Source organism: Zosterops lateralis, assembly GCF_965231275.1.
Source record: "Zosterops lateralis genome assembly, chromosome: 3".
In the NCBI taxonomy this organism is placed as follows: domain Eukaryota; kingdom Metazoa; phylum Chordata; class Aves; order Passeriformes; family Zosteropidae; genus Zosterops; species Zosterops lateralis.
This window is the reverse complement of record NC_139764.1, coordinates 52,582,148-52,697,931: the sequence shown is the minus strand read 5'-3', so window position 1 is coordinate 52,697,931 and position 115,784 is coordinate 52,582,148. Positions and strand designations below refer to the sequence as shown.

At 39.7% G+C, this 115,784-nt stretch overlaps 3 protein-coding genes across 9 annotated transcripts; 2 read left to right on the top strand and 1 right to left on the bottom strand.

The window, feature by feature from the left end:
- Positions 1-16,189: 16,189 nt before the first annotated feature.
- Positions 16,190-80,740, top strand: SYNJ2 (synaptojanin 2). Of its 3 annotated transcripts, XM_083856581.1 has the most exons (27): positions 16,190-16,424; positions 25,640-25,726; positions 33,505-33,775; positions 36,173-36,398; positions 44,638-44,721; positions 46,513-46,574; positions 49,312-49,408; positions 52,394-52,566; positions 52,976-53,057; positions 53,288-53,437; positions 53,535-53,700; positions 55,530-55,721; positions 57,844-57,928; positions 59,193-59,333; positions 62,110-62,302; positions 63,977-64,135; positions 64,353-64,509; positions 66,387-66,504; positions 68,275-68,493; positions 69,730-69,808; positions 71,163-71,331; positions 71,724-71,873; positions 74,441-74,575; positions 75,562-75,674; positions 76,372-76,480; positions 77,749-77,951; positions 79,656-80,740. In XM_083856581.1, exons 1-27 carry the CDS (start codon positions 16,304-16,306, stop codon positions 80,433-80,435), a joined length of 4,521 nt encoding a protein of 1,506 aa, XP_083712707.1. In that variant the 5' UTR covers positions 16,190-16,303; the 3' UTR covers positions 80,436-80,740. The 3 variants fall into 3 exon arrangements, with proteins under 3 accessions (XP_083712707.1, XP_083712708.1, XP_083712709.1); XM_083856582.1 differs by lacking the exon at positions 16,190-16,424 and having other exon boundaries at positions 25,659-25,726; positions 33,615-33,775; positions 79,656-80,737; XM_083856583.1 differs by lacking the exons at positions 16,190-16,424; positions 25,640-25,726; positions 33,505-33,775; positions 36,173-36,398 and adding an exon at positions 44,301-44,501 and having other exon boundaries at positions 79,656-80,733.
- Positions 80,741-81,207: 467 nt separating this feature from the next.
- On the bottom strand, positions 81,208-107,936 carry SERAC1 (serine active site containing 1). 5 transcript variants are annotated; one of them, XM_083856588.1, is made up of 17 exons: positions 105,702-105,793; positions 105,052-105,188; positions 104,333-104,369; positions 103,883-104,019; positions 103,469-103,558; positions 102,412-102,543; positions 100,760-100,881; positions 99,252-99,380; positions 97,782-97,895; positions 96,327-96,489; positions 94,001-94,151; positions 93,066-93,207; positions 92,134-92,234; positions 89,032-89,129; positions 88,311-88,493; positions 87,804-87,947; positions 81,208-81,366 (listed from the first exon to the last, which is right to left on the bottom strand). In XM_083856588.1, exons 2-17 carry the CDS (start codon positions 105,149-105,151, stop codon positions 81,323-81,325), a joined length of 1,887 nt encoding a protein of 628 aa, XP_083712714.1. In that variant the 5' UTR covers positions 105,152-105,188; positions 105,702-105,793; the 3' UTR covers positions 81,208-81,322. The 5 variants fall into 5 exon arrangements, with proteins under 5 accessions (XP_083712714.1, XP_083712711.1, XP_083712713.1 ...); XM_083856585.1 differs by lacking the exons at positions 81,208-81,366; positions 105,052-105,188 and adding exons at positions 83,634-85,908; positions 107,905-107,936; XM_083856587.1 differs by lacking the exons at positions 81,208-81,366; positions 105,052-105,188 and adding exons at positions 83,634-85,908; positions 107,404-107,425.
- Positions 107,937-108,025: 89 nt separating this feature from the next.
- GTF2H5 (general transcription factor IIH subunit 5) lies at positions 108,026-110,416 on the top strand. Its single transcript, XM_083856589.1, has 3 exons — positions 108,026-108,163; positions 108,300-108,413; positions 110,016-110,416. Exons 2-3 carry the CDS (start codon positions 108,379-108,381, stop codon positions 110,194-110,196), a joined length of 216 nt encoding a protein of 71 aa, XP_083712715.1. The 5' UTR covers positions 108,026-108,163; positions 108,300-108,378; the 3' UTR covers positions 110,197-110,416.
- The last annotated feature ends 5,368 nt before the right edge of the window (positions 110,417-115,784 follow it).

Genomic DNA, 115,784 nt, shown 5'->3' with positions numbered 1-115,784 from the left:
TAAGTGGGAAAGCAGACAAACTTGAGAAAATGACTTAATATTCATTATATTCAGTTGAGCTCTCCAGCGATTCAGTAACCAGGAGGAATTATATTCATGTATGTTTCTGGCACATGTTTGTGATAATCTCCTGAATGAACGCTTTGTTCTTAAGTTTTGCTTCCCATATGCAGCCATGGCATCCTGCTCCCAGTATGACTTCTGGTAAATATAAATCATTCTTCCCTCTCTTCTTTATCCTTCTAACTAAATCTTGTTCTTGTGGTGCACCACCTCAGAGCTTATGTCAGGCTCACTTTTTCACTATGCACTGTGTAAGAAGACAAAGTACAAACAAGGAACGAGCCATTCAGGAAAGTGTGAAAAACAGTTTTCCATACCAGCACTTTGACACCCCCAATGTTATGCCATAAGGCACTGGTGTTTCTCAGTGCTGTACAGGGCCAGCTTCCCCTCTGACAGTTTGTAGTGTTTTAGCAGAGGGGACACTGCCACATCTAACCCTAACTAGTAGACATCCCCAAATTCCAACTAAGCTCAGGTCTTCGTGTAGTAGTATGGTGTGCTGTTGATTCAGGTTAACTTTTTGTTGCCTTCTAATGCAAACTCAGAGGTGACAAAAGTACTGAATAACATCATTAGTTATCACACAAGCTCTGTTCTTTGATCATCATCTTTTACCAAGTGACTAAGTATCCTCATCCATACTACTGAAACACCATTTGAGGCCTTGGCTTTTCACAGAAACCAAAAAAGCCACGACCAGCTGTGTTCACAATGGGCACCAAGTACAGTAATTCATTTCTTGCCATAGGCAAGCAGGAATGCCAAAATGCAATTTTTGCTAAAATGTGCCTAGAAAATACATATTTTAGTTTAAAAAAAAAAATAAAAAAAAAACAACTAAAAAAGGCATTTTACCAATAAGCCATTCTAAGTGACGGGTATAGTCTGCTGGTTCAATAGTTGCCTTACTCTGTTTTGCATTGGTGTTACTTTTCTGTGCTAGAAGGAAAATCTGGGTCTGCCTGAATAACCTGAAACCAAACCAAACAAGACTAAGCCTAAGCCTAGATGTTTCTCAGTGTCACGAGTTTTGTTCACCTTTTATAAACCTTGTCTTTTTCTCCTCCCAATTTTAGTTGTTTGCTTCCAAAATTCCATAGCGCAGTGTTGTTTGATACAGCCATTTAAATATGTACAAATTGTAAAGAATGTGTATAAATGTTTTACACCAAATGTAAGATCTGCTTGCATGTAGAAGCAGCTTATATAATAAATTGTTACAATGTGTACAGTAAATTCTGAAATCACTTTTTGAAGCCAGCATTTTTTTAGCATTTGTATATTCACTTTTTGGTAATGAAATCTCTTTGTAACAGACTCTTCATTTGGGAGGGGGAAGGGGGTTCTTTTTACCAATCCTTAAATAGCTCCATATGCACTAAAGTTGAAAGCTCTTTATCTTGAATAGATTGTTTTGGAATCTTAAGAGTAAGCTCTGCATTCTCAGTGCAGGGAAGCTATGACAGCAGCAACTGTGTCAGATACATCACTTTGGCAAAAAAAAAAAAAAAAAAGAAAAACTGTTTAAAGATTTCTAGTAAAATGAAGTTGAACTGATAATAAATATTTATGTATATCCACCAGACTTTTTTATCTTTTTCTTTGAAATAATCACATTGGTTTTTAACGGGGTGAATGCAGTATGAGGCAAATCCTCTCTGTAGCTTTTCATCAGCTTACACATGGGCCAGCTGAAGAATGAGGAAGCATCCATGTGTGTTCCATAAAGCAGGCATCCCAACTGGATGGTATAATAGTGCTAGTGACTTCAAACCAGCAAAGGCTACGCATATGTTGTAAGCTTTCTTTATTCAGGTCAGTCCAGCTCGTGGTTGATGGAACCCTCCTGACTGCAAATAAGTAGTAGAGCACAGTGCTACTCTGTATTCCTGGCTTTGTGTCAGCATGGTGTTGACCCAGAATAGAAATTCAATTGGTTTTGATATTTGTTTTTTTAAATTAGGTATGAATAGTGGCATAGTTTCATTGCATTATTTGGGGGCAACAGAAAATATGCATACTAAAGATGTAGTCATAAAACAAATAGCAAGTTAGTGCAAGACTTGAGCAGTGCTCTCCTGTGTTTTGTTTGTCATAGCTGAATAATTAGTGTCTGCAGCATCAACAAGCCTTAATACTGTTTCCTGGCTTATGTTTTCCTTCCAGGGAGATCCAAACACTGGCATTAGCCCAGTGACTTCATAAAAGACATCAACTGCCCAAGGTGTTGGGTTTAACTTCATACTTTAATTGCTTATTTTGTTACTGCAACTACATCCATTTTTTTTAAATAAAAACATAGCTGTACAGAGAGGAAGGCTACCTGCATTTCTTGTTTGCTGTTAACCCAACATGGGATTGCAGCAGCAGACTTTACAGAGTGTGGTTTTGGAGATGTACTGTTGACTGCAATCAGAATTCTTCAATAAGTCCTAACTTTACATGAGTAGGTAAGTTTTTACACTGGAGCAATTCCTGTTTTCTGTGACGAGATAATTGACAAAGTACTACCATAAGATACATTTGATCCTAATTAAATAACACATCCATTTTACTGCTACCAAAATTAGTTAGTTCAGGCTCTTAGAAAGAATTCATACTAACAGCCTTGTAAAGAAAATTCTCACAAAGGAAGAGATGCATCTCTTGTGCTGTGGCTTAGTTTGACATAAACCAGACACTCTGCCAGTCTGGACTGGCCAAAACTTTCCCTCCACAGCCTCAGGATGTGCAGTCCAGCAGCAAGGAAAGCATTTGCTAGGAAAGTGTCCTGCTTCTGCTGCTTCTGCCTCTCACAGGGCTTCCCACTACAGCGTGACCATGCACCAGGCAGAGGCCAGTTGGTTGGCAAGGGGTGGGGGAGTCTTCGGTCAGTTGTTTTTTTCACATACTTTTCTATAACTCTGATAAAATTAATACTAATACCTGAGATAACCACTTGAGCAAAAGAAAACCCTTTTTTCCTATCTAAACAACCCTAACAAAAAACACCTTATAGAAATAGAAATAAATTGACTGGTGACCAGTCCACCCATTCTGTCGTGTGGCAATGTCAGTTACACCCAAACTGTTTCAAAGAACATCTGAGTCACAAATTTGGATTAGCTGTTTTCTCCCCTTTTTTTTTTTTCCCTCCCATGGCTCTTTGCACATGAGTTGTGAGTCTGAGATCTTTGCAGTATCTTTGGGATACTGAATTTAAACTGGCTTAATTTCCTTGTCTTATAAAGAATGTGTTCGCCTATTTTTAATCTTCTGGGCCTTTTATTCTTTCCTTGATTGGCCAGATTTTCTTAAACTATGCTATAGTTTTTGCGTTCCTTCAGATTCCAGCTAGTATTCTTACTGCCTTCCTGCTGAACTCCAGGTTCTTCTCATCTACAAGGTCAAAAGCTGTTTGCTTCACAGTAGGATTTATTAATTTCTTTGAAGTGATCCTGTCTAGATGAAGCCAGCTTTCTCATTTTTACTAAATATTGTTATTCTTTATTCTTCTCTTATTCTAACCTATGGCTGTACTCTGTTAAAATAAATTTTTGTATGTCACAGTTTTCTGTTGGGGCTGAAGCAAGACTCCATGTAATACTTATTATTTTCTGTTAACAACAAACTTCTGCTACCCTTAGTTTTCCTTTTATACCTACCATCTCCAACAACTACTCATTTTTAAAATACATTTGCTAATAAACTTGTCATAGCACACATTTGTCAATTCAAGGTCACTTTTAATTCACATTGCCTTCTGTTGCAATTAAATTTCAGTAGATCTAAATCTAAAATTGTTACTCTTTACTGGCTTTTAGTCTTGTGAAATGTCATTCCCAAAAAACCCAAATATTTCATGAACTGCTTTCCTAAAAAGTATGTAATTCTAAAGATGTAATTCTAAAGTTGCTAGTTCCAAGAGGTTTGTTAGAGGTTATCTTAGAAGAATAACAAACAGTGGGATTTTGAAAGTAACAGAAAATGTAGAAAGATTGTGGGGATCTTTTAAGAAACAGTATTATGTGGTTTGGTTTCTTTTGAATTGTATTTTAATTATTTGACCTTAGTTATTTACCTGTCCCTATTAAATTGCTTGTCAGAGCATCCCCCCCCACCCACCTGTGTGATTATGTGATGCCTCAATGACTAATGAATTTGATCACCCACAGGAGATGCAAAAATAGTGGGACAGCAGACTGAAATTTATAGAATGAGGATTGTAAAGAACGTGCTCTCTTCATTTTGATACCAAAGGAGAGGATAAAGGGGTTGAAAACACGTCAGTAATAAATTGGAAGACAAGAAAAGCCTTTTATTTGTGACCATTTATAACAGCATATCTGAAGAAAATTGGTCTGTTAAAAAAAAAAACCAAAACCAAAAAAAAAAAAACCCAGTTGTATATGAAACTGAATGCTAAATATAAAAGCAAAGCTAATTATCAGCCTTCATTCAATCTGTAATTACATCAAGATTTAGGTTTGTTAAGGTACTAGCTGTTGTACTCTAAAGCCCTTGGTGTGCAGGAGTAGTAGCAGCTTCTAATACTATTAATTATTTGGAATAATAATTATTAAATAATTATAAAATTTATTAAAATAATTTGCAAATACTATTGCCATTTCAGACACAGTTCAACAAACACAAACTCTTTGTAATATCTGTAAATCTAGATAGAAGTTGATCTCTTAATCCTATGAAATGAAAAGATTAAATGTATCACTTCATTACTTTTCTGCTTCACATTTTGGGGGAAGAGTATCTCCCTGCTCCCATGTGATCCTTGTGCATTGCCTGCTCATCAAGACCTTTCTGGGCACATGAAAATGTATTGCACTCCTGACATACACTGCACTACATTCACCTTGTTGGCATCTCTGAGAGCCTGTGTCTGCTGTAGGGCAGGAGGGGGTCATTGCTGGTGTTCTTGCCACCAAGATGGTATAAGACTGTCGTGAGGGCTTTGGTAAGCACAGCACACCCTGACAATACTATCAGCACTCACAGCTGTACTATGAATCGGAAATATCTACTGACATTTCTTCAAGTCCCTTAAAATTCTTATGTGAGAATCCAGACTTTGTGTTTGGGGTTTTTAAATATGTCACTATAATGTCCAATGACAAGCTGGAAACAAAGCCCAAAATCAGTGATGCTGCTTATCTAATCTATTCATCTATCTAGATTTTATTATTTTTAATCAAATTCTTTCCAAGCCAGAGACAGAATCTTGTCAAGTTTGGTGTATCCAGTAACTCATCAAGTTAAACTCCTGTGAAAGGAAAAGCTGCCTCAAAAGTAAGGGCCAAACAAGGGTGAGAGTCATTTTTCTAACTAGTTGAGTTTTCTGACTAGTTGAGTTGTATTTTTAAGCTCAGTAAAGATTTTGTTTAAAAATTCAACAGCTGGGAGAGAAGTGAAAACTTAAACATAGCATCCATTGCAGTATAGTAGCAAAATATAAACCAGGCTGCTTGCTGCTGGGATGGATTTGCTGAGCTTGACACACTGCCCCAGAAGATTCCCATCTGACTGCACTCACCAGGACTGCACCATTCCAGACTGGTTATGCCAGCAGAGAACACTGAGGAGTAAGAAAACTCTTCATGTGTCTTCCCTGTTTAAATAGTGACACTTTTCTACCTGGTTACAAATTGGACCTACCAAACTTAAAGCAAGGACTTTTCCCCAAACCTTTGTGAAGGAGGTAGGTCTAGAACACTTCTTCCCTACTTTGAGCATCCTTATGCTTGTTTGGCAATAGGTAAACTTTACCAGGGTAACAACTTGTGCCAGTCTATCTGTTGCTTACAACCAAAGTCTTAATGCTTTTTTAGGAAACAGCATCCTAAAAAGCCTCACAAACAAATAACCCCACAAGGCAACTGTTTATGAAAGTCTTCCAAATTTAAACCAAATTCACAATCAGAAAGAGGAGGTTGCTATCCACAGACTGCTACACTACAAAAGAGGTCTGTGGGATGGCTGCAGGATTTGAGATCTATTTGAGCGTGCTGTAAAATTATCACTGGAAAAGGGCAACTTGCAGGCACTGCAGTGGTTTCACAGGGGATCAAGGGGCTGCTCCTAGAGTAAGAGAGGAGTTCATAAAAGTTGTTTGTAGGTGCTGTCTGGCACAGCTCCCTTCTGAGCCAGGAGTTCGTATTGTAATTATCTAGTGTTAGAATCTAATAAAAATGACTAGTGGTCTTAAGTAATTTTAAAATAGTAAAATAAAACAGCCCTTTCTGAAGGTGATTGTTTTTTGTTTTTTGTTTTTTTTTTTTGTCAAACATTAAAAACCCAAAACCCAGCCCACAAGTAAACACTGTACTGGGTGTTCACAAGGGAACTGGAGCAGACACCTGCAGCTGCACCCAGGCTCTGGGCTGTTTCTCACTGCTTTGGAGCCAGACAACAGGAATTGAGCCCTGCCTGGGTCTGGATATGTGTGTGTGTGTCACACAGGTCTGCTGATGAACTCTGCAGCATGGAGGAAGACAGGACAGATATGCACTGTCACTGTCTGGTTCTGTCTCAGCCCCAGGATGCAATGACACCTCAGGTGACCTTCTGCAGCCAGCTAAGGTCTTACAAAGCAAAGTGGTTCTCCCCTGTGTTTTGCCAAAGAGGCTGTGCTAGGCAGCTGCTGGCCCTGAGGGCAGAGAGAAGGTGGTGAGTGTGAGTGTAGCTGACTTCTGGCATGGTAAGGAAGCATTCTGACAAATCTGTCTCAGGATACCTCAGATTTTTCTCCTATGGGACTTCACGAAGTAAAACTCAATAGCCAGCATTAGGCTATTAGTTCAAGTGCAGATAAACAAAAAGTAATCACCCTTCCCAACATGTAGAAATGTGTCTCTTAAAGCAACAGGTTGCTTAAAAGTAGTCATAAAGACTTCTCTGCAATATATTGTATCCTGACTCATCCATTCTGAGTAGCACCTTCTAGAATTAAACTGAGAATAGTTAATCTGACTTCCCAGAGGCATTTCTAAACTCACATAGCATCTCTGCTTTTATTCAGGCATACTATGAACTCTGTGCATCAGTGTTTCCATGTGGAAAGGATCCACACTGGCTCTGGCCCTTCCATGTCGTTTGCAATAAATCTCCAAGACTGGACAAAGTCTATTTCAGATTTCTGGAATAAGTAAAGAGAGAATTCTGCTGAACTCCCACCAAAATATGCAGGAAACATTATTCAAGATAGACTCTGTAATTGCAGCACAGAAAATCTGTCACTGCACCCACCTTTTAAAAAGACATAGGAAGTAATTGCAATAGCTCTATGTATCAGGGTCACTAATTACAGAATCTAACTATCAGTGGACCAACTGGGCAAAAAGCAACAGAGAATGAAACAGGGGGAGGGACAGAGAAGAGGAAGGGTAACAGGAAGGCAGCAAGAAAGGCAATCCAAAGATCTACTGAAGTAACAACAGCAGCAGCAAACAGACACAAGGTGAATCATAGTGTATGGGGTCTGTGACAGAAGAAGGTCTCGTACTCTTGGCTTCAGAGAGATGACATGAGCACTGGTGTCATGCTCCAGCTTTCCCTGCCCTCCAAAGTTAGTTTGACATGGCCTAGTAATCCTCACATCCCAGGAGTTGGCCTTCTCCCAAACCCACAGCTTTGCTGAGCTTTTCCAGCCACACCCACACAAGGTCTTTCCACTCCACACCGCCAAGCTGCTGAGATGATTTTGGCCTGCCCCCACTCTGTGCTCACCCCTTCCCACGCACACTGGCATTCCCGGGTCGCTGGTACTACTGGGTGCCTGTAATGGTGGCTGAAAGTGAGGAAATGTCCTAGGAAGTGAGGGCAGCCTACAGAGAAAGATGGTTTCTCACCTCCCGTTCACCCAGGTAACTTTTGAGATAAACACACACATACACATATATTTGGAGCAGAAAAAAAAAGAATAGTAGTCTGCAAATGAGTTAGTGTAATTCCTGGAACTTTCAACCAGATGAGTCTGTGAGCCCTAGTGTAACCTACTCACCTATGTGGAATAATCATTTTTGTTACGTGTGCCATGACCCATCCCCAGGCTAACAGGGATTGCATGAGAGCTACAGGCATAGTGAAATCTAAACTGCCTGCAACCTGGGGTGAGAATGCACCATTCCAGTAAACCTCAGACCCCCATAATGATTTATATGTTAATAGTGAATGTGGCATCAGTTAGAAGTACAGGCAATTCTTTCTGTAAAAGCAATACAAAAATCTTGTTCTAGTGAAGCAGAACGGCACACCTAAATAAACAAGCCAAACTGACAAAAAACAAACACTGACTAGCAAGCCTAATTATGTTTACTTGCATATACACAGTCTGTGGATTTAATTGATGCATTAGGAATAATGTGACATACCGAAATGTTTGTTCAAATAACTTTGAACCTTGATGTTCCCTCAGTTCTTCTCTTTTCTGGCCTGTTCCCCTCATTCACACACTGTGCTTTGTCAGCTACCCCTTTACAGCAGAACTGAGAGATAACACCTCATTCTACAGTCCTCCTTTCCTTGCAAGAAAAACATATGCTATTCACTCTGCCTTCACCATAAATGGGGCTGTAAAATAGCTTGACTCCTTAGCCAGTTTGCTCTATTTTACCATTTTAGTTTTGCTTTAACCTTCTCCAGTTCAACGCTGGTGGTATTAACTGAGGAACTCCTTTAACTACTCTCATTTCAACCTGCTCATATTCCCTGTCCTTTCAAACTATTCAGTCTAAGTTATCTTGCCGTAAAGCTGCCAAGAAGCAGAGGAACACCTGAGATTTATTGCCCATTTACTCTTCACAAAAAACAGTTGGAAAAACCCCAAGCCCCCAGTCTTTCAGGTAAACAAATATGTTCTCTTCCTTCACAGGAATGTGCTGTTACACTGCCTATTGCTCCCCTTGCTCTTTGGTCTGAAGCCCCTCCTAAATCTGAAAATTAATGGACAGGGCTTTTTAACCATGAGGAAGCATAATACCACAAAGCATCTGTTTATAAAATGAAATGAAAGAAGCCTAACTTCATTTTAAAAGCACCACATATGCTGTACTGGAAACAACTCAAATGGAAAAAATGTTGAACATTTGATCATAGAAGAGCAAATCTATGCATGCAAGATATTTTGTGTTCCTTTTAGACAGTGACTGAATGACTCTTTCTGCTATGTGGATTAGTATCTGGCATACAACCAGCAGTCCATTATCAAAGGCATGAACTAGAAATTCTATATCCTAAGAAAGATGCAGCAGACAAATCCCAAACCTAAACCTGGGAAATGTTTCCAATTGAATTTTGATGTACCAACTGCAATTCTGGATTGTATTTCAGATTTTGGAGAAATTAACCTACTCATTCCAGAGATGTACTTTTCTCAGTAGTTGTAGGATGGTGGTACTGGTTGTGAGGTGGCTGATTTGATTGTATTAAAAAGGTGTTCTCTGAATAGAAGACTATTTTAACCCTTTTTTTTTCATTCAAATACTTGAATAAATCTGAAACTTTTAAATAGACAGATTGTGCCCGACATTCACTTTTTTCACAAAAACAAAATCCTTAGTTTTACTTTAGCTTTGTGTTTTATATGCAAGAAAAAAACAGTAACTGGAATGCAAGACAACTTTAAGATATGAGCCTCCATTGGGTTTATATATACATTTCTGTTAACACAGAACATGTGCTCTTCTAATTAACAAAATCCTATTATAAAATACTACAACTGTAAATAACCAGTACTGGACATAAACTCAGTTAACATGTCCTGTTATGTTCAGTCAACTCCCACTAATGTTTACACACAGAAAATTCACAGAAGATACTCACCCTTGAAGATCTGATCCCACTGAGGACAAACTAGAGTTCAATAAGCTTTAAATGAATTAATATTAATTAGTTATGAAGTGAACATGAAAATGTCATTCTCTTTGCCCTCTCTCCCCCCCCCCTCCCCACCCCATTTCTAAATGCCTCTTTATAGGGCTCATCTACCCTGTGTGCTCCTTGGGTTTTTTTCAAGTATAGTCTGTGTTACCCAATAGGACAAGTTAACTAAAGATTTTTATATTAACAGAATTCATTAACAAATGAATGATAGTAGGAGGAGGGATCAAAAGTTAACATTTTCCTCAATAAACAGAGTGCACCATCAAAATTATCCAGAAACATATGAAGTTCTGCTGTCACTTGCCTGACTGTATTTTGTCCTTGACTTTCCTGATTTTTGTAGGATTTGGTTATTCTAAAAATACAAGGGTGGGTCTTATTATTTTAAATTATTTAGCTTTCAGGTCCATCGTCTGAATCACAATCAGCTTTCTGTTGTGTTATTGCATTGTCCACTCTTGTATTCATCTGTTTCTCTCTGGCTTGTTACAACATCTCAATAGATAAGGAAACCTAGAGGTTCTGAACAACAACAAGATATTGAGCATCAACAGAATAGTTAAATTCTTATTTAAGAATGAAGTTAGGAATCACTTTGTTGCAGGCAGTCTCTCCCAGTCCAGTGTCACACCATCTGTGACAATGATGGCCACTATATACTGCTGAAATGACATAACTGGCAATCTGGGATTGCCTCTTCCTGGAGTTTTCTTCTTAGCTAATTCATGGACAAAAGGAAGATGTTTGTTTCTTTTGCTTTATCAAATCCATGTCCCTTGCTATGGGGTAATTAATAAAACCTGCTTTTACTGTTGATACACAAGAGAGGTGTGCACAGTTTCTGATGATGAGGCATGTGCTCACTGAGGAAAAAGTGCCAGCATACTTGCTACAGCTCTTCCTGTGCAGATATTAAGCAGCCCACTTTAAATTCAAATTTTCTATTTTATTAAGCATTTTGTTTTTCCTATCAGGAGTTCCAGAAAATGAGGCAAGGAGCAGTGGAAAACTCTGTGGCTTCCTAGTCCTTTGAACATGAGAAAGGGATACCTACAACTAATCATAAGCATGTCAGTCTGGAAGAAAGAATAAAAATTTTATCTGGTTGTCTAGTCGCTCTTAGTGCCTAAATAAACGCCATCTGACCAATGCTGCTCTTCTGCACATAGTTTTGGGATGAAGAATGTTAAGCTTTAAAACAGCTGCTGTTACTGAAAATAGTCTCTTAATAAGAAAAGGCCAGTGGCTGTGAATGCAGCAAGTCTCCCTCTCTAGACAGACCTTGTTCACTTAGCACATACAGAGTTAAAGTATAGGTGGAAGAGGAGGCGAGAAATTCCACTGACCTCCCAGCAACAGTTTTTCATTAGCAGCATTTCTAAAACTTAGCACTCCACCAGAGCATCTCCCAACCACTTCTGGTACACCTTCAGAGTTTGAATTCACAGCCCAGTCTTTTGCCAATCTGGAGCTACACCCTCTGCAGCCAGATAGACCCTGACTCGGTCTGAGCCTAAAGCTAGTTTGCTTCCAGTCCAACCACCTTGAGCAGCCAAACCTGCACTGTTTATTCACTTGAGAAGGAAGTTTATTCACCCAATCAAGGAGCTGCAAGATTTAGGCTACTGATATACTTAAAGTCAGGGATATGTTTAGCTCCTGCTGAACCAGAAGCTCAGGTGTGAGGCTGTGCACCCACCCTCCCCCTTCCAAATAACTGGTTAAAGAGTAATATGATCCAGACTAATTAGCATTAAAAGTTTATTTTTCTTGTTGTAAGGATAACAGACCCCAATGGCAAGAAATAAGGGGAGCTTGTCAGGAAAGGTTATAAACAGGAGCAGAAATTTGAAAATATTGTCAGTAACTGAAGCAAAGAAAATGTTCCTGCATCACTCTTCTTACACTCATGGCAAGGTCAAAATCTAAAGCATACGGATTTATCACTCATGTTTCTCATGCTCCTCAGTTATTTTTGAGGAAATGCAGTTGATGTTGGTGAGTAACAGTGACCTAGCTCAAAATATATTGGACTGTCTCTGTAACAAAGTACTAGATGTCTTCTGCACACGAAGTTCTTTACTAGGCCAGAAGTGTAACCAGCTAGAATAGAAAGCTCTTCTCTCAATTTCACTGACAGTGTAAGAGGAGGCATTAAAACTCTGCAGTTACTTTCAGTGCAACATTTTGAGCACTTTAGCCTAAAAGTTATAAATGCTTCTCTGTGTCAAATTCAGCTGTGATTAAAATTCATCCTAATGTAAACTAGAAAATGTGGAAACATAGTAGAAGTTTTTGCATATTAGCAGCAGTTACTTGTTTTGAATGCCATGTGCAGGAAAAAATATGCAGAGATATTTCCCCTATTTCTTCTTTACTTGCTAAAGTCAAAAGTTTGTCATAAAAGGCAAAACCCAAACTGTTTTCAATGACCTTGTAAGCACACACATTTCCTGAGGAATTTGTGACCACTGAGGCTATGTGCAAGTGGCCAAAAATCCTGAGGAAATGCCGTCATAAGTAAATTTATATTTGAGCTTCAAAAAGTTACTGGAAAAGCTATTTCAGTAGCATAATATTGGACAAGGAAAAGTATATTTTGTTTGTTTCTACAGTGTATCACCAAAGCTTTTTGTAGAGCCCCAGATTGCAAAGTCCACTCAATAGTACATAAAGACAGACAAGAAATACTACAGGGACACCCATCCTACACCCCAAAGTCCAGGATATGGGGTTCACACAGCTAATCCAGACAGGGCAGATTCCAGTTACGCCAAATACTCCTTGCTCTGTCCAGTTCTTCTAAACTCTGTTTTGCAACATCCCTGTTGTTCCTCTTCAGATGGTCTTTAGACAAACAAACAATGCCACCTGCTAAGCATGCAGGACTCCTTTTCAGGGAGGCAGTGATCCCGACCCTGGAAACATCCATTACCAGAAGGACCTAGGAGCAGGAGTCATTATAATGCATAGCAATGCTGCCAAGGTAAACAAGGGGCTGAGGAGGAGAAGAGATTGGAAATTCAAAGCAAATGGTGTGACTCTGAAAAAGACAGAAGTGTTCAGAAATTACACTGAGGTGATTTCTACCACTGAGGTAACAGCTGAATGCTTAAAAATCTGCTTAAACACAGTGTGGACATTGTCTTCAACACAATTTATGTCAGAGGTGAGTTAACAGGAACTGAACTTGATTTAGTAGCTGAAGGCTGCATCCTCCTACCATGGAGGCTGCCCCTAACATACCATTGCTGCAATTTTTCCACAGTCAGCAAACATCAGACCTTTAGGATCCCTTCCCTCCTGATACAGAGGGTGAAGGGTCTCCCTGACCCTATGAAAACAGAAACTGGAAAACGAGTTGGAAAGAGAAAAGATAAACAAAGGGAGACTGCTTCAGACAAGAGATATTCCACCGTCCAAAACAGTCCCACTATTCTAAGCATGCTGAATAGCAGAGAGAGCCCATCAACCTACTGCTTCTCCCAGCTGAAGGCTGCAGGGGCAGCAGCAGCTCACCTCCCACCTTTTAGCTGTGGGAACATTCAGAAAGCAATGCAAAATTTCTGTGATTGCTCAAAGGTAGAAAGAGTGATAAAGAACCAATGATGGGTGAAGAGGGGCAAAGAAGCTAGGATGGTGAAATTATCAAGGCAGGAGATTAAAAGAAGGAAAACTCCACAGAAAAAGAAGGATGAAATGAAAACTTGCTGAGGAGGTAATGAGGATGTATGGCCTGGGTGGAAACAAGTGCTGTGCAAGAGGGAGTGAGTTCACCTGAGGGACTCCTCAAATGACTGCAGGAATTAATGTTTCCATGATACTCACATAAGGTCCAGAGCAAGACAGCTCAACTCCAAATGTCTGCTAAAGATGATCTGTCAATCTCCCCTTAAAAATGGACTTCCATGCATTGAAACACAAACTGGTTAGATGAAAAGATCTTATCAAAAGAACACTTTTGCACACATCCCAAATATATCAAGGAAGGTTCCTATATAAGCCCTAATTTGGATGTCATTCTTTGTGAAGGAGGTTTGTAAAATGAATGGTTTTATTTACTGCAACTCTTCACCATTTTCTGATTGTTGCTTTCTCAGGCTGGTGTTTCTAACACAAAGCCTAATTAACTGACTTACTGCTTTTTGAGTGGATGTACTGCAACTGGAACACACTGAAGTGATCTGTTTGTAACAGATTAGAACAGACCCAATCAGAGAGCCACCTATGAAGCAGTGCCTTGTCATAAACACCGCTAAAAGTTTCCTGTTTGCCACCTTCATCTGGGTTTTTCTTTTACATCCTTATCCCCTCATAATGGTTTGAGGTGCTGAAAAAGTACCATCCCAGGTACACCAATCCTTTCTTCACTGTTTTACCCAACAAATCTGACAGTAAACTTTTTATTAACAACCCTAAATTGTGTGTTCTTGGAATTTGCAGTGAAAAGAACTAATGACAAAAATTACTAAGGACTTAAAACATAGTCTCTCCCAGTGAGAGTGTGCTCTCATGATGGAGTTTAAATGGGACTATGAAGAATTATTGCTCAAAGGCAAACACACACACACACACACACACACACACACACACACAAAAAAAAAAAAAAAAAAAAAAAAAAAAAAAAAGAAAAAAAAAAAGATGAGGGTTTATTTTGCTGCTATTTTTAAACACGTAACTGTATGATCCAGGGCAACTCTTTAAAGTAATGTGATACAACTCTCTTGGGCAGCACTGATTAAGCGATACTTTAAGTATTTCATCTCAAATGAGCACTTTTCTCTAGGGAAAGAGTGAAAGGTGTCAAAGACATAAACCAATTTTCGGTCTGCCATTCACATTGGGTAGCTGTAAGAAAGGCATCCCTTTCCTGTTTAAAATTGAGCACGATTAATCTATGTTCTTATACCATCTAAAACTCCCAAACTCTGAGCTATGTGCTGTCCTGCTTTTTTCATCCTGGTCACTTAACTTCTACAGTTCCTGGGTCATTTCTTTTGCTTTACACAGTACTTTTAATCTCACTTTACATACTATAATCAAAGTTTAGGATCGGCAGGAAAAAAAGCCAATCCCAAACACCAATCCCACTTTCCATACCAGATCCTTTCAAAATGTTTTTTTAAGGAGGCACCACAAACAAACATAAAATGAATCTCCTTTCCGAATTACTGCTGGTTATAAAACAAATGAGCCAGATGTGTGTGATAGGAAGACAGTACCTGCTTTTCAGTTTGTTTCCATCAGGTTCAAAGAAGGCAGGAATGTGACATTCCCCTTGGCAGCGCCACGCCATGACCGCCGTGCTCAGTGTAAATGTGGGACAGTAACAGATGGCAGTCTGGGCATTTGGAATTTCGCGTTTTCTCTACATCTTGATTCAAGTTTTATAATTCGTGATGCTAAAACATTAAATTCTGCTTGGTTTGCCTCGTATGAATAGGACTACATCTTCTGCTAGAGGTTACAGCGAGTTTTTTCTCTCATCCGAACACACTGGGGCACCTACTCAACCCTACTTCCTCAATCCACTCCTTCTGGGTGAACTCCGGGAAAAAACAGCACTGACCCCGGACAGACTCCACAGGGAATTGTGACGGGCGCCCTGCAACAGCAGAACACGGGCACTGTGCCTTTCCCTGGAACTCTTTACAGCGGGCCGGCAGCCCGAGGGGAGCTCCTGCCGGGGAGCGGCGCCGGGGCCGGGCGGGAGGCGGGAAGGAGCGCGGCCGCTCCCCGGCCCGGGAACAACTGCGGCGCCTCGGGGCGCTCCCTCAGGGCGGCTCCACGGCGGCCTCGCCACCCGCGGGGCTGGGGAGCGGCACGGCCGGGCCGGGGACAGCCGGGCCGGGAATAACTCTGGACTCGGGAACAGCCGGGCCGGGAACAGCCGGGCCGGGCCGGGCCCACAGCGCTGCCGGGTTCGGCCGCTCCTCCCCTCACGGCGGGCAGGGCGGGGGCAGCGCCCGCCGGCGGCTCCTACCTGTCCCGGAGGAGGAGGAGCCGGAGCCGCCGAGCCACAGGGACAAAGTTGACTCTGGAAAGTTTACCGCGGGTGGGAAGAGGAGGGCGGGGAGCAAAGGGGAAGATCGCTCCCGCCCCGGCGGCCGCAGCCGGGGCTCCCCTTGGAGGCGGGTCCGCTCCCCTGGCCCTGGGCGGCCGGGCCGCTGTGGGGGCACCGGGGCCCTGGTGAGGTGACCGCCAGCGGCAGGGGGACACCGCCGCCCCCGGCCCGCCTTCCCGGGAGAAGCGGCCGGACCGGGGCCGGGCGCCCGGAGGAGTTCCCGGAGGAGTTCCCGGAGGAGTTCCCGCGGAAGCTCCTTCTCCACCGCCTCCACAGGGACCCCCGCTCCCCGCGGCTCCCATGGCTCTGAGCAAAGGGCTGCGGCTGCTCTGGAAGCAGGAGCCGGGGCCGAGCGCCCTGCTGGAGGCTCGCAGCCGCCAGGACTGCCTGCTGCTGGAGGCCGGCACCGTGGCGGCGCTCAGTAAGTGCCTGCGGGGCGGCCGGGGGGCCGGGGGTGTCCGGGGGTGCGAACCTCTGCTGTGAAAGGGACCCCGGGGTGCCACGGCACAGGAGCACTGGGGCACTGCCCTCTGTGGTGTGGGGAGAGGAAGGGGAGCGCGCAGAGCCACGTCCAGCAGGATGCTGGCTGCGGGGAGCGCCTCGCCCCGCTCACAGCCCGACCTCCAGCACGGCCCTCCGGGCTCGGGCACTTGCTGGAGCATTTGGGTGACCCCCGGTCCGTGCCGGGCCCGGAGGGTTGGCCAGCATCTCCTCCTGATCCGTGTCCCAGCGCTGCTCGGGGTGGCTTCAGCCTCCTCACCAGCAGCCGGGGTAGAAAAAGCGGGAGAGCCCCCCCGGGTGCCCGGTGGCGGGGCGGTCTCGGCACCTTTAATGTGCAAGACTTACCCTCTTACAGCCTTGACTGCAGAGAAAGGCCCGGGTAAAGGAATGAGATCCACTGCCTCTTGAGGAAGTTTCTACTCAGCTACATCAGGTGCCAACCACCAGTGAAGGCAGCCAGCTCACAGCAGAGATGGTTTGGGATGACTGACTTGAGATTTGTCTCCCGTAAAAAACCCCTGGCCTCTTGCTGTGGTGCCCCTGTGGTTTGAAGGGTATTTGGTTGCTTGAATATCAGGCTCTTACTGGAGTGATCTCGTAAACGTGCTCAGGGTTGTCTCACCTTGTGTTTTTGATCCTTGTTACACATGAATTAATGCAGTGCTGATGTTTCTAATGTTGGGGCAGACACAGGAAAATGAGGTGACTGACAAGGTAAGGGGCAAAAACAGGGGAACACATTCTTGTGCTGTGTTCTTAAATTGTTTTCTGTGCAATACCTGTGCCTGCAATCACGCTGCTGTTCACAGTGTTGTAGGAGTTGGTGTTCAAGCAGCTCAAACTGTGGTAATAAGATGTGTGTGTACGTTGTGATTTGCACAATGTCAGTCACAAATGTCACCTCCAGACCTGGCTCCACTCAGCTGAATCTTCCGCAATGTACACTGGCAGGACGTGCAGACTAAAATGCCTGATTTTCAGGTGTTGGGGACTTTAGGAATGATGAAAGCCGGAAAGGTCGTCAAGGGACAGCTGATTTTCACAAGATAGTTCTGATAGTGGGAAAATTTTGACCAGTCATGGAAAAGATGTTATTGCCACACTTGTGGGGATTTTTGTTTGGTTTGTTTTATTTTACTTTATTGGAGTTTTACATTGTGCAATATTTTGTGGGTTCTGTTTCTTGTTACATTCTTTGGTAATAGTGGACATAAATGTGTCACATTTTTCTAGAGAGGATTTTCTGTCAGTTGTCAGTGAACTGGAAGTGAAAAGTCACTTAGTACTGACCAGCACTTTACTCACTTTCTTCGATTCTAAAACCTGTTGAAATTAAAACTCTATATTGATATCAGTGGGGTTTGGCCTGTGTTTTGTTATTCTGATAAAGACCTAAAGCAGCTCCACTTCCTAAAGCTAATGTGCATGAATAAAATGGAGAGTCCAGTATTCACCTAGCCTGCCCTGAGCCACCTGTATGACCAGTGGTTGGAAAGATTTGAAATCTTGCCAATTAAAAGAATCATCAACATAGACTCTGTTTTTTCTCCCTCGTTGTTGCCATCTCCCATTTGTATTGTTGGACCTGAAATGATTTAGTGGCTGGAAAGTTGCTGGGCCAAAAAGAACCTGGTGATGCTGCTCAGCATCCTTCTCAGCGTGATCCAGCAGTGTGCCCAGGTGAACAAAGAGGCCAATGACATCCTGTCTATCTCAAAACAGGAGCAGGTTCAGAGAAGAACAATGAAGCCAGTGAAGGATCTGGAGCACAAATCCTATGAGGAGCAGGTGAGGGAGCTGGAGTTGTTCAGCCTGGAGAAGAGGAGGTTCAGGTTAAGATGAGGTTCACCTTATCACTCTCTACAACTGCCTGAAAGGAGGGTGTAGCCAGGTCTCTTAGATGAAAAGAGACAGGGCATGAGGAAATAGCCTCAACTTGCACCAAAGGAGGTTTAGACTGGATATTAGGAGAAATTTATTCATGGAAAGGATGGTCAGGCATATGGAAACAGGCTGTTCAGGGAAGTGGGTGCAAGTTGAGGCTATTTAGATGCAAAGAGGCTGTTTGAGGCTATTTCACATCAACTGTGTGGATTTGGAATTTGGGAAACATGGTTTAAATGATGAATGCAGTGATACTAGTTTAATGGTTGGGCTCAATGATCTTAGACATCTTTTCTAATCCTAATGATTCTATGATTTTGTGATTCTGTGATTATAGAATTTATACAGTCTCGCTTAAAATGTGTTTGAAGGATTCTGAAGTGATGATTTGTAAATCATCAGGGTAAAAAGCCTGTTTGCTATGCCTCTTGGGAGTCCACTGTTGTGTCTTGAGATAACTCTAATCATGTCTGTGTTGGCATTCAGCCCACTCCATGGTAATAACTTTGTCATTTTATTTCATTTGATTCCTTTATTCCTTCCCGGGTTGGTTCCTGTATTGTAGGAAAAGCTAGTTTGTCCAGTGGAGCCTGTTTAGATAACTTCTTCTGTTTATGCAGCAGAGAACCAGTAAAGGAGGGAAAACCAGTAGTAGGTATTGTGCTGGTGAATTTAGAAGAATTGTGAAGAGGAAGCTTCACAGCAGGGTGGTAACAGAAACAACATTAATTCTGTTTTGTTTGACTTGCCTTTAGGTTGTTACTAACCATAGAACACAACAGTGGGAGGTTAACATAAACTTTGTGTATGTGTGGTTTCAGACATACTACTCTTAGGATTATGTTGGTTTTGGCCTGTCTAGTTTTCTGTTTCTAAAATAAAGTTTCTTTGAAATTGCATACCTGTGGTGAGGAGGAGTTGTGCAACTGTGTCTTATGCAAACTTCTACACTAAATAAAAGCAGATTGGTATACCTGGAGCACTTAAGTTCTACAATATTTGATGTAGTTTTGCAATTGCACCCTCATTGTAGAGAGGAATAATCATAGATGGACAGTGAAGGCCTGAGAACAAATGTTAGTCATTGTTCATTATTTTTTTCCATAATTACCAAGTATCTTTGCCCTTGAACAGGCATGACATCTGCACTTGCAGAAAGTTTAATTGCTTCTCTAATAATTTTGTACTAGAAGAAACTTAAATGTTGAATTTAACCTAGTTCAAGTGGCAGAAGGGAGTGGGAATTGTCCTAGAAGAAGTGGTGTTACAAAAAAAGAAATCTGAAAAACCACACACTTGTACAGACACAGTGCCAATAGAGGCTATAAACCTCTGGCAAACTCCTCATTAAAATAAACATTTTCAAAAACGTTAGCTAACAATTTGATGCTCTCTTGTGAATGGATGATTTTATACTTTTTCCTCTCTTGATATGTTATAAAGATAATGATGACAATTTTAGTTGCAAATTGATTATGTTTCACAATTTCCATACTGCATGCAGAGATTTAATACCTGAATAATATTTGCATCCTTGATTTCAGTAGTGGAAGAGTATTGTAAAGATCTCAAATTGTTTGAATGTCAGCAATTTATAAAATGAGAACACTTGTCCTGTAATGAAAACCTGAACTAAAAAATTTTTGGAAAAATCAAGAAATGAAAAATCACTGGAGAAAAGCTAGTTCCATATCCGTAAACCCCTTAATCTGTGTAGTGATGTGATATCAACAGAACAGTTTTCTGTTTACCCTAAGTTAAATAGTACTTTTGAGGATGGGAGTTTGTCTCCCTCCTCTCATGATGTCACTGTAGGGTGGAGGGTAAAAGTCATTGTTTTGAATTTAAATCCACGTTTTGCTGGAGGCTTTTTTTTTTTTTTTTTTTTTTTTTTTTTTTTTTTTTTTTTGCCACTGGCAATCCTAAAGCTTCAGTCATCTCCAGAAGGATAGGTGACAGCCTGAAACAATTCTTCTAGGAATTCTCTGAACTAGAACATCAATATATTCTGTGGAAGAAACCTAGAGTCATGAAGGATGAAGAAAAATTGTCATTGATTTAGAAGGTTTTGCTTAATACAACAGACAGTATAGATACAGCTGCTGTTCCTACTTTAAACACATTACAGTTTCAGTGGTTTACAGATGAAGTGAACTGCACAGGGTAGTTCTGGACTGCTTGTCAAGGCAGTTGCTAAACTAAACTAAGGCTATAGTGCTGAAAATATGGTGATTTAACTTTATTATAGCAGGTAGTTTCAGTGAAAAGCTGTCAACAGGAGCGCTCTGCTATTGAATTTCAGCGTAATAATATGTTTTCTCAAGGGCAGAGCCAAAGAGTGCAGAGATTTTTTTTTTTTCAAGCTCTTTGATTCTGCAGCTGCTTTTATAAAGGATGTTACATCACCTGTTATGTTAAATCCTAAATGACCACGGTGTCTGGAAAGCACAGAAGTTCAAAGCTGATACAGTGTGTGTTTTTGCAAATATGTCTGAGGTTTTTCCTGACTTTTACCCACAGATCTGGGAAGTGAGCCTATACTAGAGACAAACTTAAATAGAGTAAAGTTGTGTGTACACTCTCTGGAGGAGCTCTGTGCCTCCTCTGCTGCTTCAGTTACAGGTGTGTATGTGGTTCTCTGATGCAGCTGAGTGAAATCAAGGTAAAGTCTTGCAAAAGCAGGAAGTAGCAGTTATTTACCTGTGCATCTTTTTCTTCTTTTGTACAGAAAGCAATTTCTGTGTTGCACTGTACCTGCACTGCACCAATACTTGTGCACAGCACACTGTGAATGTATTTCTGAGCACTACCTGCCATCCAAGACAGTGAGCCTTCCACCATGGCTCATTTCTACTCTTATGCCAGAATATTCATAGAGCTAGCACAAACTTTTAAGAAGTTTTTCTTCTTATGAAGTTTAGTGGTGTTCAAATTTTTCCATCTGTGGAAGCAGTTTACAGAGCAGAAGTCCTGCCTTCCTTGGTTATGATGGAAGTGGGCACTTGCAAGCTGCGGTTTCTCTGCAGAATTTCACTGCTGAATTTCACTGCTTTAGATTGTAGGGAAAAGTGTGTGTTGCAATTCTTTCACTACTGTCAGAATGCAAACTGGGTACAGAGAAGAGGAAAGATGTATTTGTGTAAGTGTAGAGTGTTGATTACAAGACTTGTTTTCTATGCTAGGAGACAAGTAGTGGTTGTGGGGGATGAATTCTTTGTAGTGGTTATGTCTGTAGTGACTACTGCAAGTTTTTATGTAAATATGAGTCATATATGGCAGAAACCACATAAAGATAATGGTCAAACTTCAGAGAAATCACTTAGGGACTTCCCTTCTATTTTCTTGACTGCCTGCAGCAGCATGGTGCTGACCACTAGAAACATGATGGTTTCTTTAATCCATTATTCTTTGTGAATAAATGTATTCATATGTGCACATGCAAGTATGCAAACTATTTCTCACTAGGAGCAGATTGTTCTTAATCTAATATAGAAAACTGGGGAACTGATCTTTCCAAAGTGCCAATATTTTGTTTTGTTTGTTGTGTTTCCAACCAGAAACATATCTTACTGGAAAATTGGTAATTACATTGCTTGATGTTTTAAATATTTGGATTCTCTTAACTGTAACTCTGATCACAGACTTTTTTCCAACTCTGTACTGCTTGGCCTATATGGTGTTTCTGAATACAGTCTGACTTTCATGATGCCTGTGTAGCTGGGATTGAATGTGAACAGGAATATTTTAGTGGTGAAAGATATTGAAAATACAACAAAGTACTTGAAATGTGCCTGCAGAAGGCTGAAAACACAATTTGGAGGTAATTTTCTAAACTTATATAGTACCAGACATTGGACTTATTTCTAGGTAAGATGCTTATTGTAATGTATATATGGGAGTTTTGGTATGAAATTTCTGTTTGATTGTAGTTTTCCCCTGTTTCTGAGGAAAGCTCACACCTCTTTCCCCCAAATGCTAAATGACACAAAGTCATCCCATGACACCAAACCTATGTTTCTTAAAGTACTTAGAAATGTGCTTGAGATGACATTCGTATAGCAGTTCCTACAGCCAAGCAGATGACTATTTCCAGAATCAGACTGAAAAACCACGAGGGAGAAACAGAATCCATATCCCTGTCTCAGACTCTTTTTCTTTCTTCAAGAGTTTTTCCTGAATTTTTATCTTTGAGTTGAAAGTATTACTGTGTCTGTCCTTAGTGTTGGACTTAGAATTACAGTGTCTTTCTTTATCCTCTGGCTCCAGTCGCTGACCTTTCTGGGGTCCATATGCTTGAAAGTTGTGCTGATTCTTGCTGAAGTCTGGGGGTTCAGCCCTAAGAAGGGGTTGAATGAAGGAAACTGCATATGTTTGGCCAGTTCCTGCTAGCTGGTAAATTGAAATTGCAGCTTTTACAAGCAGGAAGTCACACTTGGTTAAGACATATGACATAATGTAGTTTGTATGTCTTTTCATGGTGTGTGGTTTTTTGGCTCTGAAATATTTTATGCATGGAAAAGGTTACTTTTAATTGATTTTATTGCAGCTTGGTTTTGCTGAATTATTGCATTCCTCTTGTTTTGCAAGGGTTAAAGTGTTTCATAGAAATTTTTCCCTTTAACTCTCTTCATCCAACAAAGTAGCACATAAGTTTTGTTCTCTGTGTAGCAGCACTCTTTCTGATTCTGACTCATGTGTCCTAGCACTTCTTGAATGCTCTGTGAGATGTTTTAGTGTTTGATGACAGTTACTTGAGATTTCAATAAGGTTTTGAGATTTATAAATACTTATTTTTAACAACAGGATATGAACCTAGCTCCAGCCCTCTGCAATAATATCCTTTGTGGAACACCAAGGAGTGTAACAGGACAGGAGACTTCAAATTCCATCTGTATCTTTAACAAAGGGAATTTACACACACCACCCCCCAAATGTGGTCCATAGGCACTAAAACATTCTGTCTTCTGTGTTTGCATGACCCATGGGCGTAGCTTAGTCTGTTTGGCATGTTCCTTTCCTGCTCCTTCCTTCCAGGCAGCTGTGCTGGTGCTGCTGTCCCCATTGATGCTGCTGTGCAGGTTCTGACAAGTGGCCTGCCCAGAATGGCAGCATTTCTGTGCCAGGACTGGCACTACACATCTCTTGGGCTGAGTGTCTGGAGAGGTCCTGTGCCAGGAGCCAACGTGTGTGCGATGCCACTGCTTTGACCTGGGGAACTCCAGCAGGTTCCATACATGCCAGTGGCAGGTATTTCTTGCCAGTAGTGGAATGGGCTGCGTGTTGCCTAATTCCACGCTGAAATAAATTCCATTCTTTTGGACTGTGCTCTTACCAGACGCTTTTAACAGCCAACTTTCCAACTTGTAATTCTATTTTGAAGAGTATCACCGTGCTTTTGAAGTGACTTTTGAAATGCTTTTAGGTTGTGTCTGGCCTGCAGCTTTATGAGCTCCCACATCTGTCTCAGATTTGAATCTCTTGGTGCTTCTCTTGTTTTAGATCTCTTCCTAAAGCTGGAATATTTGGAGCAAGAATTTTGGTTTTCCCTTTTTATTTTGAAGTAGCACAATTATTTTAATGTAGACAGCTTTTAAAGGAGAGAACAGATTTAAGAAAAAATTGTCTGTATATTGTTGCTGCTCTTTTCTACTTAGTAAAGATGCCATGGAAATCAAACATCACTTTTTTTTAACCTGTTGTGTTTTTGTAATACTTAAGAAAGCCTTGACAGAGATATTTTTTTCCAAAGACTGAAACATTGTTATAGTCTATCTAAATTTGAGTTGTGAAATTGTTTGTTTTTCTTTTAAAGTGCCTGGGACTGAGCTTGCAGATTCTCAGCCCTTAAAATGTGTCATTACTGAGTATTTAAATTGTTACTGTCCAGCAATTTATGTTACCAAATAAAAATCACTTTATCCTCTATCTGCTGCTTATGCTTTGCTTCCACTGGTGTGTGTGGTATCGACATTTTGCTAGTTTCTCCTGATTTACTCCGAGTTCTAAGAGAGTATGTAGGTTGAGAAACTATGGTAGTAAAAACAAAATTAAGAAAAAAATAAACAAATAAAAGTCTTCTTTATTTGCCACAAGTGCAAAAATTTAGATGAACATGTTTTAATTACTCTTGAGGGTTGCCTCTGTTAAGGAATTTTGCAAGAGGAATTGTCCTTCATTTCTCTTCTAAATGTCAGCAATATATGGGATATTTATTTATTTTCTGTGTTTCTCACTGAGCTCCTTGCCTCTTGAGATTTATAAAGAGAAGTCTCTTTCTTTTCTCTTCTATCATCCATTGCAAGCAGTTCAGTTTGTCCTTTTTATGCCCAGAAGTTTCAGATTTTTTTAAACTGCTGAAGTTAATTAGGAGCATAAGATTGCATATTATTAGCAAGTTTCTGAAAGTACTATGCTGTTTATCTGTAGTTCAAGAAGTAAAAGGACATTTGAGGGTTACAGTCTATTTTCCTCATTTGGGAGATTAACCTTGCTCCTCGTTGGGAAATATATACAAAACGCAGACTTACTCATTCAGGAAGTATGCTGGTTTTATGTTAAAGAAGCCAGTAACAAGTTTGCTCAGTGATCTGGCTTAATAGCTAAATGTTCAGTATGTGCCCATTGAAGTTGCTTGTTGCAGATATGCACAAATATAGCACAAGCATTGGACCCTTTATTTAATTAACTAATTCTTACTTCACTAAAATATGTTTAATTCCTCTTGGAATCAACATCTGGTGTTGTGTCTACATCAAATCATGTTATCCTTCATTAAAAAATTCCAGTTCTGTTTGAAATTAGATTGAGAGTCTGGAAGTATAAACTCTGTCTTTTTGTACATGAAGAAAAAATATTTTATTTTAGCTTATGGCAAGACTGATTGTTATTTTTGTTCTTATTTTAGAACAGTGTAAATTTTACTTGTGCTCATGTATTTCTTTATTTATTCTGGATCTGATGTGGCATCTGTATCATAAAATAAAATTGTTACTAACAATCAAGTTGATTCGAAAATAAAGTGAGTGCTATTTTTTCTGGTAGGATGTTGTATGGAGATGTGCATTTCTGTCCCATCATGTTTTAATCTCTATGGTTTTACAGCATTTTAACCCTACCTTTCTACTGTAGTCTCGTTGACTGAGAAAAATCAACCTAGGTAGCATTGGTTCCTATGCAGTAAGAGTAATAGCAATTTGAAAATTTTATGAAGACTGGATAATTAAGTTTCCTGCCTTTCTCTTTGTTCCTTAGCTCCAGAAGAAAAGGATGCAATTAAAGGACAGTATGAAAAACTCATGGAAGCTTACGGCTGCTTAGGAGAGCTTCAGCTTAAATGTGGTAAGTCACCACCTCTATGGCTGAGATTATAAAAGACCCAGACAATGCTAAATGACAATCAGTGGCTAAAGTTGTCTAATTCCTTACATTGTGAAAGCTAGTTGCACTTTGTCATATACAGTCTGGAAAAGATCTGTTTCTTTTCCTATTTTGGGCCAAAACTGTTATCACTACATGATGGATGGATTTTTTCTTAATTTGTTTTGTCTAACATTCTTAGCTGCCTGGAGATAATTGCCATTCTTCTTTCCCTACCACGTTTGTCCAAGGCAGGCTATGATTTGTTAATTCTTCTCTTCTTTAAGGATCATGTTTAGACACTGATAATCATGGTCATCTGAGAGTGTAGTACTGCAGATTGCCAGTTCTTGCTATAATGCCTAATTGCCTTTAATCATTCATATGGATAAGGATTTGCAGAAGAAAGCCTCTGGCTTCAATTATTATAGTTTGAATGTTTATTGTCATTGATGTAAATTTTTGTACCATTTGGGAATCTTGATTTAGCAAAGGACTTGTTATTACACTGCCTGAAGGAATGTTAATGGAAATAACATGCTTTAAGAAGAGAACTGCAGTGATTGATTTAAAGATAATAGGACCTTACACAGTACTTAAAAATCACTGATTTAGATGCATAAATAAAAAAAGCACTGTACATGTTGTTCCTGAGCTGTTACAGTGAGCCTTAATTTTCACTTGGAGAAATGATAAGACATTTTCCATATAGCTTGATGCTTGGTCAAGGAGTCTACCAAAGGCAGTGGTTGTGTGAGCACTGATGTATTTAGGCCAGTAGACGTAATTGTGTCTTTTTATACCCTGCTTAGCATTTTGCAGCCTGAGAAATATGACTTGAAATTGACCTGAAAGACAACTGCAATCTGAAGGATTTTTGTGTCGTAGTTTGAAACTGTAGGTCCATCTAGTCTTTTTAAATTAATGTGGACTTTTTGTTTGTTTCTTGTGGAGTTAATTAGACATTTCTCTGGAGATTTATATCAATTTGTTAATGTAATTTAAAACGGAGGACTCGTGATTAGTTTTTCTTGGCACTGTTTTTCTTCATAGAAGTCTAATGAATCCTGTTGTGGTAAAGGAATGTAGCTATTGAATTCAATCTCTTCAAGCTACAGATAAGAGCAGTTTTTGTATGTGAGGGGAACCAAATATATCCAATTTTCATCTTCATGTTAAAAGGTGAATGATTTCAAATGGGGTGTGAAATATTCTCAGCCTTCCTTTTTCTCATGTCCTTATTTCTTCTTGAAAAACATATGCTTAACTTCAGTGCTCTGAAAGTGTGAGATTTTTCCTTTCTGAGCTTTGTCACTGTACCTCTGCCTTGTTCTAGCATTAGATTACAAGTTCTGGTACAGGACTTGCTTTGGAAGGGATTGTTAAAATTCAGTGAAAAGTCAGAGGGTCATGCTGTAATGGTAAGTGAAGGTAAGCAAACATTTTCTGCTTCTGAACATGTTTAAAAAAGCCAAGATGCAAGTCTGCTATCTCAGTATTCAAGACATAGCCCAGGTTTTTATCACAGTCTGGTTTAGACCTTCCATCTTACATATGAGTTCCATCCCTTTAGCTGTTGCTTAGATAAAAGATTAACACTACAAAGGAATTGTGCTGGGTTTGTGCAGCAAGGTTTTGGTAGCAGGAGGGGCTACAGGACTGCCTTTTGTGAGAAGCTGCCAGAAGCTTCCCCTGTGTCCAATGGAGTCAATGCCAGCTGGCTCCAAGACAGATGTGCTGCTGGTCCAGACTGAACCCATCACCAGCAGTGGTAGTGCCTCTGGGATAACAGATTTAAGAAGAGGGGAAAAACCTGCCCAGCTGAAGCTGGATAAGAGCAGAGTTAGAACATGAGAGAGAAACCACTCTGCAGACACCAAGGCCAGTGAGGAAGGAGGGGCAGGAGGTGCTCCAGGTGCCTGAGCTCAGATTGCCCCACAGCCCACGGTGCAGATCACAGGGAAGTAGCCGTGCCCCTGCAGCCCATGGAGATCCATGGTGGAGCAGAGATCCACCTGCAGCCCATGGAGGACCCCACACTGGAGCAGCAGGATGCCTGAAGGTGGCTGTGACTCTTTGGGAGCCACACAGAGGAGCAGGCTCCTGGCAGGACCTGTGGACCCACAGAGAGAGGAGCCCATGCTGGAGCAGGTTTGCTGGCCAGATTTGTGACCCTGTGGGGGATCCACCCTGGAGCAGTTTGTTCCAGAAGGCCTGTGCCGTGTGTGAGGGACCCATGGTGGAGTAGTTCATAAGAACTGCAGCCCATGGGAAGGAGTCATGCTGGGGAAGTTCAAGGAGGACTGTCACTCATGGGAGAGGGTCTCCATGCTGGAGCAGGGCAAGAGTGTGAGGAGTGCTCCCCATGAGGGGTAGGAGCAGCAGAGACAGTGTGTGATGAACTGATCACAGCCTCTATTTCCCATCCCTCTGCACCACTGGGGAAGAGAAAATTGAGAAGTAAAGTTAAGCCTTGAAAAAAGGGCGGGGTGGAGGAAGATGTTTTACTCATTGTCTTACTCTGTTTTGATTAGTGATAACTAAAACTAATTTCCCCAAGTTAAGTCTGTTTTGCCCATAACTGCTAAATGTTCTCTCCCTGCTCTTCTCCCGACCTATAAGCCTTTCATTTTGTTTTTCTTTTCTGCCCAGCTGAGGAGGGGAGTGACAGAGCAGCTTTGGTGGGCACCTGGCATCCAGCCAGGGGGGAGTCAAAAGACCAGAGGAATGCAATGTAACTTTTTCCTTTTTTGTATAATGTATTTTAGCAGCTGCCAACAAAGGCATGATTGGCCAGCTCTTCACTGAGCTTCAGTGATTGCATAGACTTTGTTCAGGAGTATCGGTATTTTTTCTTACTACTGGAAATATGCAGACCATAAGTATTAAATTAACTGAGAATATTTGTGAAAATACATTCCACTGGGATATTAAGAGTATATTTGTAGAGCAGAAGGGGAAATTTTTTGCCAAGACATGAAAGACGTCTCTGAACATTTTAATTAATCTGTAAATATCGCTACTTAGAAATCCAAATAAATCACATTGTATGCCTGCCAAAGTAGATCGTGCTTTTTACAAGAAAGTAGACGAAATATGTGAAACTGACTCACAAAGTTAATGTTTCCCACCAGTAATAACATTCACTTCTATGTACTTATGTCTGTTAACATGACTCACTAAGTTCTTCTGCTTTCTTTTGTGAGATGGATGGCAGCAGAATGAATTGTACAGTGTCTGTGAGCTGTACCTCAGCCAAGGTTTTGCTGCCAAAGAAGATCTAGCAGTGACAAATACATCTTAAGCAAAGTGTTAGAAGAGCTAGCTTGACAGTATTTTTCTCAGATACTGGGATGTCAGGAAGAGATGCATAGATAAGGAGATATTTTAACACCATCACCACATAGGTTGTTTGCCTTATTACAGCTGCTGTATTTGGGGAGGCATTCTGAATTAATTTGATTGTGTATATACTCTCTCACTCTTGTACATATACAGTGCGTAGTTGAAAGGAAGAAATTTCAAAGGCAAAAAGGATGGCTAAGTACCTGTCTTCTGTTCTTTTTGTATATTTCCTAAAAATGTAGTTGTATTTAGAGGAAGGAGAAAGAGGACTATCTTTGAGACTAAAGTGGTCGTTTGGAAAGTCTTGGATCTTTTCGTAATTCTGCTGTAGATATCCTCAGGAATTTTCAGCTAGGTGGTTAGAATGAACTGCTCTGCGGTGTTCTGTTGCTATTTTTGAAGACATGAGAGGCAAAATTGGTTTTTAGTGGACTATAAAATGGAGTGGAGTATGTGTGGAGTGGAGATGAAAAAGTCCCACAGAACATAAGGCATGACTGTGATTGAACGCAGAAAGTGAAAATTGGAGAAAATCAATTTTGGAAAGAAAAGGCAGTCTTAAGTGAAATAGTTACAGTTAAGGACAAAATAAGGATTGAATATTGACTCCTTTTCACTGTAGCTCAAAATAGGCAACACTGAAACCATCCCCTAAGCTGCAGGGGAAACAATTGTCTTGAGTCATGTAGACAGGTTTAATACAGAAACTGCAGCTTATTATTGTGTAGTGTGACGTACCAGAACTGCATTTCCTGCCCAACTTGGATAAAGGCAGTTGGTTTCACAAGAGCACTTAAAAAAATGGATGGAAATTATTATTGTCTTGTTTGTGTGCTAAATATTCTTCATCCTCTGCCTCTTTTGTGCAACCTAATAAAAGGGCATTCAGCACGTATCACTGTGAGCAAAACATTTCTTACATTTCTTCAAAAGTGTTCTTTATAGATTGTTGTAGTGGTTGATAGCTGTAATGGGACAAAATAGTGATCTTGGTCACAATGCATGTGACCCATTTATTTGAGATCCAAGTTTGGTCCATAAGCTTTGAAATATTTTTTTCTTTAGTACTATATGTGAATCTTCTTCATAGATGTGTTGCTGTAGAAAACACGACCAGTAAGGAATACTTCACTTCTTGCTCTAAAATGATTTCAGAGATTTCTTTAAAACATTCCAGATTGCATCCCAAGGACAGGAAGGCCATTTTGACAGTTGTGACCTTCAGTTGCAGTTCTTACATTGCTAAATCACTTTCATCTATGTGTACAGTTTAGAAAGGCTAACATGAATCAGTATTGTACATTAAACTACTTGTGTAAGTTAAAGAGGAAAAAAAAATTGTTTTCCAAGGTGGGGTATGGCAAATAGTCTACAGCTGGTGTGGTTGCTGGTTGGTACCAAGTGAAATTGACCTGAAGAGGCAACTGCAATCTGAAAGATTTTTATGTCATAATTTAAAACTGTAGGCCCATCCAGATATTGCTGGTAAAGAAGGGAAGACAGGGAAAACCTTCTCTGTGTGTAGCTATATAGCTTAGTGGTGAGTAATTTCTTACACCTAAATGGAGACACGACTAAAAGATGAATAGTGGGGCAGTATTTTGGTAGCATTAATTCTGCTGTGTGAGGTTCTAAAAGGGTGAGAGGTTGACAGGAGCATTACCTCTGTTCAGAACCCCATGGCTACATCTGTGCTGTGAATAAAATGGGCAAGACACAGGCACAGAGCACTGGGATTAGGATATTGTGATTAAGTTGTTCCCTGTGCTAAGAGGGCGTGCACATCAGGCAAGGATCTTCCTCCTGCAGACAGTGCAGTGATAGCACAGGTATCATGAAAAGTGTGTGGGGGCTGTTCTGTAATTTGGAGTACTGTAGAGGGACTTATTCTGTGTCTAGAACTGTAGAATGGCATGAGTCAGAGGGGACCTTTGCAGGCCACCTACTCCCACCGCCCCTTAACCTCTAGACCAGGTTGCTTGAAGCCCCTTCCCACCTGGCCTGAGCACTTCCCAGGTGTGAGGCACTCACAAGTTCCCTGGAAAACCTGTTCACTATTTCACTACTCTTGTCATAAAATATGTCTTCCTTGTATTCAATCTAAACTTGCCCTCTTTCAGTGGAAAACTGTTGCCCCTTGTCCCATCACTAAAAGCCCTTGTGAAAAGTCTCTCTCTATCCTTAGTTATAGGCCCACCTTTAAATACTGAAAGGCTATAATAAGGTTTTCCCTGAGCCTCCTTTTCTGCAGGCTGAGCAACCCTGACTCTTTCATGTAAGAGTTACTGCCCAGTGGCAGAAAAGTATCACAGCTTTAGAAAACCAATCTCCTTATACTTCAGGGACAATGCAATACCTTCTTTGGTGTGATTACTTTTTTGGAGCCTATTAGTTAGTGATTTAAGGGAATAGAGAAGCTGGACTTTTGAATGTGTAGATGAGTATCCCATTGGGGGGTGAGTGGTTGAGTGGAGGAGGTAGTAAAATGAATTTATAGTCTCTGGTATGCAAGAGCAAGTTTCTAGGTAAGGCAAATATTCCTACTCCTTCTTAGACTAGAGGATTATTCTGTTTAGATCCAGTGAATTTCCACTGGTTACAAGCTCCTCAAAGGGCAGAACCACAGGTAACAAGCTCTGTATTATTAAGTTTTCTGTTCTCTTTGGCTATTTTAATGTTGACTTTCTCATTTGGTCTCTTCTGAACCATCTAGGAAAGTTTAAGGTCACAGAATGCAATGAAAGTATTTGTGCTCTTTGTCTCAGCATTGCATGCAGGCAGCTCTCCAAGTCCTTCACTGCTGATTTTTTGTGACTAACAGAGCTGACTGATATTAAGGCATACTAATGATGTTTCTATATATTGCTTCCAAAGTCTAGTGAGTGAAGTTTACTTTGAGCTGATCAGTTTTGCATGGTTTCAGCTAAGTCGCAGAAGCTTTTAGCTATCCTGAGAGACAGCTAACTCCTCCTGACCCTTTCTGGAGGCTGCAAGGCAGTATTTGGTCAGTTATGAAGTCTCGTGATGATAACTGATGTGTCTCCTACTCTTTATAATTACGCAAAATCATGTGCAAAGAAGGAATAAATATACTGTCAGTATATATAGAAATACTGTCAGTATTTCTAGCCCTCTGCTGTGATATCACAAGCACAGAAGACACACTTCTTGAAAGCACTCAAGAAGTACATGGCACAGCGTTGTTACAGAAAGAAATGTGATGGACAGAGCTTTTTAGTAAATACCACCTACACTGGCCTTTATACAAAACTGGAGTCAGCAGAACAGAATGAATAAGATCTAATCTCCCATCTTGTCCTGCCATTCCAGTCCCACGTGCCTACACAAATATTCTGGCCCTGCTGAAAACCACCCCTCACTCTAGTTTCTGTAGCCAGCCTGTTATCTGAAAGCAAGGACTCCCCTACTGCTGTTTCAGAAAAAGAATAGTTGTTGTGTGAGAGCTGGTGTGCATTTTCAGACAGTGGGTCTCCCTAGAGGGTTGAAAAGTGATCCTAAGAAGTGTTCTCTTTTGCTGTCTGAAGCCATACTGTCCCAGATTGTCACTGTGCCCTTAGCTAATTAACTTGCTCTTGGCAGGTCAGCTGTTGGTTCTGCTGTGCTAAATTAATAAATCTTGGCTCATTTCCACCTTTTCCTACTAACTGGAGTGACTAGGATGACATTGTCTCCATTACAAGCAAATTTAAGTGAATCAAACAATTTCTTTGTAGCAAAACCAGCATTTCCATAAAAATTGTTCTACTGTTTTTTAATTATTATCTCAGAGAGAATGAAGAGAGGTTGAAATGGTTCTGTGTACAAGAGATCTTATTACAGTGATGTTCTCAAGCTCCAAATTTATCTTTTAGTTTTGAGCCCCTGAAGTTCAGCTGCTTCATGATTTCACAGCTATGGCAGCTGTAATTGTTTTAGTGATAACTGAGGTTGTCATTGAATCATGTACACGCTTTAGTGATATAAAAAGCAAAATCTCAATAATTGGTAATACTGAAATTTTACAAATGCCCGAGCATGTCCAGCTTCAGCTGAAGCCAGTAAAGAATCTGAATGCTGTATGTTCTCTAGGGTGGTGCAATTGATTTTTTGAGTAGTGTCCCAGCAGTACACACATTGCTCTTCATAAAGTCAGTGGGGAAAACACAGTCTAGTACAGCAAAGGATGTCGATGGATAAGTGCTGTGGAATATTGTGCAATTGCAGCCACGTATCTGCAGTTAAGAGGAATTCAGAAATGTAAAGAACGTGGCCTGCGTGCTGTTGTTCGTGTTTGTTCTCTTGTGAAGCAAAGACGCTGGCCTCTGCTGGAGCCCTGTCGGCGTTGCAAGTGACAGGACTGATGAGAAGCCGTATCCACCTGGGAATAACCCACTTGTAACTCTGTCATTTTCTAGGTAACACTCGGCTGCACTTTCTGGTCCTGGTGACAGGCTGCACGTCGGTGGGAAAAATTCTGGACGCTGAGGTTTACAAAATCACTGCAACAGATTTCTGTCCTCTCCAGGAAGAAACCAAGGAGGACGAGCGTGTTACTGCCTTGAAGAAAATACTGAACTCTGGGATGTTCTATTTCTCCTGGCCTAATGCAGGCTCAAACTTTGACCTGACTGTTCGGGCTCAGAAGCAGGGTGATAACAACTATGAATCTGGTAACTCCTTCTTCTGGTTAGTACTGCTTGTTATACCCCAGTCTTCTGTTTTCCCCACCCGTATCTCATTGGTCAGACATTCTCAGAGGGAAATGAGCATGTGCATTTCAAGTGCATCTCCTTTCATTTCATTGACGTGTCCTTTTACAGGGCAGGTGGCTTTAATGAATTCCTGGTAACTTGTGTTTAATTAAAATGTATCTGATAGTGAAATGCAATTATAAAATGACATTTTATGCTTCAAAGGAGGGAAATACAAGATATGTCTTGCTCACACCAGAGAAACATGTCTCTATATGTCATGAATAGTTCCCCTGCTGTCCTTTTTAATAGTTTTCTTTAAAGTTATCTAATAGAAACCTGTGCTTGAACTGTTCATAAATCCCATCATTTGCACTAAAGTATCTGTTATTTTTTAAAAGTATGTGTTTAAAGTTTGTAGTTTATTGTTTCTGCAATGTGCCCTAGTTTTTATGTTGCAAACATCAATATTAATATGTTTACAGCTCAGTGCAAACATAAGTTGCACAAAAGAAAACTCCCGTGATGCACTGTTCTGTGATTTTTACTTTCTTGTGTTTATAAAGCAAAGAAAAATTATCTCGTATTGTGGTATTGGTTGAGGGGAAAGGAGAAAACACAATGCTGGGTTGATGTTATTCAGTTTGTTTGCTTTGCAAGTTTTAGCATAATGCTTGCATTTCTATACCCTTCCCCCCTTCTTTTTAAACAAAAAGATAGTCACACAGCAGGCATAGCTGTTCTGGAAATAAATGAGGGTTTGATGTAGGTGGAAAATAACTGGCAAGGTTAAATGTGGATGTGCTGCTAGAATGTGCAGTGAGGCTTGTGCCCAAAGTAAGTGTATATTAAATAAGCACAAAAGTTCATAATGGGTGATAAATTGACATGAGGGAGCAGTTCAGTTAGGCTAAATAATCTTTCCAGCTATGATGTGATTTTGACTGGTAAGATCTAGTGGTTTGAAAGAAAAAAAACTGAAGAAAAATACATAAAACTGAAGAAAGATACATAATAAATACTTGCTTTCAGCTGTGCTGATGATGCTTCCCTCTCCAAAAGCTCACCAAGCATTGTCAAGTCAGATACATGAAAGAAATGAGTTGTATTCCAATGATCAGACTGCTCAGATGGCAATATCCCATAATAAAGAGACAACATTTAAAGCAACTCTTTTTCCCTCTACTGTCTTTTGAAACTTTTCATCTTGGAAGAAAGGTGTATTTGAACCTTCCTTCTTTGCTGCTTCTGGCTAATCTAGAAGTAAGTTCTGAAGAGTTTCCATTCTCCAATATGTTGTTGAACAGGGAAAAATGATGACAACATCACATTAAGGGCAAAAAGATGTTCCAAAGAAAATTTTTCTTGAGGTAATTAGGTGATATGGGACATTTCAGACCAAACAATAGATGCTTGAGGGAATTAAGCAATGAGATAAGTAGTTGTACAATGAAAAGTGTAAGATGACCTTAGTTATAGGCAACACAAACTGCCTGTTTAATGAACTACAACAGCAACAGAAAAATTCTACTGTAATTTGCCTGAGTGAGGACTTCCTTTGCAAGTAGAGCTGGGAGAAAGAGGTGGAACAGATAGCAAAAAATTGTTTTAGAGCTACTTTTCCTGTTATATATTTAGATTAAAAATATAATAATGGCTTGCACCTTTTTCAGATAAATGCTGTATTCTAGAAGAACAACTCTTCAGGGGTTTCACTCTCTTTACAGATCCTCTATTGAGCAATGCATGGTCATAAAAGGTATTTTCCTGGCCCTCCAATGTGACTAAAGGCACATTTTGAAACATGAAATAAAGAAAACCATCATAAGAGAAGAGCCTAGCATCATTGTTAACTAGATATTGCAGGTTTCTTGAGTTGTTGATCTTGAAGCTTAGAACAGATAGTACTAATAGTACTTTTTGCAATATCTCCAGTGACTTACAGATCCAATTTCTGCTTGGATTTTTTTTTTTCTGAAAATCCTGGTGAATTTTGAACCAGTTCTTCATCCTGTAGTGAATGCTAAGGTCCAGGCAGTACTGTTCCAAAAAAAGTAATTAGCTTGACGACATGTAATTTGTGAAAAAGATTACTAGATATAAATTTCTGGAGCTGAAAAAGGTGACATTTCCATCTGAATTTCTAAGACAGGTCCAAGATATAAAGGCAGTGTCTTGGTGGTAGCTATGTGGTTAAAATTTGCCATGTTCAGTTCTCTGTAGTAGTTCACAAGAGTTTCTTCCTGATATTTCCTCGGTTTGGGTAGAGATAAGGTACAGCAGAAAAGGAGCCATAAAACATTAATTGATTAAATTAGTGATTGTTGTCAGGTGGCACCCATGCCTGTCTGTTTTATTCAGTAACGTGTCTGTGTGTTGTTGAACCTTTCAGGAACCAGCTATTGCATGTGCCCTTCAAACACTACCAGGTGAACTGCTCTGACTGGCTGCTGAAGGTGGTCTGTGGGGTCGTGGACATTCGCACTGTTTATGCTTCCCACAAGAAGGCAAAGGCCTGCCTCATCTCTCGCATCAGCTGCGAGCGGGCCGGGGTCCGCTTCCACGTCCGAGGGGTCAACGATGATGGACATGTGTCTAACTTTGTTGAGACAGAGCAGGTGAGTGCATGGATCCAATGGCTTTGCATAATTTAGTCCACTCGTGTGTAATTGGGGCAGAATTTTCAACAAGACTTAAAGGAGCTCAGCAAGTGTATTTTTTCAAGAATATTTAAAATGTTATTGCCTGGCAGATCTGTTCCATTAAGCATTTCTTTGCAATCTGCTGTTTTTCTCTTTTTCTGACTTTTCCAGTCACACAGTTTTTACTAACGCTTTTAATTTTTTTGCTGAGTGTGAAAGTCTGGTCATTTGATACTGTGGTGAAATGTAGACATGGGGTTTTAAACCATTCAGGAAGGTGTCTAGCAAAGGTGCTGGGACCTCATCTTTGACTAGTAAAGTTCCCTGTCAAATCATCTTTGTCTAGTAAAGAAAATGTTGAAAAAATAACATCTTCTCAGAGTCAGGCAAATTCCAGTTCAACCAATTTTGGAGGAGACTGCTTTTATATTCCCCACTGGTTTGTGGGGGATTCTCTCCAATTGTGAAGTCATATGACAGTTTTTATACATATGTGGTAAAAGCTTCATTTCCAGCTGATGCTGAGACAAATTATATGTGTGAAATACATTCAGCAGGCTCCCTTGATTGGCACAGCCAAACAAAACAACAGAGTCACTTGGTTTTATTGCACATGGTTTAGCTTGCTGCCTTAAAAGTCAATAAAAAGCACCGGACCATGGAGAATCTGAAATCTTCTGTGCCAGCTGAAGTGAGTGCTTTCTTGCTCAAATACAATCACTTTTTCCTTTTTGAACTGAAGTAGCAATTACTAGCAGTCAGAACCATCATACAGAAATGGATCACTGTGTAAACAGAATAGGTAAATGGCTGGTAGTTTTCAACAAAGAACAGGCATTTGCTCCTAGAATTTGGTTTGCATCTTCTGGGCATATCTGCAGAGCTTCCTGTGTGGTATACATTATGTATGTATGTGTCTATATATGTAGGTGTATATACAATGAAAGTAAATTACTTATGTGATGCTCATGAGGGGAGCATGAAACATTGAGGGCAGCATAGAAATACTTGGGCTGTGTCATTGAAAGCCTGTGCCTGGTGGCTGAGGTAAGCACCCTCTCCCAAATAAGCCTACGCTTTTGTGGGATGACACCACTAGTATTTCCTCACAGCAATGTGTGAATATAGCAGCTCTCACCCAGTGAGCTCCTTCCTGTTACCTTACTGCATGAGCCAAGCATGCCTTCAGGCACCCGTTTGTCCAAAATCTAACTATGTTTGGGTACTTTCCACACTTCCTCTAAGATCTTTTCTTTGTAATACAGCTTTAACCTTTTCACCTGGTTCTGCCTAAAGACCCATGTAGAGATACCTTAGATTTGACAGTGCTTTGATCCTCAGGAAGATGCCTGGAGGAGTTGCAGGCTGGTATTCCCCAGCCTGCTGGTGAGGTTTGATTCCCAAGAGGTGCTCAAAGCATGCACAATGTTACACGTGTGACTTTCTGCCCAGTGGTCAGAGTTCTCTCTGGGGATGTGGGTGACTTTTTGCTCATGTCTCTCCTTTTCCTGGCTTGTCTGCATTTTCAGTTAGGCTGACAGCTTTCCACTCAGTGTTCAGGCTCCCACAAATTTTGCTTGTTGAACGTGAAGCTCTTCCCCTGCAGCACTTGGGTCTCTAATGTCAACCTCCAAATTCTCTGCTAATAATTCTCTTGTGTGCCACTGCTCCAAAGCAATTGCAAGTCAAGTCTTGCAAGATCTACACCTTTCTAGAAAGTCTGTCAGTGCATTGGGAGATACAGCTACGTCTGCTTACTGAAAAGCGGAATTTTCCCCTGGAATCTGGGAACAGAGGAAGGGAGATCTGCCATTTTGAGTGATACCTGGTACATTTTGCTCTTTTAGTTGAGTATCTTCTTATGAATATTAGTGCAAAGCACTAATCCTGTTACTCAGGATTTGAAGAATGTTCTCTTGCTAAAATGCAGGGGAAAGAAAAAGTTAGAAAGGGTTGTCAGGTTTTTTTCAGTGAGTCTCACATTTGTGGCACTGCACTTAGCATTTGGCATATTATGGGAAATCCTTCCGCTATACTGCATACCAGATGGGTCAGAAGTAACTCATTTTATATTGTTGTAATCCTGGAGTATATCATGTTACAAATGATTAGCATGAGAAATAAGGTGGCCTTTGCATTCCAGCAGAAAACCTGAGGATTGGCTCCTGGTGAGTGGTAAAATAGTACTTGACTGTTAATGCTTCCGTTAGCTGGGTCTGGGTCAGGCTCTTCATGGGAATTTCTGTGCTTTGTTCCCATTCAGCCAGATGCTGAAGTGGGAGGCTTTTGGATGTTTTTTCAACTGGGTAAGCAAAAGTGCAAGGGTGAAACGGTTTTAGGGTGAAAGGCTTGAGTAGGTTCAAAATTATAGCAAGACTTTGCAGTTTAAAAGGCTTGTGTGTTTTTGTTTGGTTTCTAAAACCAAAGAAAAGAAGGTTGCTGTTACTAATAGTGCTAAACACTAGTTTTACCAAGCTGCATGTCCTAAGACAGCAAAGTTGGGCTAACCACTAGGATGCCTGAAATCCAGTTCAAGCTGGCATCCCCTTGCCATTAGGAAGGAAGAGTCCAAGAATAAACTCTCTCCTACTTTCATAGTAAAAGACTGACTAATCTCCTATGAGGTAATATCTTGGCTGAATAACATTATGTTTCCATTTGCTGCGGCCTGTACAGTATAATGGCATGTTGGCTATGTGCTTTTATGGATAAATAGCACCCTAGGATTCTGAAAACCCAGGACTTTCCCCCTCTTTGTAGGAATTGCTTCAAACATTTTTCTGTTTTTAGAAGAGGGAGAAACAATTAATCTTATCTCCAGGCAGCTCTTTTATGCATAGATGGTATGCTTTTGTCTCCTACTGAGTTAGCCTTGTGGCATTTCAGCTCTGCAATGAGTCATTTTTTTGTGGGCTCACTTAGCTGTGACTCAGTGTTTGAGAAGGGGGAAAAAGTAAAATATCACTTTTTCTTAAAAAGAACCCCCCCCAAAATAACAACTTCTAGTATATCTTTAAGCTTTTTTGACCATTTGGCTTGTGTCTTGATGAAGAAAGAAAATATTATAGGAAACACTTAAGGAAAAATAAAATGAGGGGAAAAGAGGGCAATCCCTTCAATGTGTACTTTCAGATTTGCTGACAAATATTTTGTAATGTCATAGTAGCCCTTTCTACTCGCAGTGTTTGTAGTATTGCAGATAATTCTCAAGTAACTTTTAAATCAGTCTCTGTTTCTCAGTTGTAGCTTAAATGTTTCTCTTCACCTTTTCTTCCTCCCCTAGTAATCCTTTGAAGTTGAGACTGTGTTGCATTTTTGTAATTATTTTCTTCTGATAGCTTTGAGAACTAAAAATGCTTTCTTCATTTAGTTTGTGTGCCTGTTACTGTTTACATTTCTGCTCTTCTCTCAGTTATCCTCCAAAAAGCTATGCTAAAATCTTAGTACCGGGATTACAAGGAGCAATTCTAACTAACCAAAGACAAATAAATGGTTTCAGTTTTTTCCCCTTTATGGAATTGTTCAGTAAAGAAAATTGAAACCTTGAGAAAGCATTAAAAGGAAATACCATGAATTTGGATTAACCTTCCCTTTCTTCCAATTTCAGAAAAAAATGTCAAGCATGGATTAAGGAAAATTATCCCTATTTCACAATACCTCCTAGACTGTGTTGGATAGCTCTCCAGGAGAGGAATGGATGCAATCATGTGGTTGATTTATTTTCTGGATCAAGTTTTAGTATGACCCCAGGCAAGGCAAAAAGGATTATTTTGGCAAATATATCCTTGGGTCCCATGGTCTGAGCTAAAGGGACTCACAGAGAGGTATGTTTAGGCCATCTGCTGTCCATGCTCTTTGTGTGTCAGAGCTGGAGATCCCTGAATAAGCCATCTGAGTATCCATTTCATCAGGGGACTATGTCTCTGTGTACCCCTTGAATCTGTAATGAATTCCACTGTTTGAAGTTGTGACCAGATGATTATTTGTTTCTAATGCAACTGAGTGATGGAGATTAGTGAATAAAATTATCCAAAGCAATAAATGGGCACAGCATGCTGGGATTAGAACACCTGTGGGTTGGCACAGATGTTTGCTTTTTGCCCAGAAGCTTTCTAGCAGTACCTGTGCATGAAGCTTTTTTACCAGGAAAGATCCTTGGATCACATGGGCAAGGTCTGGCCCTAAGTAACAGAAGAGAATGACTGAAAAATGTCCAGTTGAACTGTCAGTACTATCACCTTTGATCCTGAGTTGGAAAAAAGGGACCACAAAGAAAGTCTAAGACCACAAAAGCTGAAAGAAAAACATGGCAAATTCTAACAGCAGAGGTCAGAGGCCATGTAATCCATTGTTAAGGCAAATAGGTCTTCCACATGGGTTCCACATCCAGCCACTACAGTGCTGTCTGATGGGAGACTGGTCTGAAAGTTCATGCAGCTGACTGGATTGGATTGTAGCATGGGCCAGAACCCTTGAGATTAATGAAGTAATCCTCAAATGTTTTGAGGATTTGATAGGAATGAACATTCTCCCTGGGGTACAAAGGCACCAACTTGCTGTAATTTTGGATCTAAGACAAGAGATAAGACTTCACAAAGACAGAGATTTAGCAGTATGTGTGAATCTTAATGCCAAGTGTTGTCCAAAAAGTAACTGATTGTTGTTGAACTTCTAGAGAAAAACAAGTATGATCTTCTTGCCCACGAGAAAAGGAAAGCAGAGGACAGGAAAATTCTGGACATAAGGCATTTCACTTTTTTTAAAGTTTCTTTTCCTAAAGAGCTGTTAATCTTTTGTCTGGTACCCTAGAATAAGGGAAATGGCTCTGCTAGAGGATAGGGTAATAAAATCAAAACTAGAACAACAAAAAGTGGGGCACATATGTGCTTGTAGAAAACATGACATTGTACACAAAAACTGATCAAGGCTGTGAAGAATATTAAGTGCTTATGCACTTGTCCATGCATAAGCAACAAAGTTGGAATCTTTTATTTATGAGTGTAATTTCAATCTAAATGTATTATCAGTGCTTATTTAAGATTTTAGCAAATAGGGTTTCTTACAGTGTATGTGGCTGCTAAGATTATATCCATTCCTGATCTGGAAAGTTATCTTAAATCTTTAAACCTGCTCGCTTAACAAGTCTGCTGGTAGGAAGTCTGTTGCCACTAATATTGTAAGATCAAGGGACATGTACACTAAAAGGCAGTGTCAGGATCAAGGATCATGTTCCTTGGAGTGGTGAATTACTGAAATTGGGTGGAATTACTGAATTGAGTGGGTATTACTGAAATTGAGGGAAGATTTGCACAGTTATAATGCTTAATGAAATGGTTAGAGTCTGTTTAGGAAGGAATGACTGGCAGAAAAGTCATTTTAATGAGTCTCCCACTCATTAAAAAAGTATTAGGTCTTTTTCCAACTCGTTGGTAGCTTGGAAGAAAGTAATTTTGGATTCATCTGGGTCATGGGAATGAGGTGAAAGGATTGTGAAAGACCAGAAGATTGCTCCAGAGAACAGAATGATGAGCCCTGTAGGAGAACAGGAAAAAAAAAGTACTTTCTTGTGAGTGCCTGTGTTGGAGAGGCTGTGCTCCCTGTTCAAAAACCTCATCTAATTTCTAAAAGCTACATGGCAACATACATAAAAAATGTGTTCCTTTAAAATGCTGTGCCGTCATAGGAGAGTCCTGTATTAGACCTCAGCTTGACAGAGGGTACCCCAGCCCATTACAGGGGGTAGGCATCCTGTTTAGGTTACGGGAATGATCAAATAGTTTGAATATTTTGGTTGTTGTTCAGTTCTCCAAATGGACAGCTCAATGGAGCAGAAAACAGAAGAGGTAATCGGTGAAAACTAGTAAACAGAAAATATGAGTGGTACTGGTAACGAACATCTGTTAACTCACTAATAAGTGGAAATAGAGCATCTGTTAGTGAGGAAATAAATGTTCGGTCAGTATTTTTCTTCTATATTTGGCAGGAAGAAAGATTATATATTCATGGTCTGTAACTGAGGAAAAGCTTTCCATTTAAACTGTAACTCAGAAGGATGTTAAACTCCAGGTACTGAATTAGAATTACTATCTGTTAATCAGCGAGTCTAGAGATTTGCAGCTGGATGTCTAAAAGAGCTGGCCAAAGAAATACTTGAGCTGTCAGTCTTGCAGTTAGGTGTGGAAACAGGGACTTCCTGGAATACTGTAAAGAAAATCGATCCTCTGTAGCAAGGTGTTTGAGTGGCCACCTTGTACTTCAGGTAAAGCTTTGCCTGTATTTTTCATCATTAGATGTTTCATTTCTACTCATTAATTGCTAAGGTGATAATTATTGTCAAAATTTTAAGTGGGCCAGTCCTGAATCTTTTTTAGCACAAATTTGGATCCTGATCTTCATTTAATATTAGTCAGGATAATGCTGGGGCTGTAGCAGTGCTATTAATTTGCTTTACCTTGGAATGAGCTTCTGTGCATCCATAGCTATGAGTGGAAAGATGATTCAATGTGTAGGTCTCTGGCTCATCTTGGCATGACCAATCTCAGGGAGAATGTGATAAAGAGGAAGAAGATGGAGCTGCTTATTCCTCTCATAGTCCAGCTGCAGGAGGAATGACCTCTTCTGAGCACAAATGTACAGAGAAAAGGTGCACTAGTGTGTTGCCATGGTAATTAGCTCCTTCACTCAGGTGCCAATAATGTTCAGAAAACTTTACTGGGAGAGCATGTTTTAGAGCCACATAACTCAAACTGTGACACAGGCCTTGCAGGAAAGCTTCTCTGAGCAACCCCTTTCTTGCAGGGGGTTGTGCTAGGATGGAATGTAACAGAAAAAAGGGCTCTTAATGCTTTGGTGAGAGGTTAAAAAGATCAAAACAGTTTTGCACTGAGTCTGGGCTGTCTATCCTTTTAGCACTGACATTGTGTCCATGATGAAGCCACTTAAATCTTCCATCTTAGTGAAATGGAGACAGTTTTAAATGCTCTGCAAAAATATGGTAAATATTAGATAAATGTTTTGTTGCCAATTTTGTCTAATTACCTCTTTTTTACATATAGTTCTAAAAACTGTACATTGTTAATGCTTATGAAGATGAGAGGTCAAGGTCAGGCACTTTCCCTGAGCCAGCCATTGGCCACATCTAGTGGCAAATTCAAAAAGACAAAACAGCTCTAAAGCTGTAGAGAAATCCATTTTCGTGTTCTATTCTATTTTCAGAGCTACTAGCCAGCTGGCAGCAGCCATGCCAAATGATATGATGCAGTGAGTGCAGTTACCTGGATAACCTGGATACCATTCCTCCCCAGGGCTGCAGAGCAGTCATTGTCATGCATGAGATAACGGAGATGTGTATCATGTGTATCATGTGTCCCCCGTGGAGAGCAGCCAGGATTCCACTGCTAAGTATAGGCCAGAGGAGTGAGCCTAGCTTTGCACAGTTGCCCTGTGGTCATACTGAATCTGAACATAGGACCTTTTATGCTAAGTTGACATAATGTAACACTTTGATTGGGGACTGTGGATGGGGGAAGGCAAATAGGGAAATCACAAAATCAGCTTGTTAACAGTGATCATAAGAACAACATAAAGGCAGTGTTTGAGGTCTGGTTGGGAAAGGAAGTGGAGAATTTGGAACCTCTTGCCATAAGCCCCCTGGGAAAGGAGTAGATCACATTGCTGTTCACTGTACCTCAGGATGGGAGTGGCAAAGCTGCTGGTTTCACAGAGTTTTATTTGGATTCTCGGACAAGGCACAGCACGCAGTGAAATAAGAAATGGTAAATACAGCAGGAGATAAGCTTATCCTCCACCTGACGTTACCCATCATCAGTCACAAGGAGCAATGACATTTTGCACAGTTAAGTTTTGTGAGAGGGACAGCAGGAGAGTATTTGCCTGGTCTTTCTGAGTGTCTCCACCAGTAGATCAGATCCATCTTGATTGTGGGTGGAAGATGTGGTGGTGCTTTAAGTTTTCTCTTGTTTCTGGTGAGAAGTGAATTGAATCTGCTGTGATGACATGAAAGCAAATACGTTGTGCTTTGTTCCACTGCCTGTGAGACTATGGAAAAGAGGCTGAGCGGTAAGTGGATACGGGGAGATACATGGTTTCCTTTTTTTACCCTTTGAGTTCAGTGTCTTTAACTGTCAGTTGATGAAGGGTCCACAGGCTGATTGATCTAACAGCAGAACTCTTTTACTTTATTTTGTTTTTGCAGACAATTTACTTGGATGATGATGTCTCTTCCTTTGTGCAGCTCAGAGGTTCTGTTCCACTGTTTTGGGAGCAAACGGGGCTTCAGGTAAACAAATAATTGGAAATCCTACTTTGCTTCTTTCTCTTGCTATTTATAATTTAGAATTAACATAAAATAGTTATGGGCTTTTTTTTAAAATGAGCTTCAAAGCTGTGAAAGTGCTGAGCTCTTTCGTTTTAGGTATATCTTGTAGGAATTTTTGTGTGTTTAGATAAACAGAATTACAGCAGACAAATGGCTATAGGTGACTGAAGTTTAACATTTTTGTGTGTTTAAATGCCTCTACAGGGAGCTGTTTGTAAGGGGCTAACTGTTTGTAAGGGACCTAATGTTATGAGCTGAAGCTTAGAGCTATATCTTTATAACATTTTCAGTTTCATTTGGTATAACTTATTCCTCTGAAATGCCTGGTTGGCTTGATGATATTGACTTCCACAATACAATTGGAGTATCTAGGGATACCAGTGCACTATAGGAGTGTGGTACCTTGAAACAAAGTAAAATGTCAGGATGATACATTTTTGAGATTTAAGTCAAAAGAGTGATAATGATCTAATCTGATCTTTTGTGAGGCAGAGATGTAGGATTTCATAATGAGATTGTTGCATCAAATTTAGTGGGTTATGTATGGTCTGTGACTTGCAGTTTATATACAGTTGTAAGCCCAAATAATAATCTTCCTAGCACACTTTGCATTCTCATAAGAGAGGGATAGGCTACTGAAATGAATATGCACATATATTTGTGTGTGTTAGTAGAGAAAGTACATCACATAACTGGTTTTCAGGATACTTTAAAGGTAATGTGATACTTTTTTTGATCATAAAACTAGAACCTATGTACTATTCAGAGGCACTAGATTTAGCACAGAAGGAAATGACTAAAGGATCTCTGTTGTTAACACCATCCAGTGCAATACTTCCTTCTTTTAGTAAAGCAAGTTTGTCCATATGGTTGTGCATGTCCTGGTGTAGCTGTATCCAGCACTGTTGTTCTGTGTGTTACAGAGCCATTGAGCATTCCCTCAAGTATTTTTGGCTAGTGGGTAATATCTCTAGTTAAACAGAATTTTCCATTTTTTAGTTAGCCTGGTTTTTCTTGCTTAATCTGGATTAGATTATGTACTCTTACTCCTTGGGTATGAATGTACTGGCACTGGCATTAGAAAGAATTGCAAAAATAAACTTCATGAAAAACAAATAAAGATGATGAAGTACAGGAAACAGTGCATGCTCCTATACATATTTAGGAGTGTGGTTTTTGGAGAGGAAAGAAGTCCTCTGTGATAATGTGGTAACAGTAGCTACAATTCAAAAGGAACTTGAGGCTACTGTTGTTGACATCCATATCAAAAGACCTGTTAGTTTGATGGTACAGAATTTAATACTTCATATTTTTGAATCACTGTTCTGATACTTTTGAAACAACTCGGAATAAACAACCCATGGAACTGGCATAAATGCAGCCCTCTCTACCCAGGCAAGGGCAGTAAAAATGCTAGGCTCACAGCATACTCATGTAAGGCAGTGTGTGCAGTTTGCAAGAGGAAGCTGGCAAAGAGATGTGATTTGTTTGGCCATAAAAAGATGTGTAGGTATCCCTTTGCTTAATGGTAATTGTGTTTTCACTTGTAATTGTAAATGTTGTCTAATAAAAGCTGGGGTTTTTGTGTTAAGGATATTATGTGTGGGGGTGGTTGGAGTCTGTTAGAGATGTCTGGTGCTGTTAAAAAAATTGTTTTTCTCTGAAGGAAAAAGGGAGACATCTAGTGACTTAGGACTCCAGCAGTTTAAGAAGTTTTTTTCTCTTTCTTGATCTTCTAATATTTTATTTTAGGTTGGTTCCCGCCATTTAAGGCTTAACAGAGGTCTGGAAGCCAATGCACCTGCCTTTGACAGGTAAGTTTCATTCCACTTTGGCATCAACACAGCAGCCTGGCATGTATCCAGGGTTCCACAAAATCTTGATATGTGAAATATCTCTCAGATGATGTGGCAAATCCTCCAGGTGTGGCAGATTATTAAATTGGTTTACTTAATTTAGTCACTTTTTTGGTGCTTTTCTTCCTTCTTGTTTTCAGTGGTAATTGAATTAATTTGGTCTTCCGGCTTGTTTCTGTAAAAGTTTAGAAATACTGAGTGATATGCAAGAGAAAGGTTTGTGCAAACCTTCACAAGCCAACAAATGTGAGTTTACACTTACGATGCACAGAATATGTGTGCTTTACCACTCTAACAGAAATAGTTAAAGAGTAAACACTGCTTTCAGGACATTCTAGATTCGGTCTTTTCTTCATTGTTTTACTCCTACACAGAAATAGCAGTGACTTATTCTGTGACCAGTGTTGTATGATGCTATTATGCTGATGTTTTCTATTTTATACAAAGACTGGCTGTAAACATTTTTAAACCATTAAGACTCTGCTTGTTAGCTGGAAACTAGAAAAAGACATGCATTAGCTTGATTCCTTTGAATGTCTGACCAGGAAGTACTATCTCTAAGGATGTATTTCTACTGATATCCATGGGAACAGTGCCTGAAAAGCACATGAAGAATTTGGTCTGTGGGAAATTTTCACCTTGTAAGTGCAAGTCAAACGATTAATTTCTGTTTCGGTTTGGTTTTGGCAGATCAGGTTCTATGTTGATTTTGAGTCAGGCCACTTTATCACCACAACTGTTAGCACAGGCCATTATTGACTGTTAATGGTTTTGCAACACTGGAGACCCCAAACAGGGTTAGAATCTAAAGCGACTATGCACCACAGAAGTTTCTGCTCCAGAGGTTCTTGGCCTACATTCTCCAAGCTTTTCAGGGTCTTAAATCCTACTGAATTCAAGTGCCTTTGAGATTCTTGGTCTCGTGGCCATCTGGTGCTGTGATAACTTGCCCTGCCAGTGTGTCTGAAGCTCCATCCTTAGAGGTTTGCATTCTACAACAGAGATATTTCATGTAAGAAGAAAACAATAACTTATTCAGCATCTTTTTGTACTGCCCATGAAATTGAGAGTACCTCCGGAAGGAACAACTTTGTAAGACCTTTTAGCCCTGACCCTTATACATGTGGTGAATAGCTTTCTCCTAAGAAAGGTGAACATAAGGACAAACTTGCACTATTCCTTCTTTCCCTTGTGCCTGTAAGTTAGATGAATTTAGGGATCTCTCTGCTTACCAATCTGCAAAAGACAGTCCTTGGAAAATGGGCAAGGAATAAGTGGCTGCATATATGGAAAAGTACACTGGAATTTAACAATCTGCTACAGTTTTTCCAAGATATTAATTTTGCCTGTTACATTTAACTATGTGAGAAATGGATGGTAATCTTGTTAGATTTTTTTCATCCTCTGTCTCTCTCCCTGAGAAATCCACAGGGAGCTTTGCTTACAGTATTCAGACAGGTGACTTGAGCTTCAGTAGTTTTGTTGCAAGGAAGCAACACTGGCAGAGAGTGTTGATGCTGGGATCAGAGGGGTGCAACTATATTGGATGAGTTGGCATACAGAGGACAGGTTGCAGAATCAGGAATGCACCAGAAAATATATTTAGCTATATTTTCTGAAGGCAATGCTGATGATTTCTTTCTTTTCTCCCCTTCCATGGTTTTCTGTGTAACTTATTTCTGGTTAAAGGATTTAAAGAGTAATGTCAGAAGATATGTGCTTGCTGTTTTTCTCACACTTTGCCATTACACACTATTTTGCAGCATGTAATAACTTCTCATTTTTGCGAGTGTTTATTTTTCTTGTCTATTTCTACCCAGCTTCCTCTTAAGTACTACTACAACATTGTCTGTACATGATAGAAATCAACTTCAGGATCTAATTCTTTCTTAATGAGCCAGCACAGCTTCTGCAGACCATACATGCCAACTTGAAAAAGATGTATTGAGGGGAGAAGGGGTGTTTTGGCATCTGGCTAAAAGCTCTTAACTTGAGAGTCCCTAAATGTCAGGCTTTGAGATTTTCATGACATAGAGCAAAAAATCCAGCCCACTTTATACTTGTCCTATATTGTGCTTTTCCTGCAGAATCTGGGCCAGACAGCTTGGCTAAAAGGACCTTTATTCTGATCCAGTGCAGCAGTTCTTATGATTACTCATCTTTCTGCTTGATTTGAGTTCAGAGTTGAATGTCTGCATGTTGCAGTAGCTGAGAGATATTTGAACCCTGTCACCTGTGATGTGTGTTTGGACCTCTCTGGCCTTGGCACTGGAGTCATAGGCCCCATTGCTGCTGCTGACACTTAGTAGTCTCAGCTCTGTAAGGTGCCTGACAATTCCTGTTGAAGTGTAGTACATTTCCTCTCTTCTTGTCTTTTCTGTGTAGTTCCCAGGCTAGCAGCCAAGAGGTAGGAGTGTAAAGGGCAAAGCTAACAGTGACATAAAAGATTTGGGGGCTTATTTCCTAAGACACTTCTTTCTTCAATACAGAATACCATTTCTGTCAACTGCATACTTTCACCATTTTTACTTTAATAATTGATTGCAGGGAAACTGAGAAAGATGTCTGCAGATGGTGTGGCTAAGACTTTCTGCTGGATGAAACAACCAGTGATCTCTACTTTGTATTTTGAAAATGGCAGTAGGCTACATAACTTAGTTTTGTTTAGTACCTATTATGGTTACTTTTGCTGTAGGCATATGATGCTTCTGAAAGAGCAGTATGGAAAACAAGTGATCGTTAACCTATTGGGAAGCAGAGGAGGAGAGGAGGTGCTCAACAGAGCTTTTAAGGTAAAAGCAATAATTTTCATTTTAACCGCTGATTTCCCTTGAGCCTCCATGTTCTTCTGTTTTCCTTCTGGCCCAGGAAGTGATGAATAGTATTTCTAAAGAAATTATGTTAACTCTTAACCACATGTTACATGCTGAGAGTAGTGCTTCTTTGCTTCGTGGCTTAGTTTCCAGCACTTCCTTTCTGCTTACTTCTTCACACATTTGTGTACATTCTCTTTAACCAAACTTAAAAAGAAATTCCCTGAATACTCCTAAGGATAGTTCACATTTGCAAAAGTGAATCATAGCGAGTTTTGACATTTATGTAGCCGCCTCTGCAGTCAGGGCCCCCCTGGGATTGCCAGAGCTACCTGGGGGCCGGGCCCTGAGCCTCGGTCACTGAGCATGGTGACTTAGCATCACTAAGCTGTCGTGCTCTGATAGTAATGGGAAATAGCTATCTAGCACTGATTGTGTTGGGAATTGGCTGCCTGAGCACCAGATGACAGTTTGGTATATGAAGAGAGATTTTCCTGGCCCCTAAATATCCCCAGGCACAACTAATAACTGAAAGCAAGGATGTCAGACATTGTAGAACTAAAGCTGTGCTCCTTTTCTAGTGTGGCATTCTTTTTAAAACTAGTGTGAACTTAAAGCCACAGATTAGCCCTGAGTGGGATTTTCAGCAGTGCTATAACTGCCTGAATCTGGCTGGGAGCTGATGGAAGTCTACCTCCTTAAGTGCCTGTTGCTTTAGCAAACTGACATAGATACTTCAGAGATTATGTTCGTAAAACTAATGGTAAGATGATTTAAGGAGACACCTGTAGTAAGTGCCATGTATGTATCATTGGTGAAGAATGATACCAGCCGTTCTGAGCTGAAACGTTTACTATGTCAAACTAAGCAAAATACAAATTGTGGTCAGATAATGGTGCCTAATTTCTATCCCTCTCTGTTGCAATAGTGAACTATTACAGGGAGTGTCAAGCTTTTTGTCAGATTTTCTGTGTGACCATTTCCTCCTCCTGCAAAGGAGCTGGGAAGGACTGTCTACTTCCCCAGCAGAAAATGATGAAGTGAAGGTTTCCCCTTGTACAGGATGTGGCAAAAGAAAGTGTTTAATGACTAAAACTTGCAAGGTGGTGAGGAAGGCATAGGAGTGAAGTCTGGTACTGGTTTATGTTTTCAGCTTCTTACTGAATTTCTGTGTGACACGGCTAAGCCTCTGTAAACCTGTGGTTTCCCTCTCTTTGTAATAGTTTTTTCTGCTTTGTTTTGTAAACACCACTGAAATGTAAAGGTAAAAGATAAACCAGTTCTGAAATGCTGAAATAATTTACATGGATAAAAATGAGAGATTTGTTGATAATTTGATACTGATATTTTCTCAAATTCTCTCATTCTTGGAGACCATGTTCTAGCCAATATCATGCAACCAAACATTAAGTCAGAAACTGGGCAGCTCTAGAATAAAGACCTTGTGTTTGTTAATTTAATTTAAATACATTTTGTTCTGTTTAAATTGTTACATTTTTTGTCTATTTTAAAACTAAATAAACTCTGAAAATACCCTGTGAGCACGAAGAATTTAGACTGACATCACTGAAAACTAAAGTTTTCTGTTCATTCAGAATGACTCCTTGGTCATTTCTTTATCTTTGTGCTCTAAGAAACAGATGTTAGGAAAGAATATAGAGTTAATTTTACTTTGATGATTTTAAAGGGCTTGAATTTAAAATAAAGTAATTCATAGGGGTGTGATTAGGGTTGCGAGCTTGTCTCCCATCATTAGTTTCTCCATCTTTTTTTTGCTTTTATTTCTTTCTCTTCTCTCCATTCTTGCTTCAACCTTAGTAATTCTTATCAGAGTTGGTTCAAATTATTCTTGTAATTACTGCTGCTGGGCTTTCTTAATCAGAATGTCACGATTACCATTCATTTACCGTTCATTATGCATTACCTGAATCAGACCAGACCAAAAATCAATACTGTTCCCAGGAAATGCTGTTCCTTCCATAAGCATTCCCTATAACAGATGTAATTATGTTTACAGTAAAAGCAGGGCCGTAGTGTAGAGTTGCAAATACTCTGACAATAATTTACACTGCAGCAGTGGGTAAATGTCATCCTCAAGTGCATTACTAGTGCCAGCATCTGTCAGGGCAGATTGGGGTGTCAACAGTAACAGTCTAATGAAATACATTTTACAGGTCTTTGCAAGCACTGCCTTTAAATTTCTTTCTGCAGGAAAGGCTTAATGGCTTACTCAATACAATTATGCTGGTGTAACTGCTACATGTACACTTTTAATGTAATACAAGATTTGTTTTGTCCAGTGTGTGTCACAATGTAAGTGGAGAAAAGCATCCAACTCTTGGGGTGAGAATGTGCAGTGGGGAATAGACTAAGGCTGGCATAGTTTGAGTTAATGCAATTGTTCTCTCTGCCTTTCTTGTGGAGAACAGGATGTATTACTGTTGTATCTATTGCAGATACCTTAATGAAATTTTGCGGTGATTACGGAAATGCATGTGAGGTCATTGAAATAGGAGATGAAATACTGAGGCTGTTTGTGCCTCTTCTTTCACTTCTGCAGTTTACCACAAACACTTTATAGTACGTTTCCTGGGATGTAATTGCTTACTTACTTCCTCCCCCTGAGCCTGCCAGAGCATTGCTAGTGCTGTCCACCCTCATGCACAGTGGTAGCAGCAGCTCATTGCTGAAGGGCTGCCACCAGCCAAGGCACAATTCTGATGTATACTTTGCAGTTAAGAGTTTGAGTTCCCCTGCAGGAAAATTGGGTTCTAATAGTCAGGTTTACTTCTGAAGAAAACAAACAAGGAACTTCAGTTGCTTTTTTCATGTCTGGCCTTTCGAAATTCCCTACAAACTATGTGATTAACAGTCAAGGCTTATTAATGATAAAAGCATGCTGGTATCAATCCTTACATGTGGCTTGAGCAGGATTTGTTTTCCTTCATTCTCTTATCTAAACAGAAACTGCTATGGGCCTCTTCCCATGCGGAAGACAGTCCCATGATAAACTTTGACTACCACCAATTTGCAAAAGGTGGGAAAACTGAGAAACTGGAAAATTTGCTGAGGCCTCAGCTGAAGTTGCATTGGGAAGACTTTGGAATCTTCGTAAAGCGCGAGCATGTAAGTCCACGGTGAGTGTCTCTGCCCCTCTGTCCCACTGTAGCCGTGCACTGCTTATCCTGACTGTCCCAGGTTTCTTGCTGCGTTTGGGCCGTGACAGTAAATTGCCTATATTGAAATAAAATTTTCAGAGAAACTGTAGTCTTGGTGCTAAATCAATGATTTGACTTAATTGCATCTCCATGGTTTCAAATCTGCAAATGTACTAGTGCATGGATTTGCTAATATGGTGTTGCAGATGTAGTCAAGTAATTAGATGTGTTAATGGAATATACTGTGCACAGTGTGCTTGCACCGTCAAAATGTGGGTGGGTATATTCAGGCTGAACATTTGATGATCTTATTCAATCAACTCATGATTAGATGTTATTTTAAAATGTACCATTTTCTCCTCCCTCCTCTTGTGTTTGATTACCAAAGTCTGCAGACAGGTACTTTTCGAATGAATTGCTTGGACTGCCTGGATCGTTCTAATAGCGTACAGTCCTTCGTTGCACAGGAGGTGAGTTTGTCACTTCTGTGGGATACCTGTCGTACCTTCATTGGCTGTTCCATGGGAAAGACAGGAAAGAGGCTGTACGTCTCAGTTATGTAGGTCTGTCTTGCCAGCTCTATGATACAGAATGATGCTGGCTGGAATACTGAAGACAAAAAGCAAAAATACTTTAAACATTTAAAAACAATGTAATTTTCTTTTTTTGTGTTTTTTTTCTCCTTCTGCACCTAATCCAGATACTGTTTGCTCAATTAGAGAGCCTTGATTTGAACTCTAAGCCTATAATTGAGCGCTTTGTGGAATCTTACAAGGAGATGTGGACTCTCAATGGTCAAAATCTGAGCAGAGTATTTAGTGGCAATCGTGCTGTTGAGGGGAAGAACAAGGTAAAGAAAAATGGCAACGCTCTTTATTCACAAGTAAAGAAAGATGTCCTGTTTATGCTTCAGTGTCACTTGCATTCATAATTCCTGTCTGCTGTAGGTTGGGAAGCTCAAGGATGGTGCCCGTTCTGTGTCTCGTACCATCCAGTCAAATTTCTTTGATACAGTAAAGCAGGAAGCCATCGAGTTGCTGCTCATGGGTGACTTCTACCGTGAGGAATATGCAGACAAAGGCAAGATGCTCATGGACCAGACTGCACTGCTGGGTAAAGCCAGTCTAAACTCTTCCTTTTGTTTTTGCATCTGCTTTTAGCGGTCAGAATTGTACCCTTTTGACAAAAAAATCAATAAATAAGCTGCTTTTGCACAGATCTGTTGTTTAAAGCATCACTTTCAAGTGACCATAGCATAACCCTTTTGCTTATTTCTCATATTTTGTTTTGAGCTTTTGATTATGTTTTTCTGCTCTTTGATAGTAATATTCTCTGACAGTTTAGAGTTGGACCAGAGGGAAGGATTTTAGGGCTATCTTCCCGATCTGTCCTATCTGAGTTTGTCTTGAGGAAGTCTCTTGAGCTCAGCCTTTTTATCTCCTTAGTCATGTCCTTGATGTTTGCACATGCTTTTAGCCATTTGGATCTTTAAAGGCACATCTCTGTTATTTTAGTTCATTTCCTGCTTTATTCCAGGCTCCTAATAGACGACACCATGGACACATTTGTTTGCACCCATCTAGAATAAACTCAGCTCTCTCTGAGAAGATATTTACATGCAAAATATTGGATAATTTCACCCACAACAAGTATTGGTGGTCACTTTACTCCAGAGAACCATTCAGCATCACTTCAGTCCTGGGCTTGTTCCCTGATGTTGACCACAAAGAAAATATAGATTACTTTTCTATGCCTGACTGCCAGTGCAAGTCGGGTAGTTAAAGATTAACTCTGCTTCATTTGCTTAGACAGCAAAAGCACACTGCTTATTCTGTACTCAGCAAAATAAGTGAATATAGCAGGGGTTTTTGAGGAGTTCTTATCAGGCTAGAGAGTCGTGGCAGTGATAGATTTGTACTGATGTGAGACTGTGCTGCTCTCCATCTTTCCTTCCACATTCTAAACTTCTAAGGGCTTCAGTTAAAGTTGTGGCTTCTGACATGCTTGGTTGCTTGTCCTGGTCCCAGGAATCAAGTTCATTGGCCTCCTAGTGTGTAGTATAATGTTGTGATTTGGATTTAATATGAGACTAATAAATGAGTGAATGCTTGTCTGTTGTACTTGGTTGCCAGCTGGGTTTAAACCACAGCAGGTTGGTAACACACTGAGGGTTTTAGTTGTTGCTATATAGTGTTAATGTTAAGTCAAGGACTTTCCAGCTTCTCATGCACTCCCGTTCAGAAGGCTGGAGGGCTACAAGAAGCTGGGAGGGGATGCAGCCAGGACAGTTGACTCCAAATGGCTAAAGGAATATTTCATACTAAATGATGCCATGCTTGATATATAAATTGGTAAGAGGGAAAGCTGGCTGAAGTCTTCTGCTTTGGAACTGGCTGGGCACTGTGCCACACTTGTATATTCTAATTTTATTATCCTTTTCACCCTCCCCTTTTCTGTCCCATTAAGCTGTCTTTATCTCAATCCCTGAGATTTCTCACTTTTACTCTTGTGATTCACTCCAGCATTTTGCTGTGGGGGCAGGGAGTGAACGAGTGGCTGGGATAAGCACTACTAAGCACTGTTTGCCCATTGGGGTTAAACCATGACACTGCTGTAGACTAAACTGAAAAGATTATGGGAGATAAAAGATTTTTTTGCTTATTACCTGAAGAAGTACAGAAAAATGTAAGTTAAAAGTGAGTGACCAGCCATTCCCAAGGTTTCAAAGGGTGCCTGGTTTCTGGAAGAGAAATTGCTGACATCAGCCCCAGTTATCTTGTAGCTATTGCCGTAGGAGTTATTCCCTGCCTTTTGTATTGTTGCTGCTGGGGTAATATTATTGTTTCAGAGTGACTGTGCTGCTGCAGTGTGGATGGTTTCTGTCCTTTTTACAGCACATTCTTCTTTTACACATCATCTTTCTCTCTCCCTTCTTCTGTCAGTAACTCCAAGTATTTTGAAGGCTATGTCAGAGCGTCAGTTTGAATTCACAAGCTCCAAGCGTATTCGTATTGCCACGGGGACCTGGAATGTCAATGGGGGAAAGCAGTTTCGAAGCAACATCCTTGGTACCAGTGAACTGACAGACTGGCTGCTGGATTCTCCCAAGCTTTCAGGAGTTTCAGAATTTCAAGGTAAGACTTCACAGTCAAAATGTGTTAGCAGTATTTGCTGGCATCTCTAGAGACAGTGAGTCAGGACACAAGACTTGACCAGCCTTTCAAAGGCAGTACATTTTGGAGCACATTTTCTATCAGTTCCTAGGAGTGTGTTCAGCCCTTCCATGCTTTTGCTGCGGCCTTGCAGAAATAGGATGGTGTGTGAAGAGCTCCTGACAGTCAGAGTTCTTTGAACACTTTGAAACAGTCCACGTGACTGTTTCAAACTTCCAGCAAGTCAGAATTCAGAGCTCTCTTTCACGCCATCGTGGGATGTATCTGCCTATTCTGCACCTTGTATGTAATTTTCTTCTTCCATATCTCTGTTCTTTGTTCTTTATCATGACTGGGAGCTATGTGCTTAGATGCCATCAGAGCATCTCCTTGGTCTCTCATCTGGAGCTAAACATATCTATACAATCTGGACTACGAGCTTCTCTGGAAATGTTAATATCAAAGCCTTCAGACAAAAATACTTACATTGTAGAAGGCAATATTTCCTTTCTTTAGCAGTATAGAAAACTCTTACGCTTGTGGCTTGATGAAATTAGCTGCTGAATTTCTTATTTATAGAAAAAGGTCAGGTATTGTAATTGATTTACAGGTTTTTTATAAAAGTAAATGAAAAGGGAATATTCTGTCATTTAAAAATTGAGTGGTTGCAAAACTACAGCAAAACCCATGCTTTTGTTGTTACAGTGGAACATTTAGTTTCCTGCAGGCATCACATGCATAGTCCTGTACTTAACCTTGTAGCTCAGGAGTACATTCCTCAAGTCCTTGGCTCCCTTATACAAGTTGTCTCATTTGAGTGGTACGTGGTTAGGTGCAGACCACTGTATTCTGAGCAGCCTAGGTAAGTGATTAGTCCAGTCTAGTCTGTTTCAGAAACACTTCAGCTGTGTTAGCACATGACTGTGCCCATAATACTGAAATTTGTTGAGAGCCTGTCATGTGTTAGCCTTGCCAGACCATCTCCTGAGAGAACGAGAAGTGCAGGGGTACATGGAACAGGCAGCTGTGAACATGGTCTGAGCAGCTTTTGGAAGAGAGCTGAGTTTTGTGAGTGGGCAGGGCTAGGGTGTGACTGTGCAAATGTCTGTATCCATGTTAATGTCAGTGCAGTGCCTACACAAATGGGCAAGTGTTCAAAGACAGATGCCCAAAATTATTAATGGGAAATACATGTGACAGTGCCTGTCTGGTTAAGCTAGTAAAGGAGGCTAGCTGTCATGCTAGTTTCACCCTTGTGTCTGCACAGAGTTGCTGCATATTTTACTTTTTATTTGTGATTTCTGAGTCAGATCTTATTTAGCTTCCTATGTTTGTCTATATTTAGATCTTCATGTTGAATTAAGTTACTGTCACTATGGTCATATGATACTTAAAAAAACCCAAACAACTCTTTAGGCAATGGACAGACCTAATGGGTCAACAGATTTGCTTCACACTATTTTATGAGAGCATCTGATCTTTGGTATTTCCTTAATGTAATATCCACAGAGCCAGGGAAGGGGGGGTGGGGGTAACTGTGCTCTAGGGTGATCTAACCTTAAATAGAGGTGATCTAAGAAGGACTTGGAAGAAGAGACAAGAAGAAACTTCAAAAGCATCCTTAAACTAGATAAATTTACTAAAAGCGTTGGGATGGAGGTGACATACTGGTGTGTATGTGACACATACACAATTAAGGACAATTAAGTTCAGTTACATAGGAATCTGTGTCAGAAAGGAAGAGCGTGTTGGGTAAAATGACAAGCAAGAAAGAGATGGTGAGTGATGAGATGTTGTGGCTTTAGTGATGAGTGGGGTGGGGGAGAGAGATCTTAACACTGCTACAATATAATGTTCTGTTCTGAACTGCTTCCTGCAAGAGAGATGGAGACCAACTGGTGGGAGAAAAGCAGGAAAAAAATTCAGAGGAACTGCAGGGGATGTTTTATGAGATTAGATTAAAGGAGCTATGAATATGTATAGCTTGGCAGGGGATACACAAGATAGAACTACAGGAAGGATCTCTGACAGAAATTAGAATACAAGTCATTAGAAGAAACAACAAAATAGTAATTCTGTTTTGACTTTTCCTTCCTGCCAACAGATGATGATAGCTGCCCTCCTGACATATTTGCAGTGGGATTTGAAGAGATGGTTGAGTTAAGTGCAGGGAATATTGTGAATGCCAGGTATGTAAAAAAAAAAAACACCAAACAAAACACCACGAACAAAACCCCCTAATCAACCAACCTAAAAACCCAACCAACCAAAAAAACCTTGCAACTGTAAACAAACCAAACCAACCAAACAAACAAAACTCCAACACAAAGAACATATCTTCCCCAAAGGAACTGGCCATGTTCATTTTTATGGTAATTTGTATCGAATACTCCCTTCCGAATCTGTTGCTTGCAACCACAGCTGGAAATATGTTTCCCATTACCAAATGTCATTGGGATGGTGTTGAAAGTGCTCTTTCTCTGTGAACCTCTGTACAGTAGAATACACTGTTTGCTAAGCCTTTTAAGTCTTTATGTTGGCAGAGAAGAATTCTGATGGTTGAGATTGATTTAACACTTGTCCTTAAAGCCCTGTTTGATGTTGGAAAAACGTGTTCAATGACTACAAAACTAATTGTTATTCATGTGGGAATTCTAAAATTGTCTAAAAATGTCTCTGTGGCTAATTGTATTTGTGAAAATTATGGCTAGAGAAGAAGTTAAATGCAAAGCCTAAGGTTGGCATATCAGCATGTGCAGTAGGCTGTTGTGTTTACTGGTCCTTGTGAATCTGAATGGAGGTGGAGCCCTGAAGATCATGTTTCCAATGGTGATTCATCAGGCTGGCCAGTTAATTCTGTTTTGGGAATGGCAAGTTACAGCAGTGCTTAGTGTGGCTGCTGGGCTGGCAGTATATCTGCATGGATATGTTGACTTTGGAGAAAAGAAAAAGCTAGATCCACTGAAGTGAAGGCATATGCAGCTATTCACAAACCTTAGCGAAGAACAGCCAACAGCTGTGAGCAGCCAGTCACCTTCCACTCAGAAAATCCCAAGAAGATTTCTCCACTGTGAGCACAGGAAATCTTACAAGTCATGAGATTGACATGGAAATTTGTTTTTATGGTTATGATTGCTGTAATCAGCTTCCAGTTACAGAATGGGTGTATCCAGTGTCATGTGAGTGTGGATGTTTCTAAGTGTAGTAGACAAAATCCCTCACACATCCAGAAGCAGGATAACTATTTGTGTGCTGTGCCTGGGCTCACTGACCCTGCTGACTCGAGGCTGGCTTACAAGGAGGTATTATCAGTCTCTGCCATGCATTCTACAGCACTTCAAGTTCTACAGCCTAATGGGATCTCTGTAAACCTAAGGCACAGTTAGTCTGTTCATTTTATTGACTGTATGTGGTTTGTTTTGATTCCATTAAATGATTTTATGTTTGTTCCAGTACAACAAATAGAAAAATGTGGGGAGAGCAGCTTCAAAAAGCAATTTCCAGGACTCATCGCTACATTCAGCTGACATCAGCACAGCTTGTTGGTGTTTGTCTTTTCATCTTTGTACGACCATATCATGTCCCCTTCATCAGGTAAAAAAAAATAAGCCAAACCAAACAAAAAGAAAAAAAACCCACACCCAAAAAACCCAGTAAACCAAACCGAAAACAAAAAAACCCCTCAAAATAAAACTAATCTAACAACAACAACAAATCCCTAAACAACCGAACAAAAAAAACCCCAAATCCCCAAAACCCAGCCTGTGTCTTCAGTAATATCTGGTGTTGGAGTGTGGCCAGAGAACATCTTGATGGGAGTCATGCAAACCTGGGTTCTGATATCTGCTCAGCATGGAGAAGCAGCATTCTTCCAGACAGCAGTAGGCTGGAGTCCATCTTCCTGGGTAGCACAAAGGCCAGGTAGCCTCAGTGCCTTTCTCCAGTTAGCTGAAAAGCCAGACATGCTCCAGATGGGCAGTCAGGGTGTAGCACCTTGTTTTGGGTGCTGTCTTTCTGGGAATGACCTGGGCTAGTTAATCCAAGAGGGCTTGATGCACCAAGTGAAGGCAAGTGCCTGCCTCTGCCTTCTAGTCACTTCTAGCCCTGTCCGTGCTGTTTCCTTATGGAAACAGGGGTAGTTCTAGACCTGAAAAGAATGAAGGAAAGAGACCGAATTTTGGCCCCTGACATTTTATAGAATTGAGAGGTAGGAGAACCTCTGAAGTGTTTGTCTTTCCTAGATGTCATGAGAACCAGAACTGTGTGCCCAGTCAGGAGGGTGCAGAGCTGTGTATCCTCTGCTCTCAGCTGTCTCTGGAGAGTGACCAAACTCCTCCTAGAAAATTACCAACCCATGGAAATACTTGCATTAAAATGCCTTTGCTGTGGACAAGAGCTATGCAGGCTAAGTGTAAAAGAATTATGCAGGCTAAATGTAAATGGTTAGGAAGTGAATAATTAGCCAAAGCTATCTTTGGACATCTGTCTGATCTTAAAGCCTTGAGATCCAAACACTCCTCTCTACTGCATATCAGGGCACTGATTGGTCACTGCATTTTGTGATTAAAATATCAAAAGCTGCCTCTTTCTTCCCTGTGATCTTATATCCACTGAAAACCTCAGAAGAGAGCTTGAGCAACATCTGGTGCTGTAGGCCAGACAGAGCAATGCAATCCAGCTAACTCTGATGGTCTTGCATTGCTGCTTTCCAGTAATCTTTCTTCAAAATGATTTTAAATAATCCTTTTTTTGCTGCTATGAAGCAGCCCAAAGGAGAAGTGTTTTCTCAGCTTGTGACTTTTCACTCGGCTTACAAAATATTTGAGTAATCTAGTAGGAAATTCATGGTTTAAATGGAAATCAGAAGCAGAACAGCACAATGGTTCTGTTGCAATTGTCAAACTGCCGGAAATTGGATGTACCCTTTAAAACTCAAGAGAAAAAGGGAAGGGTTTGATTTTAGTGACCAAGTTTCATCATTTAATGCAAATGTGCTGCTATGTGCTATGTGAGCATAATCAAACCCTACCTATATGCTTGCATTTTTTTCCCATGTCTAGAAGAGGAAAGGAAAAAATGATCAGAAATGCAAAAAAATGCTTCTGTGCTTACAGATATTGAAGAGGTTTAGACAGAAGATAGAGAATAGAGAAATAATGAGATTTTTACATCAGTGAAAGGATTGACAAAATACAAGCAGTTGAATTTACAGTGGGTTATCTCACATAACCTTTGCCATGAACAAAAGTCAGCTGAATACCAGTCAGGAGATGAGTAGTCAAGCAGCAGGAAGGGAGAACTTTAGAGTGAAAACAGTGCTTCTGCAGGAGTGCTTAAAACCCATTGTTTCATAGAAAACTTTGATGTTCCGCCTTTGCCTCCCCGAGGGCGTCTCCTGGTGGTGTGCTGCTGTCTGGAAAAGACAGGAAATTAAAGAGGGAGAAAAAAAGAGGGAGGTACAAAAGATGGGGGAGGAAGAGAGAGAAGAAAATTAAGGGGGTGAGGAGAGGAGACCTGTAACATCTTGTATCATTTAGATCACGAATTTCTGAGAATAACTCGAATAAGACCTAACAGTTTTCTGCACATCCCTTCTGAAAATCAGTAATATTTTAGTCAGATCTGCTTGATGTTTTCTCTGGAAGGTAAAATTTTCTCACTGGGAAAGACATGCATGATGCTGGGGTTTGCTACAACAATGATCTCTTCATTTACTTATCTAATCAGACAGCCATGCTTTGTTCTTGGAGTAGCCTGGCTATTTGGGAGAAATTGCCTTGAGAGCAGGTGGTCTGCTTTATCAGTTTATCTTTCTGCATTGAAATATGTGCTAGTCATCACGTTGAAATACTAAGTAATTAGCAACATGGAGACCTTAAGCAATTTGTCATCAGTACAGAGCTGATATGAACAGTAAATTGTTAACTGTCTGAAAAGCAGATTCCCATAGGTTAAAATGTAAAAGGAAGCATAATAGTAAATTTAGTTACTATCAGTATTTTAAGGATCATGGTAGAGGTAAACTTGAAAAGTATATTCTATAGAAATTCCCAGTATTTCAGAAATAAGGTCTTGCTGAGACAAGAAAAGGCAAAAAATATTTTCAAATAGTTTTGTTTCTGTATTATGGTATTATACTTAATTTGAAATATAAGTACATGAACATCCAGAAACTAAAAGATGTGCCTAAAAGCAGCAAACTTTCTAGAGGGGAGAAGACATGGCATTGTAAAGTGGCTTTTCCCTTTATGTTGCAGTCAAAGTTAATTGAATGTTTGTCCCTGAAGCCCTTTATTCTGTTCTCTTACCTTTTTTTTTTTTTTTTTTTTTTTTTTTTTTTTTTTTTTTTTTTTTTTTTTTTTTAACACAGGGATGTAGCAATAGACACCGTGAAGACAGGAATGGGAGGAAAAGCTGGGAATAAAGGGGCAGTGAGCATTCGTTTTCAGTTCTATAGTACCAGTTTCTGCTTTATATGCAGTCACTTGACTGCTGGGCAGACTCAGGTGAAAGAGAGGAATGAAGATTATAAAGAAATCACACAGAAACTCAGCTTCCCAATGGTAAGTGTAGATGTATGTATGCTAAAAACATTGGAGATAAAGGTGGGATCTTCACATCATGAAAACTGGTCTCAGGCTACCTTTGACAGATCATCAAAGAAGGAATTTCAATACCATGAAAGAAAATGTTAAAGGAAATGTTAGCAAATAAATAAAAAATAGGGAAGCATGTTTCACAGAAGACTAGATGCCACCCAGTATAGCACTTGCTTTACAAAAACACTAATCCTTTCAAAAAATAATATTGCTCCAGTGCTTGAAAAGTCCTTGGCTTTGTGCAGTTAAGCTCTGGATGACTGATGTTAGAACGGAGGGCATGATATTGATAGCCCTTGCTGGCTCTAGTTAGGGAGAATTCCGGAAAGACCATCCATGCCATTCAGTGCAGCCGTGCCTTGGCTGGGTCGGGTGTGATAGATCAATTCTTGGGTACTGACTGACACAGTACCTTCTGTTCCCTTCTTTTTGTCCTCGGGAATGTGTCACTATCAAGGAACTGCTGGCTTCTCTCAGAGCATGGCAAGTAGGCACCACTGGTCTGCATGAATAACTTTCCCCCTAAATTGTGTCAAATCAATCACCCTAGTGTTTTAATTCCAGCTTGTCTCTTCAGGCCAGTAGACAACCCATGGGATTTGGTAGCAGGGCTCCTTTGCTTCCCTTAATGTTGATTGTTTTAATTTCCACTATACCTTGTTTGTTGGACCTCTCTGGAAAGGCCCTAAGCCAGGAAGGGATTGGATCAGTTTGTGTGTTCTGGTTAGTCAGCAAAAAATGGCGTTTGGGTTGCAAAGCATAAAATTTTACCTTCCTGTCGTTTGTAAGGCTTAGAGGCTTGGAATATGCAGGGTATCAATCAGTTGGTTTATGTAGGAGCTAATACTGACAGACTGGACGTCCTGCGAAGGAGATCTGTTCCAAATGGCCATAAAGTTGTGCTTATGGTAGTTTTTCCTTCTAATACCTTGTTAACTATTTGATGTCCTTTACACTTAAAATAGCTGACGGTACCTTGTGTGTATAATGCATATAAAGAGTGCCCTCTAGTGCTGTGACAGCCACAGTCTGGAACGTTTCCCTTAGGACTCTCTGAGGTTTAGACGTTTATAGCTGATCTGGGAAGGAAAAAAAAAAAAAAAAAAAAAAGAGAGAGAGAGACTGGTTAGAGGATAGGATGCTAAATTTAGAACTGGAGTGGATTTTCATTGATGTTTGATTTCAATACCTTTATAAAACTGTGGCATGCACATAAGGTCGAATTAGGAGCTTGTTCTTACTCAGGAGCTTGTTGCTAAATTTGCCTTGGTACCAGAAGCACATTTTGTGTTATATTTAGAATATGCAAATATATGCATGTGAAATGTGTTAGGGAAACAAATATATATTTTGAATATTCATGACATACAAATTGTGAATATAAAGCTAGGTTCCAGCTTAGACATACCGCCAGGAAAGAGGGGTCAGAGTCTGACATTCTTGTTTACAAAATTTGGCTCAGTGGGGTGCCAAAGACAGTGAAGGAACCATTCTATTTTAGTACAAAATAATTTTGGCAAATAAATTGTGACGAGTGTTTAGTAATTCAGAGAGACTGAGTGCTACATTTCAGTGCACTTTAAAGGTGTTTTCATGATTGTGATTTAACATTAACAGTATTCTGTACCTCAAAACTAGGGGCAGAACATGTTCTCCCATGACTATGTCTTCTGGTGTGGTGATTTTAACTATCGCATTGATCTAACGTACGAAGAAGTCTTTTATTTTCTCAAACGTCAAGACTGGAAGACACTTTTGGAATTTGATCAACTACAGCAGCAAAAATCCAGTGGAAAAGTAAGGCAATGTGTCTCATTTTCTTGAATAACTGCATGCTGGCTGGGTCTTTCTTGTTCCTTGAGAGAGTGAAGAAGTTGCATTTTCAGATCCTTGTTAGTAGCACTTAAATGCAGCAATTGGTATAAAAATCACAACATTGTTTGCAAGGAAGTTGATATGTCACAGTGCCACCTTCTTCATCTGTAAATTAAAGAGATGCTCTTTATTTAATTAGATTTTTAAAGACTTCCATGAAGGGACTATTAATTTTGGACCAACATATAAATATGACGTTGGCTCGGAGGCTTATGATACAAGTGATAAGTGCAGAACCCCAGCGTGGACTGACAGAGTGCTTTGGTGGAGAAAGAAACTGCCCTTTGAAAAAACAGGTGCGTAGGATCCTCCCTTATCTGAAAGTTGTTTTAGAATTCATCTAGAACCCACTTAAGGGGATTTAATCTAGTGAATGGTGCTTTACTGAAGCAGATGTTCTTTCAGCTTCACTGGATTAAGTGTCAGAGATAAAGAAGGCCCTTTCTTCTTGTGTGTGTGAACAAAGGCTTCATGCTACAGATCGAAAAGGTGCTGGGAGCTCACTGAGGAACTGAAAACAGCTCAGCTGTAGTAATACAGAAATAATTCTGTCGTTTTTCAACAGAATCATTAGTCCACATAAAGTTCCTGTGTTATAATGGCTGGTAAAACTGCTGTTCTCAGTAAATATAGAAACAGTTTTCTGTAATTTCTTCTGTACTGGTAATTCTTAGGAATATTTCTGCTAGTTTATAGAATTGGGACAGGTTTCATTATTTAGTGCTTATAAAGTACTTTGAATTCATGAGTGGCCAACACAACAGAAAGGCTGTTTTCACTTGTTATTCAAAAGTTACAGTTAAGAAATAAGAAGTATTTATTTTCATATCCAGGGATAGTTTTCATAATCATTCTCTCAGTCTGCATGAACATCTATCCCCCAGTATTTCTAAAATTTGAATAAATTCATATTAGAAGTGTAATTGCTGAAGAAATAATTTGGCCTGTGCCTACAGATGTGTTTTTTCACATACCTGGAAATTTCTGCTTGGAATCCAAGTCATACCATGACTATGTTAAGTGTAAAAACTACAAAGCAAAACTAGGGCTATCATGCCGTCATGATACAGTTATTCACTTTTATCTAAGGAATTAAAAACAAAGTAAAATGAGGAGCTGAAACGATTGAAAGATACAGTCCAGGAAAGAAAAGCTATATGAGACATAATAACAAAATTAAAACAGCCCTCTTGTGCTGACTGTTTTCATTTTAGGAGAAAGAACACCCTTCAGCATTTCTGATGCATATTCCTTATTTTGCATGGCAAAACTTGCACCTGAGGATCTTCAGCAGTTGAAGTACATACATGCAACACATAGGACCTAACTAGCTGGTCTTCAAGAGTCAAGGCAGGCCCCTTTCTTTAGAGTTTGTAGGCCTCCCACAGCTACCTCACACGGGTCCATAACTGACTGGTACATTCCTGCAAAGCTTTCTTAGTTTTCTGCCAGACTTCCTTTACTGCTGGTGGCAAGGCTCTTCTGCCTCCCAGCTCTTATTGTATTGCTTCTTACTGCTGTTATAGGCTAAATGAATGTTTCTAATTGCTCTTATAGGCTTTACAAGAAGAAAGTGTGAGTGATTAGGAAGAAAAGCCATATTCCATGTTAACTCATTTTCAGCTTCACAGAAAAGAGCATTATCCATTTATTCTAACAGTGACCTAAACACTTCCTTGTTACTAACAACAATAGAGTATGTCACTCTAGCATAATGTCTGGAGCACTTTCTGTCACCTTAAATGGATTGCAATGGAATTATTTGGAGGTTGGATTTGCATGGGTTTGGTTTCTCCTATCTCTTGTGTATTATTTCTCCAATCCCTGTCTAATATTCAGGTAGAAGGTAAAATACTAATATGACTCTATCAACCCATGTTGTACAGATAATTAATTGGGCAGCATTCAGGGCAACAATTTTGCAGGTGTCTTACTCTACTGATCGGCTGTCTCAGTTGCACTCCCAGTCCTTTGTCCTTTTTTTTCTTTCTAATCCCTAATTTGTAAATCTTGTGGGATACAAGCTCTTCTTTAAATGATACATATATACAAGAACAAAAAAACCCCATCTCCCACTCCCAAGGTCTGTGGAGAGCTTCCTAATGCAAATAGTATTTAACTGTTAGTAAAACTAGATTTGACTGAGTTTTAAATCATGTTTTGTGCCGCATAGCTGGAGAGATCAATCTTCTGGACAGTGATCTGAGTGCTGATACTAAAGTCAGGCACACTTGGACCCCTGGAGCCTTGATGTACTATGGGAGAGCAGAGCTGCAAGCATCTGACCACAGGTAACTAAACAATCAGAGAGAGGTTAAAATGTGTCAGGTTAAAATGTGTCATGCTGAATTGCACCTTCAGAGTGAGGGACTAAGTCTGATTAAAACAGAAATTGTACCCTTACTCCGTGCTCAGTATCTTCTTGATGGGTTTTTTCCTCTCATGGTGAGTTTTATATCAGAGTGGCAAGTATCTAAGTCATGTATTTATTTTTCCTGCACTGTGGTTGCAGCAGGGGTTAGATAAGTTGCAGCAAGAGGTATAGAAAACAGAGCTTTCTGTTCCTTGGTTTTGGAAAAGCTCTGATACCTAAGGAAGCTGCACTGATGGATTTCCACTAAGCCTGCTGTGGAAGAGGAGGAGTTGGGACTGGGTGGCCTGAAGAGGTGTAAGCCAGGCCACACAGAGACAAGTTTGGCCTCTTCATAGCACTCAAGTGTGGGCCTTCTGTGCCTCCTTTAAAAATGAAAATGGGAGAAGATAGAGAAATCAAAGCCCAGTGCTTCTGGTTGGTCTATATCATTAACTTCTCTTTAGGGATATGAATAACCTATCTTTGATAAACTTGTTCTCTGCTTCACTTCTGAGAAAAAAATTCTGTAATAAATACACTTTGAAGGGTCCCTTACATTCAGGATATTTATCTCACCCCCTTGCATGCTACAGTATTGCTCCTCCTAGCAGTGCTTAGTGACCCCCAGTAGATGTCTGTGCTTCTGGTGGTGCTCCTGCATGCCAGGACTGTTCTGTATTCTTCTAGCAATGGAACAACATCCCTCTTGCAATCAATTCTCTGTGTCAAGGCTCTGACATTGCTGTGTTCTGCAAAGCACAGTGGAGCTGCTGCTCTCATTATATAGGACCCTGAGGATGCAATCTGTGGAACATGACTGTTATACATGGTTTTCTACTTCAGCAAACTCGACTCCAAAAGCTACTTTTTAATTACAGTCAGCAGGTTTGCTTTCCCAAGGTTTGTGCTAGAAAAAGGGCATAGCTGTATGTTTGTGCCATATGGAAATGCATTATGATTCACAATACTTATGGAAATAGTTAATGCTTCCCATACATTTTTCCCCTTTATTATCTCTTTCTAGCCCTGCTGTTGCTTTCATGTGTTCTGTTAATATGTATTCAAGAGCCAGGTCTATTGCAAGTAGAAGGCAGCAATTTTGACCCAGTTGTAAGAGCAGCTGTCCCAGTCACTGCTCTGTGTGTATGTGCAGGTGAAAATCTGAGATTGTGGATTGCACCCACTGAGATGAGATGAGTTCTGCTCTTTCAGACATCTCTCTCAGATCTAACACACAGAGAAGTAATTTGTAAGAAATGGCTCAAGAAGCAAGTTTGCAGTGTTGGCTGCTTGTAGTGTAATGGATTGGCACCTATTTGCTACATGACAACATTACACATTTAGAATAACTTGTCCTTAGTTTTTGGAAGAAGGTGGCCTTGTCTAACAGAAAATAATGTATTTCCATCCTGATTTATAGATGTTTGGTGCCACAGCTGTTTGATAATAAGTGAAGTATCCTGATATTTTGGTCTGTAGGTTTGCCATAAGTGCTACATACAATTGTTATTTCAATTCACTTATGTTGGGTCTTCACTGTTACATTCAGCTAATGCAGGACTGAGAAATATAATTAATAGTACTCAAGGAATGGTATTGACCACTGCAAAATAAATAAAGCTTACCTGTCCTCCTTCTTTATATAGATTTTAATTTTATATAAGCACTTCTTATTTTTAAAGAAGTATTTTTCCTTTGTTTTGTGTAGGCCAGTGTTAGCTATTGTAGAAGTGGAAGTTCAGGAAGTTAATGAAGCTGCCCGTGACAGTGTTTTCCGAGAAGTGTCATCTTTCCAGGGACCATTGGATGCCACAGTAGTGGTAAATCTGCTATCACCAACACCTGAAGAGAAAAATGAATTTCCTGAAGACTTGCGTACAGAGCTTATGCAAGTGTTTGAGGATTATGGCACAGTTGTTCTGGTGAGGTGAGTTTGGGATCTGAAATGACATCTGTTAAAAACCACAGACTAGAAGATCCCTTTTCTCCTGACAAAGTTAACTTTGTATTGGAAGGAAGTGTGTAGAATTCCTTTACTGCACTTTCAATTCTTCATTAGAAATTGAATGCAAGTGTTTTGAATATCATGTCTCTCCACAACCTTTTAAAGAAATAATGCAACAGCTCTCTTGTCTGAGTGGAAGAGAATTTTATTCAGTACAACACCATAAAGCAAGAGTCTTTGATGTAAATCATCATCTTTAGGTTCAGACCTTGCTTCCAAGCATTTGCTGCTTCTGGTGGATCCTCAGGCCCTGCTTTACCTCCTCTGGGGTGAGGTCTGCTCTCTTCCACCACTCTTTCACACTTGGCAGGATTTCCTGGCTGGCTCTCCTTCCTGTTGGGGGTCATTTTGCTTGTTTGTTAACAGTACAGCTTCTTGCAGAGCTATCACCCACTGGGTTTGAGAGGGAGAGTGTGATACCTTCTGGCAGAGCAGCCTAATTTCATTCTGATTGATTCTCTACAGGGCTCCAGCACAGCTGTGAGACTTCTGTTTTGAGAAATACAGGCAAAAGACCTAACAGTTGACCTCTGGGAAACACTACCAAAAACTTGTTCATGTTTATGATGTTTTGATTAATTCATTAGTGGAGAAAGCCAATGACCTGTTGTAAAGTTTTATGAAGCACCAATATAGACTGAGAGTTCAAAAGCAGCCATGCAGGAAAAGCAGCACCACCTTGCTTGTGAAGAAAAGGAACAAGAAAAGAACATGTTTTGGTGGATAGTTCTTGGTTTGTTTTTAATTGCTTTAGATCTTGGTGGAATACTAATCTTTGGGAACATCACATCCCTCTGAGGTGAAGGATGTACAGAACCACAGAAGTTAGTCCAGAGGGAGTGTAGATATTGGACTGGGTATCCTGTCAACAGCTGCTGAGATGTAGTCCTGCTGTTCCAGGGGTGATTCAGAAAAGGGCAGGGTGCTGGGGTCACACAAGGGAGGGATTAGAGAGGAGTCCAGCTGAGATTCATAGATCACCTGCTCCTCCTCAAAAAATAGAACTGCAAAGGAAAATACAACTAAAAGCAAATGCATAGCACTGCATATGTATCCTGTATGTAGATCTACATGGTAGTTTTCTATCATGCTAGCCTTCAAAGGGTTTTTATTCAATAGTGAAATAAAATGTTTTTTCTCCCTGCTTTTCTTCACTAGGATCTGTGGAGGTCAAATGCTGGTGACATTTGCAGACAGCAAGTCAGCTCTTCGTGTTATGGATATAGATGGTGCCAAAGTAAGAATTTCTCAAACCTATAATAATAATTTCATAACAAATTTCTCAAAAGTGGTTGTTTAGAATAAGGTACTTGAGTTTCTACCTAAATCAAGTACCCTTTTTTCAAAGGAAGATAGTACTCATGAAGTCCTCAACTTTCACATCTGCTGAGGCTATTAAGGCAGTATTTTAGTTTCAGGATGGCATGAGGTGACTTTTCATGGATCCCAAGCAGTGCTTATGATCTGGCCTCTGACACCGCTGCAGAACAGATGGACTTGTTCATGGTTGTGGCTGCTTGAAGCAGTTCCCCTGACGTTCTGTGTGACTTTATACTGTTGCCAAAGCATCCTCGTGATTGTGGTTTGGAGATTTTTTGTTTCTCCAGTGTATCAAATAGGCTCCTTCTGCTGAGCTGTTAACAACATGATTCATTGGCTTCCATGGCAAATCCAGCATTAGCTGTAGGCATTTACCATCCCATCCCATGCTTGTCCTTCCCACACACATACTCTACAAATCATCAGCCCCCTGTGGAAGAAACTGTTTATGGGGCTGCCCTGTAAACTTAATACTGAGGTAATGGATTTAACTCCCATTCTTCTTTCATATTTGCAGTTTTATCTTTTAATTTGACTCCTGCCATTGATGTAATTTATAGCACAGACTGAGTCACAGTTGTATGCACACAGTATGTGAAGGTGCTGGGAATCCGAGTTAAGAACTTTTCAAACTGATTTTCCTGTCAAAGCTGCTGGCTTGTCTACATTTCACCCCAAATGTCATAGAACAAAACACATAAGCAGCTGAAGTCCTAATCTTTTTTGAAAATACACCTTCCATATACATCATATATGAAATTTTATGGTCAGAGTCTCCTTACAGGTGGCAATAGGTACAAAACTCTTGTGTATTTTAAAGCTGCTGACTCAAAAATGGCACACTCCCTTGCCAATATTGTTATTCCAGTGTCATTTTGACTATATTTGGTATTTCACCTATTTCTCCAGTCTTTAATGCAGCAGCAGTGCTTTTGAGCTGTGAAGCTCATTTTCTTTCAAAAATACTGTTACAATCTGAAAACTTGGTTATGGGGGGTAATAAGAGTGTTTCCTTTCCATTTAGCTTTTGAAGTGAAGCAGTTGTACAACTTGATCAGAGAATGGTGCTAATAACCTTGGGGTCCTGGGTTCAATGCCTGCATGAGCCATTCCCTTAACAGTTGGACTTGATGATCCTTCTGGGTCCCTTCCAACTCAGAATCTGTGATTTGTGTGATTCTGAACAGGCTGGCACCACTTGCTTATTCTGTTCAAGCATTCTTGTTTTGTGAAGGTGCTTGGCAAAGGGAAACAAGTCTTTCTGTGCTTAGATTAGAGGCAGAACAGTGAAGATCCAGCCCAAGACTAAGGACTGGCTAAAGGGCCTGCAGGAGGAAATTGCTCGAAAACGAGACAGCGTTGTCCCCATGTCCCCCACAGCAAACTCCCATCTTCTGGAAGAAAATTTTGACTTCTCAAGTTTGGACTATGAGTCAGAAGGTAAGTAATTTGTTTCTAAGCTAAGTAGTGAGAAATTGCTTTGCTGATTTTGGTTGCACAGAGAAGGTACAATGTGAGTGTCAGTGGTACCTTAATTTGTAATGAAGCCACACTTCTTAAAAAGATGACTGTAATTAAAGCCATGACTTGACTCTGTGCCTGGGCATAGAACTGTTACTTAGATCATCCTGTCAGTTTAGTGTTATATGTTAGTCAATGTATGGTACAGCTGTAGAGAAACACTGTAATGAAACACATGGGGCAGTTATACAAGAATCTTGCCCAGCCTATATATTAAATTAACTGATAGTATAGATTAATTAATTGGCTGTTTTGAGAGACAGAGAATGAATTTGCTCATTAATTCTTTGTCATCTAATATTTCAATCCAGGTGATATAGAGGATGAAGATGATTATTTAGAGGATGCTCTGAGTCAACACCTCGTAGCAGACACAGCAGAAGATACGTCAGAGCGCCCTGGACACTGTGCATCTGTAGCTCTTTCAGACAAATCTGGACAAACCCCCCGCCTGTATAAAGGTAAAGTATCCACCTTCCTTAAGGTAAGACCTGAAGGATTGTTATTTGCTCTCCTGTTGTATGTATTTCCCTGTTTGTTTATATTTTCACGCTAGGTTCTCCTGTAGTACCTATTCATGCTCAACTCCCCTTGAGCTAGTGACTGTTACTGAGGTCCTCAGGCATAACAGCAATACAAATGATGAAACTTAGATTCTCCTTCTCTCTAGGCCAGGGCAAGGCAGGAAAGCTGAAAAATGCTGGTTTTCCTTTTCTAGCCAGAGGAAATTTAATCTTTTTATCCATTTGATATTGTTTGGCACCAGAACATACAACAAAAAAATTGCATGCTATTTTCTTATTGGTGAGGGCCAAAACAAAATCAAACCGAAAGAATCCTGTTGACCCTGTGATGTGCTCAACTCTGTCCTTTGAGCAGTAGCAGTGGCAGAGCAGTCAGCTGTAAGCTGGGTGGTTGTTGTGTTCAAATTACTTCAGAGGCCTGTAGTTTATCCTTTGTTCCTATTTGATTTATTTCTGAGGGAGTCAAGGTTCATAGAATATATATATATATATATATAATCATTCCTTAGGTTCCTCATGTTATCTTTTTCCTCAGTTACTTGCCTTGTTTGCACATTATTGTGAAGTGACTTGGTAAAAAGAAGATAAAGTTGTGGAGAGAAAACTGATAAAAACTGCAGCAAGAACTAGCCAAGACAGCCATAGTCTTACAATGGGATGTGATCAGGATGTGCTTCAGTGGCCAAGCGTTGACAGGCTGGGATATGTATTAAACACCTCATTGTGACAGCAAATGATTCAGTAGCTGTCATTCTGCACTTTCTCAGAAGTGCTTTGTCTTCTGACATAAAAGTGAAAACTTTTAATACCTTCAAAGGTCGAGTCAGAAGTAGAGTTCAAAAGGATTGAATGAAATTCGTACACTTACACGGACAGATTTTCCAAACAGAGTGATTTATGGCTTTCTTGCCCACCTTGAGTCATAGGCTGAGTTCAGTGTGGCCAGACCCTAAAGCCTATCCCTGAGTCAAGGAGTAATCAGTCATTATTAAATACTGTGAAGTCAATCACTGTATTATAGGGTACCTTGCCCTCCAAGCACCTCTGGCCTACTGTGTGATGATTCATTAAGCCACAGAGAATTGCAGTGAGTCTTGTCACCTACAGTAACTCTTCTCCACAAAAAAATCACAAAATAAATAGATGTTATGGAGTATAGTTTGAAGGAGGTCAAGGTAGGGTCATGATCTCACAAAACTCAAAATATGATATATTCAATTAATCTTAAAGTATCTACGACTTCAGATTCCTCCATAAGCTTCCAATTCTCCCTGAGTAACTCCTAATTGAAGGTATGATGATTGTGTAGCTGGTGGTAGACACAGATGGAAAACAGTGACAGGCACAATAGCGTGTGTGTGTTTCTGAGGTCAGGGAAGGTCACAGCTTCACGAAATTGATGTCCTTGCCAGCAGCCTTTCAGGGACGGAATTGAGTGGTAATGGCTGGCTTTTGTTGTGTTCAGTTTTACTGCCAGAACTTCAAACCATGCCTCCAGGTGCCTGCATGACTCCTTGGGTCCTACTGATGAGCCCATATCCGCAGCTTAGAAGTTCTGAAAATGCAGAGAGCATGAGGAGGGCGGGCTGGGCAGACCACAGGCTCTGTCTCTGTGGCTGCCATCTGTTGCTGAGTGGGAGCAGGAAACTGTGAGGCAGCTCGTGATTCCCTGCAGAGCACAGCTTTCCGAAAAACAAGAACTTGTTTACAAATTCCTGAAGTGCAAGAGACTGCTGCTGCATAATTCCTTCCCCATGTCTCCAAAACACAATGACAAAACTAAACCCAGTGAATCTTGGAGCTCTAAAGAACAAGAGCTGCATAGCTGGGCAGCCATGGCAGGGTGAGAGGGCTGAAATGAACGTCCTCACTATAGCAGATGGGGGAGAATAAAGCAGTCCATACTTCTCCCCTCTCCAGCTGTCAGAAAGGCTTAGATGGGATGAAAGACTGAGTAATTAGTTAGTGAGGTAAGGTGCAGACAAGAGCTAGCAGATTGAGGCAGGTGTACCTGTTAGGACATGTTGCTGGAAAGCAGAGATTTTTCTCTGGTATAAAAACAGTTCTGCTGTACAAGGAAAGGTGTCTAATCTTCAAATGGAATTCCTGAGTTTGGGAGGGAAAGCAAGGAATTCACCATGACTAGCCCTGACAGTTTGAATGGGAGCAGGTTGCCACTAAGTCTGGCTGTGAAAATCTCAGAATCTAACAAGGTGCCCAGTAACCCAGGAATCAGATGCAGGGATGTTTTGTGTTGGTGCAATCAGCTAATAAATGGTGGAAAAAGAGAGAGAGAGAGAAGAATTTGACAAAAGGGTAGATGTTTCCTGCAGTGGGAGCAGGCAGACACGTCGGGGGAGAGCAAAAAATGTGAATGGAGCTGTCCTGTTGCCAAGGGACCTGGCTGAGTGTTGCCACTCAGAGTCACCTCTCTCCTGACCTCTCAGATCTGGCACACCTCACCCAGTGTGTATCTAATACAGACACTTTCTAAAATGTCCCAGATGACGCAGACCTGGCCGATTTGAAGCGGGAGCTGGAGGCAAGTGGGGAATGCCCCCGCCGGATTCCAAGCAGGTCTCTGTCCATTCCTACCAGGCCTCGGCCACTTCAGCCACCACAGAGGCCTCCCCCTCCTGGTGAGTTGAACTTTATTTAATGGGGTGTTGGCCTCAGCTGAACAGTTTTTGCCTGCCATGTCTGGGTGACAAAGAAAGTAATACCTTGTTCTGAAATGTCACGTTGTTGAGGGACTTGTACTTGCTTCCGAGCCTGTTTCAGTGTGAGTATTCCTGCCATTAATAATGGGAGAAGTTTGTCTTCAGGATGACAGATAATCCACAAAAAAATGTCTTTAGTAAGGATAGAATAGCCCATATGTTTCATACTAGCTCACCACTAAGGTTAGCAAGTTGAGCAGCCACTTTGTGGCAATAAAGATATTGGTATTTATGCCTGCTGACTTCAGAAGTCACTGAGTCTTTTCTTGAAGGTTTTTGAATTCTGAATTGATTATAATCAGAATTTTAAAAACCTTTGACAAAATATTTATTCTGGACAGTTTTTGTCCTTTCCTTCCTTGCGAGCAATTCTTGTGTTTATGAAAGAAATGCAAAGTGGATTATGATTTTCCGTGAGGCACAAAGGAAAGTGACGCTCTTCACCTAAGCTCTGCTCCCCTGAGATGTCATCCAGAGCTGTGCTGCTCCTGTTTTTATGGCTACTTATGGATGAAAGCAGATTGCTAGATGAACATAATCATCTTTGCCTCCTGTATTTGACAAGCCATACATCATGTTTTTCTTGCAGCCCAAAAGTCTCTCTTTCGTGTACATTTTCCAGACTTAAATTAGGAGTTTTGTGATACTCACCTGATAGAAGATGAGTTCTTTAGGATTATTCCCATTCATTTTTGAGTCTGTTGCACAGAAGTGCCAACACTGGTATCTATTTCTGTGCCTAGAATGCAATGCTAATGCTCAGCTGAGGTTATCTAATTAATTAAATGAAAGAAACAGTTCAAGATTTTAAGGGGGTGATGGTATGCACGTTGTTTTGTTCCATTGCTGATAACATTTTGTACCAGCTCCTGCATGTAAAAAGCCTTTTTTTATTCCTCTTTCAGCTGGAACATCAGGCAAAAAGTCCCCCTCAGATGGTTCCCTCTCTCCAGGAAGCCATTCCACCTGCTCCATCCTGGCAACAGCAAAACTGCTTCCTGGAGCCCCTCAGCAGCCAGTGAGTCCTGCTGCTCAGCACAGCCCCTTGGCATTGTCCTGATCCCTCCCATCCACACTGAGAATCATGGACAGGATGCACCTGTCATACAAGGAAGGAAGTCCATCACATGCATGAGCCAAAAATGCCAAGATAACTTCTTGTACTGTAATACTAGACTGTAGGTCTTGTTAGGCAGCAAAAAAACGTTAATAAATTAACAGGAGTTAGAAAGGCCAAAGAGGGAGAGAGAGAATGAGTGGAGTAAGACCAGGGCACAGTTGCTGCTTTCTGACAGATGTTAACTCGAATTTTTAACACCATCATCATATGGTTTAATTCTTTTCTCACTCTGTTTTGGTGGGCCATGCTAATGCCCAGAATGCAGGAAAAGTCTTGACCACTGCCAGCAAGGCTGTTAATCCCCTGAGGAGACCAAGACCAGAATGTGGAAATGCCTCCCCACTCCTGTCTTGCTGGATGAGGACCCTAATGCATTGAACAAGGGATGGCTAAGGGACTAGCTGTGCCACTCAGGCACTGGCCTTCTGTGAGCTGGCAGCAAACATGTACAATTTGCCAAAAGATTCCCATTTCTTTAGTGTTTATAGATCACTGAATGGCCACTTGTAAGAACAGAATTTTATATGTAAAATTAGAGGTGTACAAGAAAAACCAGTTCTCTCAAGATGACTTGTTCTCCTTTGTGTTTTTAAAGCCCAAAGTCCGGACTGGAATAAGCAAACCTTACAATGTCAAGCAGATCAAAACCACCACAGCTGAGGAAGCAGAAGAAGCTATCAGATGTCTTATGGAAGCCAAAGGAGGTAAGCACAGCTTTCTAACTCACTTCTAAAAATCTTTAAATAAAGAAAACTGTAGGTGTATTCATCTCACCTTAGTCCAGATGCACACATTCCTATTCAGAATTTCACCTGAACACATTCTTGCAAAATTGTATGTGGTATCTGTCAGTTCTGGTAATTTTAACCTTTTTTTCAAGATGAATAAAATTTTATATTTTGTTGTAGAATCTGCTACTAGGAGAACCTTGGGTTATTTATGCCCAGATGTGATCAGAACAATTAAAATATAAAGATGGGATTTTGATAAACTGATGGTACCTGTGTTAGCTCAGAGTTGCATAAAGGATATTTGCTGCTCTATTTACTGAATGCTCACTATTCCAAGCAGAACTACAGAGCAAATGCAGCTCTAGGAGAAATAACCTGGATTCTGTTCACATTTGGACAGCAAGTATTGCTGTAACCTACATAAAAGCTTGCACTACTTCAGCTTGAATAGCTAAGCTAAAAGGCTGTGTTTAGGGTCTCTGTGTAGTCCCTGGAGAAGAGAGCTTCTTGCAAGGGCAAGTTAGAGCACAAAACTAGCTTAGGTACTGTGAAAGTACCCCCCAGGGTTGCATGCAGCCTTTCTGCTGATGCTGTATGAATGAAAATGGCTACCTGACTTTGAAAGGCTCTCAGTTTAGGAGAAAACCATCCCTTTTCATTTATATATTGAATGAATACAGTATGGAATAATCCCGTTTATTTAAAAAATCATAAAGGCATCTTTGTTCCTCAGTACTGTTCATTTAATTTTGAAATCAGATTTACTCTCCATTGATTTGGAAATTCACATTCACTTGGTGTGTATAAGAAAACTAGTCTGGTCAGCATCACTTCTAGTCCCTTGTACTGTACCACCAGCTGCCAATTAGAGTTCTTTCCCAAGTACTCTACAAGATGCACTTGGTATCGTAAACTTGGTTTTCCAGATAATGGCAAAAGGATGCTCAGAACTTGAGCCCAGTACTCCTGAATCCCCAGCCAGTGTTTTCTTCACTTGACCAAATGGTGGTACAGCACTGCTGGTTTGGCATGAAGTTATTTCAGGCAGGGAAGTTTTTCCCTAAGAGCCTCTTACAGATGTTACAGGATTTCAAATGTCTGTGCTTAGTTCCAAAACCCACCTTCTTGGCCTGAGCTGGCCCTATAGGCATGACCATTTTGGGAAACCTGGCTGTAAAGGAAATTATCTTGAATCTATGTTCTGATCAGGCTGAGATGCCATATTTGGTTTTGCTTTTCAGGAGTACAGGAAGATGCAGTAAAGCCTGTTCCAACCAGAAACCAAACTTCTTCCAAACCCGAGGCCCTTCCCAGCATCACAAAGTCAGCACCATTTCAAGGGTCGCAGGCAGGAGCGGTGCCTGTGCCTCATCGTCCACCTCCCAAAGTTCCAACTCCAAAGAAGCCAGTGCCCCTGCAAAGAACAGGAGTCAAGGTGGAAAATGTAAGAGTTGCTGCAAAATGCATCCAGCTTCCATTACACAGTGTAAATGATGGAGGGGTGGGCTGGTTGTTTTTTGTAGGAAGTCCTGTCATGTCCACAGGTGCTGGAATAATTTTGTGTGTTACAGTCACCAAGGCATAAAAATGCAAGAAAGTTTGGAAAGAGAGCCATATTCAGCATTCCTATTTGTCAGTCCATTCTCTTGTTTTTCTTCTGGTTTGTCTAAACCTTGTCAGGATGTAATTTTCTTTTATCACAGTCTCTACTTTTGACCATGAGTGCTCTGCTCTGTAAAGGTCTGAGGCAGCTTCTTCATCACCTCTGTGTCCTGTGTCCTTTCTTGCTTTTCTTGCACACCTTGTAATGGGATTCAGCCTTTCAGTTTGAATTCTGGAGTCTACTCAAGGGTTCTTATTCTTAAAAATATAAAGTTGTAGGTGTTCAGGCTTTAATATATGTCAGGTCTCTACAATGGAGACAATAGTTCACCTCTAGAGCTGCTAAAATGATTATCTAATTTGTAAAGCAATTTGAGTATAAGAGAAAGACGAATATAACCTTTTATATTCTTCCTTTGACAGAATCTCTGCTAAGGAAGCTCTCTTCTAAATTGTTAGGGCTCCTGCCTTACCTTCCTTTGGTAAAGGCATTCAACCCTTCTCTATAATGGACTTTTTGCTATCTTTACTTAGCAGATTCACCAAAAAACCCAACCTAGACAACACAGTCTATGCCAAGGAGTGGTCAGTTTGTTTTGTTTAAGTTGTCTCCATTCCCAGGTCACTCTTGAAAGGTACTGAGAGGGATTGCTATTTTGGTGTTAGTTATGTGAGAGCTTCTGCAGGAATAGATCCATTTCAGTTTGACTCTGCCCTGGAATTCCACTCCTTCCTCCATCTGAGGGAGGTCAGATGGGAGTTGTGTACTTGAAAACCTCTACCCAATCTCCCTCTACCACAGTCAAACACAGCCAACTTAACAGTGCATAGGAAGAAGTGGCAAGGGCTATGTCCAGCATGAGCTACTGACTAAATATTTTGCCTGCGTGAAAAAGCCTGTACATTATCTTTTAATACTGTGCAAGAGTAATGAAGAATTTAAATGCTTTCATTTAATCACACGGAGTGCGAGAAATCTGAAGCAGTGCTTCTTGTGCTTATTATGTATATACCTTTAAATGGTGGATGTATGTTAGACTGGACTTTGAGAGCTTATTTTTATCTTCAGTTGCCAGCATCAGTGAGACAGGACAGAGCCCTAAATGCATTTATTGGGTTAGCTTTAGCTAATTCTCCTTCAACCTTATCTATCCAAATAAGCTACACTTAAAGGCATAGCCCCCCCTATGCAATCTTGCTTAAGTAATATTAGTCAGCAGAGAGATGTGAACAAATAAACAACTCCTCAGAACTGTGTTAATTTGGCCCAGAGCAAAATCCTAACCTGAAAAGGGAAGTGGTCATAAAGAGCTGTGAGTGAACAGGCTGTAGGTCCCGGTCCTTCACTGGCTCTCTGAAGGAACAGGGCACGAGCCCAGCGCCCAGCAGAGAATGGTGCTGTCAAGCCTCCTCTTTGTATTGCTTTTGTTTCTTCCAGGACTGTCAGCTTTTCTTAGTACTGCTGTCAATTAGACTTGCACCAGTAGTGACTCAGAGTTTAACATCCCTCTTTGTTCTCACATTTCTTCTTCCATTTCCTCCTCAGGCCATGTCTCCAGAAGAGCAATTTGACCAACAGACAGCACAGTCTCCTTTTGGCTTGTTAGAGCCCCATCTAGAAGGTGGAGCTATTCTTAGTCCAATCAAGATCACTCCAGTCCCTAAACCCAGAACACAAGCTGGGAAGCCCCAGGAGAGCAGGGGGAGCAGTGAAAGGCAGCCCCTGTCAGCAAGCACAGCTGAGTCCATTGTCCTGCCTCCTCAGAACGCTCCCTTTGCCCCAAAGGTGCCACCAAGAAGAAAGAAGTCAGCTCCTGCAGCTTTTCATCTCCAAGTTCTCCAGAGCAGTGACAGCTCCTTTTTCAGTGGGTCACTGTTCAACTCCAACAACAACAACCCTGGCTCCTGCTCCCAGACTCATGGCCCTGCTCACTTGGGTCTCACAGCCTCTGCTGGCCCAGAAAACAGCACAAGCCAGCCCTTGGCACCAAGTGCTGCAGAACTGATGGCAAAGCTCCAGGGCCCCTCTGCACCAGCAGGCCAGCATCCACAACGATTGGATACCAGCTCCCTGCCAGAGAACACCAATCTTCTGGACCTGGACATGCATTCTTCCTTCCCTCTTTCCAAACAGTCACCATCAGCTACTTCTCCAGCACACACTTCAGAAAATTTAAATCACCCCAGTCTGAAAGATTTCAGTCACTGGGTTACATTTAGTGATGATGAAGACAGCAGTGCAGTGGCAGAAGGGTTCAGCAAACTGCTCGTCTTAGAACAAAACAAAAATAGCTTAATGAAAACAAATACTGATCTAGAATTGTAAATTTCTGCCCCCTTAGTGTTCCAAAAGAAATCATAATTATGATGCAAAATAAAAATAAATCTTTTTTTAATTTAATGAAATAGATCATCTGTCCGTGCTACATTTCATTTTCACATTTAAAGATACAGCCCCTGGAGGGAAGTATATAGAGTACGTACAACCTAACATTACCTACAGTTCATTTGAAAACTTCCTTATTCTAAGTTATTTCTTTTTATTAATCCATCTTAAGATGTTTTATTTCAGGTACAAATCATATGTAAGAATGTGTAATGATGTATGGAAAAAAAGATATTAAGAAAAACATTTTCCTGTGAAATGTATATTTTAATCAATTTCTGTTGTTTGAAATAAAGCATCCTTACTTTGAAGAGTTAGGCTGCCACAGTTATTCTGGAACAAACATCCACAGGGGGAATGCCCACCAGTATAACAACAGCAGTAATACTGGTATTGCTCTGCTGCAAGTTTCCAAAACTCACCCTGATTTTTGCTCCCAAGCCCATGTCCAAAAACATTCTTTGAAAATGGACTGTAGTTTTCCACATGCTGTTTCACTGCAAAGAAATGCTACAGGCTGCTTGTGCATTGTCTGCGCAGATCCTGAGGAAATCTGGGGAGTGGTTGAAACCAGCTCTTTGCCACAGGTACTGGCTTAGGCATGTCATGCTAGAGGCAATTAGCAATTCAGTAGTTGTGTCCCTGTTCCCACTCTGTGTCTTCGTAAGCAAATGCCATTTCAGTCTTCTATTTCCACACGTGAGGAACAAGCTGCCCCTTTTTGCCTTCCCTGTGGGGTAGAACTGTGCACTATAGATGCCATTTGTGCAAAGCAGGCAGTTAATAACCAGATTGCAACTAGTCATGGTAGCTTGTTAAGAGAAGCATCAAGATCCTTCATTATTATAGGATGCAGAAGCAGGTGGGGAAGCTGAAAAAATTAATTTTCAAAAAAAATTTAAGATGTATTTATATATAGTTAAGAAGGTTTTTTTCTAGGAAAAAACCCTAGAAAGTTTCCTAGCCATAAGAAAATTAATTGGCTTGTTCTGAGCTTCCCGAACACTGGAAATTCAGCCATTTCCTTCCTCACAATGCCTACCTGTTTCTCTGCCACTGCCAAATTTTGAACACAAGACATCCTGTAAGAGAGGATGCTGCCTTTGAGCACCTGTCATCCTCCTCTGCTCTCTCATTTTCCACCTTAAAAAGATCCCCAGAACCTTCAAAGGCCAAGCCTATAAAGCCCAGTGCTGAGCTTCTCGTGTGAGTGTCAGTTTAACGTGGTTGCAGGCTGGTGAATAATAGAAGATACTCGTTTCCCTACAAGATGACACAAAGCCTTTGCCTCTTAGTCCTCCTCTTAAAAAAAAAAAATACAGCGAATATTTATGGGCACATCTCAGTATAAAACATTAGCAGTAAAAAAGAGAGAGTACGGTATATGACCACATCCAACATTTTCTGCAAAGATAATTAACAGCTCTAGGACAGCTAATTTACATGTTAATGAAAGTGTTAGCAGGAAAGCCAATTAAACTGGATTTATACAAGTCAAATAAAATCTGCTTTATTACTCTCCTTGAATAAGAGACGGATGTGGCCTTTAGCATTCTATCTTATGTCTGTGTCTGTGGCAAGCTGCCCACTGAAGGATGAATCCCAGCAGCTCGCTGGTTTATGCTATCAGTGACAGCAGATATTGCTCAGTCGCAGCAAATCAAGGGAAGGGGACAGACAGTCCAGCTGAAAAGGTTACAGCACAGAATGAGGAATCTCCTGTCTCAATAAATTACCTTCCACACCGGTGCCCAACATCCCAGCCAAGTGTTTTCTCAGAAGCAGGAGCTTGTGACCTGCTTGTGACCTGGTTCTAGTGTCAATGGTCAGAGGAAGCAAAGCAGAGCCAGACTTGCTCCATGTTTGGGAAATCACTATGGAAAACTCAGACTGCAGGAGGCAGTGATTCTTCCCTTCTCATTTGGGATTAAGCCAGGCCCCACCACCCATATTACCTGATGTCCAACCAGGGAACCCACAGTACAGCTCTGTTCTCAGCTCTGCTGCCCATCCTCACAGGACATAATGGAAATCAGTGTCCTCAGGGACAGCTGTCAGTCTTCAGGGACATATAAAGGGTTATAGGGACTGGTTATCCCATGACATTTTTCCACTGATTAACCCAGCACTTGGCAAAAATTACTGATAGCAGCTGTGAAGCCAGGTATGAATGATTTACCAGACACAAGTCTACAAGTGTCTGCTTCTTTAATGTGAGAGGCTTTGGCAAGACACCATGTGAACTTGCCCAGGGCCTGCAGTATTGCAGCTTCAAGTTGCAACAGGCACCCTGGTTGCTCTGCTGCATTCGTGTTTGGGGTGGGTAAGTGGTTCTACTTGGTAGAGCAACTGCCTGATTTAGCTTCTTTAGAGGGGTTACTACTGAAACAAACAAAAAGAAAGAGAACCAAAACATTGGTTAGAGTTTTCACTCTGGCAAAGCAACATTTCTGATTTTCCCTTTTCATCCAGAATTACCATTTTCACCGGATGGAAAATGTCTCATTTCCAGCTGACTGCTCTGGCTGGCACCAGGAAGCACAAATCACAGCAAAAGCCAGTTCACAGCACTGTAATCACAGCACTGAATCCTTGGTGGCTGTTGCTGCTAGGAACCAACACAGTTACACCAGGCTGCTGGACAACAAGGGCAAGAGGACTGACCAACCCCTTTCAGCCCTCCCTTCCCTTCTCACTATTTTACTCTTGGATGTCACAATGCAGATGAAACATCTCCAACAGCTCACACACAACATGCCTGCCACACCTGCAGCTGAGCCACTGGATGGGATTAAAAGAGTAGTTTGAGACCTGACAATTTTCAGGAAGACACTACTCTCAATTCATGTGACACCAGGAGGCATAGAAGCCTCCAGTTCCTGATGGGAAGCAGATGTGAATGCTATGCCACAGACCTGCTGGTCCTCAAACCAATGTCTGTACCTGCTTTAGAAGACACTGCTGCAAAATCCAAAAGCACAACCGACAAATTGTTCAGTTTGGCAAAGCAAGCCTGACTAGCTGCCCTCCAGCACTGTGCCTCTTACCAAGTGAAGGGTATGTTACATTCTCCCAGCACAAGACAATCACTAAAAATAATGCAGGTCTTTAACAAAAATGACAAAAATGAACGTGGTCCAGAGTATTCAGCTGGCAGATCATTAACCTTTAATATGCTTTGTGACATATCAAAGACATTTTTAAAATCACATTTTATTACTATATTCCAAAAAAATAAACCCTACATCCCCAAACCCAACAACTCCACCACCAAATATTAGTTTTAGAAGTTACACATATATAAATACAGTTACAAAAAGGAGAACATTGCCTTAAGAATTCCAGTTACAAAACATAGATGCATTTACTAAGATTAATGTTTAATGTCACTGATCTGAATCTGGGTAAGCCAAAGCAGTCTATTAAAACCAATAGATCTGTCACATGAAACAAGCATTCAGTTATTAGAAGCCTTGTCTATTCACCATGAATTCCACATAATCTACTCTGTGAATACAAAGTGCACTAATATATTTACACTCTGAAGTCTAAACCACAGTGTAAAAAATATATAAAGCTCTTTAGAAATTAGGACATTTCTGTTACATTTTCTATAAAAAATACTGCCATGCAGGGCTCTTATCTATACCTCAGTTAGGGGGTGAAATGCTCTTTCTGCCAGTGTAGTCCTGTACAGTCTCTGTACTGCTCTTGTGAATTTTACTTTGCAACTCCCTCAATGTCCAGAAGTGTATTTTGAGCTGTAGTGTCCTCCTGGGCTGCTCTCAGGACCTGGCAGGACTGCAGTGCCCACAGCACCAAGCCCATGCAGAACTGCAGGGTGCATCCCACCTCCTTGGCAGCTTTCACAGCCATCATTTGAAGGGCAGTAAGACTGGATCCATCTCACAGGAGACACCTCAAGCCTCTCATCAATACAGACCTCATTTAACAAATGGTCAGCAAAGGCAGTACAGCTTTACACAGCCCACGTTTGTTTTCAGAGTGGGATGCAGGTGTAGAGAAAGGAAGTAAAGAGAGCATAATAACATAAAGCTGCTTTTAACCACAGTGCAAAGTATCTAAGACTTTAAAAAAACGACTGTGCATTGTCATTTTTGTATCTGTCTAAAAATACTGATTTCTCATCAGCACTGTTAGGGTACCCTAAACATGAACATAAACTTAATTAAGACACTGCTGTTTTTATCTGTATCTATACCAACAGATATATTTGGGCCCCAAGAAACCAAAACATTTGTGGTAATTTCCAGTGAGGCCTTAAAATCACCTGATTTTTCTTCTGCTTTACTTTTTTCTACCTCAGCTCCAAACTCTAAGCATTACCTTTCTTGTCAGGGCCTACATTTGTTGTGCTCCACCTGAGCATTTTCAATGCTCTTCTTTAAATTGGCAATAGAAAAGTTTCTATATGAGTAAAATGAGCCAGGGATTTGAATGTACCAACTTCTTGGTGTGTCCCAAGAGCAAAGCAGAAGAGCTGAGCCCATCAAACACATCTTCAATGTAAACAAGCCCAGAACTGCCCTGTCTGACCAGATACACACTGTCCTAAGGAAAGCAATCTCACAAATTGCTAAGATTAGGAGGGAAACATACAAGAAGATGAATATTTCTTTTCTTTTGTTTTCATTAGTACAAACAGACTAAAACAGCAACAATTTTCTAAGCAAGGCAAGCTACCAACCTGATTCTTTTTCATGCAGAAAAACAGATGCTGTGTCTGCTGACCAATCTGGGTGAGCTATTAAATGAAAAGGCTAATAACCAAACCTCCTAGAATTGGGCCACTAGACCAAAATGCCACCTTCATTCACTCGAATACTACTTTTTCAGGCTCCAATCAGGCTACCCGAACATGGACAGTAAACCAGAACTTTGCAGTAGCCATATGCTGTTTCTCCCCTTTGACACAGCAAATAACCACCTCATTTAATTGTTTCTAATCCCCTCTATAAGACTTTATCCCAGGTGTATATTTACCTGCTTTCAAAGCAAGCTTCAGTTGTGGGGTTTTTTTGCTAAAAGAAGATGCCCTGGGCACGCACTTTCTTTTTGCCAAGTTTGTATTTGTTTTGAATATATTTTGAGAAATAAATTAGACAGGTGTCTAAAGTTCAAGAGGTACAGGAAATTATTCAGCAGCAGATACTATTGACACAGCACCTTTATAATTCTGCAGATCCCCAAAAAAATGTTGCAAGTTTCTGTGTTACACCAAACACAGGACACAAGCAGGAAAGGATGGCAAAACCTCAGTCTCACAGTTCCTGGGCTAAAACATCCTGAATGAACTTCAGTGTACGTTGATAGAGGAAAGCATCCTTCTTCTTTGGCTTACAAATATTTAGATGATTAACATCCACTGGTATAAGGTCTCCAATTCCTATGTCTGGGAAAGGGAAAGAAAAAAAAAAAAAAAAAAAAAAAAAGAAAAAGGAGAAAACTACCAGAGTTCATAAGATGACCTAGACTGAAAAGAACATCTTGCATTAGCAATTTCTCTCTCAAAAACAACTTCTCTTATCTTCAGTAAAACTCTTTGTTCGTCATTATTTTTTCATGTGCTAAAAGCATCAGTACACACAGTTCTGGCCTGACAGAGCTCTGTGCTGCCACAAAAACCACACTTGGCATACTACACCATTAGGTCAGAGTTCTACTGTCTTTGTTTGAAGTACACAAATGTACATTTCTCCATACAGACAACTTTGCTGAAACGAAACTTCATTTACTGATAGCAAAGTCCTGACTGAGGTTTAAGCATTGATATGATCAGGGATGTAGTTTAATGCATGGTATCTTGAATCTGATCACCACTAATTGCTCATATTTCTTACACAAATACTTTGACATGGACATTAAAATTTGGACTAGAATGAACCTGAAATATGCTGCAAATCACTATGCATATTTCCAGGTAAATGAAATATTTACGTTGCTTAATTGCAGAATACAAACATTCCATTTTCAGCTACTGATTTTGGGCACACTACAGCATTTATGCTTTCTTGACAGCCATCACTCCTAACTTTCCAGTTAGGATGCTGTGACTGCCACATTCCAGTTTATTGTCTATTCACTCACCATCTGGAGAAATCCTCCATTTTGCTTTGACTTCTGTGTGTTTAACCATGTAAAATTACACTAGAGCAGGATGAAGCTCTGCTTTCATGTGCCAAAGCAGACATGCAAGAAACAGGGAGCTTCCTGCTCATCAGCCTGTGTTTTGAACAGAACTGAACTTGGGTAGTGAACTGCCATGTGCCCTCTTAAGTTTTCAAGAGCACCCATGTGCGGCACTAGGTGTCATCTCTAGAAGAGGAGAGACATGTTACAAAATTACAAGTGCACAGTTCTCATTTGGGCTCTGTTATTCAGCCTTCTTTTTAACCTTTTGTTGCTAAATAATAACAAAAAAAAAAACAGGTTCAGCTTTTCAGTCCTTGCCAATAAAATTGCATCAGCAACATTTTTGCAAAACATTGCTGCTCAAGAGGACATACTGTGAAATACTGCTGAATAGTGACTCAGAAAAACAGGGATGTATAGTCCACCTTTTTCAGTATCTGACCTTGCACTCAATCAGCTGATGGATTTAGGTGGTGGAAACCCTGGTCTAAAACCTAACAAAGATTTCTGGCTTTACAGATACCTTGGGCAGTGCAAAAGAAAGCCTGAAAATATAAGACTTAAAACTGTTTCCTAAGCTGAACAAACATTAAAAAAGGTATGGGGAAAAAAAAGTCTGGTTTCCCCTTCTCCTGCAAAAAGATGGAGGGAACTCTTCAGAGGCCAACTCTATTGCTGGAGTTCACACGATGTGGAAGGTAAAGGATTCTTAACACTGAAAAACAGGTTTGTGACTTTTTCCTTCCATTAGCACTTTACTAATTTTCTTTCTTAGCATTTTAAAGGAGAAAATAGCTGGAATTTGCAGAAGCATCTGAAACACTATGCAGCCTACCTATTCAAAGGTAAACCACAACTAGTCATAATTCCAAAGGAAAGGACTCCAATGTTAGACCAGGGTCTACCTTGCATTTTTTAACAAACATTACTCTCATTTAGAAAAATCAAAACAAACAACTGCTATTCTAAGACCTAAATGTTGCTGCTTCTGATCTCAGCAGAGAGGTCCAGTCAAAAGTTTAAACAAAACTCCCACCATGTAACAGACCTATTCTTCTAGGTTTTTTACCATAATATTTATAACTTTTTCTCGTTATTGATGTTTACATCAATATTTACCAAATTAAACCAATTAAATGGCTATTTCTCACTTACCTGCTGACTCCACAGGTACAACATGCAGTTTTAACATGCTGCCTATGTGTGTTGGTAGGGTTTCTGCAAAACTCAGCACTGAAAATTTCTTGTCTTTGGCAAAAGACAAGAAGTCATCATTCAGCTCTTTAAGGGCAGGAGAATCTGAGAAAGAGCAACAGAATTTTTGCAGTGTTATAAGATTATAGCATTTTTCTGGCAGGACTACATTGCTAGTGATGTTTTTATTACCATGACAGTAAAAGGAGTAGCATTTTGTTTGTAATCCCTTTTTTCCAACTAGCATATCCAACAATTTGTTCTGACTCCCCCTTTTCCCCTCACCTCTGCAATCAAATGAAACAGTTACTCAGAATTACCTGCAATAATTCAACACACAACCCAAAATGTAAAAAGGAGGTTTGTTGGTTTCACCCTGCTTCTTCTGACAGCACAATTAAAAAACCCAAAGCCTCAAGAGCAGATTAGCAGAGTTCCTGTTGCTAGATGGTAGCAAAGTGAACATACCCTTGCTGAGCTCTTTCACCTCCACAGACGGGAAGAGGAGATATCTGGCATTTATAGAATATTCAGCCAGCTGGGAACCATGGTGAGGAACACTATAAAATATGATTCCTCTGGTGTTGTTTACAATTTTATCCATTTCTGGATTCTTGGAAGCATCCACCAGCATCCTTTTGACTAGAAGTCCTGGCAACAGAAGCTGAATTAATGTAGGGATTTAAATCACTGGGAAATAATAATCCTGCTATATTAACCATGAAACTAACCATATTCTTGCCTTGGTTGATTAGTCCTTAGATTGTCAAATATGTAAGATTAACTTGAAAAAAACCCAAACCACGCCTGAAGAGGCATCAATATAAAATGTCAATGAATGATGCAAATCCAATTTTGATTTGCTTTATGTGTTGCTAATGACATTTACTATATGCCTGATCATGGAGAAAATTTTGCCTCTGGATTTCCATTTACATGAATTTCAACTCGTTGGGTTTTTAAATCAACACAGTAAGAACAAACAGCAATAAAAATACTTTCAAAATGTATACGCTATTAAATACAACACATTAAGAAAATAGAAATCTTTTTCATTTTTTAGGTCTTTGCCAATTTTTAAAATAAACTATGCTGAATAATTGCATTTCTACCTGAATTTGGTTAATTGGCTTATTCTGAAATCTCTAATGTAAATAAATGCTTTATATCAAACAGGCAACATGCTTACCACCCATGCTATGGGATACCCACACCAGAGGTCTGTCTCCAATCCCAGCAGCTTTGAGCTTGTCAAGCAGCTCACTGCTCCTGAAAGCAATAGACTTCCTGCAAAGGAAAAAACAAATGCAGGCATAATGGAGCATGACAGGTTAAAAGGCAATGTTAAACACAATGAATTTTAGTGCTGCACATTTATGAAAGTGAATTAGGTAAACAAATACTAATTATTTAATTATTGTTTCTACACTGAAAAAGGCCAAGAACTTTTGTAAGGATGGCTTCACAAGGACAATGGGAATTGAGCTAAATTCAGTTTCTCACTCTTGCTTGAAAGTTTTATTTTAATTTCGCTCAGCAAACATTTCTGTTTTCTTGACAAGTTGTTTTATGAAGTTTTAAATAGTTTCATTTACACATTGCAGCAAAACAGTTTTTATTCTGTGAAAGCAGCATCAACACATAATGAACTTTGCACCCTGCAACATGAACAAATTTCATACACTTTGCTAAATAATGCTCAAAATGTGGAGCAACGTACAGAAATTTAAAAACTAAGTACATGATCAACCAATAAATTAAAAAAATCACAATTAATGTCAGTTACACTTGCCAGACAATAATCACCACATGCTTTTTACTGGAATAGTATGAAAGCACAATAATCTCCATTTTATAAATGAGAAGACTGAGCTCTGGAAAGGATTAAAGCTTGAAGATGAATCTGCAGTAGAACCAAAACAAAACCAATGCCAATGCCCAATCCAAGCTTGAAAGTGCAACATCTGCACTTTACATTGCTCCTTGCAGTGTAACAAGAATCAAACACAGAAGGCCCTTGGGTAATGAAAACATCAGGATATGGGGGCAACCACTGTGCAAAATAATTCACTTCATCTCTATTGGTCTCAGCATTCTCACTAGAAATTGCTTTATAACACATATGAAAAGAATAATCAAATGTGTCTTCTCAGTTGAACAGTATGCTCTAGGCTAGAAGAGAGACATAAAAATTCACTTTTGAATGAGACTGGTACATTTAAGAGCAAACCTAAGGTTGTTTTTCTACTGCAACCTCACTGTTCCTGCTAGTTAAAAATATCTTTAATATCTTTCATTTATTATTAACCATATAAAATTATAAAATTATCAAATATTATGGTTGGGTGATCATAAATAGCAGGTGATGTAATTTTCCATTTTGTAACCAAAAAGACATTATCGTAGGAAAAAAAAAAAGGAAATATATGTTTATTTCTTTTAACATACTTACTCCAGACAGACACAAGAAGAGTTTTCTTAGAATCATAGAATTATTTATGTTAAACAGACCTATAAGATCATTGAGTCCAACTGTTTGCCCAAGGTAGTCAGCCAAGTCCACCACAAACCCACATCCCTAAGAGCCTTATCTGCCTGTCTTTATGTTATCTCCAGGGATCCAGACTCAACCACTTCCCTGGGCACCCTCTTCCAGGCCTTGACAATGCTTTTAGGGAAGAATTTCTTCCCAATACCCAATCTAAATCTCTCCTGGTGCAACTTAAAAGCAATTCCAGTCTTCTTTGGACCTGCACAGGTAACCACCTACATGCTTCTTACTGTCATTTTTCTGCCTAATTTCAAATAGGCACATTAACAGTCATCTGCTCCTCATTTTCTCCCTGCTTACATGCTTCTTTAATGCAATAATTGCATTGATCTTTTGTATGGCCAGAGAGAGGAGGGGATGAACAAGTATCAAGATCCCAATCTACTATACACATGTTGAAGTTTTTTCTTCCCTGTACAAAACCCATTATTAATTGTCAGATTCTTAACCTGTAAGCAGCCATGCACACGCCTCTGCTGCAGTACACAAGTGGACTTTACAGTACTAGTAACACACTTAAATATCTGCATAAATGTTTGAAGGATTCTGATTTAAAGATCACTGAACTTAATTACCAAAGTCTATTCAAGACAAAAAACCTTTACAGGCTCCAAGTGTTTTTATTTTTCAACATGTTTGGTTGGTAGCATCTTCCTCTGACCTACCCCATTAAAGGTCGGTAAAAACACCATTCCTCTGGCAAGGGCAATTACACTCTGACTGAATCAGATACAGTTACTGTATTTTATCATCAAACTAAGATTTTTTTGAATAAAAGTATGTTTGTATGAGAAATACTGCGGCCAGGAGGACTAGGGAAGAGATTGGTGAGGCAGCATCTGGAGTCCTGTGGTCAGTTTTGGGCCCCACAATAACATAAAGACATTGAAGCTCTGTATCAGGTCCAGAGAAGGGCAATGGAGCCAGTGAAGGGTCTGGAGCACAAGTCCTATGAGAAGTGGCTGAGGGAGCTGGGATTATTAAGCCTGGAGAAGAGAAGGCCCAGGGAAGACCTTAGCCCTCTACAGTCACCTGAAATGACGGCATAGCTGGGTGGGGCTTGGCCTCTTCTCCCAGGGAACCAGTGACAGGATGAGAGATAAGAGTCTTATGTTGTGCCAAGGAAGGTTTAGGTTTGATATTAGGAAAAATTTCTTCAGCAAAAGGGTTGGGAAGTTCTGAAACAGGCTTCCCAAGAAGTGGCTGAGTCCCCATTCCTCGAAGCTTTTAAAAGGCAGGTGGATGTGGCACCTAGGAACATCGCTTTGTGGTGGCCTGGCAGTGATGGGTTAACAGCTGTACTGGATCATCTGAAGGGTCTTTTCCAACCTAAATGATTCTATGAAAATATATGCTTCATTTTATCAGAAGCAGAAAACCACAGTACAGTGATTTTTGTGCTGTGCTTATGAAGCATTATTGTGTCACTTTAAAAAATACTCCCCTTAAGATATAAAGTTGGTGTTGTATTTTCATTAACTAACTAGTATCATAATTTAGTGTCTCCCTTAACATGAAGCAGAACAGACTATAAGAATTCATGAAATTGCCACACATAGCTAGCCATGAGGCTAAAATCTTAAGCATACTATGACTATACTTAATACTTTTCCTAATTTGATTTTTCAAAGCAACAGGTAAAGTTAAATTGACTCTTTCACACTAGGCGATCCCTGGGGTCAGATTTACAGGTCTATGTCCTGCCCCCCCCTTCCAAATTGCAGATGCAGCTTTTGTTACCTGTGAGCCTCAACAGGACATTTTGCTTTCCAGTCACTCAAATGGGTGTCATACTCCACAGATATGATTCTAAGGGAGGGACAGTCTGCAGCAAGCCATGTCTAAATTAAAGAAAAGAAAAAAAAAAAAAAAAAAAAAAAAAAAGAAAAGAAAAGAAAAAAAAAAAAAAGAGCTTATAATTGAGGTACTTAAACTCCTGAAAGCAATGGAGAAAAGGTGTTACTATGGTGACAATACCAAGCAAGACTTCTGCTCTTTGGTTAATCCCAAAATACACTTTACACCTGGATTATCATTCTTTTATTACATGCTGGTGAACTCTAGATTGTTCCTGAGCCACAGAGCAGACAAAGAATAAAGATTTGTCTCTAACTTGTGCATTCCTGGCTCCCTCTCCTGGGTGAAACAAGAGTTACTAAGATTACCAACAGGACTGATCAGTCCAAGTTTCATAGAGATACTTTAATGGCTATACTAGTGCGAGCTTGCTTGGAGCAGTAATTACTTACTCAGCAACAATACTTAAATAACAATCTGCACAAAGTAAGGTACTCAGATCTAGGTAAGAAAGGGAACTTAATTTAAAATATTATTCTATAAATCTTTTCTTCAGCAATAACATTCCAATAAAAAAAGAGAAAAAAAAAAAAGGAGAGAGCATAAAGAAAGCAGCCATTGCCTCCTCTTTCACTAGCATGAGAATGATGTTGGGAACATAAAACTTAGCAGGGATTTTTCCTTGCAAGAACAACAAACAACTCATTAACAAAAATTTATCATCATGAACTTGAAAACTGCACCTTGTGTAACAAATCACAAGTAACTGAACTCAAAAAAGACATCTGCCAGACAGTGTCCTTCTAGATGCTCTGGACAGCTCTCATGAATGAGAAAACAGCAGCCACATGTGAAAATGTAACTGTCTTTTTTACCTTTGGCCAGCACTGACTATAGTCCTCTTCCCTTTCTGAGGCCTTTTTGTCCAAATGCCGGTCAATGTCTTGCTGTCGCCAGGTTTTAAACGCTGCTCCCAAAAGACCATGAACGAAAAGGATGTCTGCTCTGATAGGCTGACTGATCAACCAAAAGGAAATTTTAAGGGATATATAGTACACGTTCTTTTAGCAAATTGGAACTTTTAACCTAAGGGATGCCCAAATACTTTTTTTAACACTACATGTTATTTCTTATCTTATGGGCAACATTTAATGATATTTCAAAGAGCATACTCGAATAAAACCAGAAACTAGGGAACCACACAGAAGAAAGATCTAAAATGAAGTATGGAAAGTACCCACATTGGCAAATCATAATTTTCTATAATAAAAAACACCTTTTCTCCCAGCTACTCCTCATGCAGCTTGGTAGCTCCAGCCTTATAACCACATTAGATCCTCACAGTAACTAGAGTAACACCAATGAGCCAGGGAATAGCTGGCTACTGACACCCACACTGGAGACTGCTTCAGTCCCAGGTACACAATCACTATTACTAAGGATGAAAATTTACTGCATCTTAGGCCAACATGTGCAGTTGCCAGTAGAATAATTACAGGGCACCGTATCCCAAGACAAAGTGCAAAGTGCACAGTTACAGCCCACACAAAGCAGTAATTAATTTCATGTTTTGTGTTCAGATTTTCCATGCATTGCAGTAATATTCTGTCCACACCTTTGGACTGCTCCAACCACTTCTACTGTTCTACTTGAGAATCTAAATTCAGTCCTTTTACCCACCAAAGAACAGGAGGGGTAAGGTAACATCAGTACAGCAGCACTCTGATGTCAACTCTTCCAAAGTTTTGTAACAGAGCAGTAGAACAAGTAACTCCAAGTACAGCATTTACAATGACTGCTTTCACTTTACCTGCTACGATATTGTGGATGTAAGACGTAAACACCATCTGGATATTTTTCTTTCACCATGTCCCTGTCTAGATTAGCCAAAGCTCTGGATGCATGAGAAGACTGAATGATGTGTGGGGATTTCATTACCTCAGCAAGTACAGAAACCCAACCTACATTGAGAAAATGAAGTGGCAGGTTAACTAATAGAAACATCATCTGAACAACAGAATTCAGAAACATCAACCATCAAACTATACATCTGAAAACAGACGTTAAAACTTAAGAATGGTAACATCAAAATAAATTATTTCAATCTATTCTTTACCTCAGGAAAATCAAGGCTAGGTAAGTGGAATCTCCTAAATTAAAAAATTTGGAAGTATTTTACTACTGTTCAGCTTATGATCTGAAAGAGAACGCCTTCTTAGAAGAAAAAGGAAATGTATCAGCAGGTCAGTACAGCTGTAGCAAGAACAGATCTCAGATCTCTTTTTGCAGGTAAAATGCCAGGAAGATGGAGACAATGAAGCTTAAAGCATAAGAGAGGCATAATAAACAACCTACAGGAGCATTAGCAGGTAAAAAAAAACTTGATGCTTGCTGTGAAAGTGCAACAATTTCCTATTTTAAAATCCAGCACAAGCAAAACTCTTTATGTGATTAAAATATCTTTGCTATTCTAAAACTTGTATACTATTTATATGTTAGAAACATAAGACAATTAAATTGGATACAATCCTCAACAAAATTTTAAGTCAAAGATACTATGACTTACAAACACTTTATGATACAATATCTAAGGTGTAAAAATTTCTTAAACATGGATGGGAATTGCCATAGACTACTCAGAAATGTAAAGGAATATCTTTATGCATATGCACACATCTCTTTAAAATCCTGATAAATCTTATTGTTGCTAGCAAAACCAGCCTATAAATCACAGTTACATTAACAGTCAAGTCCATAAATAAAACCTGGGAATTTACTTCATGACTCTTGTTTCAAAACCATGTACACTATGTTGCTACTAGTATAGTCATTAAGCTGTTAATTCAAGATCATTTACTGTAGACTGAGGGAAAAGCATTTGAGTTTTGCCTTAAACAAACAAAAGACCTTTGAGGACTGTACATTTTTTAAAGCATAATGTATTTAAATTCTGGTTTTAAGCAGAATATATGTTCACCACTGTGAAAGCTGTACCTAAGAAGAATACTATCTAAAGTGTACTTTCAGTTTTCCAAACACAATGGAAGACTGCCAAGATGGTCTGACTAAAACTAGCTTGGTCTCTGGTTTTGCATGTCTCTTAAAAGAGCCAAAATGAAGAGTCAAAAAAACCTGTTCAGAATCAAAAATAAGTGTTCTGCCCCCATATACCCCATGACAGCTACTACACAGTGCATTACTGTTGATCTTCTTCCTGTGCCAGCAGTTTTTGCAAGAAAAAGAGCCTTAGAGGTTCTTTCTTCTTACGCATCATCCAGCAATAAAAGAGAAGTTTTATCAAGTCTGGACTAGCAGTATCCGACTGCTCATCTCTAGAGTTTGATTCACTGTCTAAAATTCCTTTTGTACTGAGAGCTCTGTCCCAGGGAGCTGTTGACTCTCCTGTTTCAATCTCTTCTTCTACATGTATGGTTTCAACAATCATTAGAATTTAAGAAAGGTGCCAGAGCTCAGGACAAAGGCCTTTATAGTCCAGCTGCCTTTCTTCAGAAGTGAACACTATGGAAGCTGCAGAACAACATAAGAATAGAGCAATAAAAGGACAATTATACAGTTCTCATTCTAGTCTATACCCTCAGATTTTCTGCAGTCAACTCTGTTTCCATGCATAGAACTTCATGGATTTTTCTTTTCATGAATTTGTCTCATCACTCTTGGAAGTTTTGTGAGTCTTCAACAACTATAATGTTTGTGGCAAGTTTCATTTTGGTCATGGAGTATATAGAAAATACTATTTATTTGTTCTGACTCTTTATAATTTAATGAACCTTTGGTCTTACATTACAACATACAGCAGATGACCATCCCCTCTGCCTTCTCTATGCTGGTGAAGAGAATTTTATAAATCTCCATCATATTCTCTTCCAGTTGTTTTCCCATGCTAAGTGTCTTAGTCTAGTTATTTGTTCTTTGTATAATAGCCTTTGCAAATTTTTAATCACCCTCACTGTCTTTTCCTGTGCCTTTGCTACTTCTTCTTTGTGTAAAAATGCACACTGTATTCAACAAGCAGACATCAGTTTGGATTTATAGAACAGCATATTAATATTTTCTATTTATTTATTTCTCTGAAATTTTGTAGTAGAAATCCATCACTGAGACAGCTTTTCTTTTACCTGCACGTACTATGGATGAGTGAAGATGTTCATCCAAAGCCATATTCCCAATAATGCGGATTATGTTCCTCTGTATCTTTGCTGAATCTTTACGTAGCTGGTATATCCTCTGCAGTAGCTGGAGACCTCCTTTAGCTTCAATTTTATCACAGTGAGAAGAAATCTGGCATTACGCAATAAATACAGTGACAATAAATAAATGTTCTGTAAAAAGGTTTTTAGATGCTGTTAGTTCAAAAATTAGGGAATATGAAAAAGCAGGTATAACATAGCCTTTCTTGCATAGAAATTATTATTAATCTAGAATTTATTATGTCATATTTGAAGAGGAAATAGATATTTCAACATGCAAAATGCATAATTCCTATGAACTGACAACTTGAAAATCTCTGAGTACCATCTTTCCACCCTTCTTCATTTCTGAGGGAGATCAAATGGTCTCCACTTGGCATGATCCAATTTCAACTCAAGTTCAAGAATCTGAACAGGTCAACTGTCGGCATTTGCTAAAGCACTATCTCAGCCAGAGCCACTTGTCCATCACCCAAAATGCAATCAGTATAATGCCTTCTTTTCAAAATGAAAAAGTTTTTTTACATTCCAAACAGTACTGCTATCATTACTGACCCTAAGGGCAGCAATTCAGTCCAGATGAATATGAGCAGTGGCTTTTTGGAACTGCTGATATCCTCAAGTCTATGCCTTTCAACAGGCATTTGAAATGAGTACAGCCAGAACTTGCTTAAACTGAAAATCTAGACTAAAACAAATTCTAGACTAAGTCAGAATTCATATGTATATGGAAGATGTGAAAAGAATACCCGGAAATTGCACTTCATCCATCCCAACTATCAGTAACTATTCGGTGTTCTCAACACTGTTTCTCAGTGTTCTAGGTTTCTGAAAAATGAAGTGTACACAGAAGAATGTAGCAACAGAAAAAAGAAGCATCAGTGTTACAAAATGTCTTCCATACTTTTCATCTATGTCTGCAAAAAACAGACTGGTCCCTGAAAGGCCACTGTATTAGCTGCTTGCTAATTCATTCAGTATTCTGCCCAAAGAATACTTTTGTGTGGGTAAGGTTTGCATTCTGTTCTGGTTTCTGATCAGAGTGAATCCGTGACACTACTTTGCTTTGTGAAAACTTGGCATTAGAGCCTCAGAGCTGCCCTTTTACTTTTTGAAGGATACATACAGGTATAATAAAGGGGAACTTGTAAGGGAGAATTAGAAACAATAACAAAACTTACATACAGTTCACCATGAGGAAAAAACCCTACTTTGTTACAGGAATGTGTTCATTTCACACCTGTGTCAGTTGTTTAAACATTCTTACAGAAGGAGGAAGGGGTAGGAGACAAAGAGATGGCAACTCCTCCCCCAATACATGAGAGTGCATTAGAAAGGAATGTCTATAAATGTAGCTTTTCAGTTAGTTTAAAAACAAATTACCTTAGAATGCTGTACCAAAGCCTGCAAGCAAAAGAGTTCCACTGTCTCTGAAGGGACTTTACTCAATGTCTCACAATATGGAAGTCCATTTCCTCCAAAACACCATAAGCCTCCCTGAAATGAAAAACCATAAAAATAGTAACACATTTCAAATGGCTACATAAAAAAAAGATTTCTAATCTAGAATGTTAAGTGTGTAATGATCTGTAGAAACTGCTTTAAAGAGTGCACAGTATGCATGCACTTTTCAAAATGTACAAATTACACAACAGTACATCATAAAAGCGTTTACTATTTTTAACTAGAAATTTTAACTAGATTTTCAGTGTGTAGTCTCCTTAGTCTATTAACTTCAAAACATAAAATAAAGGGGAAAAAATGTAGTATTTTCATTTTGTTAATGAATGTCATCTTTTAAGATCATTTGCTTAAGCATAAAAAAGCAAGAATCAGAGTAACTCTAGACTTGCAAAACTTAGAAGAGGAGGAAGAAAGGTCTTCAGTATGTGGCACAGCCTCAGAAGACCAGTCTCTCAATCACGCAGCAGAAAGACCAACATAACCTCAATAAAAACCAAAATACTTCCAAGTGTGATGTCTTACCAAAGCTCCCTTTGTAGCACGAGCTCTGGCTGTGAAAACAGTAAAGGAGTGATAGTGTAAAAATAGCACACATAACTCTGTCATAGAAAATAACGAGTTTTTGCACTCTGAAAACTCTAAACGAAGACTGACAAGCATTGTTACTAAAATGACATTCATTTTTGTTATTGCATCTTATAAAAAAGTAACAATTAAGGAAATCAGAACTTTAAAACAACAAAAAATAAAATTTACAAGAGAAAGTGGATGAAAGTGACATCATTGTTATTTTTAAACAATAATGGCACTTTAAATGACATTCCTAAAGCCACGTAGGAAGTTGTTGCACAGACACAGTTGAAGAATTCCTAGATCCAGGTGCAAACAGACCATAGACTACTCTAGTTCTGGTTTGGTAACAGGAACTTATTTCAGAGATGCACTGCCACGTGATGTAAGAGAGTTTACTATTTAAGGTGTGCTAACAATCTACCATTTTACTAGAGACTTAAGAGAGGTTTAATAATCTCATCAGTAAAAGAACATTCAAACAACAGTAAGATGAAATGTGAAAAATCATTTTATGAGCACCATAGGGGAAAGGAATGTTTTGGACAATGTTGAAATAGCTACTTAATGGGAAGGCTTGTAAGATAAAATTTTTAACTACACCTTTCAACTAGTACAGCTGGCAAATATAAACAAGCTTTCAAGCAGACAGACTGTATTTACAAGAGATTTTGCTCATGTTCTTCATGTTCTACAATCACGAAGTGTCTGTATTTCTCTTCCTCTTACAATTATCAAAAATATGGAAAAAGATGCGTATCTTTGAGCTCTGCAGGAACAAAGAACCCAAACAGTTTTGTTCTGCAGATGGAAACTCACCCTTTGTGCAGCAAGAGTCTGGCTGCTTTCACGTAATGCCAGAGATGTGAAGTACTGGACACATGGATCGAGACCAGTCTGAGGTAAAGACACCAACAACAGGCGAAGTTCATCCTCTATGGGATAATCCTGTGAGAAGCAAGCACCAACAGCTTTTAGCTTATTTTGTTCACAGCATGAAGCAAAATGCAGATAAGAGAAATATTTTAAATAATGGAATCGGCCACACTAATGAGACCGTAAAATATCAACCCTGGCCTTAAGTGCTCTGCATGTCAGTTTAATAGTTTTATCTGTAAAGAAGCTTGGGAAACTGATAATTACAAACCTACCACATAAATGATAAAAAGCAAGCTTTACACTTCATATTTTGGTGACCTTATTCTAATGGTTACAAAGAACAGAAGAAAAAACAGTTCTTCTTGGCAGAGGAAACTTAAAAGTTCACTCTTAACTACACAGAAATTGTCATAGAATCATAAAATACTTGGAGTTCCAAGTGACCCACAAGGATCATAGAAGTCCAACTCCTGGTCCTGCACAAGACCACTCCACAAATGACACCATGTGCCTGAGAGCATTGTCCAAAAGCTGCTTCAATTCTGTCAAGCTCGGGTCCATGACCACTTCCCTGGGGAGCCTGTTCCAGTGCTCAACCACCCTCTGGGTGAAAAACTGTTCCTGATATCCAACCTAAACCTCCCCTGACAGAGCTTCAGGCCATTCCCTTGGGTCCTGTCACTGGTCACCAGAGAGAAGAGATCAGTGTCTGCCTCTCGGCTTCCCCTCACGAGGAAGCTGTAACTGCAATGGTCACCCTCAGTCTCCTCCAGGTTGAACAGACCAAGTGATCTCAGCCACTCCTCACACAGCTTCCCCTCAAGGCCCTCCACCATCTTTGCTGCCTTCCTTTGGACACTCTCTAATAGTCTGATGTCTTTTTTTATACAGTGTTGCCCAAAACTGCACACAGTTGATGACATGACTCATCAGACATTCATAAATATAATACATATACACACATTTAAAATGTGTTAATTTTTAACTTAAAAAGCAAGCAAGGCCAAATTTATCCAATAAGGATTTGCTGACATCCAAAAGCTGGCAGTGAAGAGGTGGGCCTACAGCAGAGCACCACAGCAGTAGTGAGGAAGCAAAGGCTGCAGGGGCATACTCTGTAGGATTCTGTCAACAAGGCAATCCAGGATGATTCCTTCACATTGCCTACTGGACAGAAACAAGCAGTGTCTGTCAGACTGGTAACTGGCTCAGACTTCACTGCTTGTAAATAAGGATATACAGTCCAAGAATAATAATTGATCAATGTTTCCAACCTTGTTTTTTTCCATCATGCCACTCCCTGATGCAGATATACTCCAGGGGTACTTTGTATTTTGGTATTTTACTACTAGTCAGTTAGTTCAGAAGAACATCGCTTCCAATGATAAAAGCAGTAAAAAAGAAGCAAACAACTAAGAATCATCTAATACTACTTTTCCTTTACTTACAGTCCTTATTTTTGGCAATGGTGGTGGAGGCAGGAAAAAGCGAAGGTCGACATCTTTGGATCGAGCCAAACCTATAGCAGTCCTTTGATCACAGGTCTGAGCAACTGTGCCATACTGATAATCTGTTGTACAAGAATGTCAATGTTAGGGTTAAAACTAACCTTAAATACTTAATTTTGTTCTAAAAGCAGTTTGTGATCTACTTTCTAAATATACTTGAAAAGAACCATCTCTCTGCAGTCTACTTTAAAAAACCTTTTGATTTTTTAACTGTAAGTTCCAAAAGTTAAAAACTGCAGATGTTAGACCAGCACTACACTGAGGTGAAATACACCTGGGCACTAACTGTTCATTATAGGCCACTTTGATAATTCAGTGGCAAACTGAAGGAAAAGAAAATATAACCTTGAAGCGGATCGACACTTTTTTCTACAAAAATTTGCTTCTATTCCTGTTACTGTTACACACAAAACTGACAAGCCATTTAAAATATACTTTTCACAGCTGTAGATTGGCAACACTTTTCCTTTGGTGGAGAACATTTATACCTGCAAACTGAATTCATTGGAGCTGAACACTTTGTCCTAGTTGTGAAAAATTAGCACATACTTTCAGTCCTAAACTTTCTTTGATTTGGTTTTGAAGTATCAGGTTAAAAAAAAGCCTGTTTTCCTCATGAGGCAGTTGGCAAGAATAATTAGTGTTTGTGAAATGTCCAAATACTACAACAATGAGCACTACAGAGAAAGGCAGATAATAAAAGGCAACTAAGTTCCTGATACTGAACATCTTGTGCTCTGAAACCACCTGCTAACAGTATTCATCTAACAAAGGACAAAGCTCAGTTTTGGTACATCCTAGATTTCAAACATTTTCAAACACAGTTTGCTGGTGTAACTTCCCTGTGGAAATTATTTAGAATTTTAAAGAGGCAATTTGAAACTAGATGAACCCCATGGTGTAGAATTGCACCGGAAAAGTGAAAGATCCTCAACTGACCAAATTTCCAAAATGAGAATTCAGAATAGAATGCCACCTAGTTTATGTAGCCTGGTATGGCAGAGGAGGAAACATAAATACACATACACACACTTCCCTTTGTGGGGTTCCAAGGATATGTGCTGCTAGAGCAAGAGGGGGAACTTATTATTGTTAAATAATAACTAGGACAAAAAATGGTTAACGGGTAATGCGTGCACATATAAGCCCTCCACCTCTAGTTTGTCATTACTACCTATCAGCTCCTGAGTAATTTTTATTAACTTAACCATGGCTTTAAACTCACTCCTACAGAGGCTTATAAAAAAATCACTGCAAAAACTTGTGACTGCATTAGCAATCCCAACCCAAAGGAAAAACCAAGGAACTGAAGAGCATGAACTGCTCTCCCACACCACAGCAATAGTTACAATCCTCTGGTGGGGAAACAGAGAGAGGCCTGCACTGCAGACATTAGCACTGTGTTTAGGGAATTAGGAAAGAACAGCTACTTGAAATGTAAATAATTCCCCTACATTTTAGACCAAGTTTCAGAGCATATTTAGGCTTCTTGTAGCTACTTGCTTTTCTTCATATTGTCAGCACACTTGGAACAGCTAACTGAGAGTCTGTGGAATTTCTGGGACAAATTAGGCTACATCAGCATACATTACCATGCCAGTGACTGTTGCTTGCCAGGTCTTGTACAGCCTGCAGTCGGATTGCTTTGTCTTCTGACTGACTTCTCTTTAAGAGAAGCCATAAGGCACACTCATGATCTTCTCCATCAAAGGTGCTGAATTGTTCTTTGACACAAATGAAAACAAATGAAATCCAAGTTACTACTAATGAGCATTTTAACCAGCCACATTTATATTTGTGGAGTAAGATATAGTTTATGAAATATTTGAATATTACTCATTCACAGTAATTTAGAGTGTAACATTTTAACCTTAAATTAGTACAATAAACAATGACAGAATTACATCAGTAAAATGCTGATCCTAAAATGGTGAGTTTGACTCATTTTAGTGGCACCAATTGATATTTCATGTATCTATCTGACACACAACCCCCAGCTGATGCTTACCAACCAGAATTACCAGCAGGAGTTGCAAATTATCAGCAACTCTTGAGGCTCTGACCTTGAAGAACTAATTTCACACAGTGACAGTGGAGATGCACATTGCTATAATCATTTAACAGAGAGTCAAATGAGAACACACAGTATGCCTCAGGAGCACAGTTTCTGATAAAAATGGATTTTTTTGTTTCAAATTACTTGAAAAAGCAGCAACACTATTCCAAAAAACTGTGCTGCTTTCAGTTAGTATTATCAATTTTGATGAAAGCTTACATATTTTTCTAAAATGAGATTTTGAGAGTATTTCATCCCACAAACACCTTTTCTACAGAAAAGTGGTATCAAATATTAACTTGCTATCTTAACTTTAAATCTCTTCTGGAACAAGGAAAAAAAAAACAACCCTCAAATCTCTTCTTAACCATCACCTTCATTTACTTTAAGAAAAAAAAATTGTTTTACTACACAAGAAATAGACAACTGACTGGTAATCCAGATAAACATAGAAATTAGAAGCTATATTATCACATATAGCTTCTAATGAACATGTTAACTTTGTAAGAAAAAATGTTTTACTTCCTAATTGCCCTACTTTTTACTGTTAAAAAAATAATAACCATAGATAAAGTCCTGCTTTCAACACTTACCATCAAAGGGTCTCCGGAAGATTTTAGCTTCTGTTTGTAGAATTTTCCTCACTGCTTTATGGATTTCTTTTCTGGCTTTGTATGTAATCCCTACAAGAGTATTTTTATATTACTGGAAGTCTGAAAGACAGTTCTCTCACATCACGTTTTGTAAATATATGGAAAAAGGAATACACACACATATACGTACAGACATTATATAAAGAGAATTATCTCATATATGAAGTACTATGTATAGAAAGAACTCTCTTAAAAAAACCCCAAACCAGTCAGAAGCTTAAAATAAATTTGGTGACATTACTTGGTAACAGACTTCACGAAATGTAACTTTACTTGTTATATAAGGGTGACTTTAGGAAACATTCTATTCTCTTAGAATTCTGTTTTTAGAACTCAAACAATTATGCATCTTACCTTGATATTCACTTGGACTTAGAGAAGCTGCACGTACGTATACATGGGATTTAAGTTTCTCTTGATGTAGAGCTTGAGTATCGATTTGCAGTAACTTATTTAAGGACAGGACTTCATATGTAATGAATACAAAACCTCTTTAAAGAAAAGAAAATTACGCATGAATATCAACTAAAACAATATAATGAAAAAACCCCCAGTAACCACACTGGTATAAATCATCCAGATTTTACAAAATACATAATAGTCAGCAGATTATTTTGATTTAGCAAAGTAGAGAAAAGGCTATAAAATACTTGAAATAAGTTATAACTATCAGAAATTGTGCTTCAAGACTATATTCTACCATGCCTAATGTTCCCTAATATTATCACATTTTTTGAAAGATACACATATTAAAATTTTAACTGTATCCATAAGTTACATATATGCTCATCAGTTACAACTTACCCTAGTATAAGTGATCCAGTTACCTTTGCAATTTTTCCTTGAAAAAATTAAAAACAAATGTCAAAGGTGTGTGCATGACCTCAACATAAACACAGTTACCATTTGATTATCATCCAGTAAAAATACCAACCATTAAGAACAAGTTTTAAAAAAATTTCCTATTGCTTCCTAGCTTTCAAGAAATTATGAACCAGAATTTACTACTGGAGAAAACATTACTTAATTCAGATTTCCTGCTCTCCTAAGCAAAAACAATAAAACATATCCTGCCAGTGCTATCTACTTTGAATATTGCTACCTCTCAACTGCATTCATTGCTCAGCTACCAGAATCAACAGTAAACTTTCTCTGCCTGCAACACTAGCAGTGATTTGGAACTCTAAATAATTTTAAGGAGTTAGCTCTTTTTAAAATGTTGCAGCTATTTCTTCAATGTATACGATTATATACAGGACTTTGTATGGTCTTTGAGAAGTCCTGCAGAGTCTCCATAAGAAAATACATTTTTAAAAATAATTCCATTGAATCTAACTTATAAAGCAAACAGATAATAAATACATCCTATTTGCAACAATTTGCCTTTTAAACCTAATGATTCCTTCCAGATTTCAGCTACTTTGTATCCATGAAGTTGATCTGATTATCTGGATATAAGGATCTCTACACAGAGAAACTCTTATCATTACCAGTAAGAGCAAACCCAATGGAATACATCTCACCTATCATGAATAATTTCTTTTCCTCAGCATGAATTGGGAGATTTGCCCCACAACCACTGCTACCAGCTTCCATCTTTGTGAGGCCATAAGAATTTTGCATGCATACAAGAGGCAGCAGCTACATGTTGAAGAAATAACTGCCAGAGAAGTTTGAAAAAGAAAAAAATGCAATGCTTCCTGTAGAGCAGACATTGAAATATCCTATCTTTAATGCTCAGAAATAAATTTCAGAATTGTAAGAACTGTCATTATATGTCAAAGGCACCGAAGAAAACAGAGACTAAGCAGAGCTTAGAGTAAATAAGGAAAAAGAAATAACTGAAACAAGCTTTATTCACTGTTGATGAATATAACTATTTCATGGCTCAAAAAAATCAGATACAAGTGGAATTGAAGATAGTTTAAGGAGATCACAGTTAGTTAGGGAAAGACCCTCATCTAGCGTTCCTATCTGTTCCCAGATAATCTGCTGGTGTCATATTACATATCACTAGGCAAAGCAAGGTCAGAAGCAGAGAGCAGGGACAAAGAGAAGCTTTTATCACTAAGTATTCAAGGGCTTAAAACTTAAGTGTCATTTAACTATGCATGGTGTCATGTCATTCCTTTTTATTAACACTTCAGATCAATACATAATGAACTGTACTTACTGATGTCATTCCAGGGTAGCTGTTGTTTTGGGGCTGGACCAGAGGTTCCTATTTTTCTGCAGCAAAATACACAGTAAGCAGCCACTGACATTCTGCATTTTGAGGAGGGAAAGAAAAAAAAAAGTAATGATTGATTTGAGAATTACAGCAGAAATCCTGTAGCCTTTCTTTCCTGACTTTTTACAGCAAAGGTCATGATGGCAAAGGCCACAATAAACCATGCTTGTGTCATTTCCTTCCATATAAAACACTCCAATTAAATAACTCTATAAAATTCTCAAATTAATGGGCTGAATTTCAATTATAAGAAAAGCTTAAAGCAGCTTTTTATTAATTAGTTACTGTTGACTTTAGTGACTAAGTATCTCCAATTAACTTCTCTAAGTTTCCTTTCCTACTTCTTAGTCACGCTTCCCTAAATGCCAGATATGGTCCTATCTCCATCAAGACATTACTCAGTATGACATGGGCTTTAATACAACTCAGTAACCAACTGCTTTTAAAAGTTCATAATTTACTGTGCTGGCAAGTAAGTCTTTCATTTCGACTAACAAGGCTTAAAGAACTACTACATATAAACTAATGCTTTTTGCATACACTGCAGAAGTAACATGAAACTCGTATCTTCTAAGTGAAATTTTAGTGTCTGCATTAATACTAACTGAAATACTGAGGGATGTAAAAACACACCAGTATCTCTCACATACTCATCAAATTAGATCTCTGTTACCACCATCACAATTAACTCAAAATGATAAAATGTCACACGTGTAAATCTGATGTTGAAATATGGAAGCCTGATACTCTCCTTGAATTTAAGGCAATCTCTGCAGACCAACGCTTTTATTGTCAGTGCCCAACATCTCTAAACAACTGGACTTTTTTGTGTCCTTCCTTTAACATGTCTTCCCTCTTTTCTCATTTCCCCAAAAGTTTTGATTTTTCCCTTCCCCTTGCTTGCGTTTGGGAGATTTTTAAAAATAATCAGCATTATCCCAGCATTATCACAACCACTGCAGACTGCTTTTTAACTTATCACTTCAACACTGTTTATCCATTCATTTCAACACAGTACACCACACTGTGAAACACTTTTAAGACTGACAATCAGTACTCTAGAGACACCTCTCCCGCCTCCAAACTCTTTGTCTCATGACAGTTCCTTTACTTCCTTTATTAATGGTACTCACATTTACTCTTCTCTCTAACCACAGTCTGAATTAAACATATGGTTCTGTGACAGCAGGTACCACAATTACTAAAATTTAAAACATGCACCTGCAAACACAGGAGAGCAAAGTGAGCACCACTTCTCTGTTGCCAGGAGCTTCTGTTCAGGTCCGAGCACAAGCATCAAATTATCAAACGTTAAGGGTCTGGAGTGGACCTCAAAGATCACCTAATCCCAACACCCCTGCCATGGGAGGAGAACCTCCCACCAGACCATGTTGCTCATGGCCTTATCCAGCCTGGCCTTGAACACTTCCAAGGCTGCGGCATTCACAGCTTTCCCAAGAAATCTGTTCCAATGTCTCACCACCTGCACAGTCAACAATTTCTTTCAAAATATCTAATCTAAATGTCTCCCGTTTTCGTTCGTACCCATTACTCCTTGTCCTATACTACAGTTCCTGACTGAGTCTCCCTCTCTGCCTTCCCTGCAGGACCCTTCAGGCACTGGAAGATGCCTTGGGGTCTCCACCTTCTCTGAGAGAACTCAGGCTCAACTGCTCCAACTTCCTCCGTTTGCTATCATAGGGGAAGCGGTCCAGTCCTCTCATCAACTTCGTGGCCCTCCTCTAGACTTGTTCCAGCAGCTCCATGTCGATACTGCCGCCCTGGGGCTGCCCTGGGGCTGCCAGCCTCACTGCCGGCTCACCTCAGCTTCCCGTGCTCAGGGACACACAAATACAACGCAAAAGGACGCATTTCGCATCCTGTTTCACAGCTGCTCCAGGCAGCTCCGAGCCTTGTCCCCACCCGCCCCGCGACTGCGCAGCTGGGGCGTATTAGGGGAAAAAAAACCCAACAAAACCACCACCGCAAAGCCAACTTTAAGTAGTGCAACACGTAAACAAGCAAGGAGACAGAGGAGGGTCGGCTCCGTGCCTCTTTCCAACGGGGAGGAGCAAAGCACCCGCTGCCCCGAGCCCCGGCCCCCCGTCCTGTGCCCCCCGCCCCGCGCCGGGGCCGCCGCTCGCACCTTCCGCCTCCGCCACCGCCGCTCCCTGCGCCGGCCCCGCGCGCCGCGTGACGCCATCGCGCCGCCGGCAACCCCGGCCAATCCGCGGGCGCGGCCGGGGGCCGCCTGCGCGTGCGCGGAAAAGGCACTTCCGCCGGCCGGGAAGCGGCGGGGGAGAGGGACGGGAGTGAGGGGTCGGGTCTAGCGGGAAACCCTCTGTTTGCCGCGGGGGTGAGGGACGAGACCAGGTGCCTTGGGAACCCCCCTGGCTAAGGCGGAGGTGAGGGGCAGGACGGAGGTGAGGGGCAGGACGGAGCAGCAACTCCGTCGGGGAGTGGGGTTGTCGTAAAGAGTCTTTGAGTGTAACCGAGGCGTTGTTTGTTTGGTTTTATCTGCTGGGGGTGTTGTGCTTTCAGATTTCCTGTGGTCGCCAGCGCGCTCCAAAGCAGAGCTTGCTCTTGCCGACTCTGCAGCGTTCGGAGGGGAAGCGGGAAGATGGTGAATGTCCTGAAAGGTGTTCTGGTTGAGTGGTGAGTTATAGCGTTTACTGCCTCTCCTTGTGTCAAAGACTGTGTTTCTTTAAACCTGGAACTAATCTAAGTAACTGAAGAGACCTGACAAAAGGAATTGTTGTGGGGAAGGGTGGTGATGAGCAAGAAGAGAAAAGTGCGGCCTTTGGGGGAAGAAAGAGAAGGCAATAGTAGATAATCCTAATTCCAAACTCCCGTCTTTCTGTTCAAGAGACTGTTTTCCACTCATGCCTAACCTGCTTAAACAAAAGAAAACTGCAAATGAACATGGGATGAAAAATATGATGGCAAAATGTTAGCAAACACATTGTTATAAAAATCCACTTTTTTTCAAAATATATGCTAGTCCACAGATTGTTTTAATTTTGCAAAGTAGAGAAAAGGATATAAAATACTTAAAATAAACATTAACCATGAGAAATTATGCATCAAAGCTATATTCTGTTATGTCTGATGGTCCCCTAGCATTGTCACATTTTTTGAAAAGTACACAAAAATTTTAGCTGTATATGTAAGTTATCTATGTGCTTGTCAGGTACAACTTACCCTAGTATAAACAATCCAGTTACCCTGGCAATTTTTCCTTGAAAATATTAGATGCTCCCTTTTGTTCTTTACATTGCTTGCAAACAGAGTTTCTTACTGTTGTTGTTCGTTAAAAAAGTGTTTCTCTGCTGATTCTTGAGGGAGATGAGGTAATCTTCCGTTTCTCCTTTCCTGTTGGCATTTTTAAAATCAGCTCTAGACTGAATTTCGGGCAAGGCTATGGTGGTTCTATTTCTAGATCATATTCAAAAGGAATGTGCTTGGAGTTTGTAAATGTCAGCTTTTGGTATAGGTGTAATGTACTTATTTTCATATCATCTCATCTCTGGGCTGAGAGTCAGGCCCCTGGCTGCCTCCAAAATAAAAAGAAGCGTCACTCAAGATTTGTGGGGTCATTGTGTAGCATTATATGATGCGTGAGGTTTTTGCTGTATGCTTAATCTGTTAATATGTTTGCAATCTATAAACTGCATAAAAGCAGTTCCATAGTTCCAAAATGTTTTCTTCTAAACATTTAAATTTAATTTAGAAGGTGACATCATGAAGGTGACTCCATGTTCAGCTGGAGTTTGAGAAATGCACAGTTCTTATACAAGCACTCTTTGTCTGTGCTCTACTACTTTGAATGAGATCTGTGTTCCCCTGTCTTTTTGTTACCCTTATGCTTTAAGGAAACATATTTTTATGAGGCTATTGCTGAAATCAGAAATGTAAGTTCAGTCTTGCCTTATTAAGGATTGGACTTTTGAGTTCTAGTTTTGGTTTGGGTTTTTTTGAAGCTGCTTTAGCAGCAGCAGCAGCAAACAAAAACTTCTCTGCTAATCAAGGAGCTGGTTCTACCCATTACACTTTACTGCCATTTTATTTTTGTCTCTGTAGTAACCAAAACTACTTGGAGGGAAATGACTTTTACTAAAGCTTCACAAACTGTATTTAAGTTATGAGTGACTCTTGAAATTAATTTTAGTTTTCCTAAAATCTTTGGGAATGTCTTCAAATGGTGTTTCTTCTGTTTGTAACTGTGAGGTGGGATCTGATGTGTGTTTGTCTTTACAGTGACCCAGCAATGAAGCAGTTTCTGCTCTACTTGGATGAGTCAAATGCTTTGGGAAAGAAGTTCATCATACAAGACCTGGATGAAACTCATGTCTTTGTGTTAGCTGAGTTGGTCAACTTCCTCCAGGAGAGAGTGGGAGAGTTAATGGACCAGAACTCGTTTCCTATTACTCAGAAGTGAGAAAAACCAGAGAAATGAGATTGCTGCAAGTTTTGGAACAGTGAATTTCAATAGTTTGAGTTGTTACTGTTTTAATGGATAACACTGTGGTATGTAAATTCTACATAGAAGTGGCTACTATAGAAAATGCATCATTTTCATAGGCAAAATAGTCTGGAATTGGATTTTGCTTATCATTTTGAAAGTATGTGTCATCTTTATTAAAATACTTAAAATTATACACTTGAGGAGTTCCCTTGAGAATTTTTGATGCATGCTCTCTGGTTTTCCTTTAGGTTTTTATCTTGCAAGGTGATATGACCCAAAAAGTAGGGTAGTGTTTCTGTATTGGAATGCTGTATGAGGTCCTCTGATGTGTTGTGTTCCTGTTTGATTGAATCTGATTGTAGTGTGACAGAAAGTAAAAAATCTTTTGAAGTATGATCTGTGTTTGATGGAATATCTCTCTTGGTTGGAGGCATGGTCAGATACTGCTCTAACTTGATGTGTTTTATACAGCAGGATGAGAGTTGGTGTGTTTTGTTGTGTTGTTTGTGGTTGGGAGTGTTGAGGGGTTTTGTGTTAAAGCATTTTACAAATGCCCCATGCTACTTGCCTGCTTTTACCAAGGCTGCGCTTTCTGAGTTGTTCTGAGTTTGGGGAGTGGTGGTGGGAGTTTGGAGGGGAAGGAAGGATATGGGGGGATTGGGACAACAAAATCCATTGCCCTAGATCATCATAAATTAAAAGGGTAACAGAAATGGGAGGCCAGTCCTATAGGTATAATTACCTGTATTTTTTCGCTGAAGCTGATAGTCACAGTAAGTTGTGTGATCAGACTCCCATGCTCTACCTAACAAACAAGAAAGTTGGGTTTGGATTTTTGGTTATGGTTATTTTTTTCTTCTGCTTAGTTCTTTCTTCCCTATTGTCTTTTACTGCAAAGGAAAAACTTTGTAGTGTCATGGTTTTGTTGTTTGGGTTTTTTTTACATTGCATTTTTAACTTTAGCTCAGATGCTGGCTTGGTTTTCAGACCTACTCATGTACATCAGATAGGTGCCACCATTTTGTCTTTGAGAAAAAGAACAAGTGTAAAGAGAAGGACTTTGATGAGGAACAATTTTCCTTACTGACTTTCCCACTGCTGCTTGTTTCTCTTGTCCAGTAGATAGCAGATTAATTGGTGGTTTGTCCTTGTTTTTCGTTCCAATTGTTTTTTTGGTTTGCTTTTTTTTTCCCCTTAGGAATATGGAATCTTCAGGAGAAAGTTTCACTACATGTTTTTAATCAAAAAGCTGTACAAAGAAAATTCTGTATAATTGTGTGTATTCAGGCTCGTGTCTAATCATTTGCTTAGAATGAGCAAATAGCCCTATAACATTTAATTTCCTGTCATTTTTGGTACCTTTCCTTTTCTCTGACAGTATAGAACAATGAGTTTTGGTCCAAATAATTTAATCTCTTTCTTTCACAAGTGGGTGCTTCCCTGGTCATGTAGATTAAGAACCAGCTACATATCTGTACCTGAAGTAAGAAGTTTAAATTTTATTTACAAATAAATAAAGTTTATGGTTCTTTACCTCTTTCTTGAGATTGATCTCAAGAGACTGATCAAACATTGACCTCATAACTGTTATTTTGTGGAAGATCATTGGGTGCTCATTTACTGTAGAAATACTGTGTAGTTTTAACATGGCATAACTTAATACAATTTATTTAGAACTGTCTGTTTCCTTTCTTTGGAATCCTAGTTTGTTTTCCATCCAGATTCTGCTGAAAGGTAAATCATGCATCACTCTCACTTCAAATGACAGCGTTTGAAAAGTCGTCTTTGGAATTACACGTTAAGCTTCTCTGTATTCACCTTGTCTAGTGCTCTATTTCTACTGTGACTTTCTTTTTCAGTCTATAATAAACATCTTGCAGTTCTTGTCTTTTTCTCCTGATTAATTGTGCAGCTTTGGTGCTGCATTTTATAAACTGCTGCAATTGATAAACAGCCAATATAATAGAGAGGGATAAAAGTTCCAAACTATAAACTAAACAGGGAGGCATGCACTCTTGTACTCTCTGCTCACAATTTGGTGTTTTTGAACAAACAAGTTCATGGACTTGTAACTACTAAACCTTCTAAACTTCTAAACCTCTAAACTTCAGTCAATTCTTTTGATCCTTCCTGTACCCTAACAAGGTGTAACCAATTCTGTGCTGGAAGAATAAACAAAATATATAAAGATGTAAGTTGATATCATGTGTAGTCTAAGGAACCAAGTTCACTGTAATTCCTAGGGAAAAAAGGGATCTTGAATCAGGCAGTATAGTAAAGGAAATCCAATGAGAAAACTTTTAGATCTTGAGTATGTGTATGAATTTAAAAGCAAACAACTTGAGCAAGGGTTTCTGGGATTTCAGTAATTTGGACCTCTGAAAGGTTTTGATTGTTTATAAATGCATGTAGTCCTGGAACTTATAAGCTTCAACAACAACAAGAAAAATATTTGCCCAGATGGGAGAAAAGTAGATACTAGTGTTAAAAATATCCATATATTTTGAGATAATTAGCATTTACATATACAGATTTTAAATGTTTGTGCTGGTTTTCATTCAGGTGTGAAATACTATTGATGAGTACAGCTTGGAATGAAACACTGTGTTAAAGATACATTTTTTTCAAGATGGAAACATTTGAGAATAAAAGCTTTAGGAGGAGATATGTTTAATTATATCCATGCTTAGATAATAGAGTTGATATGCTGAGATCAGCTCTCACTGTATTTGGAATATTGTTAGTTTAATATTTGTATCCATAACTAGTAAGTTCACTTTTTTCCTAGTATCTAGGAAAGAACTATAATGTTCTAAGGTCCTGCTTGAGCAGCAAAAATAGAACTTGAATGACAGACTTGTTGCTGCTTGTAAAAGCACCTAATTTTATCTTGACAGGCTTTTGCTGCTCACTTTTTGCTTTCAGTTTGAGTTGAAAGTATTTTGTGTTCCGGAAGAGGAGCATGGTTAGTACAATTATGTAAAAAACACTTAGTTCAACTTCATTTATTACTTGCTACTTAATTATACTTAGAGCTAAATAAGATTGCAAGTTCACTTATTAGCACTTTGTGATGTAAACAGTTGTTCTAGTGTAGTTATTGTACCTTGAACATGCTCATAAATTATCCATTTGTTAACGTGTGCAGAAGCTAAAGAGTTTATTTGACAGAAGGATGACACATCTCTAAAGCAAGGTAAGAGAATTTGAATAACTCAAACAAAATGTTATGTGGGAAGAGAGGGATGGAAACTGAAAATGGAGCTTCCTAGTAAAATAAAGCAATAACATCTCATTTTTATTGAAGGTTATACTATTCGGTATTTTGTTTTTTTGGTTCCAAGCCTCAGATTTTTAAAAAAAAATGTTTATTAATGGCCTTCAAAGAAGGCTGTGTAAAAACAAGTCACATATTTAGATAGTTTTATAAATTGTGAGATAAGCTAATTCTGGAGAGGGGGTTATTTTAGCATGGGGGTTGTCAGCACAATGAATATGTCCCTGGTTGGTCAGTACGGATAGGGGTTGTAATGACTTGGTTCACTTGGGACCAATACCTGAGTCCCCTTCCTTGTGTCTCATACAACAACTAGCCCAGGATGAATAATTGTCCAGTGCAGTAAAGGAGGAAATAACCAACAATCACTAGAGAGAATGGATGTGTCCTCAAGAAAGAAAATAGAGATTGATTTTGAAAGAAAATAGACAATGCTTTAGGGAATTCTACAATTTTACCTGTGAGAACCAGACTGAGTGAATTGGACTCTGTATCTAAACTGCCTCTGTTTCACAAAAAAGTAGGTATCTGAATCCATTTGAATGATAATGGGTTTATTTGTTTAATGTACTTAGAATGATAATTGGGGGACTTGGGGGGTTGTTTTTGTTTTTTGTTTTGTGTGATGATGTGGTGAGAGCTAGATGGCTGCTGATGCTCTGTACTAAACCTCCTCCAAGTGCTGTTGTACATTAAAAAATCCAATTTTACAGTCTTTCCAGGTTTGTAGGGTGCATTCAAAAGCATATCCTCTGATTCCCTCTTTTTTTTTTTCCTAATGTGCCATAACAACAGATTTTACAGTTTTTTCTGACTCAACTCTGCATCTCATGTGTGTGAGAACAATCCAGAGAACATGTATTTTATGCATTAATAGGATTGTTTACTGTGAGCTGAAGTAAACAAGATTGTTTACTGTGAATTGAAGATTGTGGTATTTCATGGTATCATTAAAATTACTTAAATTTAACCTTTCTTAGTTGGCATCTTCATCCTAAAAGTTCAGTCAGCTCAGGCTGAGCTTACAAAAGTAGTGCACTAAAAATCATATATAAATGTGTATAAATACACACACACACACACACACACATATATATAGAGAGAGATATCTCAACCAGTCTTTAATCATATAAACCAACACAGTTTTGCTCTTAAAATCAAACAGTAGGCCAGTGAAGAAAACAGTAAGTTTTCATAATAAGTTTTTTCTGCAGTTCCAAATTCCATATAAATTTCCACACTGACTCCTTGCTTATCCCACAAATGATCCCATTTAAGCTGGTGGTGGTTACTGTGAAATGAGTGCATTACTCAGTATGTTCGAATTGGGTGTTTGTTTTGTAATTCAGACTGTGGCAAGCCCTATATGTGCTGTACAAAATCAAGGGTTCAAAATAAATTGAAGTTCACAGTGATGGGAGAACAATTTTTTCCTAAACTAAGTAATTATCTTTGGATTTATGACTTAGCAGCTAATTAGAAATGTAAATAATAGGATCTCTGATACAAATTTTATGTGGACCAAGGGTTTTTTTTTTCCCCTAACTATGGAATATAAGTAATATTTTACCCATCTTTATTTCATACAAAAAGATTTTCAGGACTGAAGAGCTGACAGTTTGAAGGTAGACCAGTAAGGGGAGCTCTTGTCAACATTTTAAGCTGCTTTGAAAAATACTGTTTCAGTCTGGGCAGTGGTGGGTCAGAGACTTACCGTGCTTTGGAACATCAGATATGCTTTCAGCTAGAGATGAACATTCATCTTCAAAGGGTCCTTCTAAAGAGATATTTGCTGTTGGAGATTTTGGAATATTTTTGGCTCAGAAATTTTTTAGCTGTTTAGGTATCCAGTGTTTTCTCTCTAAGCATAGGTATGCAGCCATGTTGCATTAAAATAATGAATCTGAAATGTGGTCTTCCCATCATATGTTACTGCTGCTCTGTGTATCTCCACACCATGAGCCTGCTTTTGAATTTGCTTCATATTAGGTTGCATAATTTTTAGTGAGTGTAAATCAAAAGAAATCATTGTTAAGAAGTAAAATTTATGAATTTTTTTTCCTCTTTATTTTCTCATAATACAAACTGCATGTGATTGTAGGGTACCTGTTCCTTAAATCACATGCATCATACTGTGTGGAAGACCATACAACATTCAATCTTACTGTATTTAAGTCTGCACTGGGATTTCTGCATCTTTATCCCTACAGTGTTGCTCATAGTGCATGGAAATGAGACCTAGAGAAAGTTTTTCTCTCATTGGCCCCCAAATGAGTGGCTTTAT

Bases quoted from the DNA above. Each gene is read 5' to 3' on its own strand.
- SYNJ2 (XM_083856581.1), top strand. From the start codon at position 16,304: ATGGCTCTGAGCAAAGGGCTGCGGCTGCTCTGGAAGCAGGAGCCGGGG. The intron at 46,575-49,311 runs GTAAGTTTCATT...CTTTTGCTGTAG, and splicing joins AATGCACCTGCCTTTGACAG to GCATATGATGCTTCTGAAAG. The intron at 57,929-59,192 runs GTATGTAAAAAA...TGTTTGTTCCAG, and splicing joins GGGAATATTGTGAATGCCAG to TACAACAAATAGAAAAATGT.
- SERAC1 (XM_083856584.1), bottom strand. From the start codon at position 105,151: ATGCAAAATTCTTATGGCCTCACAAAGATGGAAGCTGGTAGCAGTGGT. The intron at 100,882-102,411 runs GTAATGTATGCT...CTTGTACAACAG, and splicing joins AAGCAACAGTCACTGGCATG to ATTATCAGTATGGCACAGTT. The intron at 96,490-97,781 runs GTAATTTGTTTT...GCGTAATGCCAG, and splicing joins CTTTGGTACAGCATTCTAAG to ATTTCTTCTCACTGTGATAA.
- GTF2H5 (XM_083856589.1), top strand. From the start codon at position 108,379: ATGGTGAATGTCCTGAAAGGTGTTCTGGTTGAGTG. The intron at 108,414-110,015 runs GTGAGTTATAGC...TTGTCTTTACAG, and splicing joins AAAGGTGTTCTGGTTGAGTG to TGACCCAGCAATGAAGCAGT.